Consider the following 101,245-nt stretch of genomic DNA (forward strand, 5'->3'; position numbering starts at 1 on the left):
CGTACACTGGGGAGTAAACTGCCATTAAACGAACAGAAGAAGAAGAAAACATCTGCACATGCGCGGTACGGATCGGGTAGACCCGATTTGTACGGTCAGACTTTACACATGCGCAGTAAGGATCGGAGAGTCCTGATCTGTAACTTTCTTTTTATTTTTCGTTTTTGTCTACATCGTACTGAAATGCTTCATTATTGCAAACATTTTAAGATATACTTGTTATTCTTAACATTTTAACAGATACGCTGACCCATAACTATCGTAAAACGCTACGACCGGAAGTAAAAACCTTTCGCGCATGCGGGGTACCGATCGGGTTTCCGGTACGGATCGGGTAGTGACAAGGACTTCTCCCGTTCTCCCGTCCGCTGCTGTAGTGGCATTTGTCTCCCTTAAGACGGTCTTTAAGAGCATTGTCGGTATGTTATTCTGTTCCATCTTTACTAATGAACAATCTACTTGAAGAAATGTGATTGCAGTGTTTGCTTAATAGAAAAGTTTGTAAAGAGGGAATTAGCTAACGCTTTCGGCTAAACAAGTCATTGTACTGTTATTGTGTATTTCTCCTCATCTATGGTTTCTAAGAGCATTTCATGTCATGTTGTTTCTCAGTTTTACCCTACTTCAACTGGCCTAAGTAAAGGGAGTGAAGTCAAACCCTCTTGTCTGTGTGGTCATTTTGAAGAGGAGTTTAGTCTGAATGTCGACTCTAGCAAGGCGTTAGAGGCAGAGGACATGACAATACATGTTGTTTGTGGTGCTCTATTTAAAACTGTTGGCCTGTGAAACTTTTAGAAAAGTGAAATGCCCCTAAAGTAGTTAAATCATCTATGTGTAATCATCGAGTCTAACTGTTGCAGACTAGTAGATAATTATAAGACTAGTTGCATTAAAGCCACATTGGGGTTGATACAGGTGAATATGTACTTTTAGAAGTATCACAGTTTATTTCTAAAGGGATACATGTTGTTTGTGGTGCTCTATTTAAAAACTATTAGCCTGTGAAACTATTAGAAAAGTGAAATCTTCCTAAACTAGCTAAATTAAATGCTGTGTGGGAATACACGGTTTTTAGAAGTATCACTGTTTATTTCTAAAGGGATACCTGTTATTTGCGGCACTCTGTTTGAAAACTATTTGCTCCTAAAGAAAAAGCAAAATGCTCCTAACTAGTTAAAATACCCCCAAAGTAGTTAAATTAAATCATCTATGTCTAAATAACAGAACTCTGAGACCTATACAATCCTTTAAAAAGAGTTTTAAAAAAAAGTACAGGTATATTACTACTGACATTGTAAAGTTCTTCTTTAGATGTTGGCTGCTTTTTCTTCTGTTCTGTGTCAGGACTATCTTTTTGGGGTCTTTCTGTTGTATTCCTGCTTCAGTAATATTGAGATCCGGGCTCTGGGAGGTCAATCCATCATGGATAGTGTTCTACTGTATGTTTTTCTATCCGGGCCTGCTTTTACTGCATTGGCAGTGTATCATTGGCATGCTGAAAAAACAAAGCTGTTGCCAACCAGATGCTCTTTAGATGGTAGATCAAAATCTGATGATACGTTTCAGCTTTAATAAGACACTCACTGTTGTATCTCTTCTCCTGACAGTCCTCACATTTTTAAGGATACACTCCACAACATGCAGAGATATGCCAAGATATTCTAATAGCATTTTAACAGAAAAACTAAAATTTTATACCTGTCACACTGTGTCCTTTGTCATTTTTCTTTTTTACAGAATCAACTAAAGAAACGGGAACAATTATGTGTTTTTGTGATTAACAAAGTGCTCAAAGATTTGGTTTTACCTGTGCTATTTGTCCACTAACACCGATTCACCTGTGTTACTTGCCGTTTTATGCTTGACTGAGTAATATATAAAGAAATGAGGAGTAGATCAAGACTGTTTGCACAGGACTGGATATCAGAGATTGTAGCTTTCCTAAAATGCAGCCACAAAAGGATATAATAGTATTACCAGCTAAAATCTGGCAGACAAAAACAAATGCTTGTTGAGTTAAATGGTAATTAGACTGATTGTTATATAGTGTTTTTCTGCTCTCCTGGAGCCCTCAAAGCGCTTTATACAACATGCCACCTTCGACTATTCACACAAGCACTTTCTTCTATGCTTCTAAGCACTTTCCAGCTAACCTTCACACACATTCATACTTGAGGGGGGTTAAGACTACACTGAAATATTTAAGTCCACTGGGTTTCCTTAACCAAAACAATGCCAAGATGTGTGAAAAGTAAAACAAAATAAACAAGAACCCTAACCCTAATTACTTTTCCAAGAAAATAGAAACTTGATGGAAGCTAGCAGCTAACATTAGCTTACTCTTTAGCTTTCAGGAAATCACACCGATAAGCACATAAAACTGATATTAATTAACTTCATATTTAATACACGACTTAGCAGATTTTTAATGAATTGAAAACTGAAATAACATCTATGAAACCATCTAATTAATTTAGGTTTTTGACAGACCTTTACCTAACTAAAGTTTGCCAAAATGATAGTTAACTCTTGTAATGATGACAGCAAATCCTTATTTGCCTAGTATCATGTTTTATGTTGTTAATACTCCTAGACTGTAGGGGGAGCTAGAGAGCAAGGGGAGTTACCTCGGAGTAGACTGTGATGGCGAAGCTTTGTTTACATGTGAACCACAGTTCGATGAAATACCTTCTCTTCAAGTAATGGTGTCATTCTTAAGAACCCACAACAACATAAAGAAACAAGACATGGTGTCAGAAGATGGACTTGAAGAAAGGTAATGGACTACAATATAGCAGTACCGACGGATCAGCTTAGCAGTGAACGTAGTGTAGCTAACTCGCCGAGGGAGAGAAAAGAGACCTAGCGACGTAAGCATGGACGGCTTACACCCACCACCGATTCTTCAGTTGACTGGAAATGTGGCTGAAAATTGGAGATTTAAGCAACGTTTCACGTTGTACCTATCAGCAATTGGACTTGACGAGGCAAGTGAGAGAGGAAAATCTTGACCTGGAAAAAGCATTAACACTGCAGAGCAGCTGAAACGGTGAGGGCACAAGCTAAAGAACTGCTTAGTGACAGCTGCAGAGTGGATGCTGTGAATAAGAACACACACAGAGTCAAAAAGGAGAGTGCTGCCGCTGAAATGAAACTGCAATTGAAATCGCCAGCAAACAGGGACAGAAAAGAAAAGACTTGTGGTCGCTGCGGAATGCAACATCCTCCTAAAAAATGTCCAGCATATGGGAAAAGATGCAATACATGTAACAAAAATAACCATTATGCTAGGTGCTGCAAAGCTCAAACCCTGAAACAAAGTGCAGTCCATACTGTGGATGAAGAAGACACAGAGGAACTCTATGTAGCTGCAGTGACAGACAATAAGACAGGTGAAAAGGACTGGATAATGACACTCAAAGTGAATGACACACTCATGAAAGTCAAGCTGGATACTGGAGCTCAAGTGAATGTCATATCAGAAGCAGAGTTCAAGAAAATCAGACCTAGACCTAAAATGCATGCAACGAAGGTGAAAGTGAGTGGATACTCAGGTGCAGAAATACCTGTGAAAGGAAAATGCATGGTTAAAGTGACACACAAAGACAAGGAGCACACGCTAACATTCATTGTGGTGCCGAAGACTGTGCAGCCTATACTAGGGTTACATGCCTGTGAGAGTCTGAACCTAGTGAAAAGAGTGCTCGTTGTGGAAACTGATGATGACATGGACTATAATGAGTTGATGAAGGAATATGGTGACCTATTTCAGGGACTTGGTTGCCTTGCTGGAGAACACACAATCAGAGTCGATGAAAGTGCAACACCAGTCATTCATCCATGCCGCAAAGTACCATTTGCTCTACAAAAAAAAAAGCCACTGAAAGCCGAGTTGGACAGGATGGAAAACCTGGAAGTGATTGAAAAGATCGATGAGCCAACGGAGTGGGTGAGTTCTCTTGTTATTGTGGAGAAAAAGACTGCAAAGCTCAGAGTTTGCATGGATCCTAGAGATCTGAATAGAGCAATAAAGAGAGAAGATTTCAAACTACCTACAAGAGAGGAGATAATGTCACAGTTTGCAAAAGCGAAGTACTTTAGCAAGCTAGACGCTTCATCAGAATTTTGGCAACTGAAGCTGGACGAAGCAAGTTCAAAACTGTGCACGTTCAACAGCCCATTTGGCAGGTACAGATTCCGGCGACTGCCGTTTGGCATTGCTTCAGCACCTGAGGTGTATCACAAGACAATACACATGATCTATGAACACCTGGAAGGAGTCGACACGTCAATGGATGACATCATTGTGTGAGGTAGCACAAAAGCTGAACATGACATGAGACTGAGAAATGTTCTTGAAGCAACCAGAAAAGCCAATCTGAAGCTGAACAAAGAGAAATGCCAGCTTGGGGCGAAGGAACTGACATTCGTTGGAGATATCCTGAGCAGTGAAGGCATCAGACCAGATCCTCAAAAGGTGTCTGCAATTGAAAACATGCCGAGGCCGCAATGCAAGAAAGATGTGCAGAGATTTAATGGCATGATAAACTACATGGGAAAATTCATACCCAATCTCTCAGAAAAAATGGCGCCACTGAGACAGCTAACTGAAAAGAGAATCGAATGGGAGTGGAATCATGAACATGAGAAAGCATGGCGTGACTTGAAAGATCTGCTTACAAAGGAACCAGTTCTGAAGTTTTATGATCCAATGAGACCTATTAAGATCTCATCAGATGCATCACAGAGTGGGCTTGGAGCTGTTCTTCTGCAGAAGTATGATGAGTGGCAGCCTGTTGCATATGCATCGCGATCCATGACAGACGCAGAGACAAGATATGCACAGATTGAAAAAGAACTGCTCAGCATAATGTACGCATGTGAGAGATTTCACCAGTTTGTGTCTGGGCAGGCCATCAGTGTTGAAACTGACCACAAGCCACTGATAGCATTGTTCCAAAAACCACTAAATGACTGTCCACTGAGAATCCAAAAAATTATGATCCGGCTGCAACGTTACACGCTTAACGTGATGTACACACCTGGCAAGCTGATGTACACAGCTGACACATTATCCCGAGCTGTTGATCCGAATGAGCCAGCGAACACCAAGATGGATGATGATGTAAGAGCATATGTGAGCATGGTCACAAGTGCACTTCCTGTTGCAGAAGGGAAGATGGAGCTCATCAGAACGGAGACAAGCAAAGATGGAACGTTACAAGCACTGCGCAAAACCATCATAGATGGATGGCCCAGCTGTAAGCAAAACTGCTCACCTGTTATTCAAGAGTACTGGAACTGCAGAGCAGAACTGTCTGTAGTGGATGATGTGGTGTTCAAGGGAAGTAAAATTGTCATCCCAAAGAGCCTGTGAGGAGAGATGCTCAAAAAGATACACGCAGGGCATCTAGGCATGGAAAAATGTAAAAAGGAGAGCACGTGAGGTGATGTACTGGCCACGGATTAATCAGGATGTGACAAATGAAGTGTCGAACTGTTCAACATGTCTGACATATCAAGCAAGCAATCCTGCCGAGCCACTAAAGCCGCACCCAGTGCCAGACCGACCATATCAGAAAGTGGGGGCTGACCTCTTTGTGTCTGGAGGAAAGGACTATATTATGGTCACAGACTACTACTCTTTGTATCCGGAAGTATGTAGACTGCAAACAACAACAGCAGAGGCTGTAATCACCTCTATGAAAGCTGTATTTGCACGACACGGTGTGCCAAGTGAAGTGTTCACAGACAATGGACCACAATTCTCCAATATTAGGTTTGGGCAGTTTGCCAAAGAATGGGACTTTGTTCACACAACATCAAGCCCGCACTACCCACAATCTAATGGACTAGTGGAAAAGTCCGTCCAAACAGTGAAGAGGCTGATGAGTAAGGCGAGAGACAGTGGTGCTGACTTCTACCAAAGCCTGCTAGTATACCGCACAACGCCACTTGAGTGTGGTATGCCACCAGCACAGCTTCTTATGGGACGACGCCTGAGATCAAACCTGCCCATTCAGGATAATCTGCTTAAAACAAAAGAGGGAAACAGCGTGAAGAAGTTTAAGGAGCAACAAAAAGCAAAGCAGAAGTTCTATTATGACAGAGGAACAAAAAACCTACCTGAACTGCATGCTGGGGATCAAGTGAGATTCAAAGACAAAACCAACACATGGGCACAGAAAGCAACTGTTCTAAGGAAAGATCAACCACGATCATACATCATTCAGAGAGAAGATGGAGCTATGCTGAGAAGAAATCGCCGAGTTCTTCTTAAGGGACCAGTAGTAGTGGAGCAGAGGTTGGAGGCTGCTGAACAACCCCAACACACACATGAGACACTATCACCTGAAACACCTATGCATACACAAGAACAAACACTGAGAAGATCTGTAAGACAAGTAAAGCCACCTATGAGACTGATTGAGCAGATGTAATGTGTTGACATGTTGTTTGGAAGATGATGTCATAGTATCTATGCAAGTTTCACTATGTTTGGTTACTAGTGTTGAATGGACCATAATTGTTGAAAACTAGTTGTGTTGTTAACGTTACTTTGATAAAGCCTGGTTTAACAAGTAAAAAACAAATAGAGACTGTTTATGTTTGTGAAAGTAGGTATGTTATTTTATTGTTGAAAAAAAAGGAAGATGTAATGATAACAGCAAATCCTTATTTGCCTAGTATCATGTTTTATGTTGTTAATACTCCTAGACTGTAGGGGGAGCTAGAGAGCAAGGGGAGTTACCTCGGAGTAGACTGTGATGGCGAAGCTTTGTTTACATGTGAACCACAGTTCGATAAAATACCTTCTCTTCAAGTAATGGTGTCATTCTTAAGAACCCACAACAACATAAAGAAACAAGACAACTCTGGGAACAGATATTCTTGCTTGAATGTTAGCAGATCCTATAAATATTTGCTAGTTTAGCAAATTTCAGCATACCCTGATTACAAACAGTTTCACAGCACTGTTCAAATGCTGTCATTGTGATGCTGAGGAGCAAATAAAACACTGTTGGCAAATAGTTTACTCACCATGAATGTAGCCAGGCTCAGCCATAGCTAATGTTAGCTGCTGGATTCCTCTTCCCTGCCTCCTTTCTTTCTGAATTCTGTGCTTGGTATGTTTTTGGTACCAAGCACACCATTGCTGATGGATATTTAATTAGAATATTAATACATTAATCAGCAATTCTTCTTTGTAAAATTACAATAGATGATTGGAAATGTGTTATTAGAATTTACATGCAAGGTCTAACTGAATATGCTCTGACTTCCGAAAACATTTTATAGAAGCAAAATTATGAAAATCAACCAGTGCATGAAGCTACTGTTAAAATGACAAGTTAAGCTGAAGATGGTTATTTCAAATACCCTTTATATCATATGTTGTGTAGTCTAATCCTCACAGTTTAAGAGTGAACAGGCATGGAAGATGGGGGATTTTTGAAAAGCAGTTAAGTGATGTTATCTTTTGCGCCTTTCTTTCATCCCTGGAACACAGAGATGTGGGGGTGGGAAGAATGGTCAGTTTACAGTGACCACCACTTAGCCAATAAAAGATCAGTGTGTGACAGAGAGGGAGGGAGAAAGAGGAAGCAAAGAGAATGTGAGGGCAGAGAAGGAAGAAGGCAGTGAAAAGTGTCATGTTGCATTATCAGTTTCTTGAGATGGAAGAGTGAGTGATCCTTTTAAGTCACTGTGTAATGTGTAATCATTCCTTTAATGTAGAAGTTGATTCTCTTTTTGATTAAATTTTTTTTAACTACCACGACTTTGAAACCACCTTCATAAATACACTTTATTTATTTATACATTAGATACTGGAAGATTAAACTGGAAGAATTTAAGATTTAATGTTCACAATAAATGTCTGTTCAATGCAGGATTATGACACTATAATGTTCTCTAATGATGGCTGTAGAGTTGCACTTTCAGGTATCCATGTTTGGTAAGACTGGAATATCTCAAGGACCATTAGATAGAATTCCATGAAATGTTAAACAGGCATCCTTGGACTTTAGAGCAGGAACTAATGAGATGCTCAAATCTTTCTTCAAGCACTTGGCTGACTTTAAATGGATGCGACAAACATGTCACATTATGCTACGTGAGAGTTGGGGTGGACTGACAAAAACATTCTGGTTTAATTAGATGTTTAATATTAATAACTCTGTGTAATAGAGTGGATTGTTGCCCCCCAGTGGTAAAATACAGAAGTGCCTGTTACAGGGCTAGTTCTTGGTTGACCAATATATAACAACAAAAAAGGGTAGTTTCTGCACCGCTAAGAAACAACAAGTTAGTGTGTGATGTCCTGCTGTTCAATAAAGGCACCTATCCACGTCCTTCTGTCCTGATCTTTTTAAGAGCCTAATCCAGAATATCACAACTGGCGACGAGGATTCTAAAGATTTCCACAGCGTGACAGAGGCTGTAGAAGGGCTGTGTTCACATGTAAAAAAAAAAGACAAACAAAGACGTTTTCTTCACGGCTGCAGCGAAACAGCTTTTGGTGAGCTAACATGGCGATGCATGTGGGTCGTGTTGAAGAGTATAATGAATCGAAGGAAGATTTTGAGTCATATTTGGAGCGGTTGGAGCAATGGATGTTGGCAAATGATGTTTCCGATGAGAAGAAAGTGTGCACGTTTCTCTCTGTGATCGGAGCAGATACATACAGGCTGCTAAAGAATCTTGTGTCTCCGAGGGTACCGAGTACCATGGGATATGCAGCGCTGACTGGGGCGTTAAGTGCGCATTATAAGCCGACTCCAGTGGTGATAGCTGAGCGTTTTCGTTTTCAGAAACGTAACCAGAAAGAAGGGGAGGCAGTTTCTGACTATGTTGTCGCCCTGAGGCAGTTGTCAGCCACATGTGGTTTTGGACAATATTTGGATGAGGCCCTGAGGGATCGTTTTGTTAGTGGGCTGCGTTCTGATGCTGTGCAGCGCAAGCTACTATCGGAAAAAGATCTTACATTTCCACGTGCATGTGAGATTTCCGTATCCATGGAACTCGCTTCGAAAAATACGATGGAGTTCTCAGGACGCCAGGACCCTCACCACGTAAATGCCTTGACAAATGCTCCAAATTTTTTCAACAAAGGATGGAAAGGACAGAACAGGCAAGAGGGCAATAACAAGCCAAAGAACTGGAAGGGACCTAAAAAAGACACAGGAATGAAGCAACCATGTTATCGTTGTGGTGGAAAGCATTCAGCACGTGAGTGCAAATTTAAGAGTGAAAAGTGTCATGTTTGTGCAAAAATAGGACACATTGCACGTGCTTGCAGGAATAAAAAATTCAGTCAGCAAACTCAGTATTTGGAAACTGAGGATGAATGCTCAAGTAGGAATGATGAAGCTGAACTTTTTGGAGTTTATTCAATGTACTCCATCACCTCCAGTGAGAAGGGATACACAGTGGATGTTGCGCTTGGGAGCAAGAACACCACCATGCTGCTGGATACAGGATCAGCAGTGTCGGTAGTATCAGACAAGTATTATCAGATGCATCTCACTCATTTCCCTATAAAACCAGCCAGTGGGCTAAAGCTCAAGTCCTACTCAGGCCAACACATTGCTGTGCGTGGATATATTATGTTACCAGTACAGTATGGGACTCAAAACATCACCCTACCACTGATCGTTGTTCAGGGAGACAGACCAGCTCTGATTGGACGAAACTGGTTAAAGAAACTACAGCTGAACTGGAAACAGATTTTCACAGTACACAAGGTACTGGTGCAGAAAGAAGCAAAGCCAGGAGTACTAGAAGTGATTCAGCGCCATCAGGCAGTGTTTTCGGATGACCAAGGCTGCATAAAAGGATTTAAAGCTAGAATCCACACTAAACCAAACACCACACCAATTTTCTGTAAAGCTCGCCCAGTTCCTTATGCACTAAAAGAAGCTGTGGAAAAGGAGCTGGACAGATTGGAAAAGGTGAAGGTTATTTCAAAGGTTGAGAAAAGTGAGTGGGCATCCCCTATTGTTACTGTGCCAAAGGCAGACAAAACAATTAGGATATGTGGTGACTACTAGGGGTGGGTTTTTATAATCGATTCATCGATTAAAATCGATTCTGGCTTGGATAACGTAAAATCGATTCATTAAAATCCTGAATCGATTTTTTAATATAAATTTATTTTGTCCGAAATGCCAGAATCTCTGGTGACATCTCACAAAATTTCAAGAACCACCAAACAGTAAATGAGAGCAGGTACAGGGATTCTGCACATAGACTTAAAGACACAGCGCGACCCGCGGATCAGAATCAGTTAGATGTCGCCTTTCTCACAGTCGGGGCTGAAAGCCGACAGCTCGCTGATCCGGGTCTGCGCTTTGTGTTCACGCCCTTTATGCGCTGATTCTAAAGCTGTTAGTTTGATCTCCCTCCAAACAATATTGACCGAATCAGCAGCAAAAGAAGATCCAAACGCTTCACATAAACATCGTCATGAATTCACTCTTTTACTGTTTTGCTTCCATTGCGATGCGCAGCTCTCTCTCTCTCCCTCTCTCCCTCCCCCTCTCCCCCCCCCCCCCCCCCCCCCCTCTCTCGAACAGTTTCGCTTTCTTCATTATTCGCTTGCTTGTTATGCACAAGTCTACCGTTGTTTACAGCGCTGTCGGCCGCTGTTTTTTCCCCTTTTACATTCTTCCGAAAAGAAAACCTCATTTCTGCTGTTCAATACTGAACAAATTTAAACTTTTTAAAATTATTCAAAATGCAAAATGCTTAGCCGTGTCTCTAATAAAACCGCTGTAACGTCAGAGGTAATGTTGATTAATTAATGGTTTTCTTTCGTTTTTGATGTACTGCAGAATATTTTTATAAAATCCCAGGCCAGGAAAATCACCTACATGTTTTTCTGTGTTTTATCTTCAGCTACTTTGACACAAAGGCATCTGCTGTGATGCTCACACCTTGGATAAAGTCTTGAGAGTGTCAGCTTCCTTTTTATAGATACAAAAATATGTAAATGTCCTGATCTGAATTATATCTTTGACTGTCAAAATTTCCCAGATTTAAATCGAATCGAATCGAATTAAATCGAATCGTGGATCGAATCGATTCGGGACCTTGTGAATCGGAATTGAATCGATTCTAGAAATCAGTGACGATACCCAGCCCTAGTGACTACAAAGTCAGTGTCAACCAGTGTGTTGAAGAGGAAAGATATCCACTTCCAAATACTGAAGATTTGTTTGCCACTTTAGCTGGAGGAACATCCTTCAGTAAACTTGACCTTTCTCATGCCTATCAGCAGCTACAGTTAGATGAAGAATCAGAGAAGTATCTGGTCACCAACACACACAAAGGTCTCTATAAGTACAATCGCCTCAGCTATGGTGTTTCCAGTGCTCCGGCTCTTTTCCAGTCTGTGATGGATCAAATCCTTCAGGGGATGGAGCATGTGACCTGCTTTTTGGATGACATCCTCATCACTGCTTCATCTGAAAGGGATCATTTGAAGAGGTTGGAGGAAGTACTCACACGTCTGGAGAAGCATGGTGTCAGAGTGAAGCTTTCCAAGTGCCACTTTCTTCAGAGCAGTGTGGAGTACCTGGGACATCGTATTGACAGGGATGGTCTGCATCCTTTAGAGGATAAGGTAGCAGCCATAGCAAATGCAACAGAACCAACAAACGTCACTGAACTGAAGTCCTTTCTTGGTCTTCTAAATTACTACAGTCGATTTTTGGAAAATCCATCCACCATTCTTCAGCCTTTGCATAACCTGTTGAGAAAAGATGCTAAATGGATTTGGACCATGGAATGTGCAAAAGCATTCAGGGATGCAAAAAGTCTACTGCTGCAGAACAAAGTGTTGGTGCACTACAGCACAAACCTGCCATTGAAGTTAGCCTGCGATGCATCACCTTATGGATTGGGCACAGTCATCTCTCATGTCATGGAAAATGGAGAGGAAAGGCCTGTGGCTTTCGCATCAAGAACATTAACTGAAGCTGAGCGAAAGTATGCCCAGATAGAAAAAGAGGCCCTTGCCATAATTTTTGGAGTAAAGAAATTCCATAAATATCTGTATGGAAGGAAATTCACCCTCATAACAGATCATAAGCCACTGCTGGCCAAAGTCAGCTGTCCCAACACTCGGCTCTTATTCTAATGGCATACAATTATGACATTGAATATAGAAGATCAGCTGAACATGCTAATGCAGATGCATTGTCACGTCTACCTCGGAATACGCCAGAAAACATTGCCGAGGAGGGAAGTATCTTCTATTTCTCACATGTGGAAGAGCTACCAATAGTAGCTAAAGACATTGAGAGAGCAACCATGAAGGATCCAATCCTCAGCAAGGTCTGGAGCTACACCATGAATGGGTGGCCGAGTTATATGCAAGACGAATCACTTAAGCCTTACTTTACACGCAGACACGAGCTGTCAGCAGAACAAGGATGTGTTCTTTGGGGACAACGGGTCATCATTCCACCGGTTTACCAACAGAAAGTGCTGGAAGACCTGCATCATGAACATCCAGGTATCTGTCGTATGAAAGCACTCGCTCGCAGTTACCTGTGGTGGCCAGGCTGTGATGGTGATATACAAGAACTGGTTCAAAGCTGCTCAGTCTGTCAGGCTGTACAGAAGTCACCACCCGTTGCACCACTCCATCCGTGGAAGTGGCCTGAGAGAGTTTGGCAACGGATTCACATTGATTTAGCTGAAAAAGGCAAGCAGTACTTTTTAGTTGTCATTGACAGTCATTCAAAATGGTTGGAAGTGTTCCCTATGCCATCCATTACCTCACACAACACCATTGAGGTTTTGAGAGGGTTATTTGCTTCATATGGACTTCCAGAAGAGCTTGTTTCAGACAATGGACCTCAACTTGTGTCAAAGGAATTCAATCAGTTTCTGGAGTTAAATGGGATCAGACACACAGCTGTTCCTGCCTATCATCCTGCATCAAACGGGGCAGCAGAGAGGTCAGTACAAATCCTGAAACGATCCCTGATGAAAAATGTGCTGGAAGCAGATGGTAAGGCCACATTGCCACTCAGTCATCGTTTGGCAAACTTCCTTATCATGTATCGCAGTACACCGCACACTGTGACGGGTCGTACACCAGCAGAGTTGTTCCTGAAACATCAGATCCGGACTCGCTTCAGCCTGCTGAAACCTGAACTAAGCAGACACATTGAACAGAAACAGTCTGAGCAGAAGCGACACCATGATTACAAAACCCAACCTGTTCGTGTTTTTTCGGAGGGAGACGCTGTGCGTATCCGAAACTTCAGGGGGGGGGAAACAAAATGGACTCAGGGAACAGTTCTGAAGAAAATGGGAAGTGTTACTTACCTGATACAAGAGGGACAGAGAACACGCACAATACATGTGGATCACCTGTTACCATGGTAAAAATACTCTTTTGCAAGGTAAAAATACTCTTCTACTTTACTGGAAGAGAGATACCTATAGTCAGCATTTAACCGGTTTACTTCTTGTGCAGTTGTAGATGTTTCATTGCAATGTTTTTGTGAGGTATTTGTGAATTTTTGCAGTTTTTTTAATTCATCCTTTGATGGTCTGGGAGCAGACACACTCTTTATGGGAATGGGGGTTTTGGGGGGATGTCAGGAGGAGAGAAACTGCAGAGAGGCAACTCTGGTACCTGGATATCTGGATAATCATGTTGTGGGGTGTTTAATATAAAGACAACTCCCATTTCAGTCCAGTAACAGCTGCAAACTTGCCATGCAACATGAACAGCGTCAGGACGAGTAAGAGAACCCTGGGAGAATTTCACAATACAAGTTTCTGACATTCACTCTTCTTTTCTGTCAGCTAAGAGACAAAATGTATTTTAACCAGATATCTTATCTTTTGTGGAATTTCTGACAATGAACCATTATGACATTGTCTCACACATACACACACACACAGACACACACACTGTGTGCACAATGTGTCCTTGCGTTATCCTTCTGGAATGTCAACACGTTCTCACTCCCAACTCGTCAAACTTGTGACGCATGCTCAGGCTCCCTCTGCTGCACTTATGGACGCGCAGGGTACCCCTCTCGCGTCGGGAATTGACGTGAAGGGTCCTCCGATTGAAGAGATTGCCGCGGAAGTGCCTGTTGTCGGTATATTTAGACATTTTCCAAATCACATTGTAGTGACGTATACAGAACACAATAAATTATATAATGTAAACAACTACCTGAAAAACAGGTAGAACGATACTTTTGTATCGTTTATTGCATTTATGGAGGGAGTGATGTATGCTGGGTAATGGCACAGCTAGCTACTGGGTGACTTTATTCACCCGCTTCGGCTGTTATCAGTCCATAGATATGGGCCATCTCCAGCTAGATTGTTCAGAAGGTTGTTATCATCCATCCAGATGGAGGATCACTAACAGGAGCGTGGGAAGACTCCAGAATCCACTCTGGCTGCAATCCAGTGGATACAGCAGTGTTTACAGGTAATACCATTTAAACGGACAGCATTTATAGAATGACTATTAAAAGTCAGCGAGTGTCAGTAATGTTAATGTGGTTATGTTAGTAATACACCGAGTGCTAATATAACAGCTTTAAGATGCATTTATAGATGTTATTACGTGTTTTACCGTCTTTATGGTGCTAGCTTAAAGTTACGGTGTAAACGTTAGCTTATATTGGAGTAAAGCTGTTACTGGTTAAACGATGTTAGCACAGAAATATTAGCTTCTGTCATGACTGACGAAGTTACTAGTTAATAAAGTTTCCATTAAAGTGTTTAATCGCAGCCACAGACTGACAGCAAATATCTCGATTAGCTTCAGTGCATCTGTAATAAATATGTGCAAGTTTCAGTGCTTCGTTTAAACTGTATGATACTTATACTGACCCAGGGTCAGTGTAAAATACAATCCTAGCTGTGTGAATAAAGCCTGGCTCCTTTAATCCTGCATGAAAAACCTCAGGATGCAGGCTATTATTACTCTTTCCTGCTGGCACACCTGTCACACCTGAGAGTCAGCTAGAAACTTACAGTGACGTGGACATCATGCAAAGACTGCCAGACTCTGTAATGCTGCAAATGATCAGTGACTCAAGTTAACACTAAGCTTTAAACGGTACCTCTGTGTCTCTGTGTGCTGAACATCTAGGATTGAGTCAGGCTGCATCAGCTGAAGCTGTTATTTGTATATATCAGTATTTTTTATTCAGGTGTGGGGAAAATACGTAAGACTGCAGTGAAGCGATGCACCAGATTAATCCCTGGCCAAAGGTATCGTACTTAAATCAGACTACTGATCCAGCCACATCAGCCTTTTGTGAGGTCTGTTTAAAGTAGACTAAAAGTGAACTGCAGGTTCCTGAGAGGTGGACTGTGAGCACAGAAACACATGTTAATACATACAGCTGCAGCAAACTTACATTAATTTTAAATAGATTTGTTACTCTGATGTCTGTCTCTGTGTTAGTCCTCTGACAGACTGGTGACCTGTCCAGGTGTGCTCTACCTATGACTACTGGGACAGGCTCTAGCCTCTGTAAAAGAAATTTTCTGTTATTCTCATTTAAAGTATTTAAGTGCTTATGCATGTGCTTAGTTGTGACACTGTTACTGTTCAGTGAAAGTTTCTAAAACTAGATGAACTTACTTCAGCGTCAGCAGTTTGAGAAAACAACTCCCTTTACAAGTGCTGATAAGGCCAAGGGCACCAAACAGCATAACCATTGATCCGTTAGGTTTCATAGCGAGACACGTGAAGTGTGGTAGGATCAGTTCGTAACTTCCTCCCTCTTCCTTGGAATGCATAAATGAGTAGGAGCACCACTTCTGTGGCAGCGCTGACTGTGAACTGTGATGTTTGATGTGTGTTGGCGCAGTAATAAATAGCTTGATCACAGCTCTTTCTGTGTTGCAGACCCCCCCCCCCCCCCCCCCCCCCCCCCCCCCCCCCACTGTGAACATGAATTGAATATTCAGAAGACATTTGTTTAAATAGTTCTACAAATCTGAGCTGTTGGTGTGTCCTTGGATTGTGTGGTAATAATATTAGAGCCTGCAATCTTTCTTACTGAATCTCTACTATGAGTCATGTTACCTGAGATTAATTCTATGTTTACCTGTCAGCCTGGACGAATGTGCTGTGTGAAGGAAATTAAATTAAATCAGATCTGAACATTTAAGGAACCTGTTCATATTTAATTGAAATATGAACCAGTGATTTTTTTGATTGCTGATTCCAAGAGAGTCTTTGTGGAAATCCTGTTTGGTTTTTTGTTATTTTAATTCTCTTCTCTGTTTTCCAGAACAGTTCTCCACAGTCACTGTCCATATGGGTCAGTGGGACCAAGAAGCACTCTGCTAATGTGTGGACTCTGACCAGCAACATCCAGCAGGACCCAGACAGCGTTTTCTATCTCCCAGCTGGAGGTTTTTGTTTGTCTGTGACTGGAGAGTCAGATTTTTGTTGAGCTTCACACTTGCAGAGGTAAATCAGTTTGCAGAGATCCCTCCCACCCTGGCTTTTATGTGCTAGATTTCTTATCTGAAACAGTAATATTTCAGTGACTGCTGCTTATACCACAGGTTAATACACGCTACTGATCCCTCATAGGAGAATCATCAATTTTGCCAACAAAGAAGCCTGGTGGATGTTTGTTTACAGTCTGATGATGGGACATCATGCTCTGCATCTTCAAAGTTTGCCTCCTCATTATTATTCATACCCAGTAATGTGAAGTATGCTCATATCTACTATAACTGAACCAACCTGGTGCTCTTCATTGAGTCTGAATGTTGGATGTTGTGTATCTCGTGTTCTCTGGGCTTTGTTGTCCTCAGTCTTTTCGCAGGATCAGAAAACAAAACCAGGAGGCGCGTAAATGTTTCTTCTCCATGATGTTTCTTCAAATGTTTCTTCTGGATGATGATAAGACTGACACGGGATGCCACCTTTGGTCTTGTGATGAAGCAAAGCTCAGGAAGAAGTGGGATTAAATGGTACCCACATGTTGAGAAGGATGTACAGGGGCACCTGCAGCCAAATCCAAGCTTCAGTTGCAGAACGCTATAGACTGAGACATCTAAGGCATCAAATGTTTGATTAAACGGATGAAAAAGAGAAGTTTCTTCCCTATAATTATCACTTCTTAAAATCTGTAGCAACTTCAAGTCTGTCAGCGTGCTGAGCATGCTCAGAATGTGACAATATATTTTTGTTCAATATTTAATTTCTTTCAGTTGCAATTGTTAAAGGAAAAAAAAAATTCTTATAATTTAGCAAACTAATTTATCAAAAAAAAAACAAAACATATATCTGTATTAGTTTTAATGAATTAATTTGACACCTGTATTGAAAATACCATATTGTATTCATACAGAATCAGTTTGGTATCATTGTTTGTCTGCTCACTGATTGTTGAAGCTAAGAGCTAGTTTGATCTGTTTAGATCTAAAGTATCCAAAGTTGAGCTCTGATGTTTCTTCACCCCTGTGTGTGTGATATGTGATTCCTACATGCTGGCAGAGCGGCTGTTTGTGCTCACAGAAGGTGACGGTGTGGAGAGACGGTGGTGTTTCCTCAGAAGAACCAGCAGAGTCACAAAGGACACCAGTCCATCTCACCACCTTGGCTTGCTGACTGATGTTCGTCTGCATTGCACAGAGGAAATCAACTGACCGAGGTTTGTCCAGTGACGTGTTATGAAATGTATATTTGTTTTATGCTTACAGTTATGTTTTTCTTGACAGAGGCTCTGCAGAGGTCAGACAAAGCAGAGAAAACATGTGCTTTACATTTTACTGTGATTTATTGAGATATTTGTTGCCTGATGTTCAGCAGGAATGGAGAAATAGAATCAAAGGGAGATGTTTTTCCTGTTTTTGTAATGATGTAAGTAAATCTTCAATATTATTTATTTGCTTGGTTATATTAGGAGTGTTTCTGAGTGAGGGGGAGAGGAGTCATCATCCAGGTAAAGTGACGTAGATCAGTGGATACACTTGTCTCCCCTTTAAAGGAGACGATCCAAGTCATCCTTAAACGTTAGTGCTTTCAAATACACAAACATTTTTAAAGGACAAAAATGAACATCCAACTTTGACTGTAACACAAAATAAATCTTTGCATGTGTGTTTTCAAACTCTCAGATGGGCAGTATATCAGTCTTGGACTGTCTAACCTGCCGGAGCAGCACTGAATGACCACCGCACATGTGAGCATGTTCCTGCAACATTCAGCATCTGATCCTTCATCTGTGTGCTGCTGCTTTTGGTAAGTAGAGTTACCCAACTCCAGTAACTCTAAACACATGCCACCCATTTCTAATGGCCTGGTTACTTCCTGTCAGTTACTTTAGAAACCATGTGGTCACCTGACCTAACACTGTTTCTTCTTCTTCCCCTTAATGTTCAAGTGTCACATGTCAAACAGCTGGAGAGGAAACTACACCAGTGTACTGGGATGTTTCACCAACACGTGCCAGATGCTGTTCCTTCATGGTGACATTACCAGAGACAGCCCCGCCCACCTCAGGACCTCGCCATTGATCATGATGATTATAATGATGACAGCGAGTGGAACTAAGACTGTAAAAATCCACGACCAGAATGTTTCTTTCTAATTATGAATGAATACTGAGAGCCTCTTTCTGTGTTTTGTCTGTTTTGGGTTTTTACCTCATTTGTTACTAACAAAGTTCACAAACTCACACAGTTTACATTCTGTATGTTTCCATCTTTACCAGCCACACTCTAACTGCATTTAAGAAAATAATCGTTAGAAATCGTTGTTTTTCTCTTTTGTAATTGATGATAATTCAGTGAATATATTGCGCTGCTTCCTTTTATTGCGTCTCACATTGCTTTATGTTTTTCAGTGTCCAGTTATTTTTTTACTGCTGTTTGAATTCTCTGTATGTTTGACCCTGTGGACTGTTTGATGGACTGCTTGTCTTCCTGTTTGTAACCGCCGCCTGTTTTTTAATAAAGATTTGGATTTCTGACTTTAACACAGCCTCTGCATGTCCTCCCTTTGTGTCCTCTTCCTCTGTGAATGTGTTGCATGTGAGATTCATTTTATTAACAGCTTTCCCACAGTGAATTGCATCAGCATTCATTCACAGCACATTTCAGAAGGATTCAGATTAATACAGTGATCTTACAGTCAGAATGATCCTGACAGAGTGCCACTGTAAATGATCTTTCATCAGGTCAATTTCAAAGTTCAGTATTTCAAAGCAGGAGTTATGAAGAATCATGCTGGCATTAGGACTAATAATATGTACTTACAAAGTCAAAGTTTTTTAATTATGCTAGAATATTGGAAGACAATCAACTTTTAGTGTTTTCCGCATATTAATTATTCTGAAATAGAGACGTGACCCTAACTGTACAGAAGCACTAAACAGCTGACAATCTAACAGACATCATTGGCCTGAGCTGTCATGCACAGTGAGTCTGATCCTTTGCTGTGAGAGTCTGACAAGCATGTTTCTGGTCAGTTTGGAAGAAATAATATCACAATGTTGATCTTTTTTTCAATATTCCTTCTCTTTTACAACATAAACTGTGATCAAGGATGTTCACAGCATGTAATAATACTGACAGTCCAGGGCATTGTGGTCTGTTGAGCTAGGGTTAGGGTTAGCAATTCAGACATATGTAATCAATATTAAACGTCTCTGACGTGGGCCACTGTCCGCAGTGTTGGGAATCCATACCAGGCTGGAACGAGTCAAGGTAGGTGAGCATCCACGAGAAGACACAGCAGATGCATCCTACTGACAGGACCAGGAGACTCCAGAAACCGAGCATCTTCTCTTCAGTGCCATCCTCTCCTGTCACCCTCTCTGCCCGCAGCTCTTTGAGTATGGGGTAGATAAGGGCGCAGAGAAACCCTTATTACTAATTCGTATTATAATTCAATTTTCATGAAATATTCATATTCAGTATTGGTCCTTTTATATTAATAACCACGTATCCACCCAGGCTCATGGTGGGGCAGGGCTCTGTCCTGGGATGCTTGAGTACAAGGTAATGTAGACCTGACCAGGTATCCAGTCTGTCAGAATTATAATAATAATAATAATAAATTTTATTTATGAGCGCCTTTCAAGTCACCCAAGGACACTTTACAATAGGATAAAACAATTAGTGTTGAATAATTAGAATTGTTTTCAATATTTGGTTCAAAAACATGAGTGACAACAAAAATCCAACTAGGATTCTTGCATATGATGAATGAAGTCTGTCTTTGACTGTATTGTCCAGCTGATCCATCAAACCCCCAGCAGGTGAACCTTATTCATGACATAACACGGCAACAATGTAAAAAAATGAAACAGCAACAGTCTAAATATAAAGTGCATTCTAAACTACTCTTCAATAAATCATATGCAAAGAGTCATTCAGGACTGTAAAACGCGAACTACAGAACCCAGAGTCTTCATCATTAAATCTCTGGTTGCTTCATTTTTCTATCCTATGTCAGATACTTTAAGGTTAGGTTAGGTAAACTTGCATTCTCATGGTGAGGCAACGTGCTTTATGTGTGTGCGTGTCATGAACGGCTATAAAAGGCCTATAATTAAAGAAAGCGGGGTTTGAGTTCGAGTTCCGACAGACTGTCACTACTTGTAAATGGAACGCAGCCTTCCTACGGCGGACAGCTAATAACAGGAATCGGACGCGGTCCAGCCAAGTCCACAGCAACCACCATAGCAACCGCCTAGCATGACCTTCATTTATTCATTTAATTCAGGAGGAAGAAATGTCAGGTGGGTGCAGGCTGGTTACATGCATTTGGTCCCATGCTGTCTTGAATTAAATGACTTGGTTCATTTTATGGCTGGGCTGTATGTGGGGTTATATCATGTTACTTGGGCAGGAGTACCTGTCCCCTGTTAGACTTAGAAAGTTTCTCCATAAGTAGAGCTTCTAACTCTGAATGAATGTGTTACAGTTAAACTGACACTGGTCAGTGTAAATGGCTCATTGGGACACAGAAACCTTTAAATTAAACCCTATCACCTGATATCGAGTGTCAAACAATATCAAAGCTGTAAAAGATGTTTACAGTCAGAATTTATAAAACTATGATTGTAAATAATTTCAAACAAGTGAGCTTTTCTCTTTGTGCTGAATATCAACACTGTGATTTCTTAGACTGTAAGCTTTACTTTAGCACAACCAGTTGTAGAAGCTGTCACTCCAAATGTCTTTTGATAACAAGAAAAAAATACCTTTTCAGTCCACGGCCTGAAGTTCTTCTCTGACATCTTCTGCCATCAGCTTTGTCTGCTGCTTTAAAGACAATAAACCACAAAAAGATGATTTAGTCACTTTGTCTGCGTCATGCAGCTCGAATGTGTCGTGTAACGATGTTGAATAGCCGTCGTTATCCCTCTGCTGTGTCAGTAGGATTGTACTGTACAGCATCTCATTGATATGTGAGGAATGCTAATGTAAACAGACTTACATATGGGCAGAAATCTGTGCCATCAGAAACTGAAATTGAATAAGTTAAATTTGAATTTGAATTGCTCAGATTGAATCTGAATTATAACTTGAATAAATACTTTTGAAAACTGAATTTGAATTAGTCTAATTTGAAATTGAATTTATGGTTTGAAAATGATCATCACTAAATTGAAATTGAATTTTATATTTTGAAAATGAATTCGTTTGCTTTGAAACTGCATTTTATCCTTTAAAAATTCAGCTCTCGAATAATTTCAGTTTCACTTCTCACCATTCAGTTTCAGTTCTACAATTCAATTTCAGTTCCAAAATTCAGTTTTTTGGAACTTACATCCGGTTCCGGTTCTTGCGTAATCGCGCGCAGAGTAATCGAACTTCGTTTTACTAGCGGACCGCAAGTGGCAATCTACGACATCTTGAGCTGGAGCTGGAGTAATTCTCCTGAAGACATTCGTGATGTCAAATGACCAGTTGAGAAACGCTCAGGTTGGTAATAAATGTATTACATGTATAAGAACAAGCGTCATGTTAACAAATAATACCCGTACAGTAACGTTTATGCGTGTTGTAGCTGTTAGCTAAAAACGCTAATTTAGCGTAGATTGCCCTGGGTTCAGCGTTGACAAACAAATATGAAAGACAGCTTTCAATAGAATCCCAAAGTTGTCATCTTGTAGCCCTCCGGAGTCCTCCACACTTGCAGAGGCCCCTACAGTAGGATGAAGGAAAATTTACAGGCTAGTTTCAGGTGTGAGGAAGTTGCAGGTTTCCTGAAAAGCACTATTAATTAATTAAAGTGCTTGAAATCCATGAAACTGTGCTTATTATTGTTAAATTCTTGTGGATTTAAAATGTGAAGGCAACGTTGATGGTTTGTAATGGCCTTAAGTGACACTTATTATTAACAGTTATCTTAATACTAAATGACGTTGTATTGCATTTCCTTTTTCAGAATATATTCGTGCAGGAGTGCTTGTCCAGATTTAGGCAAAGGCTGGAGTATGTCCTCAACAACGACCCTCTTGACCTTGATTTTCTGGAGTACATTGTGACCCAAGAGAGGACTTTCATGAATGCACTGGAGAATGCTGACCTTCCTGCTGATGTCTGCGAAGCTATAGAAGAACTGAGCAGCTTGTTACACCAGCGAAACAACCCTCCCCCCTTCAACTCTGTGGTACAGATTATTGGTCCTTATGGGCGTTTTAGGCTTCAGGTCACAGAGAATCACCTCCAAAGTCTTCTTCAGCTTGGTCTACCTGCCACATGTGTAGCAGACCTTCTTGGTGTCTCAAGACGTACCATGTACAGGAGAATGCAGGAGTACAACATGTCAGTTAGGAGTCTTTACTCTACCCTATCTAATGACGCTCTTGATGCCAAAGTGAGAGACATTAAATCCAGACTACCTCATGCTGGAAATCAGATTGTCAAGGGTTACCTTCAAGCTGCGGGCCACCGTGTACAGTGGAACAGACTAAAGGCATCAATGCACAGAGTTGATACAGAGGGCATCTTAACAAGAATGTCAACTTTGGGCTGTGTGGTTCAGCGAAAGTACTCTGTTCAAGGCCCACATTTCCTACAGCACATTGACACCAATCATAAATTAATTAGGTTTGTTTTGGCATAGAAAATTAAATGACTAACATAATTCTGAATAATTTTATCCATCAGATGCTTTATGCTTTGCTTGTCTTTTTTTCACCAGATACAACATAGTGATATTTGGCGGCATAGATGGCTACTCTAGGAAGGTAAGTTGCGTACCCAAATACAGCACATATTATTAAATCCACAAAGACTTTCTCACATCTTGTTATCTTTTCTCTCTCCGCTTATGTAATTATACAGCTCACATATTTTGATCATATTGTGTATTATGACAGTTTGCACACTCTTGTCACATGTCCTCCTATAAACATTTTGTATATATGTATGAATTTTTAATGTGGTGGTGTTAATCAATTTTCCCCCGGTTTAGATTATGTACCTTAATGCTGCATGTAACAACACAGCCAGCACTGCACTTGATTTTTTTCTGGACGGAGTTAGAAGATTTGGATGGCCTTACAAGTGAGTAATTCTTCGTTAAATTTATTCTGGAGTTTGTCTCATGATTTGTGTTTGCCATGTTTAACCATGAAATGATCAGGATTTCAGTGCTGTATATAAATTTGCAAGTGTGTCAATCATGTATTTGAATAATTTTTTAGTGTATTTTGTTGTTTCAATACTTATTTTTAAAATCTTATATGGTACAGAGTGAGAGCTGACCAAGGAGTTGAAAATGTCAAGATTGCTGAAATGATGTTCACTGTGAGAGGCACAGGATGTGGAAGCTTCATAAGTGGAAAAAGCGTGCACAACCAGAGGTAATGCTTGTAAGATCTTAAATGGCATAACATTGTTATTTCATCATGATTGACTCCAGCTGAATTGCTGTTTGGCTGTCCTTTGTTAGTTTTTGATTGACCTTTCAGACCTTTTCTGTATTTTTTTTCAAATGTAGAATTGAGCGCCTATGGAGGGACGTTTGGACAGGGGTGACACACATTTATTATGATGTACTACACAGCTTGGAGGAAGATGGATTTCTTAACATCTCAGATAGTCTTCATCTCTTCTGTGCCCATTACACCTTCCTCCCAAGACTCAAGGGGGATTTGGCCAAGTTTTCTGCTGGCTGGAATGATCATTCCATCAGGACAGAGCATAGCCTTTCACCAAACCAGCTGTGGGAACTTGGGATGCTGCAGCACCCCATCAGAGAGCCACAGAGATATGAAGAAAATTTGGCAGTTGAGTATTAATGGCAATGTTTTGGTTTTATTGAGTGCTATATGTAGATTTTTAAAATCATTTACATATGCGCTGCTTTATTTCAGGAAATCCAAATTGAGAGCATTGATTGGGAGAGTGCAGGGCTATCCCATCATAACAACCCAGGTGTTTTGGTGCCAGAAATGGAATGTCCACTGAATGCTGAAGATATTGAATCTCTACGCCTTTCCATAGATCCTCTTGTGCCTTCATGTAGTTTTGGAAGAGACATTTACCTGACCACACTCTCACATGCTCTTCACCTACATCACCATCCATGAAAGTTGCAGCTTGGCCCATCAGAGTAAAATTATAAGAACATGTTATTTTACAAACTGCTAGTGATAGTTTTTCTTTTAAATAATCCCTTTTTCTAAGAAGAATAAGAACCTCTCCTTGTTTTAATGGTAATTTTCATTTTCTTACTTTCTGTTACACTCATGAACCCAAATAGATACTCACAAGCTGACACAGTCAAATGGAGGAGGGAATGAGATCAGCAAGGACTATATTGACAAAAACTTTTTTTTATAATAATTTCAATGGCAATAAACAGAATGCTTAAACTGTAAAACAATAATAAAAAAAAACATCAAGCAACACATGTCGATTTCTTTGTTTTACTAACATTTCATGGAACAATCAAGATGTCTGGCTGGCTGATTATGCTCCTAAATATGAAGAAATGCCTGACCATAGTGGAACGCGTTTGTCATCACATGCTTGAACTCTTCATAAGTTTGCATATGCTGAACAGGTAGCTTGACTGTATTACTACATGCTGTAACGGTTGGGTAGCAAACGTCATGAGCGCCATACTGAATATGGCATGAGTGGTTGAACTGCACAGAGACTTTGAAGTTCATCTTCTCATCTGGCAGGACAGGAATGTGGCCTTGTCCTGTGAGCCACTGCAAGAATGAACTTGGGGAAAGGATGACTGGACAGTCACTGGTCTCAGGCTCTTCACCTTTTTTAAAAAAAGACAAAGCAGTCATTTAGATAAAATATTAGATACTGTTTACCTGTAACTTCACAAACACAACTTAAAAACTTAATTACTGACAAAGAGTGAACAAGCACTCATAGTGTAATCTACAGCTGTGGCCAAAGGTTTACAGAATAAGAATTGTTTTCACACATTTTGCTGCTTTTGTTTTTTAATATCTTTTTGTAAAACGTTTTCTGAAGTGTACTCCAGAAACGTCGGACAAAAAGATCCAAAAACACTAAAGCAGTAAACTCCATGAAAACCAAGACTGGCCGTTCTCTAAAAGTTTAGCCATTCCTTACATAAAATCATGATTCCAAGTTTAACACAGAAAGACAAAATACATTGACAGTAAACTACATGTGCACTTACGTGATTCCAGCGCTTGCAAGAAGTCCTGTAGATGGTTCATAATCCTCATTTCCACCTGTTCTTTGTTGGAGCCCTTCTCGCTGAACTCAGGATGGCATGTTGCAAAAAAAAGTCAGCATCAGCCTGGTAAGAAAGACAAAGAAAATTGTGACTTTATCTGAATCAAGACTTAATTGTAATTGAGATCAAGGACCGATTATTTTGTCTTTATTCTAAGTAATTGTATTCTTTTGTCACACATAAAGACAGGGACTTAAACGTCTGTCTCATGCTGCTTGCTAGTTCTTCTCATTTAATCTTATAACTTTGTATAGATCAAGTCTCTTTATAACTCTGTAGGTTACATGTAAATACTCCTTGTTAAAAGGGATTTTTTCATTGCTCCTGATGCCTTGTGTTTGCTCTAAACGGTTCAGGAATATTAAGCAACTTAAGACAATTTTGAATATTCTTTTTCCAGTGCCACCATTAATTACATTTTCTACTATAGGACTTGAAGTATATACTGTAAAGTAAAGATAAAGAGCACTTTGAACTGCTATTCACAATTACAAGTGTTATCCCTACTAAAGTCAACATTTACTCACCTTAACTTCCACCCCTGGGACAAACAGCGATTGGCACATGTTTTGGTACTGCTTCAGTAGATCAGTAAGGCCATAAAGGTTGAGCCCATCACGTAGCTGGGAGAGGAGAGGCACCAACCGAAGTGTGGCGTGAAGAACAACAGCACTGAAATGCAGAAAGGAAGAAAAAGTCGCATGCTGCTAAATGAAAAAATAAAAAAAAAAACTTTTTTTGGGGGGGAAACAGTAAAACAGTTTTACCGAACAATTTCTTCTTTCTTTTCGACATTAACAGGTCCATGATAGCCACAACTGAAAATTTCATCAGTGAGTTCTGTCATTTTATCTTCTGTTGCCGAATCAACCTTAAAGGACACAAACATACACATTAACATGACCAATTCCAGAGTCCTATAATTTGCAAATAACATAAGGGATGGTAAAATCTGTGCTAAACATGTAATTCAAAACACTGTAGAGCAGTGAAACCTTTAAGACTTCATACCTGGGAGATAACAGAAGTGTAATGATCATCACAGACATCCTCTTTCCTAATGTTCTCAATCTGCAGCTCTCCACTACACAAGTACTGGTAACACCAGTCTTTGAGGCAGCAGGGTGGTGGCCCACCTTGCGCCAGACTAACTGCCCAAATTTCACCAGCACTACTGTGAGAGGAGAAGAGATAAATAACATCAATCAGGTTATTTCCAATGCGTGTGTGTGTACACACAACTGCGGACCCCAATGCATGTGAGAAAGGCCTACCGGAAGTTTCCTAGATTGAGATCCAGCAATGAATATTTGGGAGCCTTCCCAGTCTGGTCACCCTCAAATAGCCGTTGCTCCAAGCCTGCAACCATTTCTTTTAACACAAATAGTTAGTCCGGTTAAGTAGCCATTTTCACTCCTATCAATTTAGATCACATTTTAAATACAAGTACCTGTGAGGAATTCTTTCCGTAATGCCCCTGTATCAATTCCTGCCTCTCCGATGAATGTGACCCTCAGCTGATTTGTAGGCAATGCCTTTTTTTGCCTCTTCCACTGTGCAAGTCCCCGCTCCACCATATTGGATCTTGAGACAGTGATACGGAATTCTTCCTCTGTATTCACAGCAGTACTTATGGCCTGCAGGATTTCATCCAGGCTAATGGAGAAAAACTCGCAATTACAAACATGATACTGGAAACCATGTTGTGTGTATTCATGTGTATTCGTTAATGTCTTTTAGGTTTTCAAACTGAATTGTGTCACCACTAGCAGTATGTGACTTTGACCTAACAGAAGAAGAAAATGCAGTGGACAGGCTAAGCCTTTAGGTAGCTGGATTCCTTTACACAAAGGGTACTTGGCAGAAATTGTTTGAAAACCACTGTACAGAGCATTGAAGAAAGACTACTGATGTGTACAAACCTAGAAATGCCCATCCTTTGTTGTGAAGGTAGGTTTGCATTGCTGTAATGAAAAAATGCCAGAGTAAAAACAACATCACTTGACCTCAAACATGTACTGTACAAAAGCAACAAATAAAACAATACCTTTACAACTTAAAAACTTAAAAGAGAACTTCTTCAACCGTGTTGTAATAACTTCTGTAAGACTTAAACAATTAAAAATGTTATGGCAAGAATGACAAAACCTAATGCAAAAAAAAAATAAATTATAAGGATCAAAACCAAAGTATAACATACATGGCACAATCACTAACAAAGCATAAAATGCTGTCTATCAAAATATAAATTAATAGGTGGAAAGCAAAAGGCTTGTAGGGAAATTCTCAAACATACGTTGGAAGCCATATTAAAAGACTGCATTACCTCTCACAACACTCGCTTGCATGTGCCTCCACCTCATTCTGAGGAAATGTCTCACCGCAGACAGGGCACACAATCTGTAACAGGAAACAATATCAACGATAGAATCAATAATGCCTCAAAGACAGACATTAAACACGTTGCACTCAACATTACCTTTGCAGTTGAGGACAAAATAATGACATCTTCCTCCACATCCTGTCAAGACAAGCAAAGAAAGGGGAAAAAACCAGCAACTTTAAAAGAATGGAATTGTGATGTGATTCCATACATCTGATTGTTGCTTATCTGTCAACTTTCATTACAAATACAGCTTACATGGGCTACCCACTTTAAATATAAGGAATAAATCCAACCTCTAATAATGAACCTCTTCAACTTGGCTATTGTAGGACACTTTAATCAAACTCAACTTTCTCCCCATTCAATGTAAGGCATCATATTTATGTTCCTGTCTTTGTCATGCACAGTCAAATAGATAAAGGTTAAAGGGGTACAAAACTTCACCTTTAGATGTGAGTTAAGTTGATCGTCTTCTGTATGTGGTATGGGATGTGGTGCGTCCTCTATGTCTTCATTACAAGTCTGATAAAGGAGAATCGCAAGTACAAACTTAATAAATTACCTACAGAAACACAAGCAAGTGTAGTGACATCCACAACATTGAACATGAAGCTCCTGACTGATAAAAACATTTTCAAAACACGTTTCAGTCATTACGTAGTTTTATAGGACAAAGCTACGTGTAATGTGATCTCCCAGACTCATCCATGCAACGGGACTGTACACACCTCCTGTGCATTAGTATCTGAAGGCTGACATGTTTCAACATGCAGTGCTAAGAGTTGAAGTGGGTAGCTGGTTTGACATGAGTGGCACATCGCTTTTGGCATATTGGAGAAGGAGCTAGAGTCAGGAGGCAGCGGCTGAGTGTCTAGCTCTTCCTGGATTGGAGCAATGTAAAGGACGGTCTTTCCCCCAGTACTTGCATTTTTTAGCAGTGACCCAGTATATCCACTGTCCTCAGGAGGCACCATATTTACACTCAACAAAAATATAAACGCAACACTTTTGTTTTTGCTCCCATTCCCCATGGGATGGACATAGAGACCTAAAATTCATTCCAGATACACAATATAACCATCCCTCCCAAACAGTGGTCACAAATCAGTCCAAATGTGTGGTAGTGGGCACATCTGCTATATTGAGATAATCCATCCCACCTCACAGGTGTGCCACATCAGGATGCTGATCTGACATCATGAGTAGTGCACAGGTGTACCTCAGACTGCCCACAACAAAAGGCCACCCTGGAATGTGCAGTTTTGTCTCACAGCAAAATGCCACAGATGCCACAAGCAATGAGGGAGCGTGCAATTGGCATGCTGACAGCAGGAATGTCAACCAGATCTGTCGCCCGTGCATTGAATGTTCATTTCTCAACCATAAGCCGTTTCCACAGGCGTTTCAGAGAATATGGCAGCACATCCAACCGGCCTCACAACCGCAGACCTCGTGTAACCACACCAGCCCAGGACCTCCACATCCAGCAGGTTCACCTCCAAGATCGTCTGAGACCAGCCACCCAGACAGCTGCTGGAACAATTGGTTTGCACAACCAAACGATTTCTGCACAAACTGTCAGAAACCGTCTCAGGGACGCTCAACTGCATGCCCGTCGTCCTCATCGGGGTCTTGACCTGACTCCAGCTCGTCGCCGTAACAGACTTGTGTGGGCAAATGCTCACATTCGATGGCGTCTGGCACGTTGGAGAGGTGTGCGCTTCACGGATGAATCATGGTTCACATTGTTCAGGGCAGATGGCAGCTGAGAATGTCCCAGTTCTTGCATGGCCAGCATACTCACCGGACATGTCACCCATTGAGCATGTTCGGGATGTGCTTGACCGGCGTATACGACAGCGTGTACCAGTTCCCACGAATATCCAACAACCTCGCACAGCCATTGAAGTGGAGTGGACCAACATTCCACAGGCCACAATTGACAATCTGATAGACTCCATGCGACGATGTGTTGCACTGCATGAGGCAAATGGTGGTCACACCAGATACTGACCGGTTCTGGGACCCCAGACCCCCAATAGCGCAAAAAACTGCACATTCCAGGGTGGCCTTTTGTTGTGGGCAGTCTGAGGTACACCTGTGCACTACTCATGATGTCAGATCAGCATCCTGATGTGGCACACCTGTGAGGTGGGATGGATTATCTCAATATAGCAGATGTGCCCACTACCACACATTTGGACTGATTTGTGACCACTGTTTGGGAGGGATGGTTATATTGTGTATCTGGAATGAATTTTAGGTCTCTACGTCCATCCCATGGGGAATGGGAGCAGTAACAAAGGTGTTGCGTTTATATTTTTGTTCAGTGTAGTTTCCGAGAACCCCATCCACCTGTCGAGAAAAGTGAGTGACTCAGTACTATTCAAAATGTGGCAGTACACATTGCAGTGCATTCATGGTCATGATATCATCAAAATTCTTCTATAACTATCAATTCAAAAGTTGGAATGGCCATTAAGAGGTTTTTTCTACCTGCTCCTTTGTAAATCAGCCAGCCCCCAGAAACACTTTCCAGTTTTGGATACAGATCTTTGAGTCTTGAACATACCTTTGAAATAAACCATCGGCCACCAAATTAATTGACTCTGAATAAAGAAAAACACTTGTTGATCGTTAACTTACAACAAATATATTTTCCTGTCAATGTGGAGCAGTACCTTACCTCATCATGACTGTAGCTGTCAGGTATCAGTGTAGACCTACGTCCCAAACCAGCTTGCAGATGGACAAATTCTTCACTGCCTTTTGGAGTAGACTGAACAAGCTTGGGTAAGAGATAAAAATTAAGTTGTATCTCTTTAACTGGTGTGAATTGGTTGGCAGGCCCTCGAAAGCACCGGCGCTTTGCTTTGTTTCCATAAAGAGCAGGAAAAGACCTGTGAAGACATGTTATAAGTTGATATAAAATAATACAATTGTACATCTGAACAAGTTATGGGTATTGAGAACTTAAATGAGTAAGTATAAGGAACAACAAGTCTGACAAAGGAACAAATACAACAAGGAACCTAGTCATTTCTGTGTGGACACTTGGTCAGCCATCTCTCCCTCTCTCCTGACTCGTTTCCTGTCTGCTAGAATGACACAATATTCAGAAGATGCATCACATAATTTTATGCTAACTAATTAATATAGTACAACAATAAAACACATGTCAAATGATTCAAAAGTCATTTGGTAATCTGTGCATGTGTTGTTTGTGTCTAGCTTCACAAAACCTGGGAGGCTTTTGGTGAGTCTGAACACTGGGCCGAACAGTGGTAGAAGTTAGTAAATTTAGCAGGTGTCTTGCTGACCTGACAATTTCTGAACTGTCTGCCTGTCAAACACAAGAATTGAGGAGTATGTTAAGAGTACTGTGTATTTAATCATACACTATGTAACAGAAAAGTTATATATCATATCACACCGAAGTGATCAGTAATGATCCAGACACTGATGAGTGTTGGACTAAATATACACTGTAGCTAAGGGTTTTAAGTAAGCTAAAGACTTGGGATGCTGTGTGAGACATAAGTAAACCCAAATGGCAATGGTTTTGACATTCTTTTGCACGTTTTCCTACTGTAGGGGCCTCTGCAAGTGTGGAGGACTCCGGAGGGCTACAAGATGACAACTTTGGGATTCTATTGAAAGCTGTCTTTCATATTTGTTTGTCAACGCTGAACCCAGGGCAATCTACGCTAAATTAGCGTTTTTAGCTAACAGCTACAACACGCATAAACGTTACTGTACGGGTATTATTTGTTAACATGACGCTTGTTCTGGTGTGTTCACACCGAACGCGATGGACGCGAATAGAGCGTCAGGTTTACATGTAAAGTCAATGGAAAGGCGCGATGACGCGCGATTGCGGGTCCCGCGAAAATTCGGAAGCAGATTTGCGTCGCGAAAACGCCAAAACGCGTGAAACGCGCGTCAGTGTAGCGCGTCTGGCGCGTTTGACTCGCGAATAAAACCACGCGCGTGAGTTTTTGTGTTGCATTTTGTGCATACGCGCGTTTCGCGTCTACCGCTCGAGTTGGAAAAATCTGAACTCCAGCGTCAAATCGCGCCGCGACAACCAATCAGGAGCCTGGTGACGTGGCTGTTACCTAGGTCAAAGGGGCAGATCCAGCCAAAGCCTTTCATACTTCAATGGAGGGGAAGGCTAATCAATGCGGTAGCAAACAACTCGGAGCTGTACAACACCAGCTGCTTTCAGTACCGAGACAGGAATAAAAAGGACCGAGCTTGGAGGAAGATATGTGAAGAGACGGGCAACCTGGTAAGTTCATTCATTTCTCTTTTGAAAGTTTTCACTGACCCGGGGAAGCCGCACAAAAGCTAGCAAGCCACCGCTATTTTCCCACTGACGTACAAATACCGTTCTGCTTTTAGGCATGTTGTCATTTAGGAATATATTTTATTGTTTATTAATAAACAGCACACAGTGGTCCCGCTGTTCATCCGTCACTGCTTTGCTTTTTCGCTGATTTTTTATTGCACAGTACAGCATTGCATTCTGCAGCCTGATTGACAAATCTCCTGCGCTTGCCAAATTTATCACGTTTGGTTTTGATAACCATCGCGTCCAATAGAAAAAACAGCACAAAAACACCCATAACTATGAGCCTCATTCGGAAATAGACACCTGCACCGTGAGGGAAAAAGGCGCACGAAAGTGGCGGGCAGATGAAGACAAACCGCGGCATAATAATACTTTTACGTTTTGCAATCTACAAAGGTTTGCACTTTGAGAATCAATTGTGAGAACTGTGACCAGGGGCTAGTTATTCTGAGAACCCCTGCAATAAATGAGGGACCACTGTCTACTCTACGATTATTATATCCAACCTGTTAACATTTAATACTGTATTGATAGAACCAACTGATTCTGCAGCAGAGCATCCCCAGTCCCTGAGCTCCTGCTGCTGCACCCACAGATATGTACAGCAAGCACTGATACCTTTTTAGTCGGTGGGATTCCCTTGTGATCACCTTTACTAAATATCTACAACCAATCTGATTATATCCTGTTATTGTTTTTTTTTTTTTTTTTCAATGTTGAAATTAAAATCTAGTAGCAGCCTTCTCATTTCTTTGTGTTTTGTGCTGTTTTACAGGCCCACAGAGGAGGACGGCTCCGAGGCAGATGAGGGACGGGTCCCAGGACGGTCCATCGGCGGTGGAGCTGGCCATCCTGGAGTCCCTGAAGAGGCCACACCAGTCTCCAATGGAGCATTTCCTCCTCAGCCTTGTTCCTGCTCTGGAGAGCAGCTGGTCCTTTTTATTCCTGTCTCTCTGTAAATTCTTATATTTTATATATTTATGTTTAATGTTTTTCTGTTTGAGACTTTTAATATTATTTCAAATAAATGTTTATAATGACTAATGTCTCAGTTCTACTACACAGCAAATGTTGGCACACAACGGTGTGTTCGGTGTGAACACACCGTTGTGATAGCAGAAAATTGTGAGCGTTACACTTGTATGCGGCTTGACGTAGGCACACATTGGCAGGGATGTGGTTGGAACGGCTGACTAGATAAGGCCTGGTGTCCAGCTAATGAAAAAGAGCCGAAAATTGGGGTGCGGCTGCGCAGGTGTGCACTTTAAATATAGCACTTTTGCCCTGTCATTCCGGGCCGCCCAAGTGGCTCATGGGAACGTGACAGGCCCCATGGCAGGGATCGAGGACAGAGGGCAGTGGTTTGAATCCCATGCGGACCATATGTTGGGGACACAAAAAAAAAAAAAAAAAAAAAAAAATCCCTGGCTCTGAAATTCACTTGCTACGCTTGCTAGAAGCCTACAGGTGAGCCTACAGAATGGGCTCTCTCTGCCTTTTTTTTTTTTTTTTTTACCCCTGTCTCAAAATCTCTTCCATCAATCAATATTGGTTGTTATGGTTGCTATGGACGCCAAACACACCATGCATTGTCGCTTTCTCAATCTCTTCTTCATGTCCGAACAAACGCTCAATTTTGCCTTCATTAACACAAATTATACATCAAAATGTAGGTATTTTTCTTGCCTTTAACAAAATGGCACTGTCATTATTGTAGGAGTTGCCGTTTTCTCGCAAATGGCCTCGAAGCAACACAGTTAAAAAATGTCCACATTCAAAGTCTATGGAGACTTGAGTGAAAATGACAGCTGAAATTCTGTAACAGAGGCGTTTTCAACTCCTCATATCTCCTAGATGTATTTTTCTTTAGAGACCTGAAAACCGCCTTGATTTTTTTTTTCCTTTTTTATTAAAGCCTGCTGATTGTTACAGTGAAAGAATGATGTCGACAGTCCGTGTACTTTTGGAGTTAACAGGACCATTGTGACACAAAACCTCTCACACACTAACACAAACTCTTTATACAGATACAGAGCTTTACATGTATAAATAAGGCAGACAAAAATGCATAAAACACAAGCTATCCACAGACTGTCGGTGGACGCCATGTCACTTTATTTTGTTTTTATCTTGTTTCTTTTTGGTGTAGCCTCATTAAAGAAAATGTTCATAAAAATGACCACTTTTATTATGAATTATTAGGAAATTAATAATTCATTATTAATTATTTATTATGAACACACCTGCCACCCTCAAGTAGAGGTGGCAGAGAGGAGGCACTTGGAGTTTCGGTCGAGAAAGTGTCCGTGTGACTGAGTCCTGTCCCAGCTCTGCTTCAAGGTCTGTCGGTCCAGCTTGTTGAGGGTCTGAGAGCAAAGACGGATATCCTGGACCAGCTCTGACAAACTGTCCAGGTCTTGACTCTCCCAGGGGCCAGAGACCTGACAACCTGCAGGTTAAGCAACAAAGAAACATTTTATTTCATATCCATAATTTCCATTTTCCCCCCTATAAATATTTGACATCCAAATGTAGCCTGTTAGCTAGCATTCAGCAATGTTTTCTGCTCCATAAAATGGAAAATTAATTCACAGCTAATCTTTTTTTTTTATCTTTAAACCACACTTCTATATTGTAATGTCTGTGTGTGTAATCATCATGTAACACCTCTGTGCATACATACTAAATGTTCAAACTTAGAAATGCGTCAAAAGGAAACGCACTGATAGCAAGAAACAAACTGTTGCCAAGTACAACTTTGCACAGGTGATAAAAACATCAAAGAAATCCAAATTGTGAATTAGTGTGAAACGGTGAATCTAAGAATAGCTTTAGAAAAAAAAAGGAACTCCATGGAATATCTCCAAGTTCAGACATACCTTCGAGGTTTAGAAGTGTCAGTGGTCGACGGGCCTCTCTGACAAACGCCAGGATGTTGTGAAGTCCCACTGATGTAACAGACGGATTTCCTGACAGATTCAGACTCACCAGTGTGGGACACGACGAGAGGCACCTGTGAAATAATAAGAAAAAGTCCAACAGGCCAGTAAAGAGTGACAATTTAAACAAAGGCAAAGCCCCACTAACATGAGTAATAACTGAGCCGTAGAAATGACGCCCTCACACACACACACACCTCGCCAAGGTAGCTACACTGCTGTCTGTCAGCCCATTTGCAGCCAGGCTGAGGTGGGTCAGAGAGCACTCGTCCTGCAAAAACACAAAAGTCTTAACCTGATTGCACAATTATATCTTTCGACAATAAATGACATTGCATGATTTTTGCGTGCACACCTGTGACAGGACTTTGGCGAGGTGTTCCAGTGCCGGGTAATCAGCAGGCCCTCTGCAGACAGCTGACAGGTCCACGTGTGGGAGGCAGTGGAGGGGCAGAGTCTTTAACACCAGCTCAAAGTCGGTGGAGCCCAGGGGATTGAGGGACAGGCACACTGCTTTCAAATGGCCTGTGCCTGAACGTTCAGAAGATGTAAAGTTAGTTGCAGTTTTGCTTATGGGTGGGAGTTCAGTGAAGCTTAAGGCTTCAGTCAGCTGCTTGTTAGAGAGTCACCTGTGAGCGCGCTGGCTAGCAGCAGTCGATGCTGCTGAAGGAAATGAGCAGTGAGACCTGCAGAGACCGCTTGGCTAGCACAGGGCAGCAGGACAGCAGACAGGACAGAGACTCAGACACGCCGTCCCCCAGTGGGTTCATACTGAGGTCCAGCTCCTCCAGGCACTTTGAGTGGAAACGAGCAGAAAAAGCAAATGATCACGAGAGCCAATTCTCTCTGACAGATATCATTGATATGAATCAGGTTAGCTTGTTATTAAGATCTAAGGTAGTTATTAAGACCAGAGGTACTTAAATACAGGTTAGATGGTAAACCTGGAGCTGCCACTATTGGCTAGCTGAGGCCCTTACCGGGAATGCAGGTGCACTCTGTCCCTTTAAAGCATTTACAGCCTTCTCCAGGCTGTCCCCTGTAATGCAGTTGGCAGAAATGTCCAGCAGCTGCAGACGAGGCATGGTGAGCGTTGTGGCAATCAGCTCAGGGAGAAGGTCGTCAGACATACGGTTTCCAGAAATTCGCAGCTCCGTGAGGCTGGCCTGAAGTTTTAGGGCACGGAGGAGCGGGCTGAGGGAAGAGGCGGCCAAACCGAGACATTTGGAGTCCTGACACGGAGGAACCCCGGTCCCGAACCTCACATAGCCGGGAGACACGCTTGTTCTCATCTACAGGTAGAAAGAGATGGTACTTCATAACAGAATACAAGAATGCACATGTGTCCGTTTTATAATGCATTTCCTCTGTGTTGCTCACCCACTGCTAGACTTTGACAGGCCTTCTTGTATCGCTCAGGGAGAGGAGGGAGATCCCCACGAGCAAACGTCAGCCAGAACCCACAACACAAACCCATCAGTTATCCTGCACTGGTGCGGGAAAGTGAAGCCAAGGATTCAATCCCAAAAACTGTGATTCCTTCAGTGTCTTCTGGAAGCTGGCTCCAAAAGCAAGTCAGCATCCAGTCTGGTAATAGAAATGGTTCTAATCTTTACAGTTTCTCAGATTGTAGTTTCTCAGGCAGCTTGTTAACATAATCAGCCCTTCACCTTCTTACCAGAATCATACAGTCTAAAACCTGCACGCCTCATCTGGGTAAGAAAGATGAAGTCATTGTGGAAGGACCTAGAACCTCAATTCCTTCTATCAGTGATTTAATGAAAAGACCTCTGTGTCTATGAGAAAGTCTATTTTATGAATTTGGGCCATACTTTGCCTAAGAAAAGGAGTATGCTCACTGGCTGACATGCAAGCTGTTTCACAGTCATAGCTGTCCTCTTGTCACTGTGGGGGTTTTTTTTTTTTAAATCCAACCTCACCTCTTCATTTGTGTGCAGGACGGCCAGTAGCTGGTCCTGCGGGGAGAGCAGAGCGCCTTCTTTCTGCAGAGAGAGACGAGGCAGGAGGCCACATTTCTGGTAGTAACGCTGAGCTGCCTGCTCACACAGCCACGACACAGAGCAGGAGTTGGCCTCACTGGGATGCAGAGCAATGACCGGCGATTAAACAGAAATTAAAAACAAAACAAAACAACAACAAAAAAAACACTATACCAATCAGATTGGGATTTATTTTTATGTACTGCTCAAACTTAAAACTTTTCACCGACCTTTGTGGAACTGGGATCAGGAAGACGTCTTCCTGAACCCGGACCCTCATTCTGATTGGTGGAGGAAGTGACGTGGGCATAGGAGCAACCAAAGTTTGAGTTGGAGGCTAGAGTAAACAAAATAAAACATTCAAGCACTGTTAAAACATCTGTATTTAATGTCGTCAACTCTTTGTAGAAAGACAAAGCAGAGTCTGTGGAGGGATCAGAAAGTCTAAACATCAGGAAAGTAAAAGTTTGTCAGGTGATGCTACAAAACACCAAGGTATAACTATATATAAGATCCGAAATGGGCGATGTCATCTTTTACTCGTGGACAAAGCCCATGGCATCCAGGCTGCAGAAATATGTAAAAACAGCTCGCCCGTTTTGATCAGCTCGCGCTCATTTACTTCCACATTCATCACTGTTCAAAATGAATCAGAAATGAAGACACATCATCTTCAAGTTATATCCCCTAGTGACACTGAATTATAGTTATTCTCTCACTGAGTGTGCATTTCCTGAATAATTCATGTGTAGTCTCACTCTGACTATCACCTTTTCACACTTGGAGTGACTTATTCACAATCACTGTGTTGTGTGTATTTCCTTAGTTAGTGTTACTCCATCCGTAACTAACAAACAGCAAAAGAGCATTCCACTTCTGACCTAAGCATGGATAAGGAGAGGTGGGGGCGGTGTGTCTGATCTCCAATCGTCATCATCTGCATCCCCAAGCTGTTCTTTCTCTGAGAGAGGCCTCTACTGGACAGGGAGGAAACTGCAGATCCTGAAAGAAAAAGGGCACAACAAGCTAGAAAAGTGGGAAAAGCACAAAAAAGAAAAACCAAACAAACCCAGTCTAATCTGCAGGCCGTGTCCGAGTTCAAATACTTGTTTTGAATTCCAGCTGCAGAAGATAAGGCAGTTTCCTCTACTCTTGGCCCAGATGAGTGTGGTAAAAAGCAAACTTACAAATCAGATGTCCTTGCAGAGCCTTAACTCCATCCTGTACATCCGATATGGACTGAAGCTGTCTGGTGAGGCTTGCTATGAACACCAGCTGCCTGATAATGTTGATGACCCACTCTTTCTGTGAGCCAGCACAGCCTGTGTGTGTGGAGGGATGTCGGAAAAAAACAAAACAAAAAAACAAAAAAACAATTAGCCTGAATTAGGACTAGTTGTCATCATTTTTTTTCACATAGCCACGGTTTTTTCTATGGTCTGTTTTTGGGCCATTAATGTAGTTTGGTAACAGCATTATGCTTAAAAATGTTCATCTTTTACTGTTACCTGTTGTGGATCACAAAGTTTAAAACTACTTAAAAACACACACAAACACAACAAAGTAACTCCACCATGTGTCTATCCGGTCTTTAAGTGATGACGTGATCAATCCTACTTCTGGGCCCAAACTACTCTGCGTTTAATAAGGCTGTTGTGTTTTTAACATGTTTTAATGCTTTGTAACTTGTTCTATTTAATCTCAACAAGCCCCTTACAAAAAGTAAGCGATCACTGTCGGCCTCTCTCAGTTTTTATTACAACTATTCATTTTAAAGCTCAGTTTTTAAAACCTTACCATGTAACTACAGCCCAGGCAATGCAGCAGCACATTAATGACTAACCTGTATGTGGATGGATTATCTCAGTTGTTCTCTTGACTGAAGTTTGGTCCGTTTACAGCATCCTGCCATGCCACTGCATTTGTCCCTAACCATCGGGAACCCTCACCTTAACTCTTATCCAGTGGAAAAAAGTTCCCCTTCATCACTGTGTTAATGTTATGCTAACATAGCTGTTTCGCTAGTCACATAGCACATCACTATATACCAGCTAGCCAAACTTCAGTAACCCTACAAACATCACTGCTGCTTACTTTCCTGTCTTCATGTATGTCAGAAGTGATAGCAGAGCTGTGCCTTTTAATTTGTTTTAGAAATCCCTCAGTCAGAACCTGGTATATTATATTTAGACGGAAACTAGTGAGCTAACTCTCTGCTAACTTCTAACTTCAGACAGATTTTTAACTCTCAGTGATCATTTGACTTTGGGACCTGCAGTGTAGTTTGGGTCCAGACACGCTAATGACCAGACTTAAAGACCAAATTTCGGGTCACTTTTGCTGGTCCCAAGCCCCAATAAAGAAGCTAGCTTGAAGCTTGACATAAAAAACAATAATTGCTAAGAAAAGTGTAATTTGTAGTTCTAAATATATTCTAAATGCATTTAGATCGTTTTTACTCACTTTATGTCTCTTCCACGATGTTACGTCTCTCTCCTATGTTGGTTACAATTACATAAGCACTTAGCAGGACAGTGGAAAAACCCAGGGCCACAGTGATACTGAGAATTCCACGGTGTTCACTGTCTTCAGCAACCTTACGAGGGCCGGTTGAACGGCTACAGTCTTATCATACACGTGCAGTGTTCCTACAAGCCATAAGGTTACCTTGAGTGAGGAAGATGATGATTGAATGTCCGTCTGAGTCCATAGGTTGAGGTGCAAGCACATTTCTCCCATTCTCCACAGAGGGCAGTGGCGCATAGGTGTGACGTCACTAACACTTTAAAAGATAGAGTTTGCACAGATGTACAATCAAATCTTCTTCTATTTAAACACAAGAGACAGCAGGTCTATTTGCAGTGAGATGTAATACTCCGATGAATTTTAAACACGCTATAACATTTCACACATCGTTATGAGAGGAGCGTTTCTGAGGCAACGACAAAAGGCTGGTTTTCAAGGGGATATTTCTGAATTTTCTTTTTCGCTTTCCATCTTCTCTGCATCACAGCACAATTGGATTAATAAACCTGCAGCTGAATAGCAGCAAAGGGATTTCAAATATTGCTTCATCGCTAATAATTTCTGGTGTTTGTATCTAGTCATTTCTAGACAGTGCAGCCACTCCACCACTAAATATTCAATTTATGTCTGCAGCAAAATTCCAGCTTTTTTTATTCATTTTTCCCCCCCCAAGCATGACTGAGTGCAGACAAATCTACATTGTGGTCATAACTGTGTTTACTGTTGTTTACTGATTTAATCCCCTTGAATACAGATGAGCCAGGATCACAGTTTTAATGAGTGCCAGGTGGGTGCAAAAATATGTTAATTCAAGGTCATGTCAAGGGGTTAAGACTCACTGTGTTTCAGGTCAGCGGAGCCACAGCTCTGACTACTGCCACCTGTGACCCACTATGTTATTACTTTAGAAGGAAGAGGTGAGGTGATAGCAATGATTAAACATCCACTTTGTTAAAAAGAGCTGAAAGTCAAATACTGGAAAGCCACGTGTACTATTGGATTTTACTTTGCTCCAAGCAGATCTAATCTATATTTCAGAGGGAAAGATCTTTGTCCCAGGCCAGCACTGCAAAATCATCTGAAGCAGTCATTTAACAGAGAACAAGCAGCAGTTAGCCACACTTTGGACAACCTCTCCACTAAGAAGCTGACCTACATTCTTAAAGCAGCCAACTTTGAATGCTAAATCCTGCTGGGTTAGAGTTGAGAGACACACAAAGAGAATTCTTCTTTATACATATTCTACTATGACTGCAGCGACAACTAATACTGTTGTCTAATGCTATCTGGACACTTGACTCTCAGGGCAGATGTTCATAATGATGATGACAAAAATGTGGCCAATGTTTTAACACAACCTGCACTAATGATTGTGAGGAATATTGAAGCTCTAACACCACATGTGTCTCATTCTTACATAATGCATCACAAGTATTACTAGGATCAATGAAAAATAAAGCATAGCTGTGCTTTTTAACCATCTGTATTGAACATCTGGATCTCTGCACTGTGACATAAAATAGAAATCTTATGTAGTACATAAAATTTTTCCCTTTCTCCATCACAGATTATAGACATTCGAAAAACGTCAAACACTTAAAAACTGAAGACAATCTGTTTCGTCTCGTATTTTAAAAATGGCGTCAGGTGGTTGCTGTCAGTGCCTCTGTCAGTGCGCCCCAGGGTGGCTGTGGCTACAATGTAGCTTGCCATCACCAGTGTGTGAATGTGTGGATGACTGGATATGTAAAGCGCTTTGGGGTCCTTAAGGACTAGTAAAGCGCTATATAAATACAGGTCATTTACCATGCTGTGCACGTGATGAAATTGTATGTTTAATGATTTTTTTCCCTGCCATTATTCAGATTGAAGACTCGTGGAACACAAGTAATAACATGATTAAGTACTCACTCTAATGCGATTACTGAGTTCAGCAAAAGTAATGAGTTACCGTTAAAATACTGCATTAAAGACAAAGTAGTAATGCTTTAATGGCTAAAAATGATGATGCATGAACGCTTCCCGGCCAATGCAGCCTTGCAGTCTGCTGTATCATTTCTGTCAGACAACCTTCAAGTAACCCGTCTTAAATCTGACAGCCACCTTCTGCTTTTCCGACTTCATGCCGTTTCCTGCAGCACCACATGGCTTTTTGCTTTGACTCCTCAATCACTTTCAAATGAAAACAAACTGTCCCACAGAGGGAAGGACAAACTTTTAAAAAGTCCAAAATAATCCTTTCAGGAAAAACAAAACAGGAACTACTACTCATTCTAAATCTGAGTGGGACTTGCAGCGTATAAAACCAACTGTGGAGTCGACGCTGTTGTTTTAACATAAAGCACCGAGGCAATACTGTTCCTAAAATTCAGTGGGACAGTTTTTCTAAAAAAAAAGGAAAATACTGTGTGGACTGAATTCCAAGCAGAAAGCTACACGACAAGAGTAAGTAATGCTTTTACCAGAAAGTACAGCACAGGAGGACTTACAACAGCCATTAAAATGCACCCACATTTGGGTTGAGCGACCTCTGCATCAAACAGAGAGCATTACTGTGGAGAGCACAGATACAGGACTTTCCACTGCAGCATTCAATTACAGCAGTGTGGTTCAGAATGCAAAAACAGCTGGTGATAGTACAAAAGAGCCGTGTAATGCAAAAAGATTGATGAGAACATACCTGTCTCTCCCCACAGTGTGTCATGACTATCAATTTGCACAGCGTGCTCATTATTCAACGCCAGCAAGCCTCTCACAACCTGCCAAAAAAGAAACTTAGATTAATGACATGCTGTTTCAGCAGAAAAAAAAAAAAATCAAATAAACCTTTGAGAGGTTACAGTATACAAAATGCTAATCTTAAAAAACATTAACAAAAACGCGCATTCAAATAGTTGAACTTTAAAAGGGTCTTTTCTGCATGCAGGTTGACTTCACTTGGCCCAGTTATGTTATTCTAATCCAGGCCTTGGGAGCCAATTCCAGCTAACGAGGGAGCCAAACTAAACCTTGAGTCTACGTCTCACCGGGGCAGCTGAAGGCGCTGCACTGTTATCGATTGTGAATCTACATGCAATTCTGAACAGTACTTCTGGCTTTGAGTCATATTCACAGAGAACGCTGTGTGCTCATTTTTATTTTATATATCTATAGTTCCTTCTGATCTTTAAAAAAAAATAAATCAGAAATTCTTTGTGAAGGCTGTTGTGAAACCATGCAAGAAAGAAAAGGTCTTGTCTCACTATTAAAACTGGAAAAACCAGGATCCTGTGTGGCTTAAAGTATGTTTTTTGTACATCCATGTTTTCTTTCTTTTGTAGCGAGAAACAGTACAAAAAAAAGGGCATTTATGTCTATGGATCTGGTAAAATACATGCATGTGTGTCAGTCAGACCTGTGTGTGCCCCATGCTCGAGGCTGCAATCAAAGCCTGCTGCAGAGCTTTGCTCTTCAGAGAGCAGTCCTGCTGCTGCCCCTCAGCACTCCATTCTAGCTCCAGCAGGTACTGGATAATCTCAAGGTGTCCTCGTAGGGCAGCATGGACCAGAGCACACTGGCCACTCTTATCTACATGATCAACCTGGCAAAAAGAAGATTCTTGGTTTTAATAAACAGAAACAGCAAAAACCTGTGAGGTAAATATACCGTATGCATGGTTCAGACGCATTTTTCAAATTTAAGTAATTTTTACGCACTTTCAAAGTCCATTATCAAGCTTTTCCAGTACATTACCAAAAAAAGAATGAATGTTTCAATTTGCATTACCTCAATAAGACCATGTAAAAATTGAAACAAATCATCTTAGGTCGACTTAAAAGTCCTTTGTTCTCCTTTTGTTAAAACAGAGAAAAATGCACCACACGAAAACACTGAAAAAGGAAATGGTTGATTTATATGCATTGATTTATATGATTTATTTATATGCATATACAAACTCAAAACACATATTTCTCTTAAAACAGAAAGATGTGCAAATGTGAACAAATCAACTTAAAGATATTCATCTCCACTTGACAAAAAACAACAACCACACAAAACAAGAAAACTGCACAAATTAATAAGTCTTTAATCATTAATAATAATTAATAATTTTTGTGACACAAAAATAGGAGACAGATGTTTGTTATTTTAACTAGTTAAGCACACATGCCCAGAGAAATGGGGGGAAAAGGGAGGAGACCACGTTTAATCGATTATAACACGAGGTCAGAAATATAAGTGCTGACATGAGTAGTGTCCACAGAAACCTCTGAATCTCAGCTAAAAACTCATGTAAACCATGTCTACAAACACCAAACAAAGCAAAGACACCAGACAGTTAAAAGAGCAGTTACTGCACCATGAATCTGTGGACAGGTAATATCCCTATTTTGATTTATGATTTTCTGGAGTTAAATGTGAACCAAAGCATATTTTCAAACGTGTTATATGCTATAAAATACTTTTAAAAATTAGGTGAGGGAAATAAAAAATCATTTTTTCTATGTTTGAGTCACAGTAACTTTGACATAGTAACATCTGCAGTAATATTTACAGCTCTGATGACATCTCACCAGTGTTAGCTTTATTTTGACACCAAGACTGTTTACACAGAGTTTGTAATTGCAGAGAAATACATTTATTTTGGTCATTTCCTTTTCAAGCAGGAAGCTCACCCTTCTTGGTATACCCTTTAGATGAATACAGAGTTTTTAATTAAATACATATTCTTTAAATAATGTTCCCTTTTAGAAAAAGTAGGATAATTAAAAAAACAAAACATTTATTATAGCTCTGTCACGTAGAAAAAAACCTGTCTTTTTTCTGTGGTCTGTTATATAACATTAGGGGTGTTCGTGGCAATTAACTTTTTAATCGACTAAGCGGGTCAAGTAAGAAACACTTAAATATTAAGTTACATTTGAAAACTGTTTAAAAAAAAACATATCCCCATTCCACATTCCAAAATGTCATGTGACAATCTGATTGGCTTAGGAGTGATGATGTCACAAGGATGTCACAAGGATGTCACAAGGATCCTTTGAAGTTTTTCTATAAATAGGGGTGAGAAACAGCAATTTTCAGTTCGTTTCTTCGCAGCCTTTGTGTTTGCAGCCTTCAAACGTTGACTACAGAAAAATTTGGAAACCTCTCAGAGTCATCGGATACAAACGCCAACATGTATCCAAGATTACGGCAACCGAGACAAAAAGATTTCGCCGCCTCTCCTTCCACGCGTGGCCGGCCAATTTCTCCAAATGGCCTCTTATCCATCCAAAGGGCATTACAGGAGAGTAGGAATGAAAACAACCATCTCCAGAACAAAATTCGACAAATTGAAGAAGAAAAACGTCACCTGGAGAAGAAGTGCTTACAGATGGAAGCACAAAACAAACACCTGGAAGAAACACTACAGCGCCAGCCCGACATCAACATTATTAATGAGGGCTGGGGGATCAAGTTTGCTCAAGCCAGAGAGCAGATTGTATCCCTCATCAAAGAAAACAAGAAAAAGAGCGCTGAAGTTAAAGAAATGTCCGAGCAGCTTCAAGGCAGGAAAGCGACGATTGATCAAATGGAGTGGGATCTGCAATACATGGACCAAATGAATCACCTGCTCCAAAGAAAGCTTGATGAAGCTGAAGAAAAAAATAAAGAAGTCCTCCAACAGAAGGAACAACAGGACACAAAGCAAAAAGACCTGCAGCGCGAGCTCCAAGGCATGCAGGAAAAGTACAGAATGGTGAAGGCAGAGTTGGAACAAACATTGGTCCAAAATAAAGACCTCCTTCAAGAGAGAGAGCAACAGAAAGAAAGACTGCCAGAAGAAAAGTGCATTATCAAGGACTTTGAGAGTAAAAATCAAAAGTTGCAAGGATTCTGTGATGAACTGAAGGTCAAAACAAGTGAGCTGGAGGGAGAAAAGGAAACACTAGAAAAACGATGCTCACACATGCAGAAAAAGATTGATCACATGGCCAAAAACAACTCAGAGCTCATTAAGGGGATATTGTTGGAATTCAACAACTTGAAGCGGGAAAACACAGAAATGCAGGCCCAAAAGCAAAAACAAGACAAAACGCATGAGGACCTGCAGTGTACGCTCCGCGATATCCAGAAAAGAAATGAGCAGCTAGAAGGCCTGCACAAAGAAGATCAAGTGAGAAATGCAGACCTGCAGAAGGCAAAGCTGACACAGGAGGCAACATCCAAAGACCTCAAAGAAAAGCTTGAAGAAACACAAGCAACATTAGAACAGGTGGAACAAACATGCAAGAAACTAGAGAGGCAAAACACAGAAACCATCGATGAGTTGAGAACCCTCATCCTGGACAAAAAGGCGCTCGTGGAAAAGTCCATGAAAAAGAAGAAAAGATTCTTCAGCTTTTTCCGGTAGAGGGACAATACTGCTTCTTCAACTGATGTAGCCTCGTCTTGCTCCACCTCTGTTCACCCCCCCAACCAGTCCCGGCAGTTGACTGCCCCCTCCTGAGCCTGGTTCTGCCGGAGGTTTCTGCCCGTTTAAAGGCAGTTTTTCCTCCCCACTGTCGCCTAGTGCTTGCTCAGAGGGGATTGTTGGGGTTTTCTCTCCTCTACCTTGTTTCGTTATTTACTTGTTAACTTTTTGCTCTTACCTCATTTAACCTTGTTTCGTTATTTACTTGTTAACTTTTTGCTCTTACCTCATTTAACCTTGTTTCGTTATTTACTTGTTAACTTTTTGCTCTTACTTCATTTAACCTTGTTTCGTTATTTACTTGTTAACTTTTTGCTCTTACCTCATTTAACCTTGTTTCGTTATTTACTTGTTAACTTTTTGCTGTTTCGTTATTTACTTGTTAACTTTTTGCTCTTACTTCATTTAACCTTGTTTCGTTATTTACTTGCTTGTTTAACTTTTTTTTCAACTTATCTAACAAAATAAAACAGTTGAATTTATCCTTTGAGTATTGTTCATCTAATCTTTACAGAGTTTTTCCAAAACACTTTCAAACATTCAGATCTGTCTTTCATTTTCTTCTTGAAACCTCATGAACGGTGAACTAAAAACTCTGGAACATGGTTTGAAACACTGAAATTGTTTCAGCTGAAACTGGCAAAGTCATACGTGCGTGTGTGAGTGTCACAGGTGATATGGTGTCATTAGTCCGGTCATCATGTTTAGGCTCATTCACTCCAGAATTATTTAGGCCAAATCTTTAAAACAGTGTCACTGCACACACATTTCAATCACACAAATGCAGGATTAATTCTTTGCAGTATTTTATCTGATTTATTATGAGAATGTCACGCCTGATCATTTGCACCCACAACATCAAAAATGGGGGCAAAAGAGAGGAGACCACGTTTAATCGATTATAACACGAGGTCAGAAATATAAGTGCTGACATGAGTAGTGTCCACAGAAACCTCTGAATCTCAGCTAAAAACTCATGTAAACCATGTCTACAAACACCAAACAAAGCAAAGACACCAGACAGTTAAAAGAGCAGTTACTGCACCATGAATCTGTGGACAGGTAATATCCCTATTTTGATTTATGATTTTCTGGAGTTAAATGTGAACCAAAGCATATTTTCAAACGTGTTATATGCTATAAAATACTTTTAAAAATTAGGTGAGGGAAATAAAAAATCATTTTTTCTATGTTTGAGTCACAGTAACTTTGACATAGTAACATCTGCAGTAATATTTACAGCTCTGATGACATCTCACCAGTGTTAGCTTTATTTTGACACCAAGACTGTTTACACAGAGTTTGTAATTGCAGAGAAATACATTTATTTTGGTCATTTCCTTTTCAAGCAGGAAGCTCACCCTTCTTGGTATACCCTTTAGATGAATACAGAGTTTTTAATTAAATACATATTCTTTAAATAATGTTCCCTTTTAGAAAAAGTAGGATAATTAAAAAAACAAAACATTTATTATAGCTCTGTCACGTAGAAAAAAACCTGTCTTTTTTCTGTGGTCTGTTATATAACATTAGGGGTGTTCGTGGCAATTAACTTTTTAATCGACTAAGCGGGTCAAGTAAGAAACACTTAAATATTAAGTTACATTTGAAAACTGTTTAAAAAAAAACATATCCCCATTCCACATTCCAAAATGTCATGTGACAATCTGATTGGCTTAGGAGTGATGATGTCACAAGGATGTCACAAGGATGTCACAAGGATCCTTTGAAGTTTTTCTATAAATAGGGGTGAGAAACAGCAATTTTCAGTTCGTTTCTTCGCAGCCTTTGTGTTTGCAGCCTTCAAACGTTGACTACAGAAAAATTTGGAAACCTCTCAGAGTCATCGGATACAAACGCCAACATGTATCCAAGATTACGGCAACCGAGACAAAAAGATTTCGCCGCCTCTCCTTCCACGCGTGGCCGGCCAATTTCTCCAAATGGCCTCTTATCCATCCAAAGGGCATTACAGGAGAGTAGGAATGAAAACAACCATCTCCAGAACAAAATTCGACAAATTGAAGAAGAAAAACGTCACCTGGAGAAGAAGTGCTTACAGATGGAAGCACAAAACAAACACCTGGAAGAAACACTACAGCGCCAGCCCGACATCAACATTATTAATGAGGGCTGGGGGATCAAGTTTGCTCAAGCCAGAGAGCAGATTGTATCCCTCATCAAAGAAAACAAGAAAAAGAGCGCTGAAGTTAAAGAAATGTCCGAGCAGCTTCAAGGCAGGAAAGCGACGATTGATCAAATGGAGTGGGATCTGCAATACATGGACCAAATGAATCACCTGCTCCAAAGAAAGCTTGATGAAGCTGAAGAAAAAAATAAAGAAGTCCTCCAACAGAAGGAACAACAGGACACAAAGCAAAAAGACCTGCAGCGCGAGCTCCAAGGCATGCAGGAAAAGTACAGAATGGTGAAGGCAGAGTTGGAACAAACATTGGTCCAAAATAAAGACCTCCTTCAAGAGAGAGAGCAACAGAAAGAAAGACTGCCAGAAGAAAAGTGCATTATCAAGGACTTTGAGAGTAAAAATCAAAAGTTGCAAGGATTCTGTGATGAACTGAAGGTCAAAACAAGTGAGCTGGAGGGAGAAAAGGAAACACTAGAAAAACGATGCTCACACATGCAGAAAAAGATTGATCACATGGCCAAAAACAACTCAGAGCTCATTAAGGGGATATTGTTGGAATTCAACAACTTGAAGCGGGAAAACACAGAAATGCAGGCCCAAAAGCAAAAACAAGACAAAACGCATGAGGACCTGCAGTGTACGCTCCGCGATATCCAGAAAAGAAATGAGCAGCTAGAAGGCCTGCACAAAGAAGATCAAGTGAGAAATGCAGACCTGCAGAAGGCAAAGCTGACACAGGAGGCAACATCCAAAGACCTCAAAGAAAAGCTTGAAGAAACACAAGCAACATTAGAACAGGTGGAACAAACATGCAAGAAACTAGAGAGGCAAAACACAGAAACCATCGATGAGTTGAGAACCCTCATCCTGGACAAAAAGGCGCTCGTGGAAAAGTCCATGAAAAAGAAGAAAAGATTCTTCAGCTTTTTCCGGTAGAGGGACAATACTGCTTCTTCAACTGATGTAGCCTCGTCTTGCTCCACCTCTGTTCACCCCCCCAACCAGTCCCGGCAGTTGACTGCCCCCTCCTGAGCCTGGTTCTGCCGGAGGTTTCTGCCCGTTTAAAGGCAGTTTTTCCTCCCCACTGTCGCCTAGTGCTTGCTCAGAGGGGATTGTTGGGGTTTTCTCTCCTCTACCTTGTTTCGTTATTTACTTGTTAACTTTTTGCTCTTACCTCATTTAACCTTGTTTCGTTATTTACTTGTTAACTTTTTGCTCTTACCTCATTTAACCTTGTTTCGTTATTTACTTGTTAACTTTTTGCTCTTACTTCATTTAACCTTGTTTCGTTATTTACTTGTTAACTTTTTGCTCTTACCTCATTTAACCTTGTTTCGTTATTTACTTGTTAACTTTTTGCTGTTTCGTTATTTACTTGTTAACTTTTTGCTCTTACTTCATTTAACCTTGTTTCGTTATTTACTTGCTTGTTTAACTTTTTTTTCAACTTATCTAACAAAATAAAACAGTTGAATTTATCCTTTGAGTATTGTTCATCTAATCTTTACAGAGTTTTTCCAAAACACTTTCAAACATTCAGATCTGTCTTTCATTTTCTTCTTGAAACCTCATGAACGGTGAACTAAAAACTCTGGAACATGGTTTGAAACACTGAAATTGTTTCAGCTGAAACTGGCAAAGTCATACGTGCGTGTGTGAGTGTCACAGGTGATATGGTGTCATTAGTCCGGTCATCATGTTTAGGCTCATTCACTCCAGAATTATTTAGGCCAAATCTTTAAAACAGTGTCACTGCACACACATTTCAATCACACAAATGCAGGATTAATTCTTTGCAGTATTTTATCTGATTTATTATGAGAATGTCACGCCTGATCATTTGCACCCACAACATCAAAAATGGGGGCAAAAGAGAGGAGACCACGTTTAATCGATTATAACACGAGGTCAGAAATATAAGTGCTGACATGAGTAGTGTCCACAGAAACCTCTGAATCTCAGCTAAAAACTCATGTAAACCATGTCTACAAACACCAAACAAAGCAAAGACACCAGACAGTTAAAAGAGCAGTTACTGCACCATGAATCTGTGGACAGGTAATATCCCTATTTTGATTTATGATTTTCTGGAGTTAAATGTGAACCAAAGCATATTTTCAAACGTGTTATATGCTATAAAATACTTTTAAAAATTAGGTGAGGGAAATAAAAAATCATTTTTTCTATGTTTGAGTCACAGTAACTTTGACATAGTAACATCTGCAGTAATATTTACAGCTCTGATGACATCTCACCAGTGTTAGCTTTATTTTGACACCAAGACTGTTTACACAGAGTTTGTAATTGCAGAGAAATACATTTATTTTGGTCATTTCCTTTTCAAGCAGGAAGCTCACCCTTCTTGGTATACCCTTTAGATGAATACAGAGTTTTTAATTAAATACATATTCTTTAAATAATGTTCCCTTTTAGAAAAAGTAGGATAATTAAAAAAACAAAACATTTATTATAGCTCTGTCACGTAGAAAAAAACCTGTCTTTTTTCTGTGGTCTGTTATATAACATTAGGGGTGTTCGTGGCAATTAACTTTTTAATCGACTAAGCGGGTCAAGTAAGAAACACTTAAATATTAAGTTACATTTGAAAACTGTTTAAAAAAAAACATATCCCCATTCCACATTCCAAAATGTCATGTGACAATCTGATTGGCTTAGGAGTGATGATGTCACAAGGATGTCACAAGGATGTCACAAGGATCCTTTGAAGTTTTTCTATAAATAGGGGTGAGAAACAGCAATTTTCAGTTCGTTTCTTCGCAGCCTTTGTGTTTGCAGCCTTCAAACGTTGACTACAGAAAAATTTGGAAACCTCTCAGAGTCATCGGATACAAACGCCAACATGTATCCAAGATTACGGCAACCGAGACAAAAAGATTTCGCCGCCTCTCCTTCCACGCGTGGCCGGCCAATTTCTCCAAATGGCCTCTTATCCATCCAAAGGGCATTACAGGAGAGTAGGAATGAAAACAACCATCTCCAGAACAAAATTCGACAAATTGAAGAAGAAAAACGTCACCTGGAGAAGAAGTGCTTACAGATGGAAGCACAAAACAAACACCTGGAAGAAACACTACAGCGCCAGCCCGACATCAACATTATTAATGAGGGCTGGGGGATCAAGTTTGCTCAAGCCAGAGAGCAGATTGTATCCCTCATCAAAGAAAACAAGAAAAAGAGCGCTGAAGTTAAAGAAATGTCCGAGCAGCTTCAAGGCAGGAAAGCGACGATTGATCAAATGGAGTGGGATCTGCAATACATGGACCAAATGAATCACCTGCTCCAAAGAAAGCTTGATGAAGCTGAAGAAAAAAATAAAGAAGTCCTCCAACAGAAGGAACAACAGGACACAAAGCAAAAAGACCTGCAGCGCGAGCTCCAAGGCATGCAGGAAAAGTACAGAATGGTGAAGGCAGAGTTGGAACAAACATTGGTCCAAAATAAAGACCTCCTTCAAGAGAGAGAGCAACAGAAAGAAAGACTGCCAGAAGAAAAGTGCATTATCAAGGACTTTGAGAGTAAAAATCAAAAGTTGCAAGGATTCTGTGATGAACTGAAGGTCAAAACAAGTGAGCTGGAGGCAGAAAAGGAAACACTAGAAAAACGATGCTCACACATGCAGAAAAAGATTGATCACATGGCCAAAAACAACTCAGAGCTCATTAAGGGGATATTGTTGGAATTCAACAACTTGAAGCGGGAAAACACAGAAATGCAGGCCCAAAAGCAAAAACAAGACAAAACGCATGAGGACCTGCAGTGTACGCTCCGCGATATCCAGAAAAGAAATGAGCAGCTAGAAGGCCTGCACAAAGAAGATCAAGTGAGAAATGCAGACCTGCAGAAGGCAAAGCTGACACAGGAGGCAACATCCAAAGACCTCAAAGAAAAGCTTGAAGAAACACAAGCAACATTAGAACAGGTGGAACAAACATGCAAGAAACTAGAGAGGCAAAACACAGAAACCATCGATGAGTTGAGAACCCTCATCCTGGACAAAAAGGCGCTCGTGGAAAAGTCCATGAAAAAGAAGAAAAGATTCTTCAGCTTTTTCCGGTAGAGGGACAATACTGCTTCTTCAACTGATGTAGCCTCGTCTTGCTCCACCTCTGTTCACCCCCCCAACCAGTCCCGGCAGTTGACTGCCCCCTCCTGAGCCTGGTTCTGCCGGAGGTTTCTGCCCGTTTAAAGGCAGTTTTTCCTCCCCACTGTCGCCTAGTGCTTGCTCAGAGGGGATTGTTGGGGTTTTCTCTCCTCTACCTTGTTTCTTTATTTACTTGTTAACTTTTTGCTCTTACTTCATTTAACCTTGTTTCTTTATTTACTTGTTAACTTTTTGCTCTTACCTCATTTAACCTTGTTTCGTTATTTACTTGTTAACTTTTTGCTCTTACCTCATTTAACCTTGTTTCGTTATTTACTTGTTAACTTTTTGCTCTTACCTCATTTAACCTTGTTTCGTTATTTACTTGTTAACTTTTTGCTCTTACTTCATTTAACCTTGTTTCGTTATTTACTTGTTAACTTTTTGCTCTTACTTCATTTAACCTTGTTTCTTTATTTACTTGTTAACTTTTTGCTGTTTCGTTATTTACTTGTTAACTTTTTGCTCTTACTTCATTTAACCTTGTTTCGTTATTTACTTGCTTGTTTAACTTTTTTTTCAACTTATCTAACAAAATAAAACAGTTGAATTTATCCTTTGAGTATTGTTCATCTAATCTTTACAGAGTTTTTCCAAAACACTTTCAAACATTCAGATCTGTCTTTCATTTTCTTCTTGAAACCTCATGAACGGTGAACTAAAAACTCTGGAACATGGTTTGAAACACTGAAATTGTTTCAGCTGAAACTGGCAAAGTCATACGTGCGTGTGTGAGTGTCACAGGTGATATGGTGTCATTAGTCCGGTCATCATGTTTAGGCTCATTCACTCCAGAATTATTTAGGCCAAATCTTTAAAACAGTGTCACTGCACACACATTTCAATCACACAAATGCAGGATTAATTCTTTGCAGTATTTTATCTGATTTATTATGAGAATGTCACGCCTGATCATTTGCACCCACAACATCAAAAATGGGGGCAAAAGAGAGGAGACCACGTTTAATCGATTATAACACGAGGTCAGAAATATAAGTGCTGACATGAGTAGTGTCCACAGAAACCTCTGAATCTCAGCTAAAAACTCATGTAAACCATGTCTACAAACACCAAACAAAGCAAAGACACCAGACAGTTAAAAGAGCAGTTACTGCACCATGAATCTGTGGACAGGTAATATCCCTATTTTGATTTATGATTTTCTGGAGTTAAATGTGAACCAAAGCATATTTTCAAACGTGTTATATGCTATAAAATACTTTTAAAAATTAGGTGAGGGAAATAAAAAATCATTTTTTCTATGTTTGAGTCACAGTAACTTTGACATAGTAACATCTGCAGTAATATTTACAGCTCTGATGACATCTCACCAGTGTTAGCTTTATTTTGACACCAAGACTGTTTACACAGAGTTTGTAATTGCAGAGAAATACATTTATTTTGGTCATTTCCTTTTCAAGCAGGAAGCTCACCCTTCTTGGTATACCCTTTAGATGAATACAGAGTTTTTAATTAAATACATATTCTTTAAATAATGTTCCCTTTTAGAAAAAGTAGGATAATTAAAAAAACAAAACATTTATTATAGCTCTGTCACGTAGAAAAAAACCTGTCTTTTTTCTGTGGTCTGTTATATAACATTAGGGGTGTTCGTGGCAATTAACTTTTTAATCGACTAAGCGGGTCAAGTAAGAAACACTTAAATATTAAGTTACATTTGAAAACTGTTTAAAAAAAAACATATCCCCATTCCACATTCCAAAATGTCATGTGACAATCTGATTGGCTTAGGAGTGATGATGTCACAAGGATGTCACAAGGATGTCACAAGGATCCTTTGAAGTTTTTCTATAAATAGGGGTGAGAAACAGCAATTTTCAGTTCGTTTCTTCGCAGCCTTTGTGTTTGCAGCCTTCAAACGTTGACTACAGAAAAATTTGGAAACCTCTCAGAGTCATCGGATACAAACGCCAACATGTATCCAAGATTACGGCAACCGAGACAAAAAGATTTCGCCGCCTCTCCTTCCACGCGTGGCCGGCCAATTTCTCCAAATGGCCTCTTATCCATCCAAAGGGCATTACAGGAGAGTAGGAATGAAAACAACCATCTCCAGAACAAAATTCGACAAATTGAAGAAGAAAAACGTCACCTGGAGAAGAAGTGCTTACAGATGGAAGCACAAAACAAACACCTGGAAGAAACACTACAGCGCCAGCCCGACATCAACATTATTAATGAGGGCTGGGGGATCAAGTTTGCTCAAGCCAGAGAGCAGATTGTATCCCTCATCAAAGAAAACAAGAAAAAGAGCGCTGAAGTTAAAGAAATGTCCGAGCAGCTTCAAGGCAGGAAAGCGACGATTGATCAAATGGAGTGGGATCTGCAATACATGGACCAAATGAATCACCTGCTCCAAAGAAAGCTTGATGAAGCTGAAGAAAAAAATAAAGAAGTCCTCCAACAGAAGGAACAACAGGACACAAAGCAAAAAGACCTGCAGCGCGAGCTCCAAGGCATGCAGGAAAAGTACAGAATGGTGAAGGCAGAGTTGGAACAAACATTGGTCCAAAATAAAGACCTCCTTCAAGAGAGAGAGCAACAGAAAGAAAGACTGCCAGAAGAAAAGTGCATTATCAAGGACTTTGAGAGTAAAAATCAAAAGTTGCAAGGATTCTGTGATGAACTGAAGGTCAAAACAAGTGAGCTGGAGGGAGAAAAGGAAACACTAGAAAAACGATGCTCACACATGCAGAAAAAGATTGATCACATGGCCAAAAACAACTCAGAGCTCATTAAGGGGATATTGTTGGAATTCAACAACTTGAAGCGGGAAAACACAGAAATGCAGGCCCAAAAGCAAAAACAAGACAAAACGCATGAGGACCTGCAGTGTACGCTCCGCGATATCCAGAAAAGAAATGAGCAGCTAGAAGGCCTGCACAAAGAAGATCAAGTGAGAAATGCAGACCTGCAGAAGGCAAAGCTGACACAGGAGGCAACATCCAAAGACCTCAAAGAAAAGCTTGAAGAAACACAAGCAACATTAGAACAGGTGGAACAAACATGCAAGAAACTAGAGAGGCAAAACACAGAAACCATCGATGAGTTGAGAACCCTCATCCTGGACAAAAAGGCGCTCGTGGAAAAGTCCATGAAAAAGAAGAAAAGATTCTTCAGCTTTTTCCGGTAGAGGGACAATACTGCTTCTTCAACTGATGTAGCCTCGTCTTGCTCCACCTCTGTTCACCCCCCCAACCAGTCCCGGCAGTTGACTGCCCCCTCCTGAGCCTGGTTCTGCCGGAGGTTTCTGCCCGTTTAAAGGCAGTTTTTCCTCCCCACTGTCGCCTAGTGCTTGCTCAGAGGGGATTGTTGGGGTTTTCTCTCCTCTACCTTGTTTCTTTATTTACTTGTTAACTTTTTGCTCTTACTTCATTTAACCTTGTTTCTTTATTTACTTGTTAACTTTTTGCTCTTACCTCATTTAACCTTGTTTCGTTATTTACTTGTTAACTTTTTGCTCTTACCTCATTTAACCTTGTTTCGTTATTTACTTGTTAACTTTTTGCTCTTACTTCATTTAACCTTGTTTCGTTATTTACTTGTTAACTTTTTGCTCTTACTTCATTTAACCTTGTTTCGTTATTTACTTGTTAACTTTTTGCTCTTACCTCATTTAACCTTGTTTCGTTATTTACTTGTTAACTTTTTGCTCTTACCTCATTTAACCTTGTTTCGTTATTTACTTGTTAACTTTTTGCTCTTACCTCATTTAACCTTGTTTCGTTATTTACTTGTTAACTTTTTGCTCTTACTTCATTTAACCTTGTTTCTTTATTTACTTGTTAACTTTTTGCTGTTTCGTTATTTACTTGTTAACTTTTTGCTCTTACTTCATTTAACCTTGTTTCGTTATTTACTTGCTTGTTTAACTTTTTTTTCAACTTATCTAACAAAATAAAACAGTTGAATTTATCCTTTGAGTATTGTTCATCTAATCTTTACAGAGTTTTTCCAAAACACTTTCAAACATTCAGATCTGTCTTTCATTTTCTTCTTGAAACCTCATGAACGGTGAACTAAAAACTCTGGAACATGGTTTGAAACACTGAAATTGTTTCAGCTGAAACTGGCAAAGTCATACGTGCGTGTGTGAGTGTCACAGGTGATATGGTGTCATTAGTCCGGTCATCATGTTTAGGCTCATTCACTCCAGAATTATTTAGGCCAAATCTTTAAAACAGTGTCACTGCACACACATTTCAATCACACAAATGCAGGATTAATTCTTTGCAGTATTTTATCTGATTTATTATGAGAATGTCACGCCTGATCATTTGCACCCACAACATCAAAAATGGGGGCAAAAGAGAGGAGACCACGTTTAATCGATTATAACACGAGGTCAGAAATATAAGTGCTGACATGAGTAGTGTCCACAGAAACCTCTGAATCTCAGCTAAAAACTCATGTAAACCATGTCTACAAACACCAAACAAAGCAAAGACACCAGACAGTTAAAAGAGCAGTTACTGCACCATGAATCTGTGGACAGGTAATATCCCTATTTTGATTTATGATTTTCTGGAGTTAAATGTGAACCAAAGCATATTTTCAAACGTGTTATATGCTATAAAATACTTTTAAAAATTAGGTGAGGGAAATAAAAAATCATTTTTTCTATGTTTGAGTCACAGTAACTTTGACATAGTAACATCTGCAGTAATATTTACAGCTCTGATGACATCTCACCAGTGTTAGCTTTATTTTGACACCAAGACTGTTTACACAGAGTTTGTAATTGCAGAGAAATACATTTATTTTGGTCATTTCCTTTTCAAGCAGGAAGCTCACCCTTCTTGGTATACCCTTTAGATGAATACAGAGTTTTTAATTAAATACATATTCTTTAAATAATGTTCCCTTTTAGAAAAAGTAGGATAATTAAAAAAACAAAACATTTATTATAGCTCTGTCACGTAGAAAAAAACCTGTCTTTTTTCTGTGGTCTGTTATATAACATTAGGGGTGTTCGTGGCAATTAACTTTTTAATCGACTAAGCGGGTCAAGTAAGAAACACTTAAATATTAAGTTACATTTGAAAACTGTTTAAAAAAAAACATATCCCCATTCCACATTCCAAAATGTCATGTGACAATCTGATTGGCTTAGGAGTGATGATGTCACAAGGATGTCACAAGGATGTCACAAGGATCCTTTGAAGTTTTTCTATAAATAGGGGTGAGAAACAGCAATTTTCAGTTCGTTTCTTCGCAGCCTTTGTGTTTGCAGCCTTCAAACGTTGACTACAGAAAAATTTGGAAACCTCTCAGAGTCATCGGATACAAACGCCAACATGTATCCAAGATTACGGCAACCGAGACAAAAAGATTTCGCCGCCTCTCCTTCCACGCGTGGCCGGCCAATTTCTCCAAATGGCCTCTTATCCATCCAAAGGGCATTACAGGAGAGTAGGAATGAAAACAACCATCTCCAGAACAAAATTCGACAAATTGAAGAAGAAAAACGTCACCTGGAGAAGAAGTGCTTACAGATGGAAGCACAAAACAAACACCTGGAAGAAACACTACAGCGCCAGCCCGACATCAACATTATTAATGAGGGCTGGGGGATCAAGTTTGCTCAAGCCAGAGAGCAGATTGTATCCCTCATCAAAGAAAACAAGAAAAAGAGCGCTGAAGTTAAAGAAATGTCCGAGCAGCTTCAAGGCAGGAAAGCGACGATTGATCAAATGGAGTGGGATCTGCAATACATGGACCAAATGAATCACCTGCTCCAAAGAAAGCTTGATGAAGCTGAAGAAAAAAATAAAGAAGTCCTCCAACAGAAGGAACAACAGGACACAAAGCAAAAAGACCTGCAGCGCGAGCTCCAAGGCATGCAGGAAAAGTACAGAATGGTGAAGGCAGAGTTGGAACAAACATTGGTCCAAAATAAAGACCTCCTTCAAGAGAGAGAGCAACAGAAAGAAAGACTGCCAGAAGAAAAGTGCATTATCAAGGACTTTGAGAGTAAAAATCAAAAGTTGCAAGGATTCTGTGATGAACTGAAGGTCAAAACAAGTGAGCTGGAGGGAGAAAAGGAAACACTAGAAAAACGATGCTCACACATGCAGAAAAAGATTGATCACATGGCCAAAAACAACTCAGAGCTCATTAAGGGAATATTGTTGGAATTCAACAACTTGAAGCGGGAAAACACAGAAATGCAGGCCCAAAAGCAAAAACAAGACAAAACGCATGAGGACCTGCAGTGTACGCTCCGCGATATCCAGAAAAGAAATGAGCAGCTAGAAGGCCTGCACAAAGAAGATCAAGTGAGAAATGCAGACCTGCAGAAGGCAAAGCTGACACAGGAGGCAACATCCAAAGACCTCAAAGAAAAGCTTGAAGAAACACAAGCAACATTAGAACAGGTGGAACAAACATGCAAGAAACTAGAGAGGCAAAACACAGAAACCATCGATGAGTTGAGAACCCTCATCCTGGACAAAAAGGCGCTCGTGGAAAAGTCCATGAAAAAGAAGAAAAGATTCTTCAGCTTTTTCCGGTAGAGGGACAATACTGCTTCTTCAACTGATGTAGCCTCGTCTTGCTCCACCTCTGTTCACCCCCCCAACCAGTCCCGGCAGTTGACTGCCCCCTCCTGAGCCTGGTTCTGCCGGAGGTTTCTGCCCGTTTAAAGGCAGTTTTTCCTCCCCACTGTCGCCTAGTGCTTGCTCAGAGGGGATTGTTGGGGTTTTCTCTCCTCTACCTTGTTTCGTTATTTACTTGTTAACTTTTTGCTCTTACCTCATTTAACCTTGTTTCTTTATTTACTTGTTAACTTTTTGCTCTTACCTCATTTAACCTTGTTTCGTTATTTACTTGTTAACTTTTTGCTCTTACCTCATTTAACCTTGTTTCGTTATTTACTTGTTAACTTTTTGCTCTTACCTCATTTAACCTTGTTTCGTTATTTACTTGTTAACTTTTTGCTCTTACTTCATTTAACCTTGTTTCGTTATTTACTTGTTAACTTTTTGCTCTTACCTCATTTAACCTTGTTTCGTTATTTACTTGTTAACTTTTTGCTCTTACTTCATTTAACCTTGTTTCGTTATTTACTTGCTTGTTTAACTTTTTTCTCAACTTATCTAACAAAATAAAACAGTTGAATTTATCCTTTGAGTATTGTTCATCTAATCTTTACAGAGTTTTTCCAAAACACTTTCAAACATTCAGATCTGTCTTTCATTTTCTTCTTGAAACCTCATGAACGGTGAACTAAAAACTCTGGAACATGGTTTGAAACACTGAAATTGTTTCAGCTGAAACTGGCAAAGTCATACGTGCGTGTGTGAGTGTCACAGGTGATATGGTGTCATTAGTCCGGTCATCATGTTTAGGCTCATTCACTCCAGAATTATTTAGGCCAAATCTTTAAAACAGTGTCACTGCACACACATTTCAATCACACAAATGCAGGATTAATTCTTTGCAGTATTTTATCTGATTTATTATGAGAATGTCACGCCTGATCATTTGCACCCACAACATCAAAAATGGGGGCAAAAGAGAGGAGACCACGTTTAATCGATTATAACACGAGGTCAGAAATATAAGTGCTGACATGAGTAGTGTCCACAGAAACCTCTGAATCTCAGCTAAAAACTCATGTAAACCATGTCTACAAACACCAAACAAAGCAAAGACACCAGACAGTTAAAAGAGCAGTTACTGCACCATGAATCTGTGGACAGGTAATATCCCTATTTTGATTTATGATTTTCTGGAGTTAAATGTGAACCAAAGCATATTTTCAAACGTGTTATATGCTATAAAATACTTTTAAAAATTAGGTGAGGGAAATAAAAAATCATTTTTTCTATGTTTGAGTCACAGTAACTTTGACATAGTAACATCTGCAGTAATATTTACAGCTCTGATGACATCTCACCAGTGTTAGCTTTATTTTGACACCAAGACTGTTTACACAGAGTTTGTAATTGCAGAGAAATACATTTATTTTGGTCATTTCCTTTTCAAGCAGGAAGCTCACCCTTCTTGGTATACCCTTTAGATGAATACAGAGTTTTTAATTAAATACATATTCTTTAAATAATGTTCCCTTTTAGAAAAAGTAGGATAATTAAAAAAACAAAACATTTATTATAGCTCTGTCACGTAGAAAAAAACCTGTCTTTTTTCTGTGGTCTGTTATATAACATTAGGGGTGTTCGTGGCAATTAACTTTTTAATCGACTAAGCGGGTCAAGTAAGAAACACTTAAATATTAAGTTACATTTGAAAACTGTTTAAAAAAAAACATATCCCCATTCCACATTCCAAAATGTCATGTGACAATCTGATTGGCTTAGGAGTGATGATGTCACAAGGATGTCACAAGGATGTCACAAGGATCCTTTGAAGTTTTTCTATAAATAGGGGTGAGAAACAGCAATTTTCAGTTCGTTTCTTCGCAGCCTTTGTGTTTGCAGCCTTCAAACGTTGACTACAGAAAAATTTGGAAACCTCTCAGAGTCATCGGATACAAACGCCAACATGTATCCAAGATTACGGCAACCGAGACAAAAAGATTTCGCCGCCTCTCCTTCCACGCGTGGCCGGCCAATTTCTCCAAATGGCCTCTTATCCATCCAAAGGGCATTACAGGAGAGTAGGAATGAAAACAACCATCTCCAGAACAAAATTCGACAAATTGAAGAAGAAAAACGTCACCTGGAGAAGAAGTGCTTACAGATGGAAGCACAAAACAAACACCTGGAAGAAACACTACAGCGCCAGCCCGACATCAACATTATTAATGAGGGCTGGGGGATCAAGTTTGCTCAAGCCAGAGAGCAGATTGTATCCCTCATCAAAGAAAACAAGAAAAAGAGCGCTGAAGTTAAAGAAATGTCCGAGCAGCTTCAAGGCAGGAAAGCGACGATTGATCAAATGGAGTGGGATCTGCAATACATGGACCAAATGAATCACCTGCTCCAAAGAAAGCTTGATGAAGCTGAAGAAAAAAATAAAGAAGTCCTCCAACAGAAGGAACAACAGGACACAAAGCAAAAAGACCTGCAGCGCGAGCTCCAAGGCATGCAGGAAAAGTACAGAATGGTGAAGGCAGAGTTGGAACAAACATTGGTCCAAAATAAAGACCTCCTTCAAGAGAAAGAGCAACAGAAAGAAAGACTGCCAGAAGAAAAGTGCATTATCAAGGACTTTGAGAGTAAAAATCAAAAGTTGCAAGGATTCTGTGATGAACTGAAGGTCAAAACAAGTGAGCTGGAGGGAGAAAAGGAAACACTAGAAAAACGATGCTCACACATGCAGAAAAAGATTGATCACATGGCCAAAAACAACTCAGAGCTCATTAAGGGGATATTGTTGGAATTCAACAACTTGAAGCGGGAAAACACAGAAATGCAGGCCCAAAAGCAAAAACAAGACAAAACGCATGAGGACCTGCAGTGTACGCTCCGCGATATCCAGAAAAGAAATGAGCAGCTAGAAGGCCTGCACAAAGAAGATCAAGTGAGAAATGCAGACCTGCAGAAGGCAAAGCTGACACAGGAGGCAACATCCAAAGACCTCAAAGAAAAGCTTGAAGAAACACAAGCAACATTAGAACAGGTGGAACAAACATGCAAGAAACTAGAGAGGCAAAACACAGAAACCATCGATGAGTTGAGAACCCTCATCCTGGACAAAAAGGCGCTTGTGGAAAAGTCCATGAAAAAGAAGAAAAGATTCTTCAGCTTTTTCCGGTAGAGGGACAATACTGCTTCTTCAACTGATGTAGCCTCGTCTTGCTCCACCTCTGTTCACCCCCCCAACCAGTCCCGGCAGTTGACTGCCCCCTCCTGAGCCTGGTTCTGCCGGAGGTTTCTGCCCGTTTAAAGGCAGTTTTTCCTCCCCACTGTCGCCTAGTGCTTGCTCAGAGGGGATTGTTGGGGTTTTCTCTCCTCTACCTTGTTTCTTTATTTACTTGTTAACTTTTTGCTCTTACTTCATTTAACCTTGTTTCTTTATTTACTTGTTAACTTTTTGCTCTTACCTCATTTAACCTTGTTTCGTTATTTACTTGTTAACTTTTTGCTCTTACCTCATTTAACCTTGTTTCGTTATTTACTTGTTAACTTTTTGCTCTTACCTCATTTAACCTTGTTTCGTTATTTACTTGTTAACTTTTTGCTCTTACTTCATTTAACCTTGTTTCGTTATTTACTTGTTAACTTTTTGCTCTTACTTCATTTAACCTTGTTTCTTTATTTACTTGTTAACTTTTTGCTGTTTCGTTATTTACTTGTTAACTTTTTGCTCTTACTTCATTTAACCTTGTTTCGTTATTTACTTGCTTGTTTAACTTTTTTTTCAACTTATCTAACAAAATAAAACAGTTGAATTTATCCTTTGAGTATTGTTCATCTAATCTTTACAGAGTTTTTCCAAAACACTTTCAAACATTCAGATCTGTCTTTCATTTTCTTCTTGAAACCTCATGAACGGTGAACTAAAAACTCTGGAACATGGTTTGAAACACTGAAATTGTTTCAGCTGAAACTGGCAAAGTCATACGTGCGTGTGTGAGTGTCACAGGTGATATGGTGTCATTAGTCCGGTCATCATGTTTAGGCTCATTCACTCCAGAATTATTTAGGCCAAATCTTTAAAACAGTGTCACTGCACACACATTTCAATCACACAAATGCAGGATTAATTCTTTGCAGTATTTTATCTGATTTATTATGAGAATGTCACGCCTGATCATTTGCACCCACAACATCAAAAATGGGGGCAAAAGAGAGGAGACCACGTTTAATCGATTATAACACGAGGTCAGAAATATAAGTGCTGACATGAGTAGTGTCCACAGAAACCTCTGAATCTCAGCTAAAAACTCATGTAAACCATGTCTACAAACACCAAACAAAGCAAAGACACCAGACAGTTAAAAGAGCAGTTACTGCACCATGAATCTGTGGACAGGTAATATCCCTATTTTGATTTATGATTTTCTGGAGTTAAATGTGAACCAAAGCATATTTTCAAACGTGTTATATGCTATAAAATACTTTTAAAAATTAGGTGAGGGAAATAAAAAATCATTTTTTCTATGTTTGAGTCACAGTAACTTTGACATAGTAACATCTGCAGTAATATTTACAGCTCTGATGACATCTCACCAGTGTTAGCTTTATTTTGACACCAAGACTGTTTACACAGAGTTTGTAATTGCAGAGAAATACATTTATTTTGGTCATTTCCTTTTCAAGCAGGAAGCTCACCCTTCTTGGTATACCCTTTAGATGAATACAGAGTTTTTAATTAAATACATATTCTTTAAATAATGTTCCCTTTTAGAAAAAGTAGGATAATTAAAAAAACAAAACATTTATTATAGCTCTGTCACGTAGAAAAAAACCTGTCTTTTTTCTGTGGTCTGTTATATAACATTAGGGGTGTTCGTGGCAATTAACTTTTTAATCGACTAAGCGGGTCAAGTAAGAAACACTTAAATATTAAGTTACATTTGAAAACTGTTTAAAAAAAAACATATCCCCATTCCACATTCCAAAATGTCATGTGACAATCTGATTGGCTTAGGAGTGATGATGTCACAAGGATGTCACAAGGATGTCACAAGGATGTCACAAGGATCCTTTGAAGTTTTTCTATAAATAGGGGTGAGAAACAGCAATTTTCAGTTCGTTTCTTCGCAGCCTTTGTGTTTGCAGCCTTCAAACGTTGACTACAGAAAAATTTGGAAACCTCTCAGAGTCATCGGATACAAACGCCAACATGTATCCAAGATTACGGCAACCGAGACAAAAAGATTTCGCCGCCTCTCCTTCCACGCGTGGCCGGCCAATTTCTCCAAATGGCCTCTTATCCATCCAAAGGGCATTACAGGAGAGTAGGAATGAAAACAACCATCTCCAGAACAAAATTCGACAAATTGAAGAAGAAAAACGTCACCTGGAGAAGAAGTGCTTACAGATGGAAGCACAAAACAAACACCTGGAAGAAACACTACAGCGCCAGCCCGACATCAACATTATTAATGAGGGCTGGGGGATCAAGTTTGCTCAAGCCAGAGAGCAGATTGTATCCCTCATCAAAGAAAACAAGAAAAAGAGCGCTGAAGTTAAAGAAATGTCCGAGCAGCTTCAAGGCAGGAAAGCGACGATTGATCAAATGGAGTGGGATCTGCAATACATGGACCAAATGAATCACCTGCTCCAAAGAAAGCTTGATGAAGCTGAAGAAAAAAATAAAGAAGTCCTCCAACAGAAGGAACAACAGGACACAAAGCAAAAAGACCTGCAGCGCGAGCTCCAAGGCATGCAGGAAAAGTACAGAATGGTGAAGGCAGAGTTGGAACAAACATTGGTCCAAAATAAAGACCTCCTTCAAGAGAGAGAGCAACAGAAAGAAAGACTGCCAGAAGAAAAGTGCATTATCAAGGACTTTGAGAGTAAAAATCAAAAGTTGCAAGGATTCTGTGATGAACTGAAGGTCAAAACAAGTGAGCTGGAGGCAGAAAAGGAAACACTAGAAAAACGATGCTCACACATGCAGAAAAAGATTGATCACATGGCCAAAAACAACTCAGAGCTCATTAAGGGGATATTGTTGGAATTCAACAACTTGAAGCGGGAAAACACAGAAATGCAGGCCCAAAAGCAAAAACAAGACAAAACGCATGAGGACCTGCAGTGTACGCTCCGCGATATCCAGAAAAGAAATGAGCAGCTAGAAGGCCTGCACAAAGAAGATCAAGTGAGAAATGCAGACCTGCAGAAGGCAAAGCTGACACAGGAGGCAACATCCAAAGACCTCAAAGAAAAGCTTGAAGAAACACAAGCAACATTAGAACAGGTGGAACAAACATGCAAGAAACTAGAGAGGCAAAACACAGAAACCATCGATGAGTTGAGAACCCTCATCCTGGACAAAAAGGCGCTCGTGGAAAAGTCCATGAAAAAGAAGAAAAGATTCTTCAGCTTTTTCCGGTAGAGGGACAATACTGCTTCTTCAACTGATGTAGCCTCGTCTTGCTCCACCTCTGTTCACCCCCCCAACCAGTCCCGGCAGTTGACTGCCCCCTCCTGAGCCTGGTTCTGCCGGAGGTTTCTGCCCGTTTAAAGGCAGTTTTTCCTCCCCACTGTCGCCTAGTGCTTGCTCAGAGGGGATTGTTGGGGTTTTCTCTCCTCTACCTTGTTTCTTTATTTACTTGTTAACTTTTTGCTCTTACTTCATTTAACCTTGTTTCTTTATTTACTTGTTAACTTTTTGCTCTTACCTCATTTAACCTTGTTTCGTTATTTACTTGTTAACTTTTTGCTCTTACCTCATTTAACCTTGTTTCGTTATTTACTTGTTAACTTTTTGCTCTTACCTCATTTAACCTTGTTTCTTTATTTACTTGTTAACTTTTTGCTCTTACCTCATTTAACCTTGTTTCGTTATTTACTTGTTAACTTTTTGCTCTTACCTCATTTAACCTTGTTTCTTTATTTACTTGTTAACTTTTTGCTCTTACCTCATTTAACCTTGTTTCGTTATTTACTTGTTAACTTTTTGCTCTTACCTCATTTAACCTTGTTTCTTTATTTACTTGTTAACTTTTTGCTCTTACCTCATTTAACCTTGTTTCTTTATTTACTTGTTAACTTTTTGCTCTTACTTCATTTAACCTTGTTTCTTTATTTACTTGTTAACTTTTTGCTCTTACCTCATTTAACCTTGTTTCATTATTTACTTGTTAACTTTTTGCTCTTACTTCATTTAACCTTGTTTCGTTATTTACTTGCTTGTTTAACTTTTTTTTCAACTTATCTAACAAAATAAAACAGTTGAATTTATCCTTTGAGTATTGTTCATCTAATCTTTACAGAGTTTTTCCAAAACACTTTCAAACATTCAGATCTGTCTTTCATTTTCTTCTTGAAACCTCATGAACGGTGAACTAAAAACTCTGGAACATGGTTTGAAACACTGAAATTGTTTCAGCTGAAACTGGCAAAGTCATACGTGCGTGTGTGAGTGTCACAGGTGATATGGTGTCATTAGTCCGGTCATCATGTTTAGGCTCATTCACTCCAGAATTATTTAGGCCAAATCTTTAAAACAGTGTCACTGCACACACATTTCAATCACACAAATGCAGGATTAATTCTTTGCAGTATTTTATCTGATTTATTATGAGAATGTCACGCCTGATCATTTGCACCCACAACATCAAAAATGGGGGCAAAAGAGAGGAGACCACGTTTAATCGATTATAACACGAGGTCAGAAATATAAGTGCTGACATGAGTAGTGTCCACAGAAACCTCTGAATCTCAGCTAAAAACTCATGTAAACCATGTCTACAAACACCAAACAAAGCAAAGACACCAGACAGTTAAAAGAGCAGTTACTGCACCATGAATCTGTGGACAGGTAATATCCCTATTTTGATTTATGATTTTCTGGAGTTAAATGTGAACCAAAGCATATTTTCAAACGTGTTATATGCTATAAAATACTTTTAAAAATTAGGTGAGGGAAATAAAAAATCATTTTTTCTATGTTTGAGTCACAGTAACTTTGACATAGTAACATCTGCAGTAATATTTACAGCTCTGATGACATCTCACCAGTGTTAGCTTTATTTTGACACCAAGACTGTTTACACAGAGTTTGTAATTGCAGAGAAATACATTTATTTTGGTCATTTCCTTTTCAAGCAGGAAGCTCACCCTTCTTGGTATACCCTTTAGATGAATACAGAGTTTTTAATTAAATACATATTCTTTAAATAATGTTCCCTTTTAGAAAAAGTAGGATAATTAAAAAAACAAAACATTTATTATAGCTCTGTCACGTAGAAAAAAACCTGTCTTTTTTCTGTGGTCTGTTATATAACATTAGGGGTGTTCGTGGCAATTAACTTTTTAATCGACTAAGCGGGTCAAGTAAGAAACACTTAAATATTAAGTTACATTTGAAAACTGTTTAAAAAAAAACATATCCCCATTCCACATTCCAAAATGTCATGTGACAATCTGATTGGCTTAGGAGTGATGATGTCACAAGGATGTCACAAGGATGTCACAAGGATCCTTTGAAGTTTTTCTATAAATAGGGGTGAGAAACAGCAATTTTCAGTTCGTTTCTTCGCAGCCTTTGTGTTTGCAGCCTTCAAACGTTGACTACAGAAAAATTTGGAAACCTCTCAGAGTCATCGGATACAAACGCCAACATGTATCCAAGATTACGGCAACCGAGACAAAAAGATTTCGCCGCCTCTCCTTCCACGCGTGGCCGGCCAATTTCTCCAAATGGCCTCTTATCCATCCAAAGGGCATTACAGGAGAGTAGGAATGAAAACAACCATCTCCAGAACAAAATTCGACAAATTGAAGAAGAAAAACGTCACCTGGAGAAGAAGTGCTTACAGATGGAAGCACAAAACAAACACCTGGAAGAAACACTACAGCGCCAGCCCGACATCAACATTATTAATGAGGGCTGGGGGATCAAGTTTGCTCAAGCCAGAGAGCAGATTGTATCCCTCATCAAAGAAAACAAGAAAAAGAGCGCTGAAGTTAAAGAAATGTCCGAGCAGCTTCAAGGCAGGAAAGCGACGATTGATCAAATGGAGTGGGATCTGCAATACATGGACCAAATGAATCACCTGCTCCAAAGAAAGCTTGATGAAGCTGAAGAAAAAAATAAAGAAGTCCTCCAACAGAAGGAACAACAGGACACAAAGCAAAAAGACCTGCAGCGCGAGCTCCAAGGCATGCAGGAAAAGTACAGAATGGTGAAGGCAGAGTTGGAACAAACATTGGTCCAAAATAAAGACCTCCTTCAAGAGAGAGAGCAACAGAAAGAAAGACTGCCAGAAGAAAAGTGCATTATCAAGGACTTTGAGAGTAAAAATCAAAAGTTGCAAGGATTCTGTGATGAACTGAAGGTCAAAACAAGTGAGCTGGAGGGAGAAAAGGAAACACTAGAAAAACGATGCTCACACATGCAGAAAAAGATTGATCACATGGCCAAAAACAACTCAGAGCTCATTAAGGGGATATTGTTGGAATTCAACAACTTGAAGCGGGAAAACACAGAAATGCAGGCCCAAAAGCAAAAACAAGACAAAACGCATGAGGACCTGCAGTGTACGCTCCGCGATATCCAGAAAAGAAATGAGCAGCTAGAAGGCCTGCACAAAGAAGATCAAGTGAGAAATGCAGACCTGCAGAAGGCAAAGCTGACACAGGAGGCAACATCCAAAGACCTCAAAGAAAAGCTTGAAGAAACACAAGCAACATTAGAACAGGTGGAACAAACATGCAAGAAACTAGAGAGGCAAAACACAGAAACCATCGATGAGTTGAGAACCCTCATCCTGGACAAAAAGGCGCTCGTGGAAAAGTCCATGAAAAAGAAGAAAAGATTCTTCAGCTTTTTCCGGTAGAGGGACAATACTGCTTCTTCAACTGATGTAGCCTCGTCTTGCTCCACCTCTGTTCACCCCCCCAACCAGTCCCGGCAGTTGACTGCCCCCTCCTGAGCCTGGTTCTGCCGGAGGTTTCTGCCCGTTTAAAGGCAGTTTTTCCTCCCCACTGTCGCCTAGTGCTTGCTCAGAGGGGATTGTTGGGGTTTTCTCTCCTCTACCTTGTTTCGTTATTTACTTGTTAACTTTTTGCTCTTACTTCATTTAACCTTGTTTCTTTATTTACTTGTTAACTTTTTGCTCTTACCTCATTTAACCTTGTTTCGTTATTTACTTGTTAACTTTTTGCTCTTACTTCATTTAACCTTGTTTCGTTATTTACTTGTTAACTTTTTGCTCTTACTTCATTTAACCTTGTTTCTTTATTTACTTGTTAACTTTTTGCTCTTACTTCATTTAACCTTGTTTCGTTATTTACTTGTTAACTTTTTGCTCTTACTTCATTTAACCTTGTTTCTTTATTTACTTGTTAACTTTTTGCTCTTACCTCATTTAACCTTGTTTCGTTATTTACTTGTTAACTTTTTGCTCTTACCTCATTTAACCTTGTTTCGTTATTTACTTGTTAACTTTTTGCTCTTACCTCATTTAACCTTGTTTCGTTATTTACTTGTTAACTTTTTGCTCTTACTTCATTTAACCTTGTTTCTTTATTTACTTGTTAACTTTTTGCTGTTTCGTTATTTACTTGTTAACTTTTTGCTCTTACTTCATTTAACCTTGTTTCGTTATTTACTTGCTTGTTTAACTTTTTTTTCAACTTATCTAACAAAATAAAACAGTTGAATTTATCCTTTGAGTATTGTTCATCTAATCTTTACAGAGTTTTTCCAAAACACTTTCAAACATTCAGATCTGTCTTTCATTTTCTTCTTGAAACCTCATGAACGGTGAACTAAAAACTCTGGAACATGGTTTGAAACACTGAAATTGTTTCAGCTGAAACTGGCAAAGTCATACGTGCGTGTGTGAGTGTCACAGGTGATATGGTGTCATTAGTCCGGTCATCATGTTTAGGCTCATTCACTCCAGAATTATTTAGGCCAAATCTTTAAAACAGTGTCACTGCACACACATTTCAATCACACAAATGCAGGATTAATTCTTTGCAGTATTTTATCTGATTTATTATGAGAATGTCACGCCTGATCATTTGCACCCACAACATCAAAAATGGGGGCAAAAGAGAGGAGACCACGTTTAATCGATTATAACACGAGGTCAGAAATATAAGTGCTGACATGAGTAGTGTCCACAGAAACCTCTGAATCTCAGCTAAAAACTCATGTAAACCATGTCTACAAACACCAAACAAAGCAAAGACACCAGACAGTTAAAAGAGCAGTTACTGCACCATGAATCTGTGGACAGGTAATATCCCTATTTTGATTTATGATTTTCTGGAGTTAAATGTGAACCAAAGCATATTTTCAAACGTGTTATATGCTATAAAATACTTTTAAAAATTAGGTGAGGGAAATAAAAAATCATTTTTTCTATGTTTGAGTCACAGTAACTTTGACATAGTAACATCTGCAGTAATATTTACAGCTCTGATGACATCTCACCAGTGTTAGCTTTATTTTGACACCAAGACTGTTTACACAGAGTTTGTAATTGCAGAGAAATACATTTATTTTGGTCATTTCCTTTTCAAGCAGGAAGCTCACCCTTCTTGGTATACCCTTTAGATGAATACAGAGTTTTTAATTAAATACATATTCTTTAAATAATGTTCCCTTTTAGAAAAAGTAGGATAATTAAAAAAACAAAACATTTATTATAGCTCTGTCACGTAGAAAAAAACCTGTCTTTTTTCTGTGGTCTGTTATATAACATTAGGGGTGTTCGTGGCAATTAACTTTTTAATCGACTAAGCGGGTCAAGTAAGAAACACTTAAATATTAAGTTACATTTGAAAACTGTTTAAAAAAAAACATATCCCCATTCCACATTCCAAAATGTCATGTGACAATCTGATTGGCTTAGGAGTGATGATGTCACAAGGATGTCACAAGGATGTCACAAGGATCCTTTGAAGTTTTTCTATAAATAGGGGTGAGAAACAGCAATTTTCAGTTCGTTTCTTCGCAGCCTTTGTGTTTGCAGCCTTCAAACGTTGACTACAGAAAAATTTGGAAACCTCTCAGAGTCATCGGATACAAACGCCAACATGTATCCAAGATTACGGCAACCGAGACAAAAAGATTTCGCCGCCTCTCCTTCCACGCGTGGCCGGCCAATTTCTCCAAATGGCCTCTTATCCATCCAAAGGGCATTACAGGAGAGTAGGAATGAAAACAACCATCTCCAGAACAAAATTCGACAAATTGAAGAAGAAAAACGTCACCTGGAGAAGAAGTGCTTACAGATGGAAGCACAAAACAAACACCTGGAAGAAACACTACAGCGCCAGCCCGACATCAACATTATTAATGAGGGCTGGGGGATCAAGTTTGCTCAAGCCAGAGAGCAGATTGTATCCCTCATCAAAGAAAACAAGAAAAAGAGCGCTGAAGTTAAAGAAATGTCCGAGCAGCTTCAAGGCAGGAAAGCGACGATTGATCAAATGGAGTGGGATCTGCAATACATGGACCAAATGAATCACCTGCTCCAAAGAAAGCTTGATGAAGCTGAAGAAAAAAATAAAGAAGTCCTCCAACAGAAGGAACAACAGGACACAAAGCAAAAAGACCTGCAGCGCGAGCTCCAAGGCATGCAGGAAAAGTACAGAATGGTGAAGGCAGAGTTGGAACAAACATTGGTCCAAAATAAAGACCTCCTTCAAGAGAGAGAGCAACAGAAAGAAAGACTGCCAGAAGAAAAGTGCATTATCAAGGACTTTGAGAGTAAAAATCAAAAGTTGCAAGGATTCTGTGATGAACTGAAGGTCAAAACAAGTGAGCTGGAGGGAGAAAAGGAAACACTAGAAAAACGATGCTCACACATGCAGAAAAAGATTGATCACATGGCCAAAAACAACTCAGAGCTCATTAAGGGAATATTGTTGGAATTCAACAACTTGAAGCGGGAAAACACAGAAATGCAGGCCCAAAAGCAAAAACAAGACAAAACGCATGAGGACCTGCAGTGTACGCTCCGCGATATCCAGAAAAGAAATGAGCAGCTAGAAGGCCTGCACAAAGAAGATCAAGTGAGAAATGCAGACCTGCAGAAGGCAAAGCTGACACAGGAGGCAACATCCAAAGACCTCAAAGAAAAGCTTGAAGAAACACAAGCAACATTAGAACAGGTGGAACAAACATGCAAGAAACTAGAGAGGCAAAACACAGAAACCATCGATGAGTTGAGAACCCTCATCCTGGACAAAAAGGCGCTCGTGGAAAAGTCCATGAAAAAGAAGAAAAGATTCTTCAGCTTTTTCCGGTAGAGGGACAATACTGCTTCTTCAACTGATGTAGCCTCGTCTTGCTCCACCTCTGTTCACCCCCCCAACCAGTCCCGGCAGTTGACTGCCCCCTCCTGAGCCTGGTTCTGCCGGAGGTTTCTGCCCGTTTAAAGGCAGTTTTTCCTCCCCACTGTCGCCTAGTGCTTGCTCAGAGGGGATTGTTGGGGTTTTCTCTCCTCTACCTTGTTTCGTTATTTACTTGTTAACTTTTTGCTCTTACCTCATTTAACCTTGTTTCGTTATTTACTTGTTAACTTTTTGCTCTTACCTCATTTAACCTTGTTTCTTTATTTACTTGTTAACTTTTTGCTCTTACCTCATTTAACCTTGTTTCGTTATTTACTTGTTAACTTTTTGCTCTTACCTCATTTAACCTTGTTTCGTTATTTACTTGTTAACTTTTTGCTCTTACTTCATTTAACCTTGTTTCGTTATTTACTTGTTAACTTTTTGCTCTTACCTCATTTAACCTTGTTTCGTTATTTACTTGTTAACTTTTTGCTCTTACCTCATTTAACCTTGTTTCATTATTTACTTGTTAACTTTTTGCTCTTACTTCATTTAACCTTGTTTCGTTATTTACTTGCTTGTTTAACTTTTTTCTCAACTTATCTAACAAAATAAAACAGTTGAATTTATCCTTTGAGTATTGTTCATCTAATCTTTACAGAGTTTTTCCAAAACACTTTCAAACATTCAGATCTGTCTTTCATTTTCTTCTTGAAACCTCATGAACGGTGAACTAAAAACTCTGGAACATGGTTTGAAACACTGAAATTGTTTCAGCTGAAACTGGCAAAGTCATACGTGCGTGTGTGAGTGTCACAGGTGATATGGTGTCATTAGTCCGGTCATCATGTTTAGGCTCATTCACTCCAGAATTATTTAGGCCAAATCTTTAAAACAGTGTCACTGCACACACATTTCAATCACACAAATGCAGGATTAATTCTTTGCAGTATTTTATCTGATTTATTATGAGAATGTCACGCCTGATCATTTGCACCCACAACATCAAAAATGGGGGCAAAAGAGAGGAGACCACGTTTAATCGATTATAACACGAGGTCAGAAATATAAGTGCTGACATGAGTAGTGTCCACAGAAACCTCTGAATCTCAGCTAAAAACTCATGTAAACCATGTCTACAAACACCAAACAAAGCAAAGACACCAGACAGTTAAAAGAGCAGTTACTGCACCATGAATCTGTGGACAGGTAATATCCCTATTTTGATTTATGATTTTCTGGAGTTAAATGTGAACCAAAGCATATTTTCAAACGTGTTATATGCTATAAAATACTTTTAAAAATTAGGTGAGGGAAATAAAAAATCATTTTTTCTATGTTTGAGTCACAGTAACTTTGACATAGTAACATCTGCAGTAATATTTACAGCTCTGATGACATCTCACCAGTGTTAGCTTTATTTTGACACCAAGACTGTTTACACAGAGTTTGTAATTGCAGAGAAATACATTTATTTTGGTCATTTCCTTTTCAAGCAGGAAGCTCACCCTTCTTGGTATACCCTTTAGATGAATACAGAGTTTTTAATTAAATACATATTCTTTAAATAATGTTCCCTTTTAGAAAAAGTAGGATAATTAAAAAAACAAAACATTTATTATAGCTCTGTCACGTAGAAAAAAACCTGTCTTTTTTCTGTGGTCTGTTATATAACATTAGGGGTGTTCGTGGCAATTAACTTTTTAATCGACTAAGCGGGTCAAGTAAGAAACACTTAAATATTAAGTTACATTTGAAAACTGTTTAAAAAAAAACATATCCCCATTCCACATTCCAAAATGTCATGTGACAATCTGATTGGCTTAGGAGTGATGATGTCACAAGGATGTCACAAGGATGTCACAAGGATCCTTTGAAGTTTTTCTATAAATAGGGGTGAGAAACAGCAATTTTCAGTTCGTTTCTTCGCAGCCTTTGTGTTTGCAGCCTTCAAACGTTGACTACAGAAAAATTTGGAAACCTCTCAGAGTCATCGGATACAAACGCCAACATGTATCCAAGATTACGGCAACCGAGACAAAAAGATTTCGCCGCCTCTCCTTCCACGCGTGGCCGGCCAATTTCTCCAAATGGCCTCTTATCCATCCAAAGGGCATTACAGGAGAGTAGGAATGAAAACAACCATCTCCAGAACAAAATTCGACAAATTGAAGAAGAAAAACGTCACCTGGAGAAGAAGTGCTTACAGATGGAAGCACAAAACAAACACCTGGAAGAAACACTACAGCGCCAGCCCGACATCAACATTATTAATGAGGGCTGGGGGATCAAGTTTGCTCAAGCCAGAGAGCAGATTGTATCCCTCATCAAAGAAAACAAGAAAAAGAGCGCTGAAGTTAAAGAAATGTCCGAGCAGCTTCAAGGCAGGAAAGCGACGATTGATCAAATGGAGTGGGATCTGCAATACATGGACCAAATGAATCACCTGCTCCAAAGAAAGCTTGATGAAGCTGAAGAAAAAAATAAAGAAGTCCTCCAACAGAAGGAACAACAGGACACAAAGCAAAAAGACCTGCAGCGCGAGCTCCAAGGCATGCAGGAAAAGTACAGAATGGTGAAGGCAGAGTTGGAACAAACATTGGTCCAAAATAAAGACCTCCTTCAAGAGAAAGAGCAACAGAAAGAAAGACTGCCAGAAGAAAAGTGCATTATCAAGGACTTTGAGAGTAAAAATCAAAAGTTGCAAGGATTCTGTGATGAACTGAAGGTCAAAACAAGTGAGCTGGAGGGAGAAAAGGAAACACTAGAAAAACGATGCTCACACATGCAGAAAAAGATTGATCACATGGCCAAAAACAACTCAGAGCTCATTAAGGGGATATTGTTGGAATTCAACAACTTGAAGCGGGAAAACACAGAAATGCAGGCCCAAAAGCAAAAACAAGACAAAACGCATGAGGACCTGCAGTGTACGCTCCGCGATATCCAGAAAAGAAATGAGCAGCTAGAAGGCCTGCACAAAGAAGATCAAGTGAGAAATGCAGACCTGCAGAAGGCAAAGCTGACACAGGAGGCAACATCCAAAGACCTCAAAGAAAAGCTTGAAGAAACACAAGCAACATTAGAACAGGTGGAACAAACATGCAAGAAACTAGAGAGGCAAAACACAGAAACCATCGATGAGTTGAGAACCCTCATCCTGGACAAAAAGGCGCTCGTGGAAAAGTCCATGAAAAAGAAGAAAAGATTCTTCAGCTTTTTCCGGTAGAGGGACAATACTGCTTCTTCAACTGATGTAGCCTCGTCTTGCTCCACCTCTGTTCACCCCCCCAACCAGTCCCGGCAGTTGACTGCCCCCTCCTGAGCCTGGTTCTGCCGGAGGTTTCTGCCCGTTTAAAGGCAGTTTTTCCTCCCCACTGTCGCCTAGTGCTTGCTCAGAGGGGATTGTTGGGGTTTTCTCTCCTCTACCTTGTTTCTTTATTTACTTGTTAACTTTTTGCTCTTACCTCATTTAACCTTGTTTCTTTATTTACTTGTTAACTTTTTGCTCTTACTTCATTTAACCTTGTTTCTTTATTTACTTGTTAACTTTTTGCTCTTACCTCATTTAACCTTGTTTCATTATTTACTTGTTAACTTTTTGCTCTTACTTCATTTAACCTTGTTTCGTTATTTACTTGCTTGTTTAACTTTTTTTTCAACTTATCTAACAAAATAAAACAGTTGAATTTATCCTTTGAGTATTGTTCATCTAATCTTTACAGAGTTTTTCCAAAACACTTTCAAACATTCAGATCTGTCTTTCATTTTCTTCTTGAAACCTCATGAACGGTGAACTAAAAACTCTGGAACATGGTTTGAAACACTGAAATTGTTTCAGCTGAAACTGGCAAAGTCATACGTGCGTGTGTGAGTGTCACAGGTGATATGGTGTCATTAGTCCGGTCATCATGTTTAGGCTCATTCACTCCAGAATTATTTAGGCCAAATCTTTAAAACAGTGTCACTGCACACACATTTCAATCACACAAATGCAGGATTAATTCTTTGCAGTATTTTATCTGATTTATTATGAGAATGTCACGCCTGATCATTTGCACCCACAACATCAAAAATGGGGGCAAAAGAGAGGAGACCACGTTTAATCGATTATAACACGAGGTCAGAAATATAAGTGCTGACATGAGTAGTGTCCACAGAAACCTCTGAATCTCAGCTAAAAACTCATGTAAACCATGTCTACAAACACCAAACAAAGCAAAGACACCAGACAGTTAAAAGAGCAGTTACTGCACCATGAATCTGTGGACAGGTAATATCCCTATTTTGATTTATGATTTTCTGGAGTTAAATGTGAACCAAAGCATATTTTCAAACGTGTTATATGCTATAAAATACTTTTAAAAATTAGGTGAGGGAAATAAAAAATCATTTTTTCTATGTTTGAGTCACAGTAACTTTGACATAGTAACATCTGCAGTAATATTTACAGCTCTGATGACATCTCACCAGTGTTAGCTTTATTTTGACACCAAGACTGTTTACACAGAGTTTGTAATTGCAGAGAAATACATTTATTTTGGTCATTTCCTTTTCAAGCAGGAAGCTCACCCTTCTTGGTATACCCTTTAGATGAATACAGAGTTTTTAATTAAATACATATTCTTTAAATAATGTTCCCTTTTAGAAAAAGTAGGATAATTAAAAAAACAAAACATTTATTATAGCTCTGTCACGTAGAAAAAAACCTGTCTTTTTTCTGTGGTCTGTTATATAACATTAGGGGTGTTCGTGGCAATTAACTTTTTAATCGACTAAGCGGGTCAAGTAAGAAACACTTAAATATTAAGTTACATTTGAAAACTGTTTAAAAAAAAACATATCCCCATTCCACATTCCAAAATGTCATGTGACAATCTGATTGGCTTAGGAGTGATGATGTCACAAGGATGTCACAAGGATGTCACAAGGATCCTTTGAAGTTTTTCTATAAATAGGGGTGAGAAACAGCAATTTTCAGTTCGTTTCTTCGCAGCCTTTGTGTTTGCAGCCTTCAAACGTTGACTACAGAAAAATTTGGAAACCTCTCAGAGTCATCGGATACAAACGCCAACATGTATCCAAGATTACGGCAACCGAGACAAAAAGATTTCGCCGCCTCTCCTTCCACGCGTGGCCGGCCAATTTCTCCAAATGGCCTCTTATCCATCCAAAGGGCATTACAGGAGAGTAGGAATGAAAACAACCATCTCCAGAACAAAATTCGACAAATTGAAGAAGAAAAACGTCACCTGGAGAAGAAGTGCTTACAGATGGAAGCACAAAACAAACACCTGGAAGAAACACTACAGCGCCAGCCCGACATCAACATTATTAATGAGGGCTGGGGGATCAAGTTTGCTCAAGCCAGAGAGCAGATTGTATCCCTCATCAAAGAAAACAAGAAAAAGAGCGCTGAAGTTAAAGAAATGTCCGAGCAGCTTCAAGGCAGGAAAGCGACGATTGATCAAATGGAGTGGGATCTGCAATACATGGACCAAATGAATCACCTGCTCCAAAGAAAGCTTGATGAAGCTGAAGAAAAAAATAAAGAAGTCCTCCAACAGAAGGAACAACAGGACACAAAGCAAAAAGACCTGCAGCGCGAGCTCCAAGGCATGCAGGAAAAGTACAGAATGGTGAAGGCAGAGTTGGAACAAACATTGGTCCAAAATAAAGACCTCCTTCAAGAGAAAGAGCAACAGAAAGAAAGACTGCCAGAAGAAAAGTGCATTATCAAGGACTTTGAGAGTAAAAATCAAAAGTTGCAAGGATTCTGTGATGAACTGAAGGTCAAAACAAGTGAGCTGGAGGGAGAAAAGGAAACACTAGAAAAACGATGCTCACACATGCAGAAAAAGATTGATCACATGGCCAAAAACAACTCAGAGCTCATTAAGGGGATATTGTTGGAATTCAACAACTTGAAGCGGGAAAACACAGAAATGCAGGCCCAAAAGCAAAAACAAGACAAAACGCATGAGGACCTGCAGTGTACGCTCCGCGATATCCAGAAAAGAAATGAGCAGCTAGAAGGCCTGCACAAAGAAGATCAAGTGAGAAATGCAGACCTGCAGAAGGCAAAGCTGACACAGGAGGCAACATCCAAAGACCTCAAAGAAAAGCTTGAAGAAACACAAGCAACATTAGAACAGGTGGAACAAACATGCAAGAAACTAGAGAGGCAAAACACAGAAACCATCGATGAGTTGAGAACCCTCATCCTGGACAAAAAGGCGCTCGTGGAAAAGTCCATGAAAAAGAAGAAAAGATTCTTCAGCTTTTTCCGGTAGAGGGACAATACTGCTTCTTCAACTGATGTAGCCTCGTCTTGCTCCACCTCTGTTCACCCCCCCAACCAGTCCCGGCAGTTGACTGCCCCCTCCTGAGCCTGGTTCTGCCGGAGGTTTCTGCCCGTTTAAAGGCAGTTTTTCCTCCCCACTGTCGCCTAGTGCTTGCTCAGAGGGGATTGTTGGGGTTTTCTCTCCTCTACCTTGTTTCTTTATTTACTTGTTAACTTTTTGCTCTTACCTCATTTAACCTTGTTTCTTTATTTACTTGTTAACTTTTTGCTCTTACTTCATTTAACCTTGTTTCTTTATTTACTTGTTAACTTTTTGCTCTTACCTCATTTAACCTTGTTTCATTATTTACTTGTTAACTTTTTGCTCTTACTTCATTTAACCTTGTTTCGTTATTTACTTGCTTGTTTAACTTTTTTTTCAACTTATCTAACAAAATAAAACAGTTGAATTTATCCTTTGAGTATTGTTCATCTAATCTTTACAGAGTTTTTCCAAAACACTTTCAAACATTCAGATCTGTCTTTCATTTTCTTCTTGAAACCTCATGAACGGTGAACTAAAAACTCTGGAACATGGTTTGAAACACTGAAATTGTTTCAGCTGAAACTGGCAAAGTCATACGTGCGTGTGTGAGTGTCACAGGTGATATGGTGTCATTAGTCCGGTCATCATGTTTAGGCTCATTCACTCCAGAATTATTTAGGCCAAATCTTTAAAACAGTGTCACTGCACACACATTTCAATCACACAAATGCAGGATTAATTCTTTGCAGTATTTTATCTGATTTATTATGAGAATGTCACGCCTGATCATTTGCACCCACAACATCAAAAATGGGGGCAAAAGAGAGGAGACCACGTTTAATCGATTATAACACGAGGTCAGAAATATAAGTGCTGACATGAGTAGTGTCCACAGAAACCTCTGAATCTCAGCTAAAAACTCATGTAAACCATGTCTACAAACACCAAACAAAGCAAAGACACCAGACAGTTAAAAGAGCAGTTACTGCACCATGAATCTGTGGACAGGTAATATCCCTATTTTGATTTATGATTTTCTGGAGTTAAATGTGAACCAAAGCATATTTTCAAACGTGTTATATGCTATAAAATACTTTTAAAAATTAGGTGAGGGAAATAAAAAATCATTTTTTCTATGTTTGAGTCACAGTAACTTTGACATAGTAACATCTGCAGTAATATTTACAGCTCTGATGACATCTCACCAGTGTTAGCTTTATTTTGACACCAAGACTGTTTACACAGAGTTTGTAATTGCAGAGAAATACATTTATTTTGGTCATTTCCTTTTCAAGCAGGAAGCTCACCCTTCTTGGTATACCCTTTAGATGAATACAGAGTTTTTAATTAAATACATATTCTTTAAATAATGTTCCCTTTTAGAAAAAGTAGGATAATTAAAAAAACAAAACATTTATTATAGCTCTGTCACGTAGAAAAAAACCTGTCTTTTTTCTGTGGTCTGTTATATAACATTAGGGGTGTTCGTGGCAATTAACTTTTTAATCGACTAAGCGGGTCAAGTAAGAAACACTTAAATATTAAGTTACATTTGAAAACTGTTTAAAAAAAAACATATCCCCATTCCACATTCCAAAATGTCATGTGACAATCTGATTGGCTTAGGAGTGATGATGTCACAAGGATGTCACAAGGATGTCACAAGGATCCTTTGAAGTTTTTCTATAAATAGGGGTGAGAAACAGCAATTTTCAGTTCGTTTCTTCGCAGCCTTTGTGTTTGCAGCCTTCAAACGTTGACTACAGAAAAATTTGGAAACCTCTCAGAGTCATCGGATACAAACGCCAACATGTATCCAAGATTACGGCAACCGAGACAAAAAGATTTCGCCGCCTCTCCTTCCACGCGTGGCCGGCCAATTTCTCCAAATGGCCTCTTATCCATCCAAAGGGCATTACAGGAGAGTAGGAATGAAAACAACCATCTCCAGAACAAAATTCGACAAATTGAAGAAGAAAAACGTCACCTGGAGAAGAAGTGCTTACAGATGGAAGCACAAAACAAACACCTGGAAGAAACACTACAGCGCCAGCCCGACATCAACATTATTAATGAGGGCTGGGGGATCAAGTTTGCTCAAGCCAGAGAGCAGATTGTATCCCTCATCAAAGAAAACAAGAAAAAGAGCGCTGAAGTTAAAGAAATGTCCGAGCAGCTTCAAGGCAGGAAAGCGACGATTGATCAAATGGAGTGGGATCTGCAATACATGGACCAAATGAATCACCTGCTCCAAAGAAAGCTTGATGAAGCTGAAGAAAAAAATAAAGAAGTCCTCCAACAGAAGGAACAACAGGACACAAAGCAAAAAGACCTGCAGCGCGAGCTCCAAGGCATGCAGGAAAAGTACAGAATGGTGAAGGCAGAGTTGGAACAAACATTGGTCCAAAATAAAGACCTCCTTCAAGAGAAAGAGCAACAGAAAGAAAGACTGCCAGAAGAAAAGTGCATTATCAAGGACTTTGAGAGTAAAAATCAAAAGTTGCAAGGATTCTGTGATGAACTGAAGGTCAAAACAAGTGAGCTGGAGGGAGAAAAGGAAACACTAGAAAAACGATGCTCACACATGCAGAAAAAGATTGATCACATGGCCAAAAACAACTCAGAGCTCATTAAGGGGATATTGTTGGAATTCAACAACTTGAAGCGGGAAAACACAGAAATGCAGGCCCAAAAGCAAAAACAAGACAAAACGCATGAGGACCTGCAGTGTACGCTCCGCGATATCCAGAAAAGAAATGAGCAGCTAGAAGGCCTGCACAAAGAAGATCAAGTGAGAAATGCAGACCTGCAGAAGGCAAAGCTGACACAGGAGGCAACATCCAAAGACCTCAAAGAAAAGCTTGAAGAAACACAAGCAACATTAGAACAGGTGGAACAAACATGCAAGAAACTAGAGAGGCAAAACACAGAAACCATCGATGAGTTGAGAACCCTCATCCTGGACAAAAAGGCGCTTGTGGAAAAGTCCATGAAAAAGAAGAAAAGATTCTTCAGCTTTTTCCGGTAGAGGGACAATACTGCTTCTTCAACTGATGTAGCCTCGTCTTGCTCCACCTCTGTTCACCCCCCCAACCAGTCCCGGCAGTTGACTGCCCCCTCCTGAGCCTGGTTCTGCCGGAGGTTTCTGCCCGTTTAAAGGCAGTTTTTCCTCCCCACTGTCGCCTAGTGCTTGCTCAGAGGGGATTGTTGGGGTTTTCTCTCCTCTACCTTGTTTCGTTATTTACTTGTTAACTTTTTGCTCTTACCTCATTTAACCTTGTTTTGTTATTTACTTGTTAACTTTTTGCTCTTAGCTCATTTAACCTTGTTTCTTTATTTACTTGTTAACTTTTTGCTCTTACTTCATTTAACCTTGTTTCTTTATTTACTTGTTAACTTTTTGCTCTTACCTCATTTAACCTTGTTTCGTTATTTACTTGTTAACTTTTTGCTCTTAGCTCATTTAACCTTGTTTCGTTATTTACTTGTTAACTTTTTGCTCTTACTTCGTTTTACCTTGTTTCGTTATTTACTTGTTAACTTTTTGCTCTTACTTCATTTAACCTTGTTTCGTTATTTACTTGTTAACTTTTTGCTCTTACTTCATTTAACCTTGTTTCGTTATTTACTTGTTAACTTTTTGCTCTTACTTCGTTTTACCTTGTTTCGTTATTTACTTGTTAACTTTTTGCTCTTACCTCATTTAACCTTGTTTCGTTATTTACTTGCTTGTTTAACTTTTTTTTTCAACTTATCTAACAAAATAAAACAGTTGAATTTATCCTTTGAGTATTGTTCATCTATTCTTTACAGAGTTTTTCCAAAACACTTTCAAACATTCAGATCTGTCTTTCATTTTCTTCTTGAAACCTCATGAACGGTGAACTAAAAACTCTGGAACATGGTTTGAAACACTGAAATTGTTTCAGCTGAAACTGGCAAAGTCATACGTGCGTGTGTGAGTGTCACAGGTGATATGGTGTCATTAGTCCGGTCATCATGTTTAGGCTCATTCACTCCAGAATTATTTAGGCCAAATCTTTAAACAGTGTCACTGCGCACACATTTCAATCACACAAATGCAGGATTAATTCTTTGCAGTATTTTATCTGATTTATTATGAGAATGTCACGCCTGATCATTTGCACCCACAACATCAAAAATGGGGGCAAAAGAGAGGAGACCACGTTTAATCGATTATAACACGAGGTCAGAAATATAAGTGCTGACATGAGTAGTGCCCACAGAAACCTCTGAATCTCAGCTAAAAACTCATGTAAACCATGTCTACAAACACCAAACAAAGAGCAAAGACACCAGACAGTTAAAAGAGCAGTTACTGCACCATGAATCTGTGGACAGGTAATATCCCTATTTTGATTTATGATTTTCTGGAGTTAAATGTGAACCAAAGCATATTTTCAAACGTGTTATATGCTATAAAATACTTTTAAAAATTAGGTGAGGGAAATAAAAAATCTATTTTTCTATGTTTGAGTCACAGTAACTTTTAAAGTGTTTGTGCTAATAACATCATGTACAGTAAGACAGGCATGGAGAACAGCACTGACTGGGAGAGCCTTTGAACAGATGACATTCAGTTCAATTCAACATATAAGACTTTAAGAATGAACAAGCATCTAAGTAAAATCTATTTATTTAGTCTATCATCTGTGATATTATTATGTATAATTATAATGTATTGTTCACCTCTCTTAAATAAACAGGCAGCCTTAATGTATGAAATATTCATTCATTAAAACACTAAAATTTGTCTGTTGTCTCAGTGGCTGATAGTGCCCACAGGCATCAATAGCTTGAAATAGCTTGAAGCTATTTATAATTTTTATGTTTAATGGGTGGGTGCTCACGATAAACAGATTTTGAATGAAAGCCCGGGAACTTCAGTACCACAAAAAGTGGCTATTCTCTGTGCCCATATGGATCAGTCCCTCTTATTACCATTATTCCCTTAAGCCTCAAGTTGGCTAGTTAAGTATCAGACTAACGTTTAAAGCTTTTACTTGAGTGAAGTAACTCACATTACTGCTACTGCTAAGTAATGTTAGCTATGTTTACAGCATATACCATAAATCACCATGCCATAACCAACTACTGTACTATCACACTCAGTGCATTTCTCCAGCACGTTTGATAGCTAGCAAAATAATAATAATAGTTTTAAAATTAGCATGTGTTATGTACACATACTCGAAAATTATTTACTAGGACTCACCTGTCATGTGACTCAGAGTGCAAATTCCACCAGTGTCGTTTTCCATCAAACACTCATTAAAACAGCAACGTCAAGTTAGTGCACTCATCCCCAGGGGGAGGGCGGGGTCACACATTGAAACAGACTGGCACGCAGAGGTGCAAGGCAGACCAGATGGAGAAATTTTGCTTTCACACTTTGTGACTCATTCAGTTATTTGTGGTGAATGAAATATGGTTTCAACCACGTTTAAGCACCACATCTAAAATTCAAGCACTATTCAAACCTTGAAAAGACAATATTTAAATTCAAGCCTTTTTTAATGATTTCAAGCACCCATACAAACCCTGCATATGAAAATCCAGAAATCCAGAAAGATGGCCAAATGAAACCAAATGTCTATGATCACAAGAAAACTACATCAGTAGAGTTGTCAAGTAGTCACAATATGAAAAGTCCTCACCTTAGCCTCCTTTTTACAGAGCAGCATGACTTGTCCCAAGTGTCCTGCAGCAGCTGAGAAGCAGAGGGGGCTCATGCCGTTTTCTGAAACAACATCCACGCTGGCGCCGAACTCGAGCAGCAGTGAGACAATTTCCTGGTGACCGAGGTGACACTGGACGCAAATGGATGGGATGGTAGCTAGCGGGCAAGCAGAGGTCTGAACTAGGGCTCACATTTCAATCTGTGTCCCAGGGGTTGGAGAAATCAATGCACCTTAATCCTCCAATCCTCTGCCTGTCTGAGGCTAGAGAAACATTGCCTCCGCAAGATAACATTTTTCCTCTCCCTCATCATGAGAAGGCAGCGCAAACAGACAAACACACACAAGCACATGTATGCACACGCTCAATAAAACATACCGAACACAATCCACAAGATTGGGGGGAGGGGGTGCAAACAACACCTCAGAGATTGTCCAGATATTAGTCTAGCAGGCAAGGGCCAATATATCGAACCCTTCCTCCGAGGTGAGATGCTATTTGTCTGTTCAAAGCACAAAACAATAGCGTGACAATTTCATCTCTATGCACAACTCTGATTCTGTCTGCAAATAAGAAACATTTCATGCCTTCATATTTTCTTGTCTTAACAATGCTATCTTGATTATTCTTCCATGATTCATTTTTGCTATGCCCCGAGTTAGTCGGGCAGTAAAGCAGATAAGCTTTATTTATTCACTGAGGGGTTTTTTGCAAGAGACACCTGAGTACAAGCGACAAGTACAAATGTACACGCATAATATTACAAGTATGAAGTGATAATGCTTTAAAGTCGATCATTTAGTGCTTCCAATTTCAAGCTAAATTGCAGCTTATACAAACACTAAGCTGCAGAGTTTCTGAACTTGTAGCCGAAAGCTTAGATAGCAAAGCCATACACACACAGACGCAGGTTTACCGATGGCTTTTGCATATTAATGATGGCCAAATGGTTCAGATAACTTACAAAGCCGAATGTAACCACTGTCTGCACTGAATGGCAATGCTGCTGACTGCTGTGTCCAGAGCTTTAATGTTAGGGGAAACGGTATGAGAATACAGCATGGAGCGTACAGTTTGTGCTTTTGATCTTTTGTAGGAACTTGCTCTAAAAACTTTTGAAGGAAGTAGGAACCATCATCATTAGCTCATATTTCAGTTTCAAGAACCTTTGAGTAATGCAAGTGTATGGTCATTATAGTCTATTGCATGGAGCAGGACTGACAACCATCATGTCCAAACAACATTTTATATACATTTTCTTTATTTACTGTATTTATTTCTCTATTTATTTTATTTTGAATGCTGTGCATGGTCCAGTTATCGTAGAATATCTTCAGTTTATCATTAATTCTGTTATTAAGCATTGTGCTGTCGTTATGTGTCATGGCATGTGGTTGTACGCAGCCCTGTTTGTTCATTGTTTTCATTTTGAATTCTGCTTTTGTAATATTTCTCATCACGTCCCACCGGACATCAATTTTGGAATTTCTTTGTGATTTTGCAACCATTTCCTGCATCTTACCCAAATATGTGGACTCGTAGCCCCCCCCCCCCAAAAAAAATAAACAATAAAAAGAGAGGACATACAGGGTTTTTCTGCAAAAGACTGCCAACTCTCTTAAAAACTATTTAACTGACTTCTGTTACATTTTTGGAAAATTAGACATTTTCAGTCAGTGACTAACAGCCTTTCCATTGCACTTAAAGGGAACTTACTGAACATCATAGGAGCCTGATTTACAAAAACATTGTCAAACCGACTCCGAGGTTTTCACATGCAAAGTCGTCATATAGCTCCCATTAAAACAACAGTGCCATTCGATTCATTACTGCAGACAACTGCTAAGTGGTTACAGTGGGAATGTGAACAAAACAGAAATATAACAAGAAAAATATGATTACAAGAAAGTAAAAGACACATATGGCATGGTTAACAATGTGCTATCCTTTGCCACAGACCAGCATGTGCACAGGATTCACTAACAGAGGTTATAAAAAAAACAGCTACTGTTACATATGCCTTAAACCACACGTTTCCTTTCCAGCACAGTTGTTACTATGAAATCTACCACACGGACAACAAAAACACATCTCCGATAACCGACTGCAACCTTGTTGTTGTTGCTGTTCTTGCTTTGCCAGCCTCCAGGTGGCTAAAAACGTCACCCTAGCAAATTCACACAAACAGTAACTCTCTCTCATTAAACACTGTTTCACTTTGTCAGAAGACATTACAACACATATGTTGCAGTCTTCTGCTTATGGATGGATGGATGGATGGATGGATGTTGCAGTGTAGTCGAAATGTATTACTTTAAGTGCAGTCACCTGGAACATCTTTCCACGTCAAAAAACCAATTCTAATGCATTAATAGAAGAGCATAAGAGGTGAATACAAAATATCAGCGCTACAATATATTGATTCACCACACTGACAGGGCCTTGCCTGAATTCTTAATAGCTAGGCTGAATTCACTATATAGTACAGCCCACACTGATGGACAACACTCGACCCTGGCTTCTGACTGAGCAATAATAACTCAAATTCCAGATGTCAATCAAAAACCACATTATTATCCAAGGCTCAGTGCTTTCTTTTTTCCCCCAGCAAGGAAAATAAGTTTTCATGTAGTTCATCAGTAGTGTCAAAGCCTCAGTTGTCAGCAGCGTGAATTTAATCCAAGTCCATAGCATTTCTGGAACTGGTCAACCTAGTGTCAGCTCAAAGTGACTGACTCATCTCTCTCCTGCCCTGCAGGTCATGTGTCTCAATTCTTTCCTGAATGTTGCTGGATATGCCTGACTCTGTAAAGAGTAGAATAACAAGCGGGAGCAGCTCAGGAAACACTTGTCAAAATGTAAAAATGTGCAGGGTCTGGTGACAGTGAGTGAGTGCCTAGAGAGGTGACGGCATGTCCAGCTAGACATTTGTTAAAATGAGAGAATTTTGATTCATTTCTTTTCTAGGGTTGCCACAGTGTTAGATTTTCCGATTTAGGATATGAAATGTTCTGGTCAACAAATCAATAAATGTGTTTTACAGTGTTTTATGGATTGGGAAACAGGGCCAGTGTGAACTGTAAGTGCAGGAGGACTGTTGGCTACAACCGGCATACTTTTTTTTTCTGCACTATAAGCCGCACTTAAAATCCTTTAATTTTCTCAAAAATCGACAGCGTTGATGCTTTATCAGGTGTAACTATTAAGTTCAACATCCAAGCATCCATGAAAACAAAATTTATTAAATTTAACGGAGTTAGAAGTTAGCTCACTAGTTCCACCTAAACATGATATACATGACTAAGAGATTTCTGAAAAAATTTAAATGTACAGCTCTGCCGTCCCTTTCGACATAAATGAAGACAGAAAACTAAACAGCAGTGACATTTATAGGGTTACTGAAGCTTGGCTAGCTGGTATAAAATGATATGCTAGCGACACAGCTATGTTAGCATAACATAAACACAGTGAAGCTAGAGGATGAAGGCTAACTTTTTTTCACTCATAAAAGTTAATGTGAGGGTTCCCGAGGGTTAGGGACAAATGCAATCGCATGGCGGGATGCTGTAAACGGACCAAACTTCAATCAGGAGAACAACTGAGGTAATCCATCCACAATACAAAGGTTAGTCATTAATATGCTGCAACAACATGGGAATAGAGCAGCTGCAAGAGAATTCAGCATTTATGAATCAATGTGGATTGGAGGAAGCAAGAAAAATGAGTTGACTTATCTGACTGTTTTGTTTCGCTTAATGCGCCTTATAATCCGGTGTGCCTTATGGTCCGAAAAATACAGTATATTAAGTAAGTGAAAACTAGCACTAATAACATTAAAATATATTAAAAGGTAAGACTGTAAAAGCACTTAGTTAAAGATGCTTAGTTAAACCAGCCTGTGCAAATTTCATTCAATTTGTATAAAAAAATATAACAACAGAAGTCTTGAGTGTTCAAACTTTTTGATAAGCTTCAGCTCAGAGCGCTTGGAAAGCAGATAGTAGAGGATAAGAGCAGACACGAAACTGGTAATTAAGTTAAGAATCAAGCCCTTAACAGCTTGCCTGTATCCAGTACTTCACTCAACAGTGTAACAGCCAAACTGCACCTGTGTGAGTTCATTGTGGGAAGCGAGTCTCTGAGTGTGTGAGAGAAGCAGCTGCAGCAACAGAAGAGTGAATGCCATTAGCAGTAGTTACTTTAATCAGCCGTAAAGTGTGCGGATAAGCAGAGTAGTTACCGAGAGGGAAGAAAGAGTGATAAACTTTTTAAAACTAAAACTCATCACCAGTATAATGTGACATCTGTAATTCTGACTCGAGGTGATTATAACAGTGAATATTTTGTCATCTGAGTGAACTCAGAGCCATGCTTTATAAGTTCTTTCTTACCGCCAAGTTGATTCGAACAGTGACAACCAGTTTTAGCCAGGAGGGGAACTTGGCAATGATTTTTGTGATGAAGGATGCAATGGTGTCTCCATAGTCTGGTTTGTGGAACTCCGCTTCATTCAGCCCGTCTATTAAGATTATGTAATCTTCCTCTGGAATCCTTCGCTCTGCAAAGACATTTACAAATAAACTAAATATTAAAATACTATGAAATGAGATTAGTGGTCTCATACACGATGAAAATGAAATAGTGCAATATACAACTACAGTGTTTTACCTTTCCGAAGGTTGGCCAACGGTTCCAGGACTCCTCTCCGGAAAGCAGCCATGGGGTATTGGACACAGGAGCGCAGACTGAGCATGCTCTGGAGGTGGGGCTCTTTCAGCAACAGCTCCCGGTACGCACTCAGTTGATGAGCTCTGCACAGAAGGGCTGCGATGCTGTGCACAAATTCTGGGACCAAGCAAGTGTACGTGTTATCTGCCTGGCAATAATGATAAGCCACCACCTGGAAGACAAAAGGAACGAGAACAAACGCGAGTGAAGCCATTGCTTTTTGAGAATCAGGAAGAATTAAAAATATGATTCACTGACTGATGGGTACATTTGATAACTTTAAAGCGTTTACAAACACCAACATCTCTGGTGACTGAAAAACTACCATGACAAAGTAAGTAAGTGAGGCTTTTGATACCAACAAGCCTCCATAAAACTACATATTATCTCTACAATGTCAAAGACATGATTTTATCCTTTCATTATTTCACACAGAAGGGATGATGAAGAGATTGGGCAACGGATGAAAAGCTATAAAAAGAAGTGAGTAGATCCCAGGTGGATATCTAAAGGTAGAATCTTCTGTACCTGAGCAGGTTTCCGCAGCATTCAAAGGAGGTCTGATTTAAAAGGAAAATGTAGGGACAGAGGTGGAGAAGAAGGAAGATGACTGTACTAATTACAGTCCAACCTGGAGGAGCTGACACACTTCCAGGCCCACAGGAGGAGGAGCAGGTGATCGGTTCCTCTGACGGCTCAACCTCAGCTGTTGCTGTTTAGTTCTCCACAGAAAACCGATGACCAGCTTCTAGAAAAATGACTAAAGCCTCAAGATATGAGACTTTTTTTTTTAACATTTAGCATCAATAAATGTTTTGGACCCAAACTTCTCCCCACAGCACAGATCTAAATGCATATTTATGGTTCTTTCTTTTTCAAATAATAACATATAACTCACATGCCAATAAAGGCACAATTAAAGCTAGCGCAAATTAGAAAAGAGGGAGGTAAGATTTTAAAAATTATAGCTGAACTCCCTGGATGTATATAACCCATCTTTAGTAAGGAAAACATGTGACATCCAGTCAGAAGATGGACCAACTGAAACAATAACACAACCACTGATTCACATCTTCTCCAGAAACTGTCAAAAATCACGACCACCAGAATTTTTCTCTGATGTTATGCTTTACCCTAAAAGCAGCAAACGTCTGAGAGAAGTCCGAACACTCCTTTCTGTCATTTTTGCGTCACGCGTTTTTTGAGCTTCATCACAAATGTGACATAACAAAGAGGGAAACTGATATATTGAATGCCTATTATTGTACAAAGTCAAGTAACCTGCTGTGTGCATGAACACAACTCTTAATAAGCCCCCTACTGCAGTGATGATTTAATTTAGCATACAAGTCACGCAGACTACCGCCTCATCAATGAGCAATACGAATCTCGACACACGATGATGCAAGGCTCTGCAGTCAAACCTCGGTAGCTCATCTGCTGGCAAAACAATAAATGCATTTTCAGAAATGTTACCTAAAGGCACGTCTCGATAATAAGAATAAAGCAGAAAGGGTAGTAGCCTCAGTGCTCCTGTTATGAGACCACTTTTAAATCAATGATTAAAAAAGCACTGGCAGAATCTGACAGAAGCTGCTCAGCGTTGCATCACACATCACAGGAACAGAGCCCCTGTGAAGGCGCCTATTGGAAACACTTTTCACCATAATTGGCTCAAGAGATACTGCTTGAGTTTCACAGACATTTACATGAAGCTCACTGCATTACCCTAGCTGTCTGGTGCATGAACTGTCCCCTTTGACAGGGTCACTAATTAGGAGGCCTCCCTGACAGGATAAGAGTATTAAATTCTAAAGGTGTTAGAAGGACAACAGGTTGTAATCAGTACCATTAAACGCAGCAGAATCAGTAGGAGACGTCACATCCACTGAGAAAGTCCTTCACAAAGCTGCCACCTATTAAATTACCTTACAACCTACCATCACAGCACTATTCAAACTCAACTGACTACAACAGTGGATCACAAATCTTCTCTGAATCCCGGTGGCCCCCAATCATCTTTATTAGACCTGCTACAAGGCAATAGCAGTGCCAAAGTCATCAAATGGTGCTTTTAGCAAGCAGTATTTCCAAAATGTAGTGAACGTGCACCTGCTATGTGACTGAACCCTCAGCAACACAAGAAGAGGTGGTGCGAGTAAAGATGCGGGAGTGAAAAATCGACAGAGAAATTTCAGTGGAAACAGAGCGAACAATTCCAAAACTAAAATAAAAGAGTCATAGGCAAAAACCGCACACTGCTTAGTCGGCGTGCATCGAGAGAGGAACATTTTAAAGTGAAACATCGAGGACTTGTCTGTCCACTTCACAAGTCTGAAAGAGAAAGATGTGCAGAAATATGCTCAGTGTCTGGTATGCATGTTTGGGGGGGGGGGGGCGGGGTTCGGTCACAGACAAGTGGTTAACAATGTTACTGACGGTGTGGGGGAGTAACAGAACACATGTAAAGCTGTTACCGTGCAGTACTTTATATCTTGTGAAAAATGTTGACAAGCTTATACAAGAAAACACTTAATCTTCTGCTCAACAGCGCTGACACGTAAACTTCCCAGAGAGGCAGTATTTAGACTTTATTTTGCGATCCTTGTAACGCCAGAAAAATCAACAGATGGAATATTCATCTGTCAAAAAAGTAAGCACTGTCCTCAGTAGTCAGTGTTGCTCCGCTTCATGGAATTTTGAGGATCCTTATCATGTTCAAACATCCCAGTTCAACACTTGAACAGGCGGCCTTACAATATATTTAAGCACCTATTTGAAGTTGACACAGGAACGGATACCAACCAGTAATTAAGCAGTAGTAGTGCCATACATGTCGGTATAACTGATAGCCGCCTAGATAAATGGTGTTGCTATTTGAAACGTGTGTTGATGTTTGTAAATTCCTAAATGACGTCTAATATTGATGAAGCTGGCTCTGTTTGACGTTGGTGTGTGTTTACATTCTGTGCTCTCAGGTCATGGCTGACAGGGCTCGCTGTGGGTTGTTGCTCCCTGAGGAGGTTCTAATCACTGACTAGTAAACTGCAACCTACCCTTATTGTTATGTATAATTTTATGCATCATTCAACAGAATATATCACAATTATCTGTGGTCACTATTAAAGAGGAGTTTTCAGAAGTCAGACTGAAGCTGTTGTAGAAGTACTTGGTAAAACCTGAGATGCTTTTTGGTCGATTTTCCTTCTTTTTCCTTTTTTTTTTTTTTTTTTTTTTAAAAAGAAAGGAAGAAACAACAAATCCATCCATCAAAAACAAAAAATAATCTACTCACTGTTGAAAATTGTTAAAATTACTTTTTTTGATCCAGTGCACACACCAAACATTTTTTCCCTGAGTAAACACCACCATAACTAGTGCAATCTTTTTTCAGCTTCTTTGATTCCTGCTTCTTTGTTACTGTGAGCTCTCTTAGATGTTGAAAGGCGCACCTTTGCAGCCAGGCGTTTGACAGCCTCCTCCCTGTGCCGCTGCATCTCGGGAGTTCCTGGGCAACTGCTGGTCCTCAGTGTGTTGGCAGCACTGGATGGTGGAGTGGGCTGTGGAGGCTGGCTGAGAGGAAGTTCTGTGCTTTGTCCTGGGCCAGCTGGAAGACATGCACATGGTCACCAATATATAAAGTTATTACATTAATATAAACTAACATCTCTCTGTATATGTATATGCTAGCATTAATAACATTAGTTGTGTGTGAGGGCATTCTTTTGTAAGGTAAATGTAATATTAGTCAACTTGATTTTATATTGCCAACGAATATATAATTACTTCCCTCCCACACTTTGCAAGCTAATGTTGAAATGAAATTATAATAACATTAGCTAAACACGAGCAGTTAATGTAGTGCTCACATCCAAAGGCAAATACTAAAACTAATTACTTTTCGGGGAGGCGCTGGGACTGTTGGAGGCGATCTGACGCATGCGTCCTCCATGGCAGCTCAGCGCCACAAGTCGGGAGATGATGGCCGTCTTCCCATACCCCACGCTGCCCACCACCACAGCACCGTGGTTCTCTGTGGACTCGCCGGCCTTCAGGACATCTTCCAGATGCTGAAAGAGCCAATCTCGGCCCACAAACACAGAATCTGTGGTGATGCTGGGAACCTCGAACAGCAAAGGTTTGAGCATGATGTCCACGGGTTTGTAGGGAGCAAAACGCGCTGAAGGAAACGGGAAAAGAAATGAAACAGATTAAAATTGTTTACACTACTTCTATTTTTTTTCCCCATTTCTCCGGGAAGTTAACAAATGATTACTTCTTTTAAATGCTGGAAACTTTACTGTAATAAATCGTTTTCCGTTGCAGTTAACCTACAAACATGCTTTGAGCATCTCCCGCATTCTTCTTCCCAGAAGGAGCCACATACATGAAAAACCCTGAACACTGTAGAGGATACATTTTCAATTAAGTGGAATCAGAGTGAAGACCTGAAAGAGGACTCTTATCTGGTCTACTTCAGCACTAATTAGATCTCATAACACTTGTTAACTAACATCACTAAATGACTGCTACCTTTAGTGCTAATGCACCTTTCAACATTACAACTATCACTGCTGTTAGCTGCTAGTGTTTTCACCTTGCGAGTTTGCCTGTGTTCACAAAAGCCTATTGTAATTGGAGGGGCAGTTGAGAGTGTTTATATTGGCAGGTGTAGGTCTGTTTATGTTTCTAGTGCCCTACAATGAAACCAAAAAGCGAACGAGCTGGTTCTGAGACACTTGAAATGATCACCACCTTCTACTATACCAGCAAAATAAGTACAGTGCTTGAAAAACTCTAACTTGAGCAAAAGGAGTATCGACGGGAACTAGAAAAAGAGTTATCTTTTATTAACCTCTCTTTATTGGATCCCCTTAGATTTCAAATCCATCTTCTTGAATATAAAGCCCCTAATGACCATGACTTGCTTTTTCAGTATCCTAAGCCGGAATGACAAGCAGAGGCTAAAGCTGCTTCGCTCCTGTGGAACCAGCTGGCTGTTTAGGGTTGGGAGCCAAACCCAATCTCTAATTTTAAGATTAGCCTCAAAACCTTTCATAGATTTATAGTTAAAGCTCGCTCAGCTAACGTCTGAATCACCCCTTACTTATTATGCTGCGACAGGCCTTTGCTTTCAGGAGGCCTCACATGGTGCACCGACATCCTCACCTCTTCTCCATTTCATTGTTCATGCATGTCAGTTTGTGTATTCTCTCTCCCACAGTTGAAGCTTTTCTCCTTCTCATCTTTTTTCCCCCCTTTCTTTTCACTCTCCTCTCATGGCAATCAAACGAGTGCTGCTCATCCCGAGTCTAGTTCTGTCGGAGGGTTCGCCCAGTCAAAAAGGAAGTCACTAAATGTTGCTCAAATCAGAACTGTAAGGTCCTCAGCGTACTAGGTTGAGTTTCCTAAGATGGCACATGTTGGGATTTTTGCAATATATGAATACAACTGCAATGAACTGCACTGAAATGTTGACCTACTGTTGCAAAATTTAGGTAAAGGTGGTGCCATCACACCCAAATCTGAAAAACAAATACCATAAATCATATAGATAGGGCTGGATCAGCTGACCCTGAATCCTCCCTTAGGTATGCTGCAATAGGTGTAGGCTGCTGGGGGATTCCCATGATGCATTGAATATTTCTTCTTCAGTCACCTTTCTCCCTCAAGATGTGTTAATAGACCTCTCTGCACTGAATCATACTTGTTATTAATCTCTGGCTCTCTTCAACAGCATGTATGTTATCCTGTCTTCCTTCTCTCTCTCCAACCGGTTGCTACAGATGGCCGCCCCTCCCTGAGCCTGGTTCTGCCAGAGGTTTGTTCCTGATAAAAGGGAGTTTTTCCTTCCCACTATTTCCAAAGTGCTTGCTCATAGAGGGTCATATGATTGTTGGGTTTTCATCTGTATGCGTTATTGTAGGGTCTACCTTACAGTACAAAGTGCCTTGATGCGACTGTTGTTGTGATTTGGCGCTGCATAAATAATACTGAATTGAGTTGAACTGAATCTCCCATAAAATTTATAGAAAAGAATCCAATTGTTTAAGATTGTTGCGTATGTACGAATTCATGTAGAAAAAACCTGCTCAGAACCACTGACCATATGCTTATGTATCAGCTTCATGTTTGAGACTGAGTGAAAATGAAAGAGGACATTTTCAAAAGGAAGACTAAATAGTCTGAGTATATATCCAGTGATGACTTATTCAGTAATTCATGTTCCCATGAAATATTTAATCTGCAGGATCTCTCAGAGGATTCAAAACACATAACCAAGATAAAAGTTAGCTGGGAAAAAAGGCATGATTTAAAAGCCAAAAAAAGGCTTTTGAGGATAATGTTAATACCCATAAGTGCTGCATTGTTTACATTGCAGTGTTCAAGTATTTGCACAGTTTTGTTGTTGGCTCTGCACTCAGACGTGGTACTTTGGAAACTTCAGAACTACCGTTGGCTGCCTATTAACTTCAGGGTTTTTCAGAGTCATACCACATAACATTATCCTATGTACTGCGATATTTTACATGTTTATTTTACAAATATCTCCCCTGAGTGCCTACAGCAGTAGTATGAATAGCCCAGTCACCTTTAGCGTCCTGAGGGGGCCTTCCTCCTGTATTATGCCAGGGTAGGCGAATGGATGTCCGGAGGGGGGTATTGCGCTTTTCATCAAGAAAGCTCAGGTCTTCAAGCTTTGTGGAACTGGTGGCTGTAGACAAGAGAGAAGACATACACACACAAAGAGTGAAGCTGACAGTCTAGTACCTCCCGAGTACATTTGTCATCACAACTATAAAGAGAAAGACAGAAACACACACTAGAGTAAAACCTTGTGGCACTTATGCCATGTCTGAGGGTGGATGAGTGAGGAAAGAACAAAGCCAGTGCGCTCTGACATTTGCAGGGGCAGTGTGAGCAGCTACCAGCATATACTGTGGCAGGAAGAATAGCAGTATTCTAAAGTCAAGAGCAATATGCACCGATTCTCTTTGATTTGAGCTGACAGCTGGACACGATATAGCAATGAGAGGTCCATCCCCACAAGCACGCCTGCTAGGCTGTACGGAGAGGGCAGATTACCTTTACCTTTCATAAAACTACAACGAGTTATAGAAATGCTTCACCGCAGGTTTGGCACTCATCACTGTCAATCTACAGGACGCACAGGTGTAATCTCAGGACTTTTGTGTACTACAAACTACAATATCTGTAAGTCATTTGACGTGAAATGAAATAATAAAATTAATTAAAACCAGATCACAACTTGAGTTGTTATGGAGTTCAAATCTACTGAGATTTCATTAGGATTTAGCTTCATTTTGAAGCAGAGAGAGAACAAGTCTCAAAGCAGGCAATGATTTCCATCCCCAAACACAGGATATCTCCTGAAACTACTAGTCTACAGATTAAAACCACTTGATGAGCCAGTGATTACAACTCAGCTTTTAATTTGAAGTCTAAGACACGGTCTGTTAACATAATAAAAATGTGCATTAGTGCGGCGAGGCCTCTCCTCCAACTGCTGCTCGTTTTTCAACTATGCTATCGCCGTTGCGATCCACGCTCTCCTGGGCTTAGTGAAGAGCAGAATCAAAGCCTCTCTTCTTCTTCTTTATCAATATCAGCTGGGAAAGACTGTCACTAACACTCACTTCACTCCCTCACTCGGTCGCTAACTTACTCTCCGGAATGTCCCGCTAATTAAAACCGGTCTGCTGGCAAAGGGAACTGAGGAAGCTGCCATCAACGCAACTTTGACTGGAACAGGAGAAGGGCCTGATGTTACTTTTACTGCAGTGCATTGTGCATACACAAACATCTACACTGAATAAAGCTTAAGGAATTGCAAACAAAGAGAAAAGAAAACAATAAAAGCAAACGCGCATGACCTGGAAGACCTTTTGCTGTAAAGCAAATGCCACTTTTCATCAGCTACAACTACTTACATCTAAGACCAAAGCAAGGAAGGATGGTGGGAATTCTCAAAGCCCTCTCTATCTCCCCAGTGACAAGATACTTGGGCAGGCATACAGTCAAGTAGGCAGGGTGTAAACTCACAGCTAAATCTCTGGAGAGTGTTCCCAGTGGACGAGGGCACAAAAGCGATTCCTCCACCCCGGTGCTCCCATGCCGGCACTCTGGGAGCCGAGCCGAGTGCTTGGCTGCTTCCTCTCTAGTGTTCAGTCAGTCACAGCACCCACAGCATTAGGCACTTGCTAAATGAACGCGCTGCCTTCCAACAGAGCATCACCCTCTCTACAATTTTAACACGTATGCGTACATCATCTCTGTCCACATGCTGCACGTACACACACACACATAAATAACTTGGTATGCAAGCAGCAGAGGGGGAAATTGAGAATATTAGAGGAAATATAAACGGAAAACCAAGAGATTCACTTCGCAGTGGTTGATTAAAGTTTGTTATCCAACGGCTGCAGTATTAATCAACAATCCAGACTGCACAGAGATGGGGTTAAAAGAGGGGAATGTGGAAAAAAATGAAGGCGAAAAAGCAGCAGACTCATAAATGAGTGCAACAAAGAGTATCACGTGGATTTTGTGGGAGGTATGGACAAGACTCAAAAGAGAATAAAGAGAAAAATCAGCTTTATGCAACAAATCGCCACTAAATCCTCATGCTGACATAGGAGGGCCGCAAGATGTCAGTCTATTTTCCCCCCTTCCTTCTTTGTTTTGCATGGAATAAAAGAAATAGCACAGTAGAGCTTTATTCAACAGACACGTAATACCGAATTTGACTTGCTAAAGGAGCTGCATAGCTGCATAGACTCCTTGATTCACGTCCGTGGCAGACAGCGCACCCAGCACCATAACTACATTTCTCTTTTGTTGAGTCGTTATCAACATTTTTTCCCAAGGCCAAGATTTCCCACACGATTCCTCCTCATCCCTCAAATCCTCCCCTTCATTTCTTCTCCTCTTTTTACTCCCGAGTTCCCTCCTATTCTTCCTCACCTCTACTCATTGATAAAACATACATATGATACCTTGAAGTCTGCACTTGCAGTCACTTTGAAGCTGCACAAATGTGTCAAGACTGTATTCTGATGAAAATGGGATTCTTTTTTCCTCGGGCAGATCTGCCCTTTGAAAACCCCCTGTTCTGTGTTTCCCATGACAGAACAGAGAAGAGGACTGAGCTCCTTTGCTCTAACCACCCCCACCCTCCCTCCCCAACTTGACTCCCTCTCGCCTCCTTACAGGTGAATCTACTAAAGAGGAGAAGGGAGTCAAATACTCCCTTCACATATCTTCCTGTTTTTATAGTAGCCAGTTACACTTTACCCATTTTGTGATTTTGTATGAATAAATCAGTTCTTGGCTGTTCTCGGCTTATAGCCAATGCAAATACCCATTTTCCTTTTATTTGGTTTGATTTTGCTGGTATAAACACGCCTTAATAGCTTTTCATGACGAACGTTTGAACATTCAGACACAAATGAGAGAATCTGATCCCTCATATCGATAAACGTTGTTTTATTTGCAAAGAGGCTGATATCAGCACGCACTGATGTTTGGTCCATTTGTCTGCCTATTACTCCTAAGACCCGAACTCTTCCACGGCATGCATTTTTAATTTCTCTTTGATATTTGGTCACATTGGGGCCCGATGAATGTAAAAACAAAGAATTACCAGATTTTCTTTTTAACCTTATTTTTGTTTTTTTTTTAAAAATAAGAGCCACATATGAGGATATTAGTTTAAAATTTTGAGAGAACAGTAGCAGTATAATGTCCTCATAAGTGGATATCAGGCCCTTGTAGAGCAGAATTGAGTATTTTGGTCTAAATAACCCAAAATGTGATGTGGTAAATATTAAGGGATAATTATTATTGTAATAATTGCATAGCCTTATGCTAAGATCAACAACATTTACTTTAAAAAAAACAAACCACCACTGTAACTGCTCCATAAGCTATTTCATATATATAAATGCCTCTGTGGTTAGCTAACGCTCTGTTCCTTTTAAGATTGGGCATTTGATAAGCCCTAATCTGTCAATGGAGTGCCGAGCACAATTTTAAAAGGGGCTTTCAAACGGATTGATCTGTAACAGATTTTATTTTTCTCCTGCTGTGACAGCTGGACCAAACAATTCTCTGAAAAAAGGGCACGTTAGAAGATGTCTCTGTGACCTTTTCATGCTCGAGAAAATGAATGGGCTTTCTTTCCTCTTTTTGTTTTCATTTTAAACTCTGCACTAAACAGATCAATATATACATGAAGCCAGAAGCAGAAGTGACTCCCGTGTCTACCTGGAGACATCGCACACACTGTTGGCATGTCTTTAAACATGATCACACAGCCTAAAACAATACAATAGACCACATGGTCTCAGAAACTACCGGGAAAGACAGCAAATGAGAGCAAATGAGATAAATCAGTGTGAGATTATTAAATTTAAGGGCTACGCCACTTTATGAGTTTGTAATTACTGTGTGACCTTTGCAAACATCTTTAAATCATAGGTTGTATTTATGTGGAAAAGGTTAAGATGATTTTAGTCATTCTAATAAAACACAAAAGCATTCAGATGTTACCTCATCAGTGTTTTAGTAGACAAACAACATATCCTCGAATTTGCCTGTCAGCAGTCCACAGTCTTGGCTCCGTTATCATTCGTGAAGAGAGCCCGGCGCACGAGCTTTGCCAGAGGAATGTATGACTTTGGAGTACAAGCGAGCAATGAGTGCGCCATACCTGACTTTGTCTCAAACCACAAAGCTCTGCTGAATAGCTAAACACCACACAAGCATTGTAGCACCATTCCTCCGCCACGGTGACCCTCACTCAAATCTCCCTGTCTGAGAAACCCAACCACAAGCAGCTCAGGCTAAGATTTCAAAACCATGGAATTCCAGTGGCCAACACTAATATGGCCCTTTGACTCTGTAAGCCTTTATAGAGGAAAAAAGAAAAAAGCTCAACTCCAATTACTCAAAATTAGGATTCTTATAAACTGAGTATATCACCTCAGAGAGGAGGTGAAATTCCATCAACAACTCTAGTTTATACAGAAGATCTTACAATAGAGGCGACAGATAGATGTAAATAGTGGATTGCAAATAATAAAACAAAGAAAACACCAGAGCATAGAGTTAATTTACAAGTGCTTATTACTAATCCTGATGCTGAAATTTGACATCAAGTTTAATTTACCACAGCACTGGTTTTTGGTTTGATGGAACTATTTGGGGGAAACAGGGCAGACTGGCTTCACTTTCACAGAAACTGATATAGAGAAGTTCACAAAGCACCTGGAAGCCCGGGAAAAAGCTGTTCCCATTTATTTCAGGCTCTTAGTGCATCTTACACCCAATGCACCTGCCACGTTTGTTAGATTTAATGAACAGCTGTTGTAAACATGATTACACGTAGATTATTTCACGTATTAGATCTTTAAATGCAATATTTCGATGCCAGATGAAAATCAGTAACAATTTTAACAACCTTTTAAATCTGCCTCAGCAGCAGTTTCCTTTAGGAGGTGGACAGTAATATACAATCCCTAATATAAAGCTCTGCTAAAGACAAATCTAAATGAATTCATGTTGTTCTTGTAACATTTGTGCAATTTGTCACAGGACATGTTGGCACCAAAAAGTGGCGCTCCCACCAAAACCTAGGGACACCCACGCTACATGCAACATCAAGGCAGTGCAAACGACAGTTCTCAGCAATATGCAGACATTCCTTCTACATAATTACGGAGACTTCAAGAGGCCCAGCAATGCATCTGTTGATCGGCATCAGACAGATGGCCAAAATACACTCTGACACTAAGAAAGTGTGACCTTTGTCCAACAACGAGCCATTTTACAAACAACTGTCTGGTGAGTCTTGATTTCTGCTGTGACACTTGAATGCTTAAGGTGAGAATTTAGCTTAAACAACATGA

General features: G+C 40.0%; 1 protein-coding gene, 1 long non-coding RNA gene and 1 pseudogene across 10 annotated transcripts; 1 reads left to right on the plus strand and 2 right to left on the minus strand.

The window, feature by feature from the left end:
• The first annotated feature begins 327 nt into the window (after window positions 1–327).
• Window positions 328–18,982, plus strand: LOC112431419 (uncharacterized). 8 transcript variants are annotated; one of them, XR_013101440.1, is made up of 6 exons: window positions 328–419; window positions 14,390–14,470; window positions 16,293–16,474; window positions 16,573–18,030; window positions 18,136–18,259; window positions 18,402–18,982. It is a non-coding gene; the product is annotated as an uncharacterized LOC112431419 (long non-coding RNA). The 8 variants fall into 8 exon arrangements; XR_013101442.1 differs by lacking the exon at window positions 328–419 and having other exon boundaries at window positions 14,015–14,470; window positions 16,573–17,669; window positions 17,922–18,030; XR_013101445.1 differs by lacking the exon at window positions 328–419 and having other exon boundaries at window positions 14,015–14,470; window positions 16,573–17,669; window positions 17,922–17,960.
• Window positions 18,983–19,437: 455 nt separating this feature from the next.
• On the minus strand, window positions 19,438–95,979 carry LOC112435749 (protein TANC1-like). The gene is made up of 7 exons (XM_076891937.1): window positions 95,908–95,979; window positions 93,214–93,495; window positions 92,768–92,922; window positions 89,256–89,487; window positions 88,979–89,145; window positions 21,228–21,288; window positions 19,438–19,847 (listed from the first exon to the last, which is right to left on the minus strand). Exons 2-6 carry the CDS (start codon window positions 93,461–93,463, stop codon window positions 21,232–21,234), a joined length of 861 nt encoding a protein of 286 aa, XP_076748052.1. The 5' UTR covers window positions 93,464–93,495; window positions 95,908–95,979; the 3' UTR covers window positions 19,438–19,847; window positions 21,228–21,231.
• LOC112435712 (tonsoku-like protein) lies at window positions 34,412–43,570 on the minus strand (annotated as a pseudogene). The gene is made up of 12 exons (XR_013101460.1): window positions 43,562–43,570; window positions 43,311–43,496; window positions 42,597–42,675; window positions 37,621–37,727; window positions 37,331–37,447; window positions 36,771–36,880; window positions 36,371–36,682; window positions 36,020–36,184; window positions 35,746–35,921; window positions 35,588–35,661; window positions 35,331–35,464; window positions 34,412–34,900 (listed from the first exon to the last, which is right to left on the minus strand). The product of XR_013101460.1 is annotated as a tonsoku-like protein (transcript).
• Window positions 95,980–101,245: the final 5,266 nt, after the last annotated feature.

This window comes from Maylandia zebra, linkage group LG13 (genome assembly GCF_041146795.1).
Source record: "Maylandia zebra isolate NMK-2024a linkage group LG13, Mzebra_GT3a, whole genome shotgun sequence".
Lineage (NCBI taxonomy): Eukaryota > Metazoa > Chordata > Actinopteri > Cichliformes > Cichlidae > Maylandia > Maylandia zebra.

Coding starts and splice junctions, on each gene's coding strand:
- LOC112435749 (XM_076891937.1), bottom strand. CDS start 93,463: ATGCTCAAACCTTTGCTGTTCGAGGTTCCCAGCATCACCACAGATTCT. Junction 92,923..93,213: donor TCCCAGCGCCTCCCCGAAAA/GTAATTAGTTTT, acceptor CATGTCTTCCAG/CTGGCCCAGGACAAAGCACA. Junction 89,488..92,767: donor TCAAACGCCTGGCTGCAAAG/GTGCGCCTTTCA, acceptor TTTGTCTTCCAG/GTGGTGGCTTATCATTATTG.